The 121,896-nt window shown below is 33.0% G+C and overlaps 2 protein-coding genes across 4 annotated transcripts; one reads left to right on the top strand and one right to left on the bottom strand.

Annotated features, from left to right (window-relative positions):
- Window positions 1-1,389: 1,389 nt before the first annotated feature.
- On the bottom strand, window positions 1,390-32,387 carry LOC129806448 (vitamin K epoxide reductase complex subunit 1). Its single transcript, XM_055855045.1, has 4 exons — window positions 32,238-32,387; window positions 14,616-14,950; window positions 8,942-9,051; window positions 1,390-2,583 (listed from the first exon to the last, which is right to left on the bottom strand). Exons 2-4 carry the CDS (start codon window positions 14,792-14,794, stop codon window positions 2,345-2,347), a joined length of 528 nt encoding a protein of 175 aa, XP_055711020.1. The 5' UTR covers window positions 14,795-14,950; window positions 32,238-32,387; the 3' UTR covers window positions 1,390-2,344.
- Window positions 32,388-32,756: 369 nt separating this feature from the next.
- On the top strand, window positions 32,757-103,122 carry LOC129806447 (uncharacterized). 3 transcript variants are annotated; one of them, XM_055855044.1, is made up of 4 exons: window positions 32,757-33,171; window positions 33,912-34,635; window positions 77,848-78,083; window positions 103,057-103,122. In XM_055855044.1, the coding sequence occupies exons 2-4, from the start codon at window positions 34,375-34,377 to the stop codon at window positions 103,064-103,066; spliced, it is 507 nt and encodes a 168-aa protein (XP_055711019.1). In that variant the 5' UTR covers window positions 32,757-33,171; window positions 33,912-34,374; the 3' UTR covers window positions 103,067-103,122. The 3 variants fall into 3 exon arrangements, with proteins under 3 accessions (XP_055711019.1, XP_055711018.1, XP_055711017.1); XM_055855043.1 differs by having other exon boundaries at window positions 33,903-34,635; XM_055855042.1 differs by having other exon boundaries at window positions 32,757-34,635.
- The last annotated feature ends 18,774 nt before the right edge of the window (window positions 103,123-121,896 follow it).

Here is a 121,896-nt window from a genome sequence, read left to right as displayed (position 1 = left end):
ATCAGCTAACAGGAAATATTTGATTTTTGGACTTAGATGCACCAATTCCGAGAAAACTACTTCACCGAAAAATGTTTTTTTTTTCAAAAAAAAAATCCATAAATAAGGTTTCAATGACTAAATTGAATTGATGAGCTTAAATTATTTTTTTTAATATGCTGAAAAAAATTATTATATTTTTAGAGTCTTCTTGATCCACGTAACCTCTTAACTATCTAGAGAATGCGTAAATGAGAAAAGGAAATATAGTCAGTTTTTTATGTAAGAAATGTAAGAATGTTTGCGCTCATTTTGCTGAGAACCATTGAAAAACAATATTTCATATAATTAATCATCAAATAATTGCAATTTCAACTCATTAATAACAATGCCAAATCCATGGATAAATATTCTATTTATTTTAAGATGTTTGGGAAAATATTTAAATTTTTCACAAAATTATCGTTTGACTTTCCATACGATTTTAACCAATTGCATTAAGCACTTCAATCGATAACTCTATTAGATTAAATGTATCAGGCCATTTAATAGGAGATTAATTTCTTCTCTACCATATCATACTACGAACAGATTACTTAGAACATTATCTTAGTTTCTGGTTTTTAAGGTAGGGCATTGGAAGTTTTAAAGTAGGGCATTGTCCCTCAATGGCCCCTCAGCGCTACGGCCCTGATAAGGCAGCTATTTTGCTTCTTGGGAAGGGATATGAATTTTACCTTTATGAAATATTCCCGATCTAACAGGTATACCGGAGCCAATATGCCATATGGCACACCTTTTAGCTCAGTACAATTACATTAAATCAAAATTCACGCCCCTTTCTTTCCCAAGAAATTTGCATAAGTCTATCCCACTCTTTCGGTCTCAAAATCATATTGAACTAAACTAAATTTGTTATGACATTCAAAAGAAGAAGAAGAAGAGTCCAAAACACTGGGATAGACATATGAAAAGCTTTTAAGAAAGAAAGGGATGTAAATTTCAATTACATGACATTTTCCTGATCTTAAAAATGTGCCAGAGGATTTAAATCTCAAAGCTTATGGCTCCGGCACACCTTTTAGATCAAGAAAATTTCATGAATTCGAATTTCGGATCCCTTTCTTTCTCACATGTTTTGCATATGTCTATCTCATTCTCTCGCACTCTTCTTCTTTGAAACATCACTCCAAATTCAATTTGGCTCAATCGAATTTGGTATGCGAAAGAATGAGATAGTCATATACAAAACATGTGAGAGAGAAAGGGTTCGAATTTCGACTTCCTGACCTAAAAGGTGTGCCGGAGCCATTAATCTCAAATTTGAGAGGAAGTTCCTTTTCTTATTAAAAAAAAAACATTTACGAAATTTATTATATTCTTTTTGTAATTTAGATTTAGTAAATTGACTTTTTTTTTATTACTTTTGGATTTTGAATGTTTGATATTCATAGATATTTTAAGATAGAAAGGGATGTGAATTTTGACTCTATGACATTTAAGTGATCTAATATCAGGTGCAAATCAAAATTCGCATCATTTTTTTCCTCAAACCTGTTGCATATATGTCGATCCCATTTTTTCGTACTCAGAATTTGATTGATTTAAATTCATTTTGTTATGACGTATAAAAAAAAAGAAAAATTAGGGTGCGGAAGTTCAGAATGGAAATATGAAAAAGTTTTGGGAAGGAAAGGGAAGTGAATTTCGATTTCGTGAAATTTTTCTGACCTGAAAATGCCATGTGAATTTTGATTTCTTGAAATTTAACCTGATCTAAATGATGCCGATTTTACGATTTTTGTCATTAGATCTAAATTGAGTACTGCTCAAATTTCATTTTTTCTTGACTAAATTTAATTTTTACTGCTGATTTCGGTTGGAAATTAAGAGAAGGTGCAGTAGACTCTCCCAAATTCGGGCATTTGGGACCAAAATGTCACCCGAATTAGAGAGAAATTCTCGCGTCAAGTTGTTTGAAATGCAACGATTTTTTGTTATTCTGCATTTCATTGGCAATTGGCAATAAGGAGAGTTCTGACCCTAACCACTCCAGCTATCCAACTTTTTGTTAGCTAGGTTTAAATCTCTGTATTAATAATAGAGCAAATATTTGTCTCTGTTCTCCGCACATTGAAAGCCATACACATACACGAGAAAAGCTCTCGCAGTTGAACCATTTTAAAAGCTTTCATGTGTTTAATTGATTAATTTTATATGTAAATTGTTGGAGCAAAAATATTGTCTTATACCAGAAAACATGTCATGATTAATTGTACCGCATTAAACCTTCCCAAGAATATTAAATAAAAACAATCTTTTTTCCCACGGATATCATATGTTTCAGACTGATTGCACTAACACCTCATTTGGTCTTATCACTGTCCCTTTTCAAGCCAATCTTCCGCTCCCTGGCCACCAAAGTACGATAACGCCTTATGGAAAGATACAAATTGATAGCATTGACAACATACGTCGATACACAGACAATACAGAAGTCCTCCAGGACAAAATACAGCAAATAGGCCAGGTAGAGTGAGAGAAGATTGGAGACAATGCACAGATAAATCTGCATACGTGCCACCTTAGAATCATTCACAAAACCTGCAAGAGAATCATTTTGAGAAGAGAGACAAACAACCAATGTTACTTCATTCAATCTCAACCAAAGCCCCATTTAGCCCACGCAGTATTTGATGTACAAAAGCCAGATAAAGCAGACAAGATGCAGAAAATAAAACTAAAAAAAAATGTGCAGCTACAGCCAGAATGAGCAAAAAAAAAACCAGATGACCTTAAGATGATCTAAAAGCATTAGAACAGATTACTTCGCTGGAAATCCACGTCAGAAAATCTACTCACTTTACTCTTAATAGCTTCAGCACGAAGTAAATGCAGATGAAATGGCATGTTTCCGTATATGAGTGGACAACAAGTGGATGAAAAGGCAAAAGAACATGAAATGAGAGCTAACACCAAGATGACTTCAATTGTGGCTTATAGTGCTTTTCCATCACAATGAACCAGAGTGAAGAATAAATGAAAATGTGCAATAAAAACATTTAAAAAATCTAAAGACAGATGCTGAGAAAAATCAAAGGTAATCGATCAAAATTTAAAATAGTTCATCGAAACGATCGAAGTAATTAATCGATTCTAAGGGCCTTAACAGATCTGAGGATTAGCCGAGAGACGGCTTAGCGTAATTAGAAATAATGGTCCTAAGTAGCAAAAATGTGTCAGTATGACGTTATGGTTATCGTATGGTAATAGTAATTATTTGGTGCACCCGCACGTCATACTTTCGAAGTGGGGAATAACCTCCACGTTATAAAGAGGTAAGCGAAGCGACACAACTTACCATTTTGGTAAGTTCACTAACGATAGGCTAAAACATTTTTGGTAAGTATTTTGGTAAAAACGGTAAGTAAAAATACACTTGGTAAGTAAAACAGCAATATTGGTAAGTAAAAAAAATCAATTTTGGTAAGTGAAAAGCTAAGTTTGGTAAGTAAATATGTTGGAATGGTAAGTAAAATTGAAAGTTTGGTAAGTATAAAATCAAAACTGGTAAGTAAAAATTCAAAATTGGTAAGTAAGAAAAAGAAATTTGGTAAGTAAAAAAATCAAAATGGTAAGTAAAGAATCAAAATAGGTAAGTAACAAAATCAAATTGGTAAGTAAAAAAATCTAAAATGCTAAGTAAAAAATTCACAAATGGTAAGTAAAAAATCTAAAATGGTAAGTAAAATAATCAAGAATGGTAAGTAAAAAAATCGACTTTGATAAGTAAAAAAATCAAATTTGATATGTAAAAAATCTGAATCTGTACAAAGTTCTGTTGTTTGTACAATTGGTACCACTTGTATATGCGCTAATTTTATAAACATGTTGTTTTATATCAGTACTTAATACTCTTTATTTGCGATATTCTATACTACTTGGAGAAGATTGCTTCAAAATTAGTAGTTTTAATTGGTTCTTGAGTCACTTATAACTACAAATTAATTATATAACAGTTATATTCCGCAAGGGTACTCAGTGGGTCAAGTAGTAGAGCACTAGCTCTATGATGCAAGTGTCCTGGGTTCGAATCCCCTTTAGGTCACCAGGAATTTTTCTGGCGTTAAAGATGTGGGGATTGTATCCAGTGAGTTGATACTGATAACTTCCCAAAACACAGAAATTTTCCCTTTGTCCCGATGGACGAAACTAAAAACTTGCCAAAGCACAGAAAATTTCCCTTTGCCCCGATGGACGAAAGTAAAAACTTCCCAAAACACAGAAAATTTCCCTTTGCCCCGATGGACGAAAGTAAAAACTTCCCAAAACACAGAAAATTTCCCTTTGCCCCGATGGACGAAAGTAAAAACTTGCCAAAACACAGAAAATTTCCCTTTGCCCCGATGAACGAAACCAAAAACTTGCCAAAACACAGAAATTTTCCCTTTGTCCCGAAGGACGAAACAAAAAGTTCCCAAAACACAGAAATTTTCCCTTTGTCCCGAAGGACGAAACTAAAAACTTCCCAAAACACAGAAAATTTCCCTTTGCCCCGATGAACGAAACCAAAAACTTGCCAAAACACAGAAATTTTCCCTTTGTCCCGAAGGACGAAACAAAAAGTTCCCAAAACACAGAAAATTTCCCTTTGCCCCGATGGACGAAAGTAAAAACTTCCCAAAACACAGAAAATTTCCCTTTGCCCCGATGGACGAAAGTAAAAACTTGCCAAAGCACAGAAATTTTCCCTTTGTCCCGAAGGACGAAACAAAAAGTTCCCAAAACACAGAAAATTTCCCTTTGCCCCGAAGAACGAAACTAAAAACTTGCCAAAACACAGAAATTTTCCCTTTGTCCCGAAGGACGAAACTAAAAACTTCCCAAAACACAGAAAATTTCCCTTTGCTCCCGAAGAACGAAACTAAAAACTTCCCAAAACACAGAAAATTTCCCTTTGCCCAAAAAGGCGAAACTAAAAGCTTCTCGAAGCACAGAAATTTTCCCTTTGTCCCGAAGGACGAAACAAAAACTTCCCAAAACACAGAAAATTTCCCTTTGCCTTAACAGGCGATCCTTTCGTGATATCCGAAATGACATAGTCACGGGTCCTGCCATGAATTAACAAAGTTTATATGAGTGAGTATACAAAGCGTTATACAAAATTTCAAGATAATTTTATGAATCCTGGATATAATGCCTTAAAGTCAAAACCAAAACATAAAAAAGCATCTTAACCCATTCCTTACCATTGTATTATACATCATACGCAAATTGAGTGATTTTTGGTGATTTATTTCTGGGCAAATTTTCATCCTAATTGCTGTCGGGAATGGATTTTTAGTAACTTTAGTTGTTCAATTACTTGGGTAAAATGGTCCGACAGAGATGAAAATACATTTTGTTATTGTTTTCTTGCTTCGCGGAAGGTCATGCAAAATTTTTGCTCAAAATGGCGGACGGAAAATACGACATCCCGTCGAATTTGTTAAAATTGGCCTCTTTTCTCTTTCCTGATTTGAATTCTAGTTGCCAATTGGTGTTCTTGGATTATTACTCTATCTAAAGCAATAGAGTTTGTAATGAATTAATGCACAGAATTTAAATTCAGTGACCGTTAAGACGTGTGTTTGACAGAGGCTCCCCGCGCCCCCATAAGAGATAAAATTTTTTTCTTTTCAAAAAAATCATTTATTGATCTGTAGGAAATTAATCCCAAAATATGACCATTCTATCTCAAGTATTTCTGGTACATTGACTGAATGGGTTAAACATGTCCGATCTCCCCTATCACAAATACAGAATATTTAGTATTCATATGAAACAACACGTCCATAAAATTTTAGTATTTTTTACTTACTAAAAAATACTATTTTAGTATTTTTTACTTACTGAGTGCATGACACGCTTCGCTCTAAAAGAATGTATTTCTCGATTTTCATCCCAAAAGATCAAAAATTTCACATGAAGTGACCGATAAATAGGATAAATACATCGAAAACTTAAACTTGTTCATCTTTAAGTCAATTAAGCAATTTAAAGAAATGAAAAATATTGAAAAAATCGGTAAAAATCGTATCGTAATATTTAAGAATAAAAAAATTATTTTTTCAACACATTAAGACAGACACGATTTTTTTATCTTAGAGATTGTAAGTTAGAAAAAATCTGAAAGAAATTTTAATACTGAATTTTAGAATCTCGTATTTTTAGGTTATGTTTAAGTAAGATCATCTATTTAAATTTCATTTAAATGCAAACAATAATTTTTAATAAAATTTTAATTTTTAATATAAAAGTAGAAATACTCTGAGAAAATAATTCGTTTGCAAATTATTTGCAAGAATGAAAAATTTTATCACACATTTATTAAATTCAAGGCAATCAAATATTACATTTTATTTTTTTTAAGTTATTCCATAACCTAATATTCTTATATTGTCATTTCTAAACGTTTACAAAGCTGCATATATTCTACTTATTGGGCTGAGAGTATTGAAAGAGAGAGAGGTCACAAAATTACGTTATTTACACGTAAATTTTCTTACAAACAGTTACGTAATATTTTGAGAAAAAACGACGAAAAAATTACATTATTATAACACAGCAAGTCTGACGTTAATATTTTAAGGAGCCAAAACGTTATACAGTAGACTCTCGCAAATTCGGCTCTTTTAAGATCGGGCTACTTTTTAATTCGGGCAGCGGTTACATTTGAAAAAAGTTTGTTGTCATTTTTCATGTTTGATTATGATTATCAAATGAATCAAATATGCTCAAATTTGGCATGGTTTGTCTTAGTTTTGATGTGATTTTGCATTATTGAGGGGTTTTCATGCAATTTACGTTATATATGAGTGTGTAAACTCAATATCTATATGCACATGAATAAAAAATCGTTGCATTTCAAAAAGTTTGTCGCCCGAATTTCTGTCTAATTCAGCTGACATTTCGGTCCCATATGCCCGAATTTGAGAGAGTCTACTGTATTTAGGTCATAAGCTTTCCTCGGCTCATTGCAACTTGAAATAACTTGAGTGACGTGCAACAAACGTTTCTTTTACCTCATTTTTGCACTATAGTAAATTTTTGCCACTTACGGCGTTATCATTTGGGGTTTTCCTATTTATTCATAGAGAAGTGGACTTGGCCTGCAAAAATAAGTTTAAATTTACCTAAAGCATAAATATTTTTCACATTCAAAAATTAAAGAGAAATTCGCATTAATTTTTCGCATTAATGCTATAAATCAATTTATATCAAATTTTGCGGGCCAAGCCTACCTTTTTATCAACAAATAGATCAAATTTTGAATATAAAATGATTCAAACACACAAATTACACATTTGGACTCTCACCAGCGACAATTAATGTGAATCATATTAAAATTTTAATGTGCAAGTGTGATAACACAGTTAGGCTTATTCAATAACCTCAAATTTTAAATAAACCGCTCATTTAAGTCAAAAAACAAGGGTTAATAAATAAAAATTAGATAGAATCACAATTCAAATTTGTCATCTATTAATTGCAATAAATGACAATAAATATTTCCAAGTACGTAAATATCATCTGGTTATTGATTTTAACTTATTTGAAGCTGATGAAAAGGTCACTTTTGTAATGTTTTGTCTCACTGAAGATGACACATGAAGGCCATTTCAAATTCAAATTCAATTCGTAATTTGTATTCCTAATAAAATGTATTTATTATGGAATTATCTTGAAAAGTTCTAACTAAAATTTAGTTAGAAAAGAGGTTACTAAAAAACTTATTTTTACGTTTATTCGGTCTCAAACGGTTCTCACTCACCCCTGAACTAAATTTTCTGTGGTGTTCGTCAGACCGACAGTAGTGGCGCTAGTGTCGTACTTTTGATTAAAAAAGAACCGTTTCACGCCATTTTTAATTTATTCCTTCGTTACTAATAAAACCGATAATAATACTTTTAGGGTATTGTATTTGTTTTCCAACATTCACAATATTGTGCATTTTAATTGACCAGGGAATTTGCAATAGCTGCTGTTAATGAAGCAAAAACCAATATTCATAAGACTAACAACTAATATCGATATTTTACGGCCGTAAAAGTGCAAATAAAATCGAGAGACACACAATCAACATCTATCGGAAATGTAACCAAAAATGCATAAAACTCGTCAAATATGCATAAAGTTGGAGGCTTTTGATTATTTTTATATGCCCATTCACGAACGCCCTTTCTTTTACGATGCCATTCAAAGTGCTTTAAAATACCAAAATTTTACTATGCTAAATAAAAGAGTGAAAAGTCATTTCTCTCTCTGTGGCGTCATAATTAAATTAAATATATATAACGAAAAAAAGGGAGATAGTAGGGTCTTTGAGGCTTTTGTATTTGATGACAAAATGAGTTAATTTGATTTTCTCTTTTTTTTTCATAGACTAACAAAAAAGTGAAAATAGGGTTTAGTCATTTTTATATAGGGCTAAATTAAATTAAACAATTTATACTTCAATTTGGGAAAGTATCGATTCGATAAACAAATGATAGGGAGAGGTATATATAAATTTTCTTTGGGAGTAAATTCCTCTAAAATCTTAAGTAATTTTCCAATGGAAAAACAAACAAATTTGAAGTGAAATTATTTGAGTTTACAAACAAGAGACATTAATTTTGTGTAAACACGACACAAATAGGAATTTCATAAATTTGCAAAGTGGAGTATTTAAAGAAATTAAGTCTATTAATCACAGTCAAGAGATACTAATCCGCATGCATGCGAGCCAAATGACAAATTCCATTAATAAACATTTGAGATAGAGAGTTACACCTTCCATTGAGAAGCCAAAACCGCATTTAAAGTCAACAAACAAGCCACAAACGATTAGATATATCACAACATGTGAGCGTTTTAAGTCTAAATGCAATTATTAGATAATTTTCTATGAAAAAAAACAATAAAAAAAAGAATTACTCACATAGAAGGGCAATGATTGCGTAGAATAAAATTCCAAAGAGGCCATTTGGTTGATTGAAGATAGAATCCTCACCAAGAACACGATGAATAACTCCAAAGCCTTTCCCATACCTTACGGATATGAGGAAGAGAAACATAATAAAACATGAAGAATGCATCGATTTCAATTAATTATCAATGCAATTATCGATCATTTCATCGGGGGAAAAATATAATAAATAGCAATTCTGTAAAAGCTAGAAACCACATTCTAAAGCTAAAATTCTTTATTAGCTGATTCAGCAAGATTTTTCATTTTTTTTTAGATTACAAAACGAGAAGTGAGTCTTCTATTCTCTTCCGGTTCAATTGGCAATTGTCCGTGCAAATTTGCACTCTGTGCCAATTCAATTGAATCGAGAAATAGGAGCTTTGAAAATATGGAGATTGTTAAAAGACTTTCAACCAAGCGATACTTAATAAAAGATAAAGTTAGATGTTGAAGCTCCATTATAATTGGCTTAGTGGATTAATTTTATAATCTCATGATAAAATGAACATGAACTGTTGAAATATTCTCAACTGGAATAGTAAATGTTATGCACAGGATTATTTTTTTTTAAATTGAGAAACTTAGCCAAACCCTCTTTTTTCGAATGTGAGGTTATGTTGGACCTAATGGGCTACTTATAGATAATTTTGTCATAATTTTTGTAATTAAAAATTATTAAATAATCACTCAAAAGCTCGACTAAAAGTAGCTTAGAGCTGCAATACAATTTAATGAATTTCAGATACCGAATAATACCGGACTGATTCAAGATCTTTGAGAATCAATTCCGGGATCAAAACATCTCGCTTAGGATTTTAGGACTCTCTCGATTTTCAAGATTTCGGAATATTCGAGATCCTGAGATGCTTAGATCAAAATATCAGGATATTCGTGATCCCATGATAGGGTGAAAGGAACACATATTGACACTGTAAGAAGTCGTGTCAGGACTTATTGACATCCTACTCTGTACCATTTGGAATACGAAAATTGAACACCTATCCCTAACAGATAACGTAGACTTAGGGAAAAACGTTATATTATTTACATTATATTAGATACCTTAAATAAATTTTAAGATTTTGACAAAAGTGTCAATAGAGGTTCCCTGTCGAAGAGGTGTTCCTTCGACCCTATTTGTAACTTTCAGGACCCGAGATATTTAGGGTTTTAGATATTTGGAATCCCGGAGAATTCGTAATTCCAGGATACTTATTAACTAGAGATCTTCAAATCCTGGGATATTCTGGATCCCGAGATCAGCAGAATTCCTGCATATTCAGGATTATGTAATTTTAGGACCCTTGGAAAATTCGTGACTTTCAGGATCCATGGGTATTCGGCAATTCGAGATTTTGAGAACATCAGGATATTCAGAAAGAAGGACTCCTAGGATCCTACGGAATTCAGGATACCAGGATTCTCGTGACTTTCAAGGCCCCTGTAGATTTTCAGGACCCCTGTATAATCGGGATTCTAGACCTTTAAAATCCCAAGGGAATTTGGATCACGAAATATTCGTGACTTTCAAGATCCCTGGATATTCGGCAATTCGAGATTTTGAGAACTTCAGGATATTCAGGATGACGGACTCCTAGGATCCTGCGGAATTCAGGATCCCAGGATTCTCGTGACTTTCAAGACCCCAGTAGATTTTTAGGGCCCCTGTATAATCGGGATTCTGGACCTTTAAAATCCCAAGGAATTTTGGATAATGAAATATTCGTGACTTTCAGGATCCCGGGATATTCTGGATCCCGAGATCTTCAGAATCCCTGCATATTCAGTTTTTTTTAATTTTAGGACCTTGGAAAATTTGTGACTTTCAGGATCCCTGGATATTCAGCACTTCGAAATTTTGAGAACATCAGGATATTCAGGATGAAGGACTCCTAGGATCCTGCGAAATTCAGGATCCCAGGATTCTCGTGACTTTCAAGACCCTTGTAGATTTTCAGGACCCCTGTATAATCGGGATTCTGGACCTTTAAAATCCCAAGGAATTTTGGATCATGAAATATTCGTGATTTTTAGGATCCCGCGATATTCTGCATCTCGAGGTCTTCAGAATCCTTGCATATTAAGGATTCTGTAATTTTAGGACCCCGGATTATTCGGGACCTCCAGATTTTGAGGGCGCCATGATTTTCAAGATTCTGGACTTTAAGAATCTCGGGATGTTTGTGATTTTTAAGACCTCGGGATATTCGGAATCTTAAAATTTTGAAGACCCTTAGATATTGGAAATTCCTGACTTATAGGATCTCGGGATAATCGTAATTTCCAGGACCCCGAATTGTTCGGAATCTCGGGATTGAGATCTTCAGGAACACTGGATATTCTTTTAGGATTCTGGGATACTCGTGACTTCAGGAACACCGAGATATTCGGGATCTTCAGATTTTGAGGACCCCTGAATTCTGGACTTTAAGGATCCCTTGGAATTATGGATCCCAGGATGTTCATGATTTTCAAGACCCCGGGTCATGATTTCCCTATCTTTACCACTGATCTCAACCAATTGCCATGTGCACTTCAACTCGTTCTCGGCACACTACGAGCAATAAGAATCGGTCTCATGCGTACAATTCAACAAGCAGCCCATGTTTTCCATAGAGAATTATTTTATTGTGAAAGTAATTGCACTACGATTGGTACGTTGAATAGGAATTCACAAACATTTACCGACAATTTTACATTTTTTGTGTAATCAACATTTATATTATTATCATATTCTTGAGACTTCTTACAGGGCGTTCCGCTTTGAAAGACATTTTCGGGACCGAAAAAAAGCCCTCGCATTAACTTCAGTAACACAGTAAAATTGCATATCTGCAGGAGATATCTTTGGGGTCGCCGTAATGTATGCAAGATTTTTTCGACACAAATTTTTCAGCCTATTTTCAACGCCAACGATTCTTAAGAAATGTATTTCAAATTTACCGCGTGAAAAATATTTGCATACATTTAGGGGCATTTCAAAAATTATTTTACAAATGATCTCCCAATAGTAGGCAATTCATATCAAATTCTTTCAGTCCATTTTCCGTTTTCTCTCAAGCCGGAACTCCTGTACTTTGTTGTTCAAATAAGATGTTTCGCAAATTACTTTGAAACAGAGATTTCCATGGTTCAATGTAGAGCCCAGAGGCATGACTTTACCTATGTATCCCATATGTTTCTAGCGTGCCGAAAAAACTTTTGATTTTCTTAGCTGTTTTCTGTCATTGTAGAATGAATTAGCAAATAATACAAATACAAAAGGGACAGATAATCCTAACTGGCTTATGTAGGTGAGATTCTTAACGTGAGCTAGCTCGAAGTGCATGCAAATTCGATTTAGAGCTGAAGTTGGGAGACGCCATTCAGTTATCTTGAATCAAATTCGTGAAATTATGCAAATTTTGTATTTAAACCAAAATATCAAGGATTTGGATGAACTGGCAGAAAAGTGATATATGGGCGAAATGTAGACCAGAATGTTGTCTATAATTTTCCCATAGAACATGATCTCATCGATTACTCAGAAGCCAAGATAAGCGAGGTTTTTTGTTTCTTAACTCGTTTTTTCATCCAGAGTGCCCCAAGTAGTCATTTGTTGAGCTTCAACTATTTCAAAGAATTGTTGTATTTTGTGGGACTTTCCATTTAAAACCCTATTTTAAGTGTCTTGGTGGAGTAGAGGCAGTCAAATTGGTATCTGAGTGATTTCAAAGCGTTATTATGGGAAAAGTCAATTTTTTCACACTTAAACGGCAAAATCGGAGTGATAGCGTAGTCTGAGTGGAAAATGATGTATGGACGAAATGTAGAGACAAATGTGTTCTACAATTGTGTCGAAGTAATCATCAAAATCGGTTTAGCGACAGTCGAGATAATTGATGTTATGTGATATTGAAATTGGTTTTTCGACTGTGGCGCCCCTGGTGTTGGTCCCACGAAGTTCAAATATTCTAGAAAGTTGTAGCATTTGGTGAGGTCTTTCGTTTAAGCCTTCATTTATCAAAATCGGTCACATAGAACCGGAGATATGATTTTTTGAATTTCGTGAACTTTGACCCCTCATATCTCCGGGTCTATTGAAACCACAGCGCGCATACGCACCATTTTGGAAACGTCCTAGACTGGACTACAACATACTAAAATTTCATTAACTTGCACAATGCCGTTTTTGAGAAAAGTGACTTTGAATTTCGATGAATTTTGACGCTATCACAGCGCCACCTGTGGTGACTTTTTGAACTTCCATCTGAAAGTGCTCATTGAGACGAAACCAAAAAGGTAAAATTTATGTCGCTATGTTAATTAGAACCGGAGATAGAGGCCGGTCAATGTTCGAACTTTGACCCCTTATAGCTCGGGTCAGGGGTTATGGATCGACTTAAGGTTTTTTTTGTTTGATAGGTATAATCAACGGCTACAACATACTAAATTTTCAGCCCGATGCACAATGGAATTTTTGAGTTATTTAACTTTTAAGATTTAAAAATTTTCTTTTTAAAAAAAGCGCCCCTAGCGGTGGTTTTATGAACTTGCGATGTTAGAAGGGGAAGTGGCATTTCACGAGAGCTTTCCAAAAAGCCCTCACTTTTTAAATTTTGACGATTAGAACCGGAGTTATGGCCATTTTAAGAATTTTTTTTTGGACCCTTATAGCTCGGGTCAGGGGGGTCGGAGGACCTTAAGTTTGGTATTGATGGAAAGCTCTAAGGCCCAGCTATAACATACTAAAATTTGAGTCCGCTGAATGCCATAGGGGCGGAGCTATTGAGAAAACAAAAAAAGGGGGGTCTTCAAAATGGCGGAAGGAGGGGTGGGGGGTGGGGGGTCTATGCACCAAGTTGCAATTTTCACCCGATATATAACCTTTGCCGAAAACCGTAAGTCGATATCTTTTTTAGTTTAGGAGCTATTAAGCTCCAAAGAGCGGCCGGCCGGGAACGTAAATTAGCCACATATATATTCGTGATCAGGAAGTGCTGAAACACATTTTGGCCAAATTTGAGGTCGATCGGACGACATGAAATTTTGTTAGGATTATAGTAGGTGAGATTGTTAAGAATCTCACCTAATAAAAGCCAAATTAATATAGAATAGGCAACCGAAAACCTCAAATTGGCAACCATAGTTTCGGAGATATCTCGTGAAATTTGTACGAAAACGGGAAAAATTTTACACTAAAACTGGTCACATTTTTTAGATTTTTCATTTTTTAGAATGAGAAATCCGCATTTTCAAGATGGCGCATAATTCCTTGCATTCTAATTGGCTAATAAATATTTCACTGAAAATTTTTGAAGAAATAAATTTCTACTTCAAACTTCGCTTAATTTTAATTGGGAATTGATCAGCTTTAGAAATAAATTACTGCCTCATTCTTTTAAATTAATAAGGCACTTCAAGTGTAAGACATATGCAAAATAAATGAGTTTCATGATTGAAAATGCAACGTGTGACTTATCAGTCATAACTATCTCATGAATTATTAAAATTGAACTGCTTCACTTTCAAATTCTGTCGATTCTGTCTCTCCTGTGCAATAGAATTAAGTCACTGTGTTTTGAATCAGGTGAAATTAATACCACAAAACTTTTCAAAAAAAACACAAAAGATTCGAGTGAGGAAGAGGAAGTGTTTAACTTACTTGGAGGAGAAGACTTTGGTGCAACTAATTCCTTCATTTAAATCACAAAGAGCCTCGTAGTCATTGTCCAATTCCAGCTGGATTTCCACGTGTGTAGTGTAGACGGAGAGAAGAAGTCCAATCAGCGATGACATGACCATCGAGGAGGAAAACTGGCTCTTGCATTCATTCACGAACATGACTGAATCACTTTAGCACTTTTCACCACCAGCTTTTCCTCTTTTTCCTTTCCTCCCTCTCACTCTGGTCTTTCCCTTGGAGCAGACAACGAAATGGATGGGAATGGCGACAATTTGTGTGTGCAGAAATTGGAAAAACCTCCAGTTTGTGTGACTCTATGGGACGAAATGAATGTGAAAAGATAAAGTTGACTTTCTCAGGGATGCTTGAATCTTCTTCTCTCCTTCACGTTCACAATAGATTTTCCCATTCCTCCCACACAACTCACACAAACCAAATTTTCCACCCTAATTCCCTCTAGTACAAGTTTTACAAGGTTATTCATCGAAACTTATATATATAATCCACTCAATCTACATACTTATGAATAAACTTATTCACAAGATTATCTAATGCTCCTCTTTTGGGGGGAAGATCTTTGTATACGGAAATGGAGGAAAATGGTATCAGTCGAAGACAGATTTAATTATCCATCTCTAAAATCTTTAAAAAAATTGTGAGAGAAAAAACACAAAAAATGTTGTAACAAATTGAATCAGTTAAAGTCGCATTTTAAGTATCTGTTGCGAATTACACAGTTAAGCACAAAGTGTAGTAAACGTCGTTTTGCAAATGAAATAATCCAATTAGTAAATAAATCCGCAAAGACGAAAAATTGAAAATCTTTTCTCACACTTTAAAATCAGATATTTTAAAGCTGTTTCGCTTCTTTTTTCTTTGATCATGTCATAACATTCCGGAATTATATTATTTGATATTTAGCTTCACGCTTTAAAAAAACAGCAGGAATCTTTTTAAAAAGGGGTGGCAAAGCGTACCAGGCTTTGCGAAATGCTCGAACTCCTGATTTACAGTAGGTGTCAAAAGTTTGTTGCCTCATGTATTTTGGAAAACCAGATCCAAAAAATGATAGAAAAAAATACTTTTTCGAATTTTTCTTTTTGCAAATTAGTTGCATGCAATCCGTAGATCTTATTTATGTATTCCGAAAAAATATTTCATTTTATTACATATAAAAAATAATTGTTTTCCAAAAGTTGTTCATTTTTCATGCGTCAAAAGTTTGTTGCCTCATTTGGAAAAGTAATTCAAAATGGTCAAAACATGCAATCAACTTAATGTAAACCAGTTACATTTGGAGTTTATGAGATTTGAAAGGCAAATAGTGGGTTATTATTAATATTGTTATAGCATAAAAAGAACATAAATTTTCTGCGGAATAATGTAAATTTTATTAAATTTTTTTTTTGTGTATGTAATTTCTAGATAACGATACTTTTAGCATGCTAAGATCTTCAGAGATCCTTACTCTTTTTTTCAGAAGAATTTTTATATATGGGAGTCGTGTCCTTACAAACAATCCTTTTTATGAATTTGAAGGATATTAAGCGATTTAAATGGAAAAACTAGAAAATCACAGGGGAAAAAGAAATAGGAATATAGTTTTTTTCTAGGAAAATCTTCCTTGAATCCCTTGAATCCCTTGAATCCCTCCACAGAATGTCCTTTGATATTAACACCATACTAACATCCTACGATGTACTGTTATTTGGATAAAATATGTTTAATAAAATATTTTTTCCTATATCTTAAAGATTTTTAGTGGTGATGGCGAGAGAACTGGATTTCTTGAGTTGTCCACATGTTCAAAAGTAATTCAAATGCATAATTTCTAGGGATAATGGAAAGTTTTATGATCCTATGATGTTCAGGAGAATATTTTTGTAAACGATGCAAATCGTCCTATGCATCCTTTTAATGGATTTAAGGATATTTAGGGATTTATGAGGAAAATTTGAAATACTTCAGGGAAAATAAGGAGATAGGGATATGGTTTGTTCCAGGAAAATTTTCCTTGAGTCCTCTTCTACACATCCTTGAGTCATCCTTTGACGCCAACATCCCAGAATGTACCATTTTTGAGAGAAAAACAAATTTCATAAAATATTTCTAACCAATTTCTTAAAGATTTCCATCTTAATCTAGCTCAGAAACTAGACGGGATGGACCATAACTTTCTTCGGAGTTATCACTCAGGAGACACCAAGGAATCCGAAAATACCGGTCATTTGAAATCACACGGAAAAAGTTTTCATTTTGTTGCACAGTGTAATTAAAATTCAATGAATTAGGGTTGTAAAATACTCGATGAAAAAGCATTTTTTTATGATCCTGATGAAGATGAGAATATCGAATGGTGAAAAATCTTTAAATACAGGAAGATCTTTAAATACAGGAGATGAAATTTCTAATTCAGACACCAGAAAAGAATTGATTGAGGCTTCAAATGCTAAATGAGTAAGAATATCAAAATATTTTGTAAAATCGGAGCAATGGCAGCGTTTATAGTTTACATTTCATCCATACAACACTTTTCTGTCACTCCATCTCAATCCTTGATATTTTGGTTTAAACGGTTTAAATACAAAATTTATTTAATTTCACGAATTTGATTCAAGATACCTGACGTCCACCAACTTGAGCTCTAAATCGAATTTGCATGCAATCCGAATTAGCTCACGTTAAGAATCTAACCTACATTAATCTAACCTAAACTTATCACTAGCTTTAAAGCTTAAGTCATATGTCGACTTTGAGGTGATTTTCGTTAAGATCGATCAAGCCATTTTCGTGTAGTAAATTGTCAATGTTATGAATTTTCATAAGGATAACGTTAATTTCCCAAGGACTGACATTCTTTTTAAATTGGGTCTCGGTAAATTTTAAGTTATACCCCAATACCTACAAAATGGGCCTAGTCCCGTCTCTGGTAAAAGGTTGGACCAACTCCCATATATTTTTGCCCATTGTCCTTTCAAGACCGTTCCAAAAAATTAAATTTGAATTTGAACAAACCTGTTTAAAAATGAGCTCTTTAAAGCGGTTGAACTTTGAGCTAAAAAAAATTCAAAATGGAAAATTTTACGGTTTCCGAAAATCCAAAAATCCTCAAAAGGTTAGGGGAGACTGGGGCAAAAAGTCACAAAACGGATATATTATTTTTTTATAAGCTTCCCGAGTACATGCAAAATTTCTAATTAGCACAGTTTTATAGGCAATTCACCGCTCTACAACTTTGTGGAAGTCATTTTCTTCTATTTTGTAAGGAAATATATTTATTGAGCCGTTTTCTAAAGGGTAATTTTGTGATCATTCTCAAAAATGCTGGGGCAAATAGTATCAGGCATAAGAAACTATCACATTTTGATTCGTTTTATTACGGGATTCCGTAAATTTAAGTAAAATACCTAGATTACATATTTTCATAGGAAATTTATTCTTCTATACCTTTGTAAAACACCGTTTTCTCTATCTGATCGAGAAAAGCGCATTTTAAGCTATTTTACAAGAAAACACACAAAAGACTGCTAATCGTTTGACCAATGCAAACAACAAGCGGCGACACATAGCATTGACGTATCTTTTCACCGTGGAACATCAGAAATTGTTTCGGTTTTTGTTACTTTTTACCCCAAGTGGTCGTTTTTAATATAAGGATTTCTGGAGAAAAGAATCTTTGTAAAATTCTAAAATAGATATCGGATTCTTATTCAAAGAATATCCAGATAATTTGGGAAATATTCACCAGTGCATCGAGTTTAATATAAGTAGCTAATAATTGATATCTTCTGCACGGAAAATATTTCAAAAATAGGGCTAAAAATTTCGATATTTTTTATTTTCTAAATTCCTTGTTTAAATTCTAACAAACTTACAACATTGAAGAACCTTACATTGAAGAACTTACGACCTATGGAGGTTATCTATGGAAAAAATTTAAGCCGCTATCTTATTTATCTTGGGAGAAATTGAATTTTAAAATTTTCGATTTGTAACTTTTTGCCCCAGTCTCCCCTATAGAGGGGGAAGTAAAAGAAGGACCATCCAAGATGGTCCGAGATAATGATGACGGGTCCCGGTGAAAATCGCAAAAGCCAAATTTGAAAGCCGAAATCCCGAACGCCAAAAATCTCGAAAACCAAAATCCCGAATTCTTAAAAGTGTCATAGCTACTCCCACGATTGCACTCACGCTTGCTAGAGGCGAATGGAAATTTTCTGTGTCTTGAGAAATTATTCTACACAGTATCCTTCATATAATTTCATTCCTTTCAGGATTTTATATCAATTTCGATCACTAAAGATCGGAAATTGCTATCTCTTACGGTTTAAGCTACAAAACAGTGATAACTTGAAAAAATCGGATTGTTTTGAGCTCTTTGACCGATTTTTTCGACTTTTCTTATGTTTGACAGCTGTCACCTGAATATTGGAGAAGGCTCTGTGTACTACTCCCTTTCTGAATACGATCAGCAAAAAATAGAAGCGTTTAACAAAATCGATACATTTAAATATTTAACGCATAGAGAACCATCTATCCATCTATTTAGATTTAGAATATTGGATAACAATCCCATCCTAACCTAGTCCGGGGACACTAATTCCAATCAACACACACTATGCATTAAACTGATAGTATTCTTTCGAGAGAACCCTGTGTAGCAGATAGAATTAGGAGGGTCGGTGTCCGGGGAAATGTGGGTGAGGTGAAAATTAATTTCCTCTCGCACTTAATGACAAACATCCTACTCTCCCCTGTTGTGACGCTCTGATGTTATGTGATGCACAATGACGTTGGAAGGATATTCATCTGATTGGAAAAATCAATGAATTGATCACGATTATTGTGAATTGATCGGCGCACATGATAATGAAAATTGTTACACTATAACATGAGCTTGTATCTGATGTTGGGGGGGTGTTTATTGGATCATTGCCTGAGAAAATTCTGCTATGAATTTCACAAACTCCCTTTTCCTGTCCCGCCCCCACCCTCCGCCCAAACACTCCCCGCAATCTATATAGACACAATTTAATCTGCCGGAGTGAACAAGTGTACAGAAATTATTTGTGGCATTTTGCCTTTTTGTTATGAAGGTGGGTGTCCTACTTGTATCAAAACAATATCAACAATCTCTCTTAGGATAACATATCAGTTGCGTGATAGAATAAATAGAAAAAAAAGGAGCAACAGACAGCTTAAATTTGCTCTTCTCTCATCTCAATCTTCACCACAATTCTCTCATCAAATAACCTCCATCCTTGGGCAAATTCATCCTCAAGAGTTGATGGAAATTTTATCTAGATGATGCAGAGATTATTTCTAATTGAACAATTATTTTGTCTCTCTCCTCTTTCTTTTGCTACTCCACCAGAATTTTTTTCTTCTTCTCCCCAAACTTTATTAGACACTTTGTGCTCAATGAAGCACTAGCAAGACTTTGGGTAAGTACAGTAGTCAAGAAAAATGTGTGAAGAGTACGTTAAATTGTTAAATAAATATTTTCTGAGATGGAAGGTAAGAGTTTTTTCACAGACTTTAAAAAACACAGATTTAAAACCTTTTGCAACTTCTGAACAAACTTGAGATATTGCTTAATGAAGTTAAAATAACAATTCGTAATCGTTCGGGTATCTTCGGAAATTTACGGACAAGGTTCGCAATTTAACGAAAGGTTGGAATTTTCCGTAGAATTGAAAAACTTGATTAAGTGTGAGCTAAAATCGAATAAAACACTGGATGAAACATAATATACATCCTCTCGAAGCTAAAAACAAGATCGGGAATCCTTCGGGTAGTATCGGGAAATTTCGGGAGAGATCGATATTTAGTCAAGAAAACCAATTTCTCAATCAAAACCGAAAGAATTATTTGACCAAGTTCAGAAAGTAGTTTTTCAAAGCTAAAGTAGAGATCAGAAACCTCTCGGGTGGCTTCGGAATGTTACGTACCAGAACGGTAGTTCATCGGTAGAATACTATTTTTCGAAAAACTAAAAAACTGGATTAAAAATTGAATGATACGTTGGGCAAGGCTTAGAAAGTAGCCTCTCAAAACTAAACTTAAAATCAGAAATCTTTCGGGTAACCTCTAAATGTTACGGATAAGATCAGTAGTCTATCAGATACATTAGATTTTCTACAGAATTTAACAAATGAATTAAAAATCGAATGAAGCACTGGATAAAGTTTCAAAAACAACCAATCAAAACTCAAATAAAGATCGGAAATCCTTCTGGTAAGATCGGACGTCGTTCGGAATGTTACCGACAAGATCGATAGTTTATTGAGAGGATGGAATTTTCTACAAAACTAGAAAACTGGGGTGACATGATGACTAATTTTCGAAACTATCGACTGTCGATTCTGAAAGATTTAAGCGATTGCTGTACTTCCTGTGACTAATATAGGTATTTATCTACAGCCACATTCTTTTAAGAATATCACAATAAATGGCTCGGCAATGCGCAAAAAGTCGACATTCACTTAATCTAACAGATATAGATTTATCGATAGTGTCGAAAAGTTATCATTCCACCCTTGGATTAAATATCGACTGAAGCGTTGGGCAAAGCTTTAAAAAGTAGTTTTACGAAGCAACATTGGAATCATCGGAACGTAACAGATAGAGACGCTAGAATTTACACAGAACCTAATACTGGCTTCAAAACCAAGTGAAGCCTTAAACAAAGCCTCACAGGGGCTTCTAGAAAGTAAAATAAAGATCGTTTAGCTTTCGTTGTAGCTTCGGAATGTTACAGATCAGATCGGTAGTTCGTCGAGAGGATAGATTTTTTTCACATAACTCGAAAATAGAAAAAATAAATGAAATGAAGCCTTGGACAACGTTCAAAAATAGTCTTTTGAAGCTAAAATAAAAATCTGAAATCATTCGGGACGCTTCGGAATTTTACGGACACGATCGGTATTTTACAGGTAAGTTAAAATTTTACGCAAAAATCAAAAACTAGATTAAAAATCGTTGGGCAAAACTTTATAAGTAGCTTTCCGAAGCCATAATGAAGATCGGAAATCCTTCGGATCGGTTCGGAATGTTACGAACGTGATCGGTAGTTTATAGATAACATAGAATGTTTTAGAAAACTGGAAAATTAGATTAAAGAGAGGTCAAAGCGTCCCAGCTTTGCAGAGTCCTCGAACTCACGAGAAAGAGTTATTCATGTATTATCTTTTCGTATGCTTTTTGGGTAGAGACCGCTCTAATACCGATTATATTTATTGATAAAGTAAAAAAAAACATTACAAAATAAGAAATTATTTAAGAAAAGTAGGTTCTATAACAAATAAAAAATAAATCAGAGAAAAGTACCAATTTACGGATATAATTACTGATTTCAAGATTTCAAGATCTTTCAAAAAAGTACAAATTTAAGCAAACCGGTTGAAAAATATGTCCTCCGAAGTGGTTAAACTTTGATGTTCGAAAATTCGATATCGAAATGATTTTCAAACACAGGTGTCTAAGAACGAAATAAGAGTTATTTTCGAAATAAACCAAAAAACATGGTTTTGGATGAGAAGGAGGAGGGTGGGGGAGGGGGGAATAAAAAAGACAGTCCTAGATAATGTTGACTTATAGGGGAGTCGTCGAAGACTGAAAGTTGATATGTCTTTCCGTTTGGCTTCTAACCGGTTCACAAGCTTTCGAAAAAACAAAATGTATTTTTGAAAAAAAATCAGAAAGATACATTAATTACGGGTACTGTTCCGATTCATGGGCGATTAAGTCCCATGCACTTGGGTTGGAAATTTCAAGATCTTTAAAAAAATCCAAATTTAAGCAAATCGGTTGAAAAATAGGCCGTCCGAAGTAGTTAAACTTTGTTGTTCGAAAATTCGATATCGAAATGGTTTTCGAACATAGGTGTCCAATGACGAAATACTCGCTTTGACTGTCTCTAAAACTAAACCGAAAATGAAAAAAAAATCGTAGGAGCCGTTTTCAAAATAAACCAGAAAAATATGGTTTTGGAGGAGTTGCGGGGGGGGGGGGGGTTCGTCGAAAACTGAAAGTTGATATCTCTTGAAAAAAAAGTGGATTATACAACTGCTGTCTCTTTGAGTTCGAGCAGTAAAATTGAGTGGTGCGTTAAGCAAAATAAATTTAAAGGGTAGTCTTCTGAACTAAGAAAATGATCGGAAATCTTTCGGATACTTTCGGCATATTACGGGCGGTATCGGTAGTTTGCTGAGAAAAACATTTTCTTAGACTTAAAAAAGCAGATCAGTGTCAGTCACAAATTGGTAGGACATCTTATTTTTAAAAAATCATTTATCTCTTTTAAGGAACTTTTCCATAATTTTTCCCTAGAGGTCAGAAATTACGCTAAGACGGCGACTGATGCTTTCAAAGAGGGCACAATTGTAAAACCAAAATTATAAATTAAAAATTAAATTGAATTAAAGTATTAAAACAAATTTTAAATATTGTCTTAATGAAGGTACAGAAATGATTTTTATTCATTCGGACAGCTTCGGAATGTTTCGGAAAGCTACTTATTTTCTCCGAAATATTTCGTAGTTTAATTGATTCATCGGGAAAGGGAATATTTGTCAAAAAACTGTAATAAAAATTACATAAAAATTGATTGAATAGCTTATGTATGAAGCCCTGTAGCCTAAATTAAGATTAATGAACGTAAAGATGTCTACACCTCACACATTCTAAGCAGTTTTCATGAAAAAAAAATTTTTTTGAAGGAAAACGTCCACATTGTTGTAGTAAGAAACGTCAAAATTTTGTCAAAAATGCGATTTTTGACGAAAATTGCTCCCAATGTGTAGAGGCCTTAAGTAATTCGTAAATCTTTGGAATATTATGTGGGCTTCAGAACTAAGGTTTAGCTATATGGCTTAACTACTCTATTTCTTTATCAATTACGATTTTTTGGAAAAATTTAACTTAGTATTGTATTATTAAGGGCAAATGACCTATTAAGATTCTGAAAGAGCAATAAAATTGATTGCCAATTAGGATTCTGAAACCTACGGCAACAAGGCTAAACCGGCTAAACCTTTATTCTGAAGACCGCTTTATGCCGGCTTCAGACCTAAGGTTTAGCCCAGTTCCCGAGGGTTTCAAATTTCGAAATAGCAACCAATTTTATTGATTTTTCAAAACTTAATGGATCACTTGATCATAATATCCAATCTTGAGTGTTAATTTTCCATAAAATCTTGATTTATAAGAAATTAGAGAAGGTAAGCCATATGGCTGAGCCTGAGCCTTAGGTCTGAATCCCGTATTACGGGCAAATGTTGATTGTTGATTGCCAAAGTAAAAACAGGGAACAAATAATCCCGAAATTTTGAACTTGCTCTTAATGTTTCAAAGATAAATTAATTAATTTCTTTATTAATGGATTATTATCATTAATGGATGGCATTGTGACCAATCTTATCTTTCATCTAGAGCTGTTATTCTCAACTCTCGGCGACCCAAACAAATCCACAAAATTTCTCGCATTGTAATAAAGAGCTGTTGACACTAACATCACGCTGGTCCTAAGTGGATACATAAATTTTATGTACTGTAGCGCTATTACATATTTGCCTAGCGATGCGGTTGTGGAATTTTTCTCCCAAGAACCATCAGCAACTACTCTACAAAGTTCAAGGGGGCGAGGGTGAAAAGTGACGAAGAGATTTTCCCTTTCTAAAATTTTCGCTCCCCCCGAAGGCACCAAATTGGATGCTCAAATGCTGAACTGCGTTTTGTACATTTTGCCTATCCTCAGGCAATATATCATTTTTGAAATTCAACGTTCAACACCTTTTCCCACGTTTTCAGCCTCGTAACTTTTAGCACGAACAGCCGTCAATTAATCCCTCAATTATTGCCACAAAATGTTGCTTTAAAATTTCAGTCGACTTGCAATTACCAAGAGGATGAAACTCACGCTCAACTGATGCTCATTTGCTTGGGTAATATCATAATAAATGTGACAATTTGTGGGGAACTTCCTGACAGGATGTCTAAATAGCAATAAAGACGTCTCCGATTCAAATACAATTTAATAACAAAAATATTTTTCAACGTTATGATGATCGCGTAAAAAAATTGCCAAAAAAACAGAAAATTTAGAGTTTAAATTATGATTAAATTAGGAAGAAGTTAAATTAACTTGTGATTTTTTTTTAAGTTCATTTATCTTTAATTAAATAAACAAGCATTGAATAGTATTTGTAAGTTTAACGATTAATAAAAACTAACAAAAAACCACTCCATAGAATCGTCTAAATGTTGTGATAAGGGTAATAAAGAGAGGCTCTTATCTGAGATTACGACCTATTATAGTAAGTGAGCTCAAAGATTTATTGGATACTAAATCTGGAGTAGGAACTGTGACAAAACTGCAAGATTACGTTGATTATTCGTAAGAGCCGTTTTTTTTAAGAATAAAACTAAATGAGTTTTTGTTTAATTCTAGGGGACTTTAAAGATTTTTAATAAGAACTGAGTAACTGCCAGTCAAGTTTGGTTAATATTTCCTCCTTTAAGTTCTGGAGGAAAATCACAGGAAATGTTCCTTCAAAGCTAAATCGGATTCCCCCAGGAACGACATCTCCAAAAAATATTCTTCTTTTGACATTTTTGGAAAATTTGCCACAAAAATTCACTAAAATAATATCCCAAAGAATTTCACCAAACGTTTTTCACATTTTCCAGCAGAAAACAACAAATTTTCATGAAAAACAATCTTGAATCGTCTGTCAAAAATGATTGATGAATTTTGTTTTAGGGTGTCTACACATTGTTAGCAGTTTTCATCAAGAATTGCTCTTTTGAAGGAAATCGTCCGCATTGTTGCAGGTAGAAACGTCAAAATTTTGTCAAAAATGCGATTTTTGACGAAAATTGCTCCCAATGTGTAGAAGCCTTTAATGTGTAATGGGTAATTTCTTCAAAAATTTTTGATGGAAATAACCTTGAATTGGATATGATTTTTGAAAGAAATTGCCTATACATTATGGCCTCTACACACTATTAAGAATTTCTTTAAAAAATGCCTTTTTGAAGAAAATTTCCATTATCTTTGTAGGCTGAAACGTCAGATTTTTTTTTAAAAAAGGCAATTTTTGACAAAAATTGATTCTAGTGTGTAGACACCATTAGACAAGTTTTCTTAAAAAAAACCCATCTTTTTGTCAAAAATTCATACCAAGTGTAGGCAAATTTTTGATGCACGCTTCTTGAAGCACATTTTCGACAGAAATTTCTCATAAAATGTATAGACACCTTTAAGGGATTGTCTAATTGCAAAAAGCCCATGGACACTATTAGCTCAGACAACACATCATTTGTCACACATTTGTCAACACATCATAAAGAAAATTTCCTCTATCCTTGTAGGCAGAAACGTCAGAATTTTTAAAAAAAAGGCATTTTTTAAAGAAAGTTCTACTAGTGTAGACACCATTATATAAGATAGTTTCTTCCCTTCTAAGCAAAGAAGAGAAATAAGCGCCATTAAATAGACGAATTGTGTTATGTTGCTATCTTGATACCGATAGACGAGTTAGAGGTTAGAGCAATTATTACACTTCCAAATTTTATTGTCTAAAAGTGTCTCGGCTAGAAAGAGCACTATATATTTTGGACAAAATGCATAAGGTTTCAAAATTCGAACGGAATTTCGAACATCGTTTTAATAATTCCAGTAAATAATTAAACATTTAATACCATCAAAAAATTCAAGTTGAATGTGAATGAAAGATCAATAGTTAAAATATGAAGTCTATAATCCTTTTATTTTAGATAATCTTAAATTTTGAAATATTCAAGTTGACAAATTTTACCCCAGTCTCTCCTATCAATTTGCATTGAGCAGTTCGACGACTCAGAATATAAGTCGAACAACTCGATTTTTTCAAAGTTATTAATTTTCAAGAGTTACAGAGATTTTATAACTCAAAAATCCTATATTCTGCATACAAAATCTCCGCTTCCAATCGCTCTCCTCTAAAATTTACCTACTGTGAGTTGTTCGTTTTTTATTCTGAGTGATCGAGTTTATCTCATGAGAATCCTCATTTATTTAATTAACTTTTATGCAAAAGTGTTTTACAGTAATACAATTATTTTCCTTAAAAAAAAAAAAACGCCGCATAATTTTTTTGTTTTAAATTTTTAATACCTTCGAATAAGAAATTTTTAAATATTTTAATCGCCTGAAGTACAAAATTGTGATTCAAGACGCAAACCAAATGAGAGATGTGCAAACAAATCAGAAAAAGTCCATTCTACATGTCTGAGCAAGTTTGTTTAACAAAATAAACTTAAATCATCGTTAACCGAATGATTGAGATTTTAAATGGAGGTGAATGGGATTTTTCTAAAAAAAATTTGAGTCTTTGACAGCTATCATGTACAAATTTGAACTTGAAAATTCCGTTGCTATATATTTTATAAAAGCAAAATCTTTTTTTTTTCTATTGAAGTACCCTAATTCTTTCCCGGATTTCCGAAACGCAAAAACTTTCCTTAAAGTGAGGCATTTTCACATTTAATTTTCTGTTTGCCAATAATATTTCAATTATTTATCAATTATCATCATTTTTATTGTTTCATTTGACCGTTTAAATTATATTATTAATAAATTATATAATTAATAAATTTATTTTGGTGTGATGTTAAAAAGAAGAAGAATACGAAAGAAGAAAGTTGTGCTAAAGCCATTAAGTTCGAAAATTGTTTTACAGTAGACTCTCTCAAATTAGTGCATTTGGGAACTAAATGTCGCCCGAATTAGAGAAAAATTCAGGCATCAAATGGTTTTAAATGCAACGATTTTTTGTTCATCTGTATACTCATATTAAGTTCACATGCTCATATTAATTCTAAATTTCATGAAAGCCCCTCAACAAATGCAAATTTGAGTATATTTGCTTCATTCGATATTCATAATCGAACTTGAAAAATGTCAACAAACTTTCTTCAAATTTAACTGCTGTCTGAACTACAAAGTAGCTCGGAATTTTAAAGGAGCTGAATTAGCGAGAGTCTACTGTATTTGTATATTTTTATGGCTCCGTCTCACTTTTAGAGCAGGAATATTTCATGAAGTCAAAATTCAAATCCCTTTCTTTCTCACATGTTTTCCAAAGGACTCTGATTCTTTTGTATATCAAATTCGATTCAGCTAAATTGAATTTAGAGTGAGGTTTAAAAGAAGAAAACGAAGAGTACAAAAGAATGAGATAGACATATGCAAAGCATTTGAGAAAGAAAGGAATTTAAATTTCAATTTCATGAAATTTTTCTGATCTAAAAGGTGTGCCGGACCCATTAATATAAAATAGCTTTAAAAAAATATAATGAGTCTGGCACACCTTTTAGATCAGGAAATTTCATGAAATCAAAATTCCCTATCGTTTTCTTTCTCACACCTTTGACATATGTCTATGGCATTCTTTTGCACTCCAAATTCGATTAATCTAAATTGAATTTGTTGTGATGTTTAAAAGAAGAAGAGTGCGAAAGAGTGAGAGATGCGAATTTCGTCCTCAAGAAATTTTCCTGATCTAAAAGCTGGAGCTATAAAAAGATTTAATGTTTAAATGTTTACGATTTTATTTAGTATTTATTATTAAACTGTTTATGCTTTATCTTTATATCGCCTTTAATTTTGTGGGCTTATTGAACTTTGTGCATTTTTTTTAAATTTATTGTATTGTCCTCGTATTCTTATTCCGAATTGGGAGAGAAAATGACAGTCAATTTGTCAATTTGACAGTCTAAATTCAGTTAGATTTTTTAATTTGTTTTTGAAACACTAGACTACGTTTTTTAAATAATTTTGTCAAGATTTTAATTGAGACATTTTTTTTAAATTTTATTCTTGAACGTTTATATTTTGGAATAAGATGTACGAAGCAGCAATGCATTATGGAATATTATTTTTTTGATTCTTTAAACGAGTCAAAAAATTAAAATCTTCCTTTTTGTCTTCAAAATTATAGTTAATATTTTTTTTCGGGATAACAAAAGATAAAAAAAAATCGGTACACTCGACTCTTCGTTATCCGGCTGACTGGAGGACAAACCCAGCGAGCACCAAATGCTAAGCTTTTTCAAATCAGCTGAAAACATATATTTTTTCAGCTGAGCTCTGTTGACCTCGAAGTTACACTAGCGATCGCAGTGGCAATTAGTCAAAGTTATTCTTTTTCCCCAATCGAGTGAGAGACTTTAATGCACTTGGTTTTTGTCTTTGCTGAGTTGAGTAGAAGCTAAGGTTAACCTTTTCCATTATTACAATTTTATGATTCTTACAATAACCACATTTGACATTAAAAAATAAAGCAAAAAATTTAAAATTCACAAAAATTTTAAAAAATCATATTTATAATATATTTTGAATAATATGTATTCTTAAACCTTTTCCGACCAATAAATTTAATTTTTTTTGTCTAATTTTATCAAAAAATATTGTGAATTCATTTATAAAAAAATATACTACACCTAAATTAAAATTGCATTGCCAAGAATTCTTGTCCGCTGTGATTTTAGAAAATTAATAACCCAAGAAATTCTTGGGAATTCTCAAGATATTTTGATATTTAATGAATTCTAAATTCGAGAAATATTGAAAAAACTTTGGAACCTCATGGAAATACCAAGAAGATCAAGAACATATAGAATTTAGAGCCTCTATAATTTTTATTTAATGGTATACACAGTCTGCTCAAAATTATTTGAAATGATTTCCAACAAATTAGCATATTTTCCTGACTTTAAAGGTATTTAAAAACTCTCTTCTAAAAAAATATAAATGCATATCATTTTAATTTAAAAAATGAATCATCAAATTGAATAAATTTTTCATTTAAAAAAGAATACGTACAGTATTTAAAAAAACGATAATTGTTGGTTTGTTATTTTATCACGATAATAAAAGTAGTTTTTTGCGTAAAAATGTGCTTTAGAAAATTTATAATCGAAAATTTATAAATAGAAAAGTGCAGCATAATACATTATGCATATGCATCGTGCACGGATCATACATTTATTTCACTTGTAAAATATAAAACATTTTATAACATAAAAAAATATATATTTTCCGCATTTGCCGCAACAAACAAAAACGCTTTTATGTAAATTTTTCAACTTAAATTGTGATAAAACAATTATATTTTATTTTGTAGTATCCATAGAAATTTTTTTGTAGTATTTTTAAAAGGCATTATTGAACTCATTAACTCTTTCCGGACCGCAGCATATACTGTAAGCCAATTTCACTTTTTTTTTTAAATCAAAAATATCTTTGCTCAGATATTAATTGAGATCCTACAAAAAAATATTTTACATTTAGACATCCTTATAGTTTGTAATCATTCATAAGAATAGGATTTTTATCAGTTCTGAATAATTAAAAAAAAACATTGTTTTCTACAAAGTATTCATATGCTGCTTTGTGTACTCAGAGTCCCAAAAGAGGCGAAAGAGTTAAGTGGGGGAGTCACAACTTTTAAATGGATTTTTTTAAATGCATCTGCAACTTTATTTACCATAAAAAAGTTAAAAAAGGAGAAAAATCCTGTTTCAAGATCAATTACAATAGTTGTGACCGACTGTGAGCATAATACATCAATGGCTGTTCCAGGAAAGATGCCAATATTTAATTGCGAAAATTGAGGAAAATATGCTTTTGCAAAAGAAAAAACATATTTTTCATAAATAATGAATAATTTTATAACCCCCGACTGAATATTTGCTCAGAAAAAAAATTTTTTTTTCTCGGGAAAATAATGACGCAATTCACTAAAAAATGCAACATTTTTGGTCGGGAGTATGTTTAATACTCTTATTTGACCATTCTCTATAGGCAGCATACCGCAGCATAATTCCTATAATAATATAAGTAATAAAAATCGTGATTATAATATCCCCCAAGTTGATAAATAATTTCAGAGGAGATTCCAAGTCCATTTTGACATTTTGAGAGAAAAAGAAAAAAAAATGAAAGAGAAAATTTGCTGCTAAATGCTTCCTGGCGCCATCTACCGGCAGTATTTAGTTCTGCCATCATCCACTGCGAGCGCTAAACAGTGCCATTTTTATGTATTTGCTTAGCACTTTTTGTTCGAGAGCTGCTGATTGGCCAGCAGACCGATTCAGCAAAAAAAAGCTGAAAATCCTATTTTATTCTGCTAACTGTGCTCGCTGGGAAATGACATTTAGGTTTTTTGAATGATCAACGGTTTTTATATTTTGTGCTGTGTGAATTTATTTTCTGTCTGACAAAGAACAAGAGAATTTTCTTCATGGTGTGCTTATGTGTCATTTTTTATCACAATTATGTATTAAAAACTTCGATACAATGTTAATAATACTTTAATTTACTCTGGACAAACTTCATGTTTAGTGAAATAATTTTGAATATATCAACCGCCAGTGTTTGGCAGCTGTCACCCGGATAACGAAGTTCCGGATAACGTAGAGCCGTGTGTATTCGGAATTGGGAGAGAAAATGACAGTCAATTTGTCAATTTGACAACCAAAATTCAATGTCTCGATTTTTATTTTATTTTTGAACTTTTGTGTTTGGAAATTATAAAACAGCAATGTACTATATGGAATATTATTTTTTATTTTTTAAACGAATCAAAAGATAAATCTTCCCTTATGTCTTCAAAATAACAATTAAAATTTTTTTTCGGGATAACAAAATTTTGAGTTGTCTATCCAAGGGCATTTTCACTCTGGACTTCACAATTATATTCTCATTTTTTTTTCTTTTAACGTAATCTCAGCTTGATTTTTTGAGTTTCAAATATTCTCACTTTGTTTTTCTTTGCTTTTTTTCTTTTTTCACGTTTCCTTTTTCTTTTTTTTCTTTTTTCACGATTCCTTTTTCTTTTTTTCTCTTCTTTCGCCACGCATTTGTGTTTAAAAAAAAAATAAAATAAAAAAAGATAAAAAAATCGTTATCTCGAATTCGATATCCAAAACCGTTTCGCCTCAAGTTATGCAAACCGACGGGGTATTAAAATAGCCCTATAAATTCGAAAAGTGGCTAAAATCTATTGGTTTTATGCTAATCCTTCCCACCTCTGCAAACACATCCCTCTGCAAAATTTATATTGCCCATCGATCCCCCCCGGAATGGCACTGGCATCCCCTTTGGGGGGGCTTCATTAATAACTTTCATATCCAAAATAAATATTTCCCGAAATGCGGAAAATCGCGTTGATCGTCTACGGTGATTTTCCATGTGGCTTTCCCTCCTGCCCCAGGGAGCCCTATTTCACGAATTTTCATGCCTCATCACGCCTCTGATTTATATCTGTGATGACGGCTCTGGTCAAAATAATTATGGCCAGGTTTCTCTGGAATTTGGACTCTGGGAAGAGAAGTTCCTGGAGTGACTGGAGAAGATTGAGGAGGACTTTTTCAAGGGACAAGCGTCACCTTGGGTGAGAAAAACCATCCCATGTGTCTTTTTTGGCCTTTAGGGACGTGTCGTGTGAATTTTGGGGTGGGAAAATTGGGAAAATGGGGAAAATCTTCCGAAAAGAGAAGAGGATGAGGGCAATTGTCTGCGCATGGCGGGTAATTTAAAATTCTGTGTTTGATTACCTTTGGGGGAGTGGAGAGTCCTTCTGGAGAGATTCAGGGAGATTTTTGGGATGTTAACCAGGTGGGAAATGCGTGGAAATTGATGAGGAAATCCAGGAGAAAAATCGCGGCAAACAAAAACTTCTTTGACAGGTGAGAATTTTGTTTGACAATTCCCTGCAGACCCTCCAGATCTGCAGGCGGTGGGTTTGGTGGGAAATCTGCAGAAATTGCAGAAATGTCGGTAGATGGGGATGTGGAAACACCATTTCTTTGTCTTCAGTGGAAGTCTGCAGTCACCAGTGCAAAAAATGCAAAAGCACTGGGGATTTTTCATGAAAAATGTGTGGAAATGCGGGGATAATTTGTCCGTGGGAGTATGTTGGGGGATTCTGGGGGATGGTAGGGAGGGTTTAATGGGGGAAAATGGGTATTTTTGTGGGTTAAATGGGAGCATTTGAAGGTGGTGACGCCCGAAAAATGTTGGTGATTTTTAGCGGTGTTGATGGTTGACGACGTGTGGCAGCACTGTCGCACTAGTATAGTGGTAAAATTGGTAGAAGGCGAATTGCCATAAGCAATGTCCGTCATTTTCTTATCGAAAATGCGCTATTTTCCCACGTAATTCGGCATATGTGGTATCTTGGTGTTGTGCAAAGTACAGCCGTGGACCCAATTGTGTGGAAAGTGGTGAAAAATTGACTTGGATAGTGGATATTTTGGTGGAAAATCCAAGTTGGTCCCGTGCGATGGGATTGATGGTAGCGCATCGCCGTGTAAATTATCATGTGTAACTGTGTGTGACTTTCGTTTTATGTTTTTTTTCTTTGGTGTTTTGGGGTAAAAACGTGGACACTGTGCACCCCAAAAGGTCAATGGACAGTTGTAGTGACTGCCAAACTATCATTTAATCGTGCTAGTGTGACTTTCCTGCGGGAAAATTGCGGAGAAAAAGGTATTTTTTCCTAATCATCATCGTCTAATTCAACATAGCAGCCATTAGTGGGCGCTAGTTGTGTTATTGTATTGACTCGAAATTCTTCACACACATACACACACACGCCGAACGTCAAAAGAATTTTTCACGTGTGCGCGAGTGTTGGTGATCCTATTTTGACGGATTGTTGGAAAATTATTTTATATTGTTTTGATCCGTTTTTCATCATCTATTTATAATTTGGAAAATCTAACTGGCAAGTTGGGAAAATTCCCCACAAATTTATCAATTGCCCAAGTCAGCTTCCCTCCAAATCCATTCAGTATCAATCAATGGAGTTTGTGTCTCAATGACTGGCTTCTGTTGGCTTTTTCTGCCTCTTCCGGACATCTAGCCATCATTCCCGTGGCACCAGAAGCTTCTCCATCGAGCCCAGGATTGAGTTTGGCCAGAAGCCACACTCAAATTCCATCCAAACTGCCAGTTTTCTTGAGAAAACCTTCCCCTTTTTGTCTAGGGTGGAGGAAAGTACCTCTTCCCTTGCTTTCCCTCTTTCTTGTGACTCACAATTGACTGATTTGTGACGCTCCTGTGTGTCCTTCTATCCCAAGCCCAAGCCTCTCTTCTACAAAAAAAAATCCCTCCTCTCCAAGAGACCCGGAATCTAGAGGGAAGCTCTGCCCGGAAGCTAGAGCCCCCGTTCCCCATCTAATTATCCACTTTATCAATTAATTACTCCATTTAATTAGAAAACCCAGAAAATCCTGAAAATCTGTGAAACTGTGTTAAAAGTGAAGAGTTTTTCCAAGAAATCACAGCATCAACAAATCGTCAACATAAATAAATACCATTAAAAATACGGGTTTAAATGTTCAGTGACTGTGAGTGAGAAGGAAAGATATTGGCTTTCTTTCAAAGAAAAAACCAAGGAATAATTTTATTAAAAAAAAAATAGTGAGTGAAGTGCTTTTTGCCAGAGATTTTTGGCAAAAGAGGAATACCAGTAATCCCAGGAGTAATCCCAGTGTTTTGTGCACCTCCAAAGTGGGCTTCCTGAAGGTATCCACCAGGAAGAACCCCAAAAAAAAAGCCCCCAAAAGTGTGTAATGGTCAGGCAACAATTAGTGAAGTGCTTAGGGCAGTGCATAGAAAAATAAATAAATAAATAAATAATTCTAAAGCTGTGGCCGAGGATAAATTCAGTTATTATGTGGCTGGGAAATGATGGAAATTGATGTGAAACAGAGAAATCAGCGAATACGAAGACGGGTGAGGGCTCAACGCATGCAGGCTGAGAGAGACCGAGACGTCGTCGATGGGGGCGACCCCGATAGTGCTGAGGAGGAGCAAATAGCAGCACGTGAGAAGCCGGCAAGGCCCCCATTGCGACGGAAAAAACCAAAGGAACCAGCTCCACTCCTCGAAGAAGATATCATTGATGGTTTTGCTATCTTGGCTTTTAAATCCTACGAAGATTTAGAGGTGAGTGACATTTTTTTTTCGAAGTTTCCAACTTTCCAGGCTTCAGTTTTCCCATTTACATCTCCCGGGATTTACATCCCGGAAATGAGAAAGTTTTAATTTAGAGAAAAAAAAAATAATTGACATGCCAAAAGACTTGAGAGAGATGCAATCTTTGACGAGAAATTGAAAGATGCACTGAGAGGAAAATCAATGGGGGAAAACACTCAGGAAAAATACAGTAGAGCCTCGCTATAGTTCATATTTGGTTCCAGATTTGACACTTGGATCGCACTATATAGTCCATGTAATTTTTTTAAACTGCCAAAAATATTAAAATAATTAAGACAACATTGCGTGTCGCCCCTGTAGCCGATCGGCGCAAAGTCTCACAGTAACAGAAAATTCCCTGGAATTTATCTTCTATTTTTCCGCGAGAGTTTCTGTGGAAATAAACGCTAATATTCCGTTTGGAATTCTGCGGAGTTATCAGCTTTTTTTCGCGTGGATTTCTTGGAAAAAAAGTCCGAGGAATTTTCTTGCAACATATCTGAGAGCATTCCCTGGAAATTGACTCAAAATTTCCTTTGAATATTCCGAGTATATTTTCTGATGTCTTTCCGACCAAGACTCCATGGAAGTAAGCGCGAAGAATCTGCAATTATTTTTCGCCCTAACGCTATAATTCTTGTGAGCTTGACATACTCAAATGAGCGATATGGTAGCAATATTTTTAATTCAGAAGTAGAACAATTGAGTGTTCGTCTGATAGATGAACACTGTCCAAGTTCTAAGCTGCCAATTGGCACTGATCGTCCATATCGGTCCTTGGAAATTACAAGGGGCCAACTCACTTTTTGGCGATTTTGAGGTTTTAATGCACTTAGACAGAGAACTTAATAAAATTTCAGATGATATGATTCAATAAATTTCGTTATTAGAAAAGTTTTTCAAAATTTTACTCTTTATGATTGCTTGCGCGGTTTTGTTTGAAGTCAAGGGGCACAAAATAGATTTATCGTTCAAATTTTTGTCAAACAAGGGACTAACTCAAGCAAGTTGATCTCGTGTGATTCTAATTTCATGAAAATTTGCGCATCATTTAGAATGACAAAGAGCTAACTCATAAAAAAAAACATATTTTGAAAGGTAAAAATATGTATGTTTCGATGTTTATAATAATGCTCATACAAATAGAAAAGAATTAAATTATTTTTATTAACATATACTTAATTGAGATAATTATTTATACAAAGTTGAATCTTTCATGTTGTCTCCTGAAAAATGGCTCAGATTGAGTTGGCCCCTTCTAATTTCCAGGAGCGATATTTAAAATAACACGGGAAATTCTAGAACAATAAAAAAAATAAAAGAAAAGAACCGTTGGGAATTTCAAAAAAAAGTTGTGCATATTCAGAAAGAGAACTGTCAAAAAAAGTACCCAAACTGTGCATATAGAGAGACAGCACTGTATAGAGCGATGGTCTATAGCGGGGTTCTACTGTATTCCCTCTAAAAACTGGAATTTCAGCTGATTGTTGGTTGAATCATATTCAACAAAAAAAGGGGTGACACAGCGTCTCAGGCCTTACGGAATGCTCGAAATCGAGACTTAGATGCTGTACCTAAAACCGATTTACACCGATTCATAAATCAGTCAAAAGATTCCACAAAATAGTTTATAGAGCAATAAAAATGATTTCTGGACAAAAATTACTTATCGGTTTATAACCGGTTCATTACCGATTCACAACCGATTTGAACCGTTTTATAAATCACTCGAAAAATTTCCCAAAAAACACATCAGGAGTAATTTATTTGAATTTCGCATAAAAGTTACTTATCGGTTATGAACAGGTTCAAAACCGATTGGAACCGGTTCAGTTTTGTCGGAAATTCCAAGACCTTTCCAACGAACCCAAACATGACACAATTCACCTGATAAATGTGCTCTCTAGCCTTTTTTAACCTTTAAGTTTGAAAAAAAAACGTTATTAGGAATGACCCAGCGAGCACACTTAGCTGAAAAAAGTAGCGTTTTCAGCATATTTTTGCTGAATCGACTAGCAAAAATTTGCTGACTGATCAGCAGTTGTCGAACAAAAAGTGCTAACCAAATATATGGAAATGGCACTGAATCGCCAATTTTGTTTCAAGGTTAGCAGAATTCAGCTGAAAATACATATGTTTTCAGCTGAATTGCATTCGGTTAGCATTTGGTGCTCGCTGGGGATGGGAATGATTCAACCATTCAACGGTATTTTCAGACAAGGTCAATTGTCCATGTAGGGTAAAATAAGGTAAATTGGAACCATTTACAATTCGGGACATTGAGATTGTTTCACTGTTTTAGAGATTCAAACCAGTGATAAGCCCAGATAAGCTTATGGTCGCTGAGATTCTTTACAGGTGACCTATAAATGCGTGTAACTCGGAATGTGTGAAAATTCGATTCTGAGTTGAATTTTTGGGGTAGAGAATCACGTCGAGTAAACTGTTCTTGGCGGTCGAAATGGATAAAATTGCCTCGACGCGATTCTTTACCCCCAAAATTCAACTCACAATCACTGTAAAGAATCTCAGCTAAAAAGAAGAAAAGCTTTTCCTTTTCTTCTTGATCGTCTTTCCCTTCTATTTCGTGGTTTTTGTTTTCTCTTTGCTCATCCGAAACAGTGTGAAAGTCTCAGATGTCCCAAATTGTAAATGGTTCAAAATTACCTCATTTTACCCTAATCTGTAAAACATATTCAAAATTGAAAGAAATCGCACCACGCGTTTTCGAGCAATCCGAAAGTTGGGGGGAATTGAGGGGCATGTTAATGATCCTTACGTCGATTTATGGGGGGGGGCGGTCCTCCTTAGGTCCCAAGTCGCTATCTCTAACCGTTTGGCCTCTAGAGCTGACGACAGCTGGACGGACTGATGGGCAAACAGCTTGACAGGGGGATTATACTCTCTCTGGAGTTCGAGCAGTAAAATTAGGGTGAACCGGGGTTGAACTTTTTTTTTATAAAGAATCTCAAAGAAAAGAAGAAAGGGAAAGTACAAAAAAGAAATCAAATGAAAGAAATATCAAAAAGGATGAATTCCAGTGCTATCCTTATGAAAAATGAAAGGGGAAATCTTTCTTTTTAATAATTTTTTTTAGAACATGTCTACTTTCTGTTTCTTTTTTTCGCGTCACGATTGTTTGGTAGTTTAACAGAAGCCAAAACTAAAAAAAGTCGATTATGCAGAAGGATACGAAACCATAATGTACTAAATAAAATGTATGAGGTAGATATCCCCTTTACAATTTGCATTGGAACAGTATCATTATAATGCTATCCTAATGAAAAATGAAAAGGGAAATCTTTCTCTTGGACATTTTTTTAGTACATGATGGTTTCGTGTGATTATTCAGAAATACACGAAATGGATCATTATGCGGAAGAGCACAATTTCTCCTTTTCAGTTTTCAATGGGATAGCACCATTGTGACGAAAAAAAAGATAATCACATATAACAAATTTTATAAGTTTATTGTTTAAATTTTGTATTCAGCAAACTGATTTGATTATATGAGTGGTACATATAAACGGGGACTACGCTAAAATTCAGGAAATCCAGGATTTCTGGCATTTACTTGGTGTGGCCAGTAATGATAAGTAGGCGGCAGACGTATCCCAGATACAGATTGGAAATTAATATATTTATCTTATCTATCTAAAAACAAACCCTTGTTAATTTAAGCTGTTATTTCCAGATTTACTGAAATGTTTAATTGATACAGATTTTTTACTTTGATATTTTGAATCTGGATAATTTGGTTTTCACGTCTGCAATATTTAAAAGTCAACAAACATTTTAAAAAATCAATAAAACAAGCAATATAAATTTAACCGCGTAATAAAATTTTAATATAATTTTTTTTTGACAAAAATAAAAATGACTAGTAAAAATCAAATTTGATCAGTGAAATAATAAATTTGGTTAGTAAAAAACATAAATCCGTAGGAAAAATTTAGTCATTATGAAGCTCGGGATCGTACGAAACGTACTTTAATTTATTTTTATCTAATATCTCGCTTATCTATCGCATAAGTTTGGATAGGCTTAGTAATTTAAAGTTTTAATGGGTTGATGACTATTCCAATTAAAATGCATAAAGTTGGCTAATATTTTTGACTGTTATAATTTCTAGATTCTAAAAAAACCAAGTACTAAACTTGAAGTAAGATAAGGCATATTTTTTCCTATAAAACTTTGTGTTGTTGTGTGCACTCTAACCATGATCGTAGTACTTCTTATAAGTTAGGCATTGATATAGGTTTGTTGGGATTTTACATGACTTTAAATCGTAACTTACATTATCGGTCTTTGATACTATAACAGCTGTTTTAGGCAAATAGTTTTACTTCATTCCAACATCCTAATTTCAATAACAGCTGTCTGGATCAACTCTGTTTTGAGTGTGTAGGGTGGAATCACCAGATCTCGCCAGTGCCCCACTTCTCGCCACTTACATTGAAATCGCTATTTTTCGCAATTTATGAAATAAATGAGTCGCAATTTTTTTTGTATTGTTTCTGCTTCCACGCATAGAATCGAAAAATAATAATTATTCGTTTTGGATTCACGATTTTGATCACTTTTTAGAGCAATCTTTTAAGCAATTGCATCGAATCCAACATCTCTTACCAAATGTACTAAGTGTCGTCAAAATTTCATCAGGCCAAAAATACCTATTTGGGTAAATAATTTGTCTATTGAATATTTAATTGCACTTGTGGAATACATAAAATTTGTATTTAGTCAATTAATATTTCATTTTATATTATTTTTGTATAAAAATGAGGCATGGCGAGAAGTGGTAATATTCTGGAATTGATTTACCACCTGTCGCCATATCTTTTCAATAGGCGACGCTAACTTCACTTCGTACATTCTCATTTGTCAAATCTGCATTATTTACTTTCTGCAAAAGTCCCATAATTTGATTTCTCAAATAAAAGTGAAGAAAAATCATTTAAAGAGAGTAATAATAAAGTGATCACAAGGAAAGAGTAATGGTGAATGTATTCTTTTCATAGCATTGGCTAAAATAACCGAGTGTGGTTCTTTTCAAGTGGATGGCGAAAAGTGGTTACAAATTTTACAAAACTGGCGAAAAGTGGTAAAAAGTGGCGACGAAATGGTTATTTTTGCATTATTAATAAAAATCAGTTTTTTAAGTAGTCCAGCGTTATGTTCTAGGATTATTGTTTTCACGTATCCAGAGCCAATACATCTAAGTAACTTTGTGTCAAATTTGACTTATCTTGTAACAAGCATTCAAAAGTTATGATTAAATGAATTTAATTTTTTCCTAAACATGGCGATAGCCGGTTATTCCACCCTACTAAAGTTTTAAAGTTTTCTATAGTTTTTTTTAAACCAAAATTTCTTAAAGTATTCCGCTTGGAAAAATTTTAAAATACTTTCGTACTTAAAAAATCAACTAACAACCTAAATTTGCCGTAGATTTTCTAATTTTTCCCTAAGAAGTCGGAAAGATATTGGAGAATTCAGAAAATTTATTTAGTATAGGGTAGAGATGGCTTGCATTTTTCTTGTATCTAATCTAATCTATGCGATAAACTCTGTGAATAAATCCCAAAATTACAGTGTTTTATAATATTTCAAAATTGTATTTCTTGGATAATTTTGAAATAGGTTACACGGTTTAAGAAAAATACTTAAGTAGCTATATTATGTAAAAAAAAGAAAAGCTTTGATAGTTTCATTTCCATTTCTCCTTTGAAGTACTTTGTGAAATTGGGAAAGGTTAATGTGACTTTGATAGGTCGGTCTAAGTTTTGTAATGTATCTGTCACTATTCTAAGTTTGACATATAGGAGGCCTATTAAATTTATTTATTGTTTCCTCTGTCCCAATAAAAAGTTGTTCGTTTGGGAAATTGTGGAATGTGTTATTGGTAAAAATCTTAAATATGTCCATACCTGAGGCATTTGCAAAATATTATACAATTATCCCATTAACCCTTCACAGATCCGTTTTCGTGGAATATTTTTTTGTTACTGAACGTACTATCTGTTTTTGGAACGTACAATTGATGGATCTTAATGGATTTAATCCAGGGGTCTTTTCAGAAAATTAGAAGCATTTGACTAGCTCTTAAAACTGGTCAAATTCATTAAAACCAGTAACAGTAGGGCAATTAACGTCTTTATAACATTTTTTTTTGGAAAAGTTTTAGGGAACTTTCATATCGCTTAAGTTGATTATAGGGCTTCAGAAATCTTAGTTGAAATTTTGTGTTCTTTTGTTAGCTTGATCTCAGAAGGTTGAATAACTGATAAGATTAAACATAATGTCATCTTAAAGTATAGTTATTCTAATTCTTGTTTTTGAAATAAAAAGTATGAATTTTCTCTAACCTGGATTTCAATTTCAGTTTCAGAATTAACTATAATTTCCTTAAATTTATCGATTAAACTAACGAAAAGGAAATTTCGATTTTAATGCTTAATTCAAAAAGCGCTGTAATTTTCAAAAGTATTTTTATATCTAACATTTCTGGCGTCTTACATAAATTATTACCAATTTGCAGTGAAAAGTTATTCAACTTGGTAATAGGTATTACTAACGAAGTTCTTCTGACTGAAGGACAAAGTTTTAATGCCAATTATAGGTTTATTGAAATGTCTAATCGGATTTGAGAACCACACGTATTCTGAAGACGGAACCTTTTAGGGTCATTAATTTTTTTTTATCTTTTTTCAAAAGGCTTTAGCCATGATTGCAATAAATATGAATCCTAGATTTTCCAGATTCTTTTCCTTCCCGGCAACGCAAATCTCTCTCACTGTCGTGCAAATTGAAGACAGGCTGGAAAAGCACATAGTATATTTGGAGGGATAATTTAAATGTGGTGCTCTAGGATATATTTGCAATTTGTAGAAAATTCCACTGCATTCTCTTCTTTCTCTCCCCATGAACCATTCTTTTTCATAGTTAGTTTTTTTGTTGTGTTCTGCTATTTCAAAACTGTTTTCCTCTTTTTCAAGACTTTTGCTAAAGACTAAAAGGTAAATGAACAGAGAGAAAGAGACAGGGTTATAGAGAGAAGGTACCTACCTACAGTGATTGTCAGAAAAATTGCAATCACGTCCCAATCTTCTTGAAGAAAACAAATTTTTACTGTCACGAAAGACTTAGCATGTGTGGAAAGTAATGAAAAAAAAGAGAGGCATTTTATTGCCCATTGATTATTTTATTTGAGACACTTGAGATTAAAGCGGATTTTTATTATCATTGCACGGAATGGTAGTGCAAGACGATGGAGTTGGTGTAAAAAGAAAATTATGCGCTCCCTTATTTCATTGTCTCCTTGACGCGTCTCAATTGAATTTTCTAGGCGGAAAATTTACTACACGGCTGCAAATCCGTTTCAATTAGGCTTTTATGGGAATGTTGGATATGCGATAATAACTGGTTATATCAATGCTTGAAGGTGTTTAAGGAATTGCTGCATTTTGTAAAATTGCCATTGGGAGGGTATTAACGTCCTATGGATAAATTTAATTGATAGCTTAATGTTAGTACATGTTTTTATGTTTTTTCGTACCATATGCATCTTCTTGTGTTGCTTTCTTTTTCGTTTGGTGTATATTGTTTTTGTTTTAAAATTAAAAACGGTCAACCATTTAAGAAAAAAACACAAAAAAATAATAACAATGATAAAAAAAAACAAGAAAAAAGAAATTAAAATATTCGTTGTTCCATAAGAATAGCACATTATAAAACAAAACTTTTTAAGGAGTCTTGTTTGTAGCCTTGTAGATAATTTATCATTTTTGTTTTCTCTAAAACCTTTTTAATACATTTTAAAAATAATAGAAATACAGCTATAGCTTTGAGTAATATTTCGGCGACCTTGATTAAAAATAAAAAAATTCATGGAAATTTGAGGAGCAAAAGTGTCCGAAATTGCAAGCTGGCCAAATTCGGTACAGGTCCCCTACTTTCGAATTCACTTCGAAATTTCAAACCGAGGCAATTCATTTGAATACTTAAATTTTAAATGATCCTTATAAAGAAGAGAACCAACGATTTTCAGTGTTTCTCGGACACTGTTACTCTCTCAGAAACCCATCAATCAATTATCAATTAATTCTTGCTAAATTCACTCTGCCCTTCTGGAATTATTTCAAAGTTTTTCACTTCATCTTGTCCATCGAAGCGATATTTTCTGTTTTTTTTCCATTGTTTAATCTCTAGAGTAAGCAAAAACCAAGAAATCGTGAGAATCTGAGGAACAAAAAAAGTGTCCGAAATTACAAGCTGGTCGAAATATGGTACAGGTCCCCTACTTCCGCATTCATGTCGAAATTTCGCACCGAGGCATTTCATTTGAACACTTAAATTTTTCTTTCATTTATCTCAAATGAAGTTCTAAGTTTAAAATAAAGATTACCCATGAAGCAGAATAAGTTGTAGGGTCGAAGGAACACCTCTTCGACAGGAAAACCGTATTGACACTTTTGTCAAAATGTTGAAATTTATTTAATGCGTCCAATAAAATCTAAGTAATATAATGTTTTTTTTCATTAAAATTCGTTTTTCGATAAGGATACGTGTTCGAATTTCATATTCCAAATGGTATAGGCTGTCAATAGTCCTCTCACGGGTTCTTAAATTGTCAGAAGGTGTTCCTTTCACTCTATTTTAGATTTAAAATTAAAAAAAAATCCTTATAAGGAAGAGCACCAACGGTCTTCAGTGTTTCTCGGACCAGAAGGTATTTTCCCTTATCAGAAGCCCATCAATCAATTAACAATTAATTCTTGCGTAATGCACTACCCCTCTGGAATTCTTCGAAAGTTTTTCACTTCATCTTGCCCGTCAAAGCGACATTTTTTTTACATTGTTTAATCTCTAGAGTAAACAAAAACCAAGAAATCATGATAATTTGAGGAACAAAAGAAGTGGCCGAAATTGCAAGCTGGCCGAAATTTGATACAGTTACCAACAGCTTTTATTTTTGTTTATTAAGAATTTTAATTATTTTCTTTTAATTTTTTTCATACTATAAATAGAATGATACAGTTTTTTCGGACAGAAGATTTTGAAACACTGAGAATTCTCAGCTGGAGTTTGTCCAAAAGAAAAGACATTCAAACAAAGACATTACTGAAAAATTCTTAATTGAAACAATTAACAACTCACCGTGGTGTCACATATAAGATTAATATTAATATTAAGAAAAGCCGGAGAGAGAGGTATATAGTATGCAAAATTTCAAATGGAAAATCAATGTGTAAGAAAGAGTACACTATAGTGGAATAATACGATGAGTAAGATATTACTGTTAGTATTAATTGCTTTCTGAATCGTATTACAGGCAATTCGGACAGTTTTCGAGCGAAACGCGAAAGAGAGGCACGATAAAACACTTGCTATCTTTTTTTGGTATTCTCGCAGTTCAGAAAGTATTAATCTTAATATTAATCTTATATGTGACATGGCCATCAGACTCTTATAGGAAATTAAGTTACTGATGAAATTTGGTTTTCTACTAATCATTTTGATTTTTTATTAAAGGGTTTATATCAATGAGAATGCGTAAAATTGGTGTTTTTTTTGCTGAACTTTTTGTGACTATGCTGATCAATCGGTCAATATGAATATTTCAGGGGCTATGTCTTGTGGATTACAAAAATATTTTTTATTTCAATTTTCAATGCAAAATGGCGGCGCAGCAGTGTGCTGACTGAACAGGGTCGATTTTTTTTATTTTCAGGATAGCTGTTCCAATTCAGTTCGCTTACTGTTGTACCGCCATTTTGTATTCAAAATTGAAATAAAAAAATATTTTTGAAAATGTTATATTGATCGATTGATCATCACAAAAAATTCACAAAAAGCAACCGTTAAATTTAGACGATCTCGTGGATATAACCCCTTAATTAAAAATACAGAACGTTAATCTCGAGCACTTCGAAAACCCCGGAATGCTTTGCCACCCCTTTTTTTTGTACTGATTCCATAGATCAATTGGTTAGAGATATCAACTTCGGTTCTTTAGTGACCCCTAGAAAAAGAACTTCAGAAATAATTCTATTTATTTGTTTTTAATTAAACCTGAAAAATACATTAGTCAACTTGATGAGATGCGTATTCGTTTATAGCAGTGTTTCAATGGAGGAAATTTCTATATGAAAAATCCATAGAGAAGTTGTTGAATGGAACAAAATTTATATTCAATTTCATGAGATTTCATCTCCAAATAGATTCATCAGTTTTTTTTCTGTTCTGTTTGTCTTGAAAAGCGAGAACGAGAGAGAAAGATAGAGAGTTGGGGGGATATTGATTTCAGTCACAATAAATAACAACAATCAATAGATAATTTAATTTACTTTGTAAGATGGAAAAGGCACATAAAAAAGGCAGGCATACAGCACGGTGGTATTATTTTTCATTGAGTTAAATGAGACGAAACTGTGTAGGAAGCTTCTCAAATTACTGCTCAGAGAGTGAGTTTTGATGTGTATAAAAATTTTAAAATTAAAAAGAAAAAAAAAACATAACCACAATAACGTTCTAAATTGTTCAATAATTAACAAGTTGAAAGAGAAAGAGCAATATTGATTACATTTTCATGCTAATTTGTTTTGTTTGCAATTCTGTGTGATGTTGATGTTGAGTAATTGTGAGAATTTTCACGTTGTTGGTTGTTACTTTTTGTTGTCGGGTATACATCTTTTTTGGGATGAGGGTAATTCTGTGGCCGGACACTGTTGGCAATCCGGTAGATGGGATGTTGAAGGAAAAGAACAGGAGGAACAATGGAGGGTGTAGAAGGGAAAAAAATGATCATACATAGAAATTTTTGAAGAGGAGAAATATTTTTTTTGGTATAGAAGAGAAGAATATAAAGAAGCCCAGAAGGGCTGTCACAGCTGCTTCTTGTATACCTTCTCTTCAACAACAACAACTAAAGTTATAAAAAAAATCCGTTTGAGAAATTCTTCAATGTTTTTTTTTGAGGTTTTCTGATGCAATGAATTGGCCTCGGTCTCAATTCACCATCTTTTATAAGTTGATTTTCTTTCAAAGTCTTCTATAGGTTTTCTTTTTTTAATTTCTCGATTTTTTCCTCCAGGAGAAAGATGAGGAGTAATGCTATTTTTATTGCTCAAATTGTACAAAATAGGTGACCTATTCATATATTCTTTTGGCTCATAGTTTATTTCAAAAATTTGCTTCCGAATTTATTTTCTTAGATAGAGGTCAAACGGTTTGAGATAGTGGTTTGGGGATTTTGGGAAATTCTACCGTTTGACAAGAAGGGAAAGGACACTTGCGGTAAGGCTTTGAATAACATCCAGACAGGCATGTGGCAAGTTAATTTTTTTATATACGGAGCTATTTGAAGCCAATTTCCTAAATTAATCTCGGACTCAGCTCACAGTGCTCCGAGGAAAAAATGTATTTAAACAAAAATGTAGTATATTTATCCCTCCATACGGTAAGGTATCTTATAATGCGAGAAAACTTCTCACTTTTTAGATATTTAGTGTAACGGTCGCGAATGCAAAAAAAAATCCCATATAAATTTATATCGAAGTATGAGAAAGTGGCTTCAAATTTCAGGCAACTTGCCAGGGGCGTGCATCCAGATTTAGGCATCATTAAGGGCCTTATCGCTAAGATTTAAACGATCACACTTTTCAGGCCTCGTCTTTCCACGAACATAAGTGGCAGACTAAAGAAATTGTCAAATGTACCTCCTGATATTACATCCAAATATTGTACAAACGGTAGAAGCTATAAGGGCAGTGATACATTTTATTTAAGTGATACATTTGATCTCGTAAAAAATAACCTACGCAAAAATATCTATAAAAATAAATAAAAAGGGCTGACTAAGTATCCCAGGCTTTGCGAAATGCTCGAACTCGTGACTTAGATGCTATCCCTCAAAAGTACTTTGGCATCATTTACCGTTTGCCGGTTCTCAACCGATTTAAACCGATTTGTAAATCACTCGAAAGATCCCACAAAATAATTTTAAGAGTAATAAAATTGATTTACGGACAAAAACTACTTATTAGTTCATTACCGATTCAAAACCGATTGGAACTGGTTTAGTTTTGTCGGAAATTCCAAGACCTTTCTAACGAGCCCAAACATGCCCCATTCGGTTGAAAAATACGCTCTTTAGTGTCCTTTGAACTTATAACATTGAAAAAAACATTATTAGGAATGATTCAACGGTATTTCCACATATGGTCAAATGTCCGGCTGGGTAATCTCTCAAAACTTATCCAAAAATGAATAAAATCGCTGGACGCGTTTTCCAGCAATCCCAAAAAAACATAGTTTTGGAGGAGAATGGTAGGAGCAGGGGGAAAATGAGGGCCATGTTAACGATCCCTGGGTCGACTTATAGGGAGAGGGGGTCCTCCTTAGGTTCCAGTCCCAACCAAGTCACTATCTCTAACCGTTTGGCTTCTAGAGCTGACAACAGCAGGACGGACAGACGAAAAAACAGCGTAACAAAGGGATTATATAGGGGAGAGTGGGGTAGATTTAGTCACGTATAGTATTAGATAGTGGTACCTTTTAGTTTGCCTTCGAAGGAATATTAAGGAAACCACTCTTTATTCTGCTCCCTCCGTGGACTTGGAGCAGTAATACGTCGCTTGATTAGTGATTTATTAAAGAAACCATTAAAATTCTACTGAAATTACTAAAAAACCTTTGGGAAAATATTTTATTTTTGACAGCTGAGCAACACCTGGCAACACTATTTTATTAGTTCCGTTCCGATGCTCACGGTTACGAGTGCGAAATAGTGTCCTTCCATTTAGCAAGGAGTATTTTCAATGGTAGCTTCTTAAAAGTAAGGTATGAGAAACAGGGATTAATTCAGGCTTTAAAGGCTCTGCAAACTTTGGGAAACCGAGCTTTTTAGACCATAGCCATTACAGATACTTAAAGACTTTATTGGGTAGTTTTCATAGTTTTCTCAGGGGTTTTCTCATTCCTTGGTATTCTGTAGGCATGATTTCTGATTGATGGGCAAGGATTTCCAAGATTTGTCTGGACGCTAAGTTAATTGGGTCCCTCATTATTCCATTGATCCGCTTTCGAAAATCAGCGATTATTATTAAGTTCATATATATTTTTAAGGTTAAATAGCTCTAAAGAGCATTTTTAATAACAGATTGGGACGAGTTTGGATTTATTTGAAAGGCCATCGATTCCAGAACAACTTTGTAAGGGTTCTAATCAATTCCAAAAAACCTATGATTGAGAGTTATTTTAATTCTTACAATGGAATTGATTTGGATTGAAAGTGTCCCATTTGTCCCAAATATTTTTCAGAGTGCGCGAAAGAAATTCTGAGTGCCACTTGACGTTCATTTGAGGATTTTTCTTTTTTAAGTATCGTACTTTTCTTTTTCAAAAAAGAAAAAAGTGGAAAATGGGGTCATCGTAAACACGGATATTTATGTGATTTTAAGGCTTTAGAAAGAATGTTTTGTAGCAAATTAATACAATTTATTCAATGAAAATTCTAGGTACAAATGAAAAATTTAACTAGGGGAAGGTGTCCATGCTTTGCACGGTCTCAAGCTTTACAATGACTAAATTTTTCCTATGTTTCTGACTAAATACGACTCCGCAGTATATTTTAAAAACAGGACACTTTCGTCTAGTTTTTAAAATATGGAAGAGAAGAGCCACATTTATTGAAAAACATACAAGAAATTTAATCATTATAAAGCTTAGGACCGTGCAAAGCATGGGCAAATGAACACTTTCCCTTAAACTTTTTGGGCAATGTTTTTAATATCACAAAAGAGCCATAATACCGCCAAAAATCTAATTCAGTCTCTACTTTATGGTGGAAAGTGACAAGATTAGATTCAGATTTTGGGACAATTCAATTTCAATCTAATCTGACGCTGTATGAGACCACTATGAAACGTGATTAAGCTTTAATTTTTTAATTTTGATATCCCGATAAAAATTGTACCGATTCTAACTAGTTTCAAGCGCATTTTTTCAGGCGTACATTCCGTCCATAAATACCTTAAAACTTTTATCGTTTTTTTCTCAAATTCAGTCACTCAAATTGCCCTGGAGGGGTAACTTTTTAACCGATTTGTCAAATTATAGCTTTATATGAAAGGTCTTCGAATCCTGAACATTTCTGAACTGGTTCTTACGAGTTATGGACCGGTAATGAATTAGTAATGAATAGGATAAATTCGGTACTCTCAAAATTCTAATTTGAACTTCAACGGTTTTTCGGACATATTTATATGTATTTTATCAATCGGTTATTAATCAGTTAGCTTTAAATTAAAATTTTGAACATATCGCGAAGTCTTTTCCATTTTTATTCAGCCCATTTTTATTTTATGTCATTCCCCTCTATATTTCAGTACTCTCTCCTCATACATCTTGAATTTGTTGTTGTTCCTCTTCGATCTTTTCCGTTTTTTTTTGGTGCCATTGAGAATGGATACAGTGTGAGTTTCTGTATCGCAAGAAGGTGTGTAAAAAGTTTTGAGGGAAAAAAAGAACGACATATTAAGGTGTTGAATGGGTGAGAGCAAGAGGTTTAAGGTGAAAAAGAAGTTGAATGGAAGTTGCGGTGGTTTAGTTGGTGGAGTAAATGAGAAAAAAAACGAAATAAATAAATAAAAGAAGAACAAGAAATTGCGAGAGTGAAATTGTGTATTGAAAATTCTAAAGTGCACAGCAAAAGCTTTAAAGCTCTTGTCAAGTTTCTCTGGCTTTTACCTTAATCCTCTGTCGTCTTAGAGAGTGTATTTATTTGTGGGGTTCTTATAAGTTGAATATGTTTTTGATGTTATTCGGTGATATACTTTTGCCAGAAATTAGTGTGGATTTCCACATGCAAGGAGATTAATGTTGTTATTATTCGGTAAAGGGGATCGTGTTGGCTCGACAGGGGTTTAATGCTAGGTTAATAAGCTGAATAACTTCAAACTAAAATTAATTCTGGATTATGAATTAGTCAATGGTATTAAAACGTATTGAAGTGGGTTTTGTTTTAAGTGAAAATTGGGAAGATCATAAGCTGAGTTCAAATATATTTTGAAACGTTTGCATTTTTTTAGCTACTTCAACTGACATTTTAGCAGGAAAAATGTCTTTAAAGTAGTCAATTTTCGTAAATTAAGACATTTTGATAAATTAAATGTAATATCTACACGGATAATGCATTTATATCAAACTATAAAACAATTTAAAGCAAGGACGTACATTTATTGATTAGATTAGATTGGAGATGAAATGTTACGGAAATTAAATGCAATTTGAAATTGTTTAGGATCACAATCATTTTTCAACAAACTGACCTATTTTACTCACTGGAAAAACTTTAATTGGAATATGCTTTATCTCAATTTTGAGATAAAGCAAGCTTGAAGATTTCTTATTCTTTTATTATTCTTTTATCCATAAGAAAGCCATCCATATTCAACGCAACTATAAGAAGATTAGCATTTAGGTCATTTACACGAAATTTGGACAATTACAACAGAATTCGGCTAATTACAATCGATTTTGGGACAAAACATATCAATTAAAAATGGCCTCACTGAAATTTTATAGCATTTTGATTTGCATTGAGGAGGGGTCTCGGTTAAAATCCCATAAAGTTTAAAATTCCAAAAGCCAAAATCGGGAAACCCAAAATAACAAAAATGCCAAAATCGCAAAAGATCGAAGTCTCGGACGCCCCAATCCTGAAAGGTCCAAAATTCCGGAAGTCCAAATCCTGAATACTTTGAAATCACAAAAGCCAAAATCGAAAAACACAAAATACCAAAAAGCCACAATTCCAAAAATGAGCTAAAATCCTGAAAAGTTCCAAAATTCCGAAAGCTAATATCTCGAATAATTCAAAACTCTAAAAGCCAAAATTCGGGAACCCAAAATAACAAAAAGGCCAAAATCTTAAAGTCAAAATTCCGAAAATCATAAAATCCCGAACGTCTCCCGAAAAGCTCAAAATTCTGAAAGCCAAAATACCGAAAAATCAGAATTCCGAAAAGGCCAAAATCCAAAAGAAAGTCAAAATCCCAAACGCTACAATCCCGAAAAATTCAAAATCCCGAAAAGCCAAAGTCCCGGAACCCAAAATTCTAAAAAGGCCAAAATCTCAAAATGTCAAAATCCCGAAAAATCGAAAAATTTCGAAAATTCCAAAATCCCGAATGGGCTAAAATTCCAGAAAGTTAAAATCCCGAACGCCACAGTCCCGAAAAATCTAAAATTCCGAAGAGGCCACAATCCCAAAGAAAGTCAAAATCCCGAATGCTACAATCCTGAAAAGCTCAAGATCCTGAAAGCCAAAATCTCGAAAAATCCAAAATCCCAAAAAGTCAAAATAACGAATGCGCCAAAATCCCAAAAAATCAAAACCCGAACGCCAAAACCCCGGAAAATTCAAAATTTTGAAAGCTAAAATCTGGAAACTTAAAATACAGAAGAGGTAAAAATACAAAAATTAAAATTTTGAAAGCCAAAATCCCGAAAAGGCCAAAATACCAAAAAGTTCAAATCTCGAAAAATCCAAAATTACTAAAAGGGTTAAAATCCCTAAAAACAAAATACTGAAAAGCCAAAATTTGGGAAATTATTAGATTCATTTGCTGTGGTAAAGGGAAATTTTGGTTGTTCGGAATTCGAACTCCTTCGGGATTTTGTTTCTTTCGGAATTTTGGCTTTTCGGACTTGGCATCCGGGATATTGTTGTTATTGATTGAAGAGTTCTGTTGAGTATTGAACAGATTTGATACTTCAAGTCAAATTCATTTTAATACCTTCAGCTGAGTTTTGAAACGAAAAAATTATTATAAGGTAAAGTGTCCTAGAGTCGACCGGTTCCTTTACTCGACCGGTGGTCAATATTTGAATGTTTGATGGTGAATTTCTGTAAAATTGTCACTGATTCGTATTTATTTATAGAATAATTGACCTATTAATGTTAGATCATACGCCAAATATTAGTGCAAATATAAATAAATTGAATAAATAACTCTACCGGTCGAATTGAGGAACCGGTCGATTTGAGGGCACTTTACCTTAGTTGGTCTCTAGATTATCGTTATTCTAGACCTAATCCAGTTTTAAATATTGACTTTGTCGCATAAGTTCTTTTTCTCACATGGTAACCCCTTATTTTGGCATTTCTGACATGCTAGTAAATGTCACTTTATCATTTTTTATTCATTGGATTTTGCATTATTCATTGCTTTTCATCGTTTTTTTTTAATTATTCTGAAGCATAGTTTGACTTTCTAGAAATTCTGTAAAATAAAATGGGAATCAATATTGTGGATGAGGAAGAATTTTTATGTTTGTCAGGGTGCAAAAGAGCGCTACTATATACTGCTTCAATGCCAGCTCAATGAAGTCGACTATGGTGTATGTTTCTTTTTTATTTCATGCAATATTCTCTTTTTAAGAAGCTGTAAAAAGATTTACAACCTTAATTCTTTTTTATTAATTCCCATTAAAGTGCAGATCGTATCACTTTGCTATCATTTAACCGTGTTTCTGGGAAGAAACTACGGATAGAAAGTGGATCATTTTATTTCAGTGCTAAGTCACAAATTAGACCTTTGAAATAGGAGTTTAATTTTGGGTTTAATTCTCTATCCGGAATTAATTTTTCCTATTCTATGATCAAATTTCAAGTATCAGAAAACTGTAGGGGAAAGTAGTCAAGATTTGACAAAACTTTTCCATATTCTGTGTGGAAGAACATCATTTTCGGAAATTTTTCTTGTTAATTTCACGAAATATTTTGTTGAGAGTTATGGCCTCTACACATTGGGAGAAATTTTTGTCAAAAATAGCTTTTTTGAAGGAAATTCCCTGCAGCGTTGTAGGGGGAAACGTCAAATTTCTGTCAAAAACGCAATTTTTGACAAAAATTGCTCCCAATGTGTAGACGCCATTAGAAAAAAAAACTTTGTCAAAAGTTTGTGAAAAGGAGATCAATTTAATATGGAAAATAACAAAAGGTTACTAAATCACTGCGCCAACTGGATGTTTTACCAAAAGGAGATTAATTTTACCAAAGAAATTTGCAATTTCCAAATTAGACAAACTCTGACAAAGTATTTGTATAATTTTGTCAAAAGTTTGATAATTTCGTATTTAACGTCCTTTTGACAAAATTTTCCAAGAAATATTGACTGATAAGTAATTAGAGAAGTAAGCCAAATGGGCTGAGGCTTTGGTCTGAAGTCTGTATTAACTTCGAAGTATCTGAAAGCTATAAATTTTTAAAATATTGGAATGTGGTAGTATTACAAATAAAAGCCAAACAGTTGGGAATATTGACTTAAGGATTCCAATGACTTTCTCATAATGCTAATGGTCCCCTACTCTGAAAACAAAAGTTTCGTTAAGCAAACAGATTTTGTCAAAAGGATGTTGTTTGCCAATTTGACAAACCTTTTTCTCAAAAAATGTCTTGTCAAATGAACACGAATTTGCCAAAAGGATGTTCTTCCATATAGAATATCCTAATGGTTTGCCAAACCGGTGGCCATCTGGATTTTGTTAATAGTTTGTCAAAAGGATGTTTTTCCAAATAAAATGTAAGAAAAATGTTCGTCAAATTGGTAAACAACGTCCTTTTAACAAAATTAAAAAAAAAACGATTTGTCCATTTTTTTAGATTATGAAAAAAACATCCTTTTGACAAACTTTTCTTGTTAATTTGACAAAACATTTGTGAATTTTGTTAAAAGTTTGTCAAAAGGGTGTTTTTCCACATAAAATGTAAGAAAAAATTTGTCAAACTGGTAAACAACATCCTTTTTACAAAATTTGAACAAAATTGATTTGTCCATTTTTTTCAGAGTATGAAAAAAGATCCTTCTGACAAACTTTTCTTGTTAATTTGACAAAACTTTTGTGAATTTTGTTAAAAGATTGTCAAAATTGTATTTTCCACATAAAATATAAGAAAATAATTTGTCAAATTGGTAAACAACATCCTTTTAACAAAATTTGAACAAAATTGATTTGTCCATTTTTTTCAGATTATGAAAAAACATCCTTTTGACAAACTTTTCTTGTTAATTTGACAAAACTTTGTGGATTTTGTTAAAAGTTTGTCAAAATTGTGTTTTTCCACATAAAATCTAAGAAAAAAAAATTGTCAAACTGGTAAACAACATCCTTTTAACAAAATTTCAACAAAATCGATTTGTCCATTTTTTTCAGAGTATAAAAAACATCATTTTCACAAACTTTTCTTGTTAATTTGACAAAATTTTTGTATTCAGATTATAACTACTTAGACTATTTCCAAATTTAAAAATAAAAGCAAATTAATCATTAAAATTCCAAATGACAAAACAACTGTGAAAGCAAATGAATGTTTATCAGGTGATAAAATGCCAAATAAATAAATTATATTGGACAATTTGTTTATCTAAATCTGTCACCTACTGTGGAGAATCTAATCAATTTACTTATCGCCTGATTGTCGTCATTTATCTTAAATGGAAAACTCTAAACATAAATTGTCATTTCGTGCGATAATTCATTAGGCAAAAGCATTTATAACAATCTGTCTCATTTAATATTTACTCAATTAAATCTGAACCCATATCGATTGTAAATGCAAATGATTTTATGAAAATTTCATTTGACTCTATTTTATCTATAAATCACGACTCGATGCCTAAAATAAAATATGGTAAACAATGAAATTATTAACAATAGGCAATTAATTTAGAAAGTCAAATATCAAATTGATGAAGAAATGTCATTTTGAATTCAAAACGATTTTGAAGTTCAAATCGAAAAATTTCTCTCTATTACAAAATTTATTGACATAATCTTAGATTGGAAAATATGCTTAGCATTTAACAATACAAATATGTAAATTGTGTACAATTTATTTTACCTCTAACTCCCTCACATTTTGATAGTATGGTGATACACCGGAAACTTTCCTACTGCAATATACTTCGAAAGATATATCAAAACATTTAATCTCAATAGAAAATAGCATTTTCTCTTGGCTATCTTCCGTATTTCCTCCTCCTTCTGTCCGTGTAATATTTGTCGTTGCCCTCCATGAAACCACATAGTCAATGAATATCGCGTATTTTGTGTGTAAATATGATGACATTATGATTGCCCAACCCCAAAATGCCATCTGATGCACAATGTATAGTGGCTGAAATTGAGGACGAATGCCAGGAAAAAGGGAGGAGGAGATAGATTCACCGCAAGTGAACTGACGGAGTTGTTGCTCACAAACCAACTAAAATTCTCTCTCTGCAGAGTTTTGGGCGCCGAGGGGTAAATACATATGCATTATATATATAGCACTGAGGGATTTTGGGTGAAGATTAAATTTGTTCCATCATCAGAAAAAAATGTTTACTATCCGATCTCTCGTCACATCAACTGCCCGTCAATTTCCTTTCTTCCCACGATAAATGTTTTCACCCTCAGTCGAAAAGCTCTCTCTTTTTGTTGTATCAGTCAATAGAAAGTATTCAAAATAAATTTATTTCAATCCTTACTACAAGGGGCTGCTTATCATATCAGAGGAATTTTGTTTAATAAAAGGTGATTCAAATAAATTTTGGTTGACTTAAGGGAGTCAGACTAGTCCCCGGTGAGTGGCCTTCAAAGTTGAAGCCAATTTCTTACTTTCACATACAAATGCGTATGGGAATTTTTCTGCACTCGTGATCGTTATGCTAAATATTTAAAAAGTGAGAAGTTTTTCCGTGTTATAAGATACCTTTCCGTATGAAGGGATAAATATACTAAATTTTTGTTTAATTAAATTTTTTCTTGGAGCACTGTGACCTGAGTCCGAGATCAATTTAGAAATTGGCTTCAAATAGCTCCATATAAAAAGGCCAACTTGCCAGGCGCTTGAGTCAGATATCGATATGTAGGGTCTAATCTTGTTTTACAAGTGTTTTTTAAGAGCAATATAGAATAACGTTTGTTTAAAGTACAAAGGGTTTGAGGCTTCGCACATGCTCTGCTCTAGCATCGAACACTTTATATTTTTCTCATATTCCTTTAATGAATCTGACGTAATTCTTTCAAGAAATGTGTGAATATGGAAAAAAAATAGAGATGTTCGAAGACAGATTGTGTGCGAAGCCTAAGTCTTTCTGTAGGGGAAAGTATTCTCCCTTCGAACCAGGGGCCTCTCGACATTTCATTTTTCCACACATTTTTGCATAGAGGCACTGAAGACTATTGGCAAGTTTTTTCCTAAAGAGAATTGACTTATCAGTCTGATAGATTTCGAAATCGTACTTTAAAAGCTATCTAAAAATACATATTTCATAATGTTCGCCGAAATAATACAAGAACTACGAGCAAATTTGTTAAAGTCGCAGTGCAACTTCTGCAAAATTTTTACAAGGAAAAGTAAAAAATAGCTTCACTTTTAATTAGGCTTGATTGGCCCTTGCTTCGAACGTTCATGCCTTCAAATAATGTGAATTTCTTTTAATTTTCCTCAAAGACTCACACATAATTATCACGTAATCATCAAAAATTAATAATAAGCTAACTAATATTTAATAAAAATGTGTAAATCCCTTAGGAAAAATAAAAGAAAATTCACATTATTCGAAGGTAAGAACGTTCGAAGAGAGAGTACTTTCCTCTAGTAGTTCAGAACTTAAACAAACCGGAAGAATTTTTGCTGGCAATATTGTAGCAAATTTCTTTTGAATTTTATTTATAACACATTTTGTTTATAGTTTTTCTGAGAAACTTTCTAATCTAAGAAATTAATTTTATTCATAATAGCACGAACTACTTCTAAAGATTTCAATTATCTTCAATTTTCTTGTTTTTAAAGCCAATTCATCATCTTTGAACATTATCAGTTTACTGGAAAAAAAATGAGAAATATTTACCGGTTCAGAACCGATTCGAATTGCTTTGTAACTTACTGAAAAATTTGCGCAAAATAACTTTAGAGTATCAGTCCAGCATCGGTTGGGTCATAATCTATTGAAATAGGTTCAGGCTTGCCAAGAGATCCAAGACCTTTCTAACGAGTCCAAGCACGACCTCATTTGATTGAGAAAAACGCTTTGTACAGCCTTTTTCATTTTTGGCATTGAAAAACGGGAAGTAAGAAAGAAACATAGGCTACTGGTTCAATTGTACGCATAATACAATTTCTCAAGGCTCGTAGAGAGTCGAAAACGAGTTGAAGTACACATGGCAATTGGTTGAGATTAGTGGCAAAGTTAATCAGAGCCAGTGTTCCCATAGATCCAACGGGTTTTTAGGTAAATTCTCTCTGATATACCTTCAAATCGGTAAAGGAAAAACCTCAATCGGAGAGAGCTCTCAAATTGGGAAAGTTAATTACTGAACTAGAGGATTGTCGCTCTCTGCACAAATGCAAAATTTCTTGTGATTATGTAGCAAGCGAACGGTTGTTCAATCTCTTTCACAATAAGAAAGGATCAGGCGATGAATTGTCAAAAAATCTCGAAAAACAAGGTTTTGGAGGGGAAATGAAGGGAAAGAGAAAATAAAATAATTACCTCATTCGTACCTTGATAACAAAATGCGATTAGTATCACACTGTTAGGTAGATATGTGTACTAATTAGGAGTTATAGTTTGTAAAATCGTTTTTTATATTAAAATTTTTTAACAGTAAACTGGAAAACCCTTTGTTCCTTTATTTGAAAAGAAATATATAATAATAAAATTTCGTTTTTAAAGTAAAATTTTCGAATTAGGGAATTTCACTTTCAAAAAAAAAAAAAAAAAAAAATCGCGGGACTGAAAAAAATCCGGCGAATTCACTCCAGTGGGCGCAGAGAAATTGCATACCCACAGGAGAGGTCTTTTGACTTTGTTACGGAAATGCCGTGATGTATGCAAAACATTTTCGGTGCTAATTTTTCAGCCTATTTCTAGCGCTAACGGTTCATAAGAAATGTATCATAAATTAACAACGTGAAAAATATTAGCATACATTTTAGGGCATTTCAAAAATTATTTTATAAATTAACTCTCAGTACTAGGCAATTCACATAAAATTCTTTCAATCCGTTTTCACTCAAGCCGGAACTCTGTAGTCTACTAATTATTTGAGGAACTCAGTGTAAAAAATTCATTCAATATATTGATAATATTTTTATAAATATAATTATTTTCTAATTTTTCAAATTGGCGTCAAGAATGTTTTACAAATATAATTGCGTTTCTGTAACTTATTCGAAAGATATCTTCTGGAAAAATGTCCACCTCATTGCAACGTGTTGCAATTTAATGATAAATATTTAGTTAAACTGATTGAAAAAATAGTAGCCTTTTTTTTAATATTTATTCAAAAAAGTCAGTTAGCTGTGAAATCGCGAGAAAAGACAAGTGCTTTTTTGTGAGAAGTTCATTTAAAAGTTTTCAAGAAGATAAGAAGTGCTACAAAACAGATTAAACTCCAATCATTGATAATATCTTGGATTTGTCTGCAGGTACTTAATTCATAACACCATACATTTCTTGTTAGAATTATGTATTTGTGAGGTTTTTTCGGTTCAAGCAATGAGTACAATCCCTGGATTCTCCCATAAAATTGTGCCTTTAAAAATATAATGAAGGTTATCGCGTATGATGGAAGTTGAATTGATTTAAGAAAATCTTGATTGGGATTAAAATCAAGGATGTTTTACAATCGGTGAGATTTTTTAGATGTCTATTTTTTGAAGAATTTCGGTCCGATGGGGTGTAGCAAGAATTGACGGAAACACTAGACCTTTCTTGACTTTCGCAATTTTATTCTGTGTCGATCAGTCGAATGGTAAACTTAAAAGTGCAATCTGTGATCCAAGTCCAAAAAAGTGCAACCATTTCCCGCCTGTACGTGATTTTCCCAGCAAAAATTCGATGTCTATTTTTGTTGACTTAAAGATAATGTGGCATATGATGCCTAATCTCCGCATTAGATCTTAATATCGGCTTCAGATCTAAAGCGGTCTTCACACTAGAGGTTTAGCCGGTATAGCCCAGTTTCCGAAGGTCCCAAATCTTAAATGGTAACCATTTTTAATGATTTTTTCAGTATATAGTAGGGCATTTATCTTTAATAATCCGATCCTAATTTAATTATTTTTCAAAAAATCTTGATTAATAAGAAATTAGAGCCCCTAAGCCATATAACTAAGCTTAGGTCTGAAGCCCGTATAAGGCTTAGCTATATGGCTTAACTTATCTAGTATTTAGGATTGGATTATTAAATGTAGGTGATCTATTACATTCTGAGGAACTCTCTGTGACGTTCGGGAACTCGGCTACCCCCTAGTCTGATGACCGTTTAACTCTTATATCTTGTCAGTCAAGCTTTAGTGCAAATTATTGACATGTAATAAGATTATTAAGGTTAAAATGATCTATTAGATTTTAAAAAACCAATGAAACTGATTGATTTTAATGGTTTTAGGCCCTTTACGAACTGGGTGGGCAATACCTTTAGTCTGATAAAGAAAGATTTGAACAGTATATAAAATTTTGAAGTAATCCAGAGATCCGGGCCAACTTTGATTGTAGATTTATCTAATTTGTAATCCGTAAGCACAGAACGGTTTAAAACTCCTAAGTACGTTTCCTAAGTACGTTTTTTGAGTGATATATGTACAGTACACTCTCGTTAATCATTCTGTTTTAAGATCGGACTACTTTTCAGTTCGGACAGCAGTTACATTTGATAAAGTTTGCTGACATTTTTCAATTTGATTATAATCATCCTGATTATCGAATGAAGCAAATATGCTCAAATTTGCCATCGTTTGTTTTAGTTATAATGTGATTTTGTATTATTGAGTAGCGTTTTATGAAAAATCATTCCATTTCAAACAGATTTACATTCGAATTTCTCTCTAATTCGGATGACATTTCGGTCCCAAATGCCCGATTTTGAGAGTCTACTGTAATTGAATTAAATTCTAGATATTGCCTTATTTGATAAAATTGATCTTTATCTGGATTTGGAATGGGATTTATCCTATTTCCAATGGAAAAGGTATTCTGTAACAGTATGACAAAGTCAGATGACAAATCCAAAATTTCAAAAATTTATTTTGGAAAAGCTTTTCGAAAATGCGATTCATATCAATCAATGAGAGTTTCATAAAGGTCTTTGAAATGGCTATTAGATGCTCACCGACTTTAGTGTAGTGATTCCAACAACGGTTAACCGGTTTCGAAAAACCAGTTAACAGTCTATCCTAAAAACCCGTAAAACCTAAACGGTTATTTGGAATCACTACTTCAGTGTTGTCCTGCTTCTGAATTTGACCACGGAAATTTGTCATATGATAATTTGTTCAAATTGCTCAAAATTCCATATAAAATTCTAAATTAGAAACCGGTTTTAATCCAGTTAACCTGTTTCAGATCCATCCAAAGCCGGTTAACCGTCTATCCTAAAAACCCGATTATTTGGAATCACTACTTTAGTGTTGTCCTGCTTCTGAATTTAACCACGAAAATTTGTCATATGACTTTGTCATACTGTACTAGAATTGAGCTACTGAAGCTTAGGAAATGTTCTATACGAGATCATTCAGGCCGGACGTTTTGGACAAGTGTTTGATTGCTCAGGAAGTCTATGTGCTATATCATTATCAATTGAATTTATTCAATTCCTCTTTCCTCTGTTTATTTCCATATTAAATGCCAATATTATTCAATTAATAAATGATTAAAAATTACTATTTGCAATATTGATGATACTATATTAAAAATCCTAATTAGTTTAAGTGTTTTAAATGTTTTAAACATTTTGAGATGAGCTTGTAAAATAATGAAGGGTTATTAACCTTAAATACAGAATAAGCAATATTTAATATTTACTTCTTGTTTAGACATTAGAACCATTTGCTAATTGAGGTTAATATCAGGTTTTAAGTCTGCATAATGGTTGGATGATTAGGAAAATTAACTAGTTAGAGTTCAATAATAAATTAAGCAAAGGTTTTCAATTAATAATAAATGTCTTCCTTATGAACTAAAGTTATCCAAACTAGTATAAAGTTTCTACAAACCATCGCATACAGTTCCCAGGGAGGAAGAGGTTAATGACTAAATTTCAGCAATCAACTATCATGAAGGTTATCAGTTTAGTATCTTATATAGCTTTTGCATTTTGTACAGAAGAGATATCTCTATTTGGTATTGCAAACTTTCCTAAAACTTTCCCCTTGAAACCCAATCAATAACAATCAATTGGCCATTCCTTTATTGATTCTGGGCTACCGATAAGTCCCTTGGCCATTTTCATCACGAATCGGTCACAGTTGAGTTAGAAATATTTGTTGTGAATTTCAAGTGAAGTTGACAAGAATATCCAGAGCAATTTAGCCTCTCTTGGGTTCACATTTTTTTCTTCTTTTCTTATCTCTTGTTAAACACGTCCTTGCCATTTTTCAATTCGTTCAGAAAAGAGGAAATTAAATGGTCTGTGGGCAGAGAGCCAAAAACAGATTTTTTTTTCTCTCTTGCCTTATACTTTATGCCTTTTCCTCATTCCATTTGAGTTCATTTTCCAAACTATATACCTTCCTAGGCCCGTCAGTCCCCCCCCCCCCCCTTTTTGGTGGTGTACATCTTTATTGTCGACGAGAAAAACATCAACAACAGGATGAAGTAGTAAACTATTTTATGTCTAACACTAAATACTTCTTCTTTTGCACATCTCTCACCTTTATCTCTCTGCATAGCACTTCAAAATGACTTTTTATCACATTTTTTGGGGGAGGGTAGCAGGGGCTCTGGGAAGGTGGCGAAAAGTTTTCCACCTTTTCTCTTTAGTATTGTATGGTTAGGCATGGTGCACATCATCATGGATATTCATTAGAAGGATCTTTCAGGTGTAATGTTAATAAATTTTACAGGTAACTTTTTACGACTCCTGCATCTCTTTTGAATAATTTTCTTCTTCTCACATAATTTTGTGCATCTTCATGTTATTTAAGAAGTTTTGCACATTTTCACCAATTAAATACACTTAAAACAGCTCAAAATATGACGTAATACTTTTAACAAAAAACAAGAAAAAATATGGATATTTTAATGTATGAAAATATAACCACATAAATGTAAATTGAAAAATTATTTTCAGCTAATTGATCATTTCATTTTGAATATTTTCATTTGAATTTTCTGCCATTATTGAATCGTATTACAGAATAACATAATCATGTTATTTGCTATTAAAATTAAATGGCAAAATCATTAACTTTAGCACAAAGTGTTGTAATTGAAAATATAAATGCTTTTCACATAAAACATTTAGAAAGTTTTATTAGTATGCAATGTATGCATTAAATTAATTTACTAAATTAATGTTAAAACACGGAAAATAATTTTATGATTATTGAAATGAGAGTAATAATTTGTTAGTTGATTTAGGTGAATTTTGTTCTCACTTCAAGTCATTTACATTTCATTATTTTTAAATGAACTTATTCATATCTAAGGCGTATTTTTATTTTTGTCTTGAATTTCCGAAACTCGAATAGATTAGAAATTATTTGTTAATTGATTAATGGGATTCTGATAGGGGAAACAACCTTCTGGTCTGAGAAATATTGAAGATCGTTAGTGCTCTTTTGACGTAAATTCGGAAAAAGGCGACCTGTACCAAATTTCGGCCATCTTGCAATTTCGGCCACTTCTTTTGCTCCTCAAATTTCCATGAATTTCTGATTTTGCATACTCTAGAATGCAAAAAATAAAGCAAAATTGTCACTTTGACGAACAAAATGAGGTGAAAAAGACTTTGGAAGAATTCCAAAATGGCAGTGCATTAAGTAGGAATTAATTGTTAATTGATTGACGGGGTTCTAATAGGGGAAAAGAGCATCTGGTCCGAGAAATACTGAAGACCGTTAGTTCTCTTCCTTATAACAATCTTCTAAAATGCTCAATCTAAAAAACATTCAAAATTTCGACGTGAATTCGAAAGTAGGAGAACTGTATCAAATTTCGGCCACTTCTTTTGGTCCCCGAATTTTCGCAATTTTTTGGTTTTTGTTTACTTTAGAGATTAGACAATTATGTAAAAAAACAGAAAATGTCGCTTCGACGGACAAGATGAAGTGAAAAAGAAAAAGCGAAAAAGAAAAAAAAAATCGGAAGGGCAGTGCATTAAGCAAGAATTAATTCTCAATTGATTGATGGGTTTCTAATAGGGGAACAACTTTCTGGTCCGAGAAATACTGAAGATCTTTGGTGCTCTCTTCTCCACAAGGATCTTTTAAAATTTGAGTGTTCAAATGAAATGCAAAGGTTCGAGATTTCGAAGTGAATTCTGAAGTAGAGGAACTGTACCAAATTTCGGCCAGCTTGCAATTTCGGCTTTTTCTATTATTCCTCGAATTTCCATGAATTTTTGATTTTACTACTAGAATGCACAAAATAAAGCAAAAACTGTTATCTTGACGAACAAGATCAAGTGAAAAAGACTTTGGAAAAATTCCAGAAGGGCAAGGAACTATGTGAATGATGGTGGCCGAAATATGCCACTAAAGTTATGTATACACAATTATTCATTTTAAAATTAATTAGGAATGATTAAAGAGAAAATGATAAATTATCAACAAGGTTCCAAGCAACACTCCTTAAAAAGAAGTTAAAAAAATATTCAATTTTTATTAATAATATTACATTTCAAATTTAAGACTTCAGCAATTGCATTCAACTATGCCGAGATTTCATACACTTACCCCAATTTAAAGTTCCTATAAGTTGTTTTTACAAGAACGTCTGGTGGATGAAATAAAAAGAAAGTCTAATTAGGAACTCATTATTCGCTCTCGGTGTACTTTCGCGGTTTCTTTACGTTTCAGAAGCTTTTTAAACTTTTACTAAAAATGAAACTGTGTGTGTTATTAATTTTGGTGAACAATAAAAATTGACATGCAAAGAATATTGAAAGAAATCACTAAGCCAATTAGTGTATACAAAAATATGAAATACTGCTTTGGGGTCTTTTATTTGAACCTATTCCTCCCGTTCAGTAATAACCTTCCCGATTTGACAGCTCTTTCCGGTTGAGGATATTCCTTTACCGATTCGAAGGTATATCAGAGTGAAATTACCTAAAAACTCGTTGAAAGTTCGAACATTTAAACAGACGAGTTGCACGAAAATGAACAAGTTTATGAAAAGGATATTTATTTTAATAAAATTGCAATTCAAACGTTCTGCCATCCTGAAATTCCACAAAACTACACAAAAAATCACTTTGTTGACGATTGTAGTATCAGGAATTCCGAAATTCGAAATGAAGGAACGGGCGGAACAATCAGCGCTAAAGCGGTGACTACTTGAACCTTAGGGTTCCGCTAGATTTTCAAATAGGCTTGGCGATGTGAAGTTGACCCTTGGCATTGCTGTACTGCTCCAACTCCACCGAGGGAGAGAGTAGTATATACAATCTCTCGATTTTTTCAGCGTTTCAGGCGATTTTTAACCCTTTAAGGACGAGACGTTTTTTCTGATCGAAAATCAATAATGAAAAAGAAACTAATGGCTCCGGCACACCTTTTAGATTAGGAAAATTTCATAAAGTCGAAATTCGGTTCCCCTTCTTTCTCACATGTTTTACATATGACTATCTCATTCTCTCGCACTCTTCTTCTTCTCTTAAACATCACTCCAAATTCAATTTAGCTCAATCGAATTTGGTATGCGAAAGAATGAGATAGTCATATGTAAAACATGTGAGAAAGAAGGGGATCCGAATTTCGACTTCATGAAATTTTCCTGATCTAAAAGGTGTGCCGGAGCCATACTAAACAAAATTAATTAAATGTCTTACATATAGTTTTAGACAATCCAACACTGTCTGATTTGGTATTTTTTTTGCTTTTATGAACGTTAGGAACAAAAGTACCCTAAAAATTTAAGTAATTTTTCTGACGACACAAATGAATGACAATTTTTACGATGATAAAAAATATAAAGTATGAGTATTAGAAAAATTTAGAAATATAAAAAACAATAAAAATCATTTATCAGTGAGGTCAATTGAAAATTCATTACTTTTGATCTTAAATATTTACTAGGGGAAAGTGCTCTCCCTTCGAACGTTCATGCCTTCGATTAATGTGAATTTCTTTTGCTTTTCGTAAGAGATTTACACTAAATTATTACGGAATTATCAACAATTGATGATAAGGCAACTAATATTTAATAGAAATGTGTAAGTTTCTTAGGAAAACTAAAAGAAAATTCACATTATTCGATGGCATGAACGTTTGTAGGGAGAGTCTTTCCCCTATATAGCAAATAGTTGGAGATTTGCAAAAAATATCCTAGATTGCTACAACCTTCTACTTCACGATTACGTACACACATTAAAAAGAAAGAACTTTGGGTAGTCAGGAAAAATGATTTACCCTATGGGTCACGGGTGACCCAATCGTCCTTAAAGGGTTAAGAAATGACGTCTTTCAAGGTTAAAGATTAAAAAAGCTCTAGAGAGTGCATTTCTCAACCGAATGGGCCATGCTTGTTTGTGTTCGTTGGAAAGGTCTTGGAATTTCTGACCAGACCGAACCGGAAACAATCGGTAATGAACCGGTTCATAACCGGTAGACCCTAAAATTAATTTTATTACTCCTAAGCTATTTTGGGCAATTTTTTGAGAGGTGTATGAATAGGTTCAAATCGGTTTTAGAACCGGTAAGCGGTAAACGGAAGCATAGGACGCTTTGTCACCCCTTTTTCTCTTTTCATTCAACATTGTTTTCTCTTTGCAATATTAATTATGATTTCTCGCTTCAAGTTTTAGAATATTCATTTTCATTTTATTTCGGAATCTCCATTTAAGGTCGTCAAGACTTATTCAAATATTTGCGTCTATTTCACAACTAAATAGAAATCACACCCATCTACTAAAGAATCAATTCTGTAATTTTCAGGCAGTAATTAATTAGTGTTTTGTATTCAATTTGCTAATAGATTCTAAAAACACATAAATATTTATATATGCTTAAAAGCTGTGGATGTTCTCTATGTGAAGAATAAGGGGCTTCCATTTCTTCACATTCTCTCTGTGACTGGTGAAAAATTCTCTTCGTCGGCGGCTGGTGGAATGTGAAATATTCTTGGGTGAAGAACATAAATCACAGTGACGCCTAAAAATTAAGTTATATATATGGGAAAGTTGAAATTGAAGAAAGAGAGAAAGAGAGAGAGAGTCTTTAAATTAATTTACCCTCCCCTTTTTTTCAAACCCCTTTTTCCTTTTTTCTTCCTGACATTTTTCCTCCTTTTCAACTTTTCTCCTCACAATTACCTCGTTCAGAAAGGAGAGTTTTATACATATCAGTCCTTGAAAACATTACGTGATTCATTTCAATGCACAACCAGAATGCAATATCCCTGTTTATGATGCTATGCCTTTGCTGTGCAGGAGCTCAAAAAAAAAAAGAAAAAAAAAGAAAAGTGGGAAAATAAATAAACGGACACAGTTCAAAGGTGAAAATTACACTTCCTGACGTTGGCACATTTCATCATTGTTGTATGTTTTAGCATAGGTATAGTTTATTTTTAGTTCACTGAGCCGTGGGTGTGATGTTGATATGCCACATAAGAGAGCGAGAGAGAGGTATAAAGAGCTCAATACCAGCCACTGAATATTGTATGGATAAAATAATCGATTTATAATTATTTCAGTATTAATTAAATATCCTTATGTTTAACTTCCGATCAATTTATATTTTTGCTTCATCAATCTTTACTCGTCAAAAATTTATTATTTATATACTGATTTTTTTTATGGAATTTTAATGTCAAGGGAAATACATTTGTTTTCCATTTTCATCACTCACTTTCTCGGCACTCTTCTAATTCTTCTGACAACCTACATGGAGGTATATAAAGTAAAATGTTGACATGATAATAAATACGAATTTAATATCATGAAATTTGCCCTGACAAGAAAGAAAATTCGTCTAATTAATAAACTATACAGAATCTCTAAGTTTTGACAAATTACATACTTTTGCATTAAAGATGGTAAAATTAGGGTGGAGTAAGTACTTTTGGCCACTTTAAGGTTTCATGTGCTTCTAATTTTTATAATCTTTATTTAAATAAAATGAAATTTTGTACAAAGATACCTTAAAGCCGTTTCTTCCTAATAATCCAAGAGAATTCTCAAATTTTTTTTTTTGGATATTTTAGTGAAAAATGCATCTTATGCAACTATGCATGTTTCAGTACTTTTGGCCACTTTGTAAGCATATTTGACCACTTGTTTTCAATAGAATTTTAATAAAATAACAGAAGAAATAGCTTTCAAAAACTTTCACAAATAGACAGCACAGTCCTATTCTTATTTAACACCAATTTTATGTTATTATTGGAGTATTTTAAACGATTTTTTGCACATTTTCTATTTGATGTAAAAATCAGTCAAAAGTCACGATTGTTTTTACTGAAATCCGCGAGGTGCGCCACGTGTAAAATGTATGGGAAAATGAATGGATAAAAGTACTTACACAGCCTAAAAAGTAAGTTCTTTTAGCCACATCCGATTTTCATTTAATTTATTAGAAAATCTTATTAATGATGATATCACAATAAAATTTAGTTTAATTAAGAAATGGACTTTCATTTAATAACATAAAATATTTTCATCAAAAATATGAAATAATGCAAAACAAATTTCCCTTAACATTAACAAGTTTCTTAAGAATCCCATGTTTTTTTTAGTGATTGTTTACCTTGTCGAAAATTTCTTTCAATAACTTAGAATTAATCAAGTTGATACAAAATCAAATATGGTTTTCTGATTCGTTAGATTAGAAGTCACTAAATAAGACCCATTTTCCTGTTCTAAATAAACTCATAATTGCCTTACAATGTGACTTTACTTTAGGTGGCCAAAAGTGTTTACATGGCCAAAAGGGCTGACTCTACCCTATTGCATTGTGATCCAATTAGATAGATTTTAATAGGATAGAGAATCCAGCTATCAAAGTTAAAGAATCCAGCTAAACAAGTAGAAATGGTTAATGTCTCGGAATGCCCAAAAATTCAGTTAAACGTTAAATTATGGACTTATCTGTAGGGCAGACCTGTGCTCGTTAAAAGTCGTGTAATATCGGGAATTTTGTGTTGATAATTTTATTGGAAATTACAGATAGCTGTACTGGTAAAACTAATTCCGCTTATTTAAGGCGCCATAATGAATATATTTGCTCCAAAAAGACATAATAGAAAGAAAAACTCACATAAAATATTTTCTACAAAAAAATATTCTCGACAAAAATTTTCTTCTCTATTTTATCCTTATTAGCAGGTCGTGTCCCTTCTTGTAATATGTACTTTTGCATTCCTTATTAACCAAAATAATGTTGTACCAAAGGATTTTTCTCAAAACTATCCTGAATTTTGGGACAGCTCAAAAGAATATGAGCCTTCCAGCTTAAAATTTCATCGCAATGTTTTTGTTGTAATATCGACAATTATTCACAATTAACCCAAATAACTGTATTCAACTAAATTATTAAAAGGATTTTTTTGCGAAAATGACTTAACTCTAAGGAATTAAACAATTTTCACATTGCAAATTTCTCATTTTCTCAACGTGAATTTTCGCGGCATTTCGAAGAATCCCAACTGGCACCACCAAATTCACTTCGGCTTTTATTTTAGCACAGGCCTTCTGTAGGGGTATTCTGTAACTATAACTTCTGTAAATGTCAATTGTACCAAAGGTACGGAGAGTGATAATGTGCAAAAATAATGACGCAAAATACAAAAACATGGAGAAATTGGAGTGACATTTCGGATGAATAGGGGGTCTGGTTTCAGTATCTTCCGTACAATAATTATTTTTAAATATTCTTCTTTAGATCCTGAATTTATGATAGGGGTATCAACTGAGAGAAATCCGAAAAAGTTAAAATAATATTCTGGAAATGCAAATTTTACCCTGCATTATTGATCCAAAATCGGTGTAAATATTGCCCTTTTCAGGTGTATTAGGGGTTAAACTTACCCTTTTTCATGTCAATTTTACCCTTGAAAAGTGTTAAAGTTATGAGGAATAAAAGTTAATCGCACCCACTTTTTTCTCAGTGTACACATGAATTGTGGTTAAGGTCGAAGGAAAACCTCTTCCGGGGGGGTTCCGATTGACACTTTTGACAAAATTTTGAAATTTATTTAAGGTATCTAATAAAATGTAAATAATATGATGTTTATTCCTTAATCTACGTTAAAGTGTCAATAGGCGTTCCTTTCACCCTATATCTTAACGTATTTTGTTAACTAGTATCCATACAATATTCTTTTACGGTATATGTATTTTTTGAAACCTTGAGTGGCTTTGGCTTTTGGCATCGACTGTCGCAGTTGTGAGTTCGAATCCCATTCCGTGCAAAAGATTCAAGACTTGTGAAACAGCTTTTTTCCCGTAAAGTAAATAGTTTATAAAATACCCAACGTGGTTTGGTACATCAAAATAAATAAATTAATAATATAGGATGTCTTCGAGTATGTTTATTAAACAAAAAGTCGTGTTTTTGTTTTGTAAATAAGTTTTTGACATTTCTGTGAGATTGAGTGACATTTAAATCTAGTCATCTCGCTCACTCTATAGGCAGTTCCGAAAATATTTTTACAAAACAAAAGTTATTGTGCGTTGCGTATAATGAGTAGCACACAATAACTTTTGTTTGTAAACATGTTTTCAAAATTTTCCATAAGAATGAGCGAGATGGCTAGGTCTAGATCTCACTCACTCTCATTTAAATGTCAAATTCATGTTTACAAAACAAAAGTTATTGTGCGTTGGGCATAATCCAGCTTTATTTTTTTATGTTTTTATCATAAAGCAAATAAAATATCGAACAATGATATCAGCATTAATAGCAATTATAAACGTAAATGACATTGCATAAATGTTTGATTTTGATAAAGTGGTGATTTTGAATAGAAATTTCATTTGTCACAGACGACAAGAGAGAGAGGGAAAGAGGGAGTGGTTTGTGGTTAGTGGAAATGCTGATGTTTTGAATACAGATTTATGTGGATGAAACCACAACCATTAAATTGAATTATTATTAATTTTTCAGTTTGTGACCCTTCGTCAAAATACCAGCGTGCAAAAAAAAATTGGATTTTCCTATTCCGCTTTTCAATGTAAATTTTTAACTTGATCCTTCTTTTTTTTGCAAATATTCTTTCCCCCCTGAGGCATGATATCAATGTATTGCATCAAATAGTTCCACATTTGAAATATTGAAAAAGATATTATGATATTACTTTTCAATATTGAACTACTTTTTTTTCTTCTCTCTTTGTGCTGAGTTATATATATTTATATATTTTTTTCACAGTGAAAAATCGGGTCAGGAAGTGTAAAAATGTGTGTTTTAGAATTACTTGCTGCTACCAAATTGTCTGTACGGAAGAGGGTATGTGTGGTGTTGAGAATGATGGTGCAAAAGAGTGTCGAATGGTAGTTTAAAGATAGACAAATGGGTGCAAACTCGGAAAAAGGGGTGGAAATGAAATGGTGGAAAATTTCACCATTGTTCAACTCAATTGCACTGACATAAAAATTTGCAGCAATTTCTCACATCATCCCCACTTACTTGAGCTTTTTGCACTTTACTTTCTTCACTTTTAAAGAGATTTTCTTTTGATGAAAGGATTACTGGAGAAATATAAGGAAGAGCATATCTTTTTTTTTGTACACTTTAAAGGTGCATTGATTGAAAGTTTGCAGTGTAGAATTTTAGTATTGAATAACGATATTTGGGAAATTTAACAATAAACGTAGTCATTTTGGTAAATGGTAAAATATGATCGTAGAGGATAAGCGGTTTGAGATATCGGCTTATGGTTTCCGATGACCCCTATCCTAAGTCATCATGTCCAATGAATCATATTGGAAATTGTGTGCTTAAAGATACGCAAAAATATTGTTCAATAGATCTTTTATCTGTCCTGAAAGATCTGTCAAAAAGTCAGAGATTTAATGCCTTAAGGATCATAAGAAATAAGAAATTCTTTTGAAATAAGTGACTTGTGACCTTTTCTCTCAGAAATTTGGTGCAAAATCAACTGAGCAGCTGAATTTTTCAACACATTTGTTGTAAAATTGGCAACAAATTTGTTGCAAATTCTGATGACCTTTAAACGATACTAGCGATCGCAGCGGCATTTAGTCAAAGTCAATATTTTTCTTCAATAAAGTGACAGTTGTGACAGAATGTCAATAATTTTCAAAGTGGCTGATTCAGGGACGAGTTCAACATTTAATTGCAAAAATAGAGTGAAAAATAATGAATAATTTTATATAAGGGAAGAGCACCAGCGATCGGCAGTGTTCCTCGGATCGTCAGATTCTCACCATATTGTTGCACCAATTCAAATGAATCTTAAAAAATCATTAGCTACTTTTTACTATTTAATTGTCACAAGAATGTAGTGCATTAGTTCAGATTTAATTTATAAAACCAATTTTTCGTGAGACACCTGATTGAATTCGTGACGATCCAAGGTACAGGGAACATAGTTACGATTACATCTATTTTTTATTAATTTATTGAAAATCTTTAAAATTTAAATGCACAGATATAGTTAAATGGATCACTAATATACCAATTTAGCATACACAGAAAAAAATATTTTGTAAAATTGTTCGTAAATGTTTGTGAAATCATATGGCAGACCTACGAAATGCTCGTGAATCGTATAACCTACAAACAAGTTCGTAAAATTTTGTACTTTTTCACAAACATTGTTCGTAAAATGATCATTTGACGAACATTTTTTGTACTTTTACAAATATTTGTTCGTAAATGTTCGTAAACACACAAAAAAATGTTCGTATAATTTTGTCATTTGTTCGTAAATTTTTGTTTGTCTGGCAAAAATTTACGAACAAATACGAACAAATGACAAAATTTTACGAACATTTTTTTGTGTGTTTACGAACATTTACGAACAAATGTTTGTAAAATTACAAAAAAAAATGTTCGTCAAATGATCATTTTACAAACAATGTTTGTGGAAAAGTAGAAAATTTTACGAGCTTGTTTGTGGGTTAGGGTGGAATCACCACTTCTCGCCAGTGCCCCACTTTTCGCCACTTACACTGAAATCGCTATTTTTCGCGATTTGTGAAATAAATGAGCCGCAAAGTTATTTGTATTTTTACTGCTGCTGCGTAAAGAGTCGAAAAATAGTAATTATTCGTTTTGGATTTACAATTTTGAGCATTTTTTTAGAGTAATATTTTTAGCAAGTGCATTCAATCCAATATTTCTTACCAAATATACTAAGTTTCATCAAATTTTCATCAAGCAAAAAATACCTTTTTGGATTAATAAATTTGTCCATTGAATATTTAATTACAATTGTGGAATTGATAAAATCAGTATTAAGTTAATTAATATTTCATTTTATATTATTTTTATATAAAAATGAGGCGTGGCGAAAAGTGGAAGTATTTTGGAATGATTTTACCACCTGTCGCCATCTCTTTTCAATATGCGACGCTAACTTCACTTCGCAGATTGTCAATTGTCAAATCTGCATTGTTTACTTTCTGCAATAGACCTATAATTTGATTTCTCAAATAAAAGTTAAGAAAAATAGTTTAAAGTGAGTAATAATAGGGTGATCATGAAAAAAAAGAAATGCTGAATGTATTCTTTTTATAACAATGCCTAAAATAATCGGGTTTTGACCTTTTCAATTGGGTGGCGAGAAGTGGTTACAAAACTGTCGAAAAGTAGTGAAAAGTGGCGACAAAGTGGTTATTTTTGCATTGTTAATAAAAATTAGTTTTTTAAGTAATCCATCGTTAAATTCTAAGACTTGTTTTCACGAATCAAAAGCCAATACATCTGAGTAGTCTTGTGTCAAATTTGAGTTATCCTGTAATAAGAGTTCAAAAGTTATAATAAAATTAATTCCTCATTTTCCTAAACATGGCGATAAGTGGTTACTCCACCTTATATGATTCAAAGGTGTTTAAATTCTTGAAAATGTTTTTATTGACATATAAGTAGATTTTTAGCGCTTTTCATTAATAATACAAATTGAAGAAATCTTCAAATTCAGAGAGAAAACATTCCAAAGTTTTGTTGAAATATACGAGTACTAAGATTTTTTAGTACTCATGAATAAATCTAGAAATTTTCCTTGATTTTCAAAAGTGCAAACACTGTCAACTGACAATAATTGTTACTGTTTATCACGTGATTTTAAATATTATTTAAAATCGTATTCTGAAAACAAAAGGAAAATACCTAGATTTTGTTTTAGTACTTGTCTATCTTTATTTCTCTTTCTGGAGGTTTTGAGAAATTTTCTGATTTTAATTTAAATTGAATTAGACAGCTACTAACTATTTTAGAAGAAATGAGGTTATATATTTCATCTTGTTTTAGACCAGAAGAAACTTCAATCGGTAACCGATAAATCGGTTTAAAGGTTTACTGCTACATACTGAAAATACTCCAAAGAAGATTCCATTACTTTTGCTCCCGAAACTAGAAGGTGTCCTAAATTCTCTCGAGATTTTTTTTAGTACTTGTTCTAAATTGGTAGAATTTATTTGTGTATTATTTTTTTCATATTTGTACTAAATATTTCATTCCCTTTTTACAGACTTAAAATTTGAGGTTCTTATACGGGCTTCATACCTAAGGCTTAGCTATATAGTTTTAACTGCTCTAATTTCTTATCAATCACGATTTTTTAGAGAAAATTAATTTAGAATTGGATTATTAAAGATTAGTACAACATATTAGGTTTTGAAAAAGCGATCAAATTGGACGCTATTTAAGATTTTGAGATCTTCGGAAACTAGGCTAAATATCTAGTCTCAATACCGCTTTACTGCCAAAGCTTTTAAGTTTTCCAATAACGTTTTCTTCTTTTTAGTACATGTGCTAAATTTACTTGATATAAGGTAAAGTACCCTTTATTCGACCGGTTCCTCTATTCGACCGGTAGATTTATTTATTCAATTTAATTATATTTGCTATAATATTTTGTTTATGATCTAACATCAATAGGTCAATTATTCTTTAAATAATACGAATCAGTGACAAATTCATAGAAATTGATGAAATTCACCATCAAATATTCAAAAATTGACCCACCGGTCGAATAGAGGAACCCGGTCGAGTAAGGGTACTTTACCTTATTCATGTACTAAATTTTCCTAGGATATTCATGTTGTACTAAATGCCTTTTGTCCTTTTTTATATCATTTCTATCATTGCCTCCTGTATATCACTTGTTTATTTTGGAGATTCTTTTTCTTAAGCCCTGTATTGTTATAACAAAAACCAGGAAAATCTTCTGAAAACTTTTGCACCTTTTCTCACATGGAAGTGAAGTTTCTCATCGTTTTCATCTCCTTAAACCCAGTTCAATATCTTCTATGGGGCGGGGGGGGGGGGGGGGGGGTTATAACTGAAAAGGAAGAGAGAATAAAGAGAAGAGATCTCATTCCGCTTATTCGACTTATTCGTCGACACACATCTTCTTAACAGGCGTCTCTTTTTATTGAATTTTTATCTGCTTTGTATCTTGCTTTATCGTCTCAATATATCTATATATCCATAGCGTGTGCTAAGGCTGTGGACATGGGAAGATGATGTATACAGTACATGGTGGAGAATGTTGATGCTCTCGCGCAAAAGAAAGGCACGAAAGAGAGAGAGGAGAGGCAACAAAATGTGTGTTCGGGAAGGAAAATCGGGTGGAAAAAGAGGCATTCTATATGCGGTAGTCATTCAACCTAACACGATATAAAATAAGAAGGAAAAGGTTTTGACTCTTGGTTTTTTTTTCTTGTGTTTTTCCTCGACTCATTTTTTTTCGGGAAGGAGGCACTCTAATTTTTTCTCCCTTGCAGGGGGGATGGAAAATTTCGGGGAGGAAAAATGGGGTTGCGGACGAATTGCTTTGGAAGGCATTTCCGTGTCCTTTTGACTTGGGTGGAAAATTGGTGATTCCGGTTCAGTGTGTATCATGGGGTGGCTCAGAGAGGGCGTTGATGTGGGTGGAACGGGAAGAGGTTTTAGAGGAGGTATAGGGCGGCTGGAAAATGAGAAAGCATGATGGAGAAAATGGATGTAAGTGTACAAAGTGAGGTTCTTTTCACATAATTATTATTATGTTTAAATTTGTATTTTCTGCCTCAAGAAGAGCAAGATACGGGGTCGGAAAAGGAATGGGAGGGAAAAAAGGGATTTTCAACATTCATTGCATTAATTAATGCCACATAGAGATAAATTTTATATGATAATTCTTTTACACTCTTGAGGGTTAATTTGTGTAAAATATTATAAAGAAATGGGGAGGCAAACTTAGGCTACTTAAAAGGGTATTCCGGGTAACCCGGGAAACTCATTAGCATCCCGAGAAATTTACGGTTGAGCTGGGGAACACACGGGGAACTAGGAATTTTAACGGGGATTCTGGGGAAGTTGGGAAGCTTACGAAAGCCAAGGATGTTCACGGTTACTACGGGGAACGTAGGGAACTCAGGGAGATCTCGGGTAACTTAACAGGGATTCCAGATAACCCTGGATCACAGGGATCTCAGGAAATTCATTGTTAATGCGGGTAACTTACAGCGAACCCAGGGAAATCAAGGAAAATCTTGGATACTCAACGTGGAGGGAGGCTAATCGTATACTCGGAAAACACGAGAAAAAGGGATCCCAGGAAATTCACGGTTAACCCGGAAATTCAATAGGGATTTCAGGAAAAACGGGAAACTCACGGTGAATACGGGTGACACGGAAACTCACGTAGATCCTAGGAAATTTACAGTTGACCCGGGAAACTCAGGAAACTTATAGGGAACTTGGTAGCTTAACAGGGATCCTGGGTTACCCGGGAAATTTACAGAAAACCTGGGGAACACAAGAAACTTGGGGGTCCCAGGAGACTCACAGGAAACCCGGAAATTTAACAGGGATTTCGGGAAACGGTGAATACGGTCGACGCCGGAAACTCACGTAGATCTTAGGAAATTCACAGTTAACCCGGGTAACTCAGGAAACTCACGGGGAACATGGTAATTTAATAGGGATTTCGGGAAATCCGGGACCCTCACGATGAATACGGGAGACGCAGGAAACTCACGTAGATCCCAGGAAATTCACAATTGATCCGTGTAACTCAGGGAACTTATAGGCAACTCGGCAACTTAATAAGGACCCCGGGTTACCCGGGAAATTTATGGAAAATCTGAGGGACACAGTAAACTTACGGGATACCCAGGAAGTTCAGGGTTAACCTGGGGAATTCAGGGAACTCACGGAGAAACCACCGATTTTACTGGGATTTCGGGATACCCGGGAAACTCACGGTGAATACGTACGGCACGGGAAACTCACTTAGTTCCCAGGTAACTCAGGAAACTTATAGGGAACTCGGCAACTTAACAGGGACCCCGCATTACCCGGGAAATTTACGACAAACCTGGAAGGACACAGGAAACTTACGAGGATCCCAGGAAATTCACTGTTAACCTAGGAAACTCAGGCAACTCACAGAGAAACTGCCGATTTAACTGGGATTTCGGGAAACCCGGGACTCTCACGGTGAACACGGGTGACGCGGGAAACTCGTAGGGATCCCAGGAAATTCACAGTTTACTCGGGTAACTCTGGAAACTTATAGGGAACTCGGCAACTTAACAGGGACCCCGGGTTACCCGGGAAATATACGGAAAACCGGACGGACACAGGAAACTTACGGGGATCCCAGGAAGTTTAGGGTTAACCCGGCTAACTTAGAAAACTCACGGAGAAACCACTGATTTTACTGGGATTTCGGGAAACCCGGGAAACTCACGTAAATCCTAAGAAATTCACAGTTGACCTGGGAAAGTCAGGGAACTTATAGGGAACTCGGAAACTTAATAAAGACCCCGGGTTCCCGGGAACTTTACGGAAACCCTGGGGAACACAGAAAACTTACGGTGATCTCAGGAAGTTCAGGGTTAACTTGGGTAACTCAGAGAACTCACGGAGAAACCGCCGATTTTACTGGCGTTTCGGGAAACTCACGGTAAATACGTGCGTCGCGGGAAACTCACGTAGATCCCAGGTAACTCATGAAACTTGTAGAGAACTCGGTAACTTAACAGGGACCCCGGGTTCCCGGGAAATTACGGAAAACCTGGGGAACACATGAAACTTACGGAGATCCCAGGAAGTTCACGGTTAACCTGGGTAGCTCAGAAAACTCACGGGGAACCTGCCGATTTAACCGGAATTTTGGGAAATCCGGGAAACTCACGGTGAATATGGGCTACGCGGGAATCTCACGTAAATCCCAGGAAGTTCAAAATTGACCCGGGAAACTCAGGAAACTTATAGGGAATAGGCAATTTAACAGGGACCCCGAGTTACCCGGGAAATTTACGGAAAACATAGGGCACACAGGAAACTTACGGGGATCCCAGGAAATATACAGTTAATACAGAATTCAGGAAATTCATGGTTAACACGGGGAACTTATAGAGATTCTAGGAAATTCATGGCTAACCCAGGGAGCTCAAAGGAAACTCATTTATTTTCTTCAGGGAACCTGGAGAAGTTTGATTGCTTACGAGTTGACCCTTACCGAAATCAATTAACAAATACACTTTCTTGAGTCTTTTGAAATGTTGCCCTTGAAAAAAACCCTTATTGCGAATAATTCAAGGTCATTGTCATTTACAGACGAAATATCTGCGTAGACAACCGGTATCGGAAAATATCCTCTTTACACTTGAAATAAAAATTTAAAATTAAATTTAAATTTATAATTTTATTTTACAATTTTTTACAACTTAAAAAATTTACACTTTTGTTTTTCCTAGTTTGTCTTTGGAACCTTTGTCTTCGGCAATCTTCGTTTTTTGCAAACTTTGTCTTTTGAAATCTTGTCTTTCAAATATTTTGCACAAGTATATTTTATTAAATAAAATAATGAAATTACTACGCTTTTTAAGTTTTTAGTTTAGTCCTTTGATGTAAAGGATTTTTTTTTTGGGAAGTTATCAGTATCGCCCGTTCGTAAATTTTTCGTAAAATTTCCGATACGGAGTAAAAAATGCAATGAATATTTTAGAGGTAAATTCCTATGGCTAATTGAAAAATTTGCCTTTCTTTTTGTGTCTTTGCAGTACGCTATAAAAATTGCCAACAAACGCAACGAGAAGAGATTATCGGCTATAGCTGAATTGACAGCACTGGCCACGGTGGATGAGAAACCACCGAAAATTGATACTGGACAAAGGGACAAGGACCGTGATCGTGACAACAGAGATAGAGAAAGAGACTGGCAGTACCAAATCATCACATCAACAATAATCACAGCAATCATCAACAAGGCAATCTGGTGGTTAATCATTTATCACATGTAAGTACGATGATTTTGTGTCAAGATTTGAGGATGATGGCAATTATGACTGAAAGCACATTCCCTCACATTATATTGCCACAACATATCTCATTCACTCTTATGTGGTGCGGATCCTTATGTTGGGCATTTTGAGTGTGCACGAGTGGAGCTATTTTTTTTTCCTTTATCTGGGATTGTGCGTGCCTCAGAAATGAGGACAAAAGATGCCGAAAATAATATCAGAAATACATCCTTGAGAGTGATACACATGGAAAATATCTTACGTGTTTTAGTCAGGGATACTACTAGGAAGTTATATTGATATATTCCAAAGAGGAGAATTTCTTTGGTCCAATCAGTTTTTGTGTAACATATGATATTTTTGGTATTCTCAAAATTTTTATGTAGGTCATTAAACCCTATATTTAGAGAAAATATCAATAAATTCATAAATTTTGAGGTTAGGGCATTGAAAACTTCAACATAACCAAACTTTTGTATCAGTAATATTTGGGGATTATTAAGTATCAGCCATTTGTGAAATGCCCACAGAAACATTATGTCATTTATTCTGACAGATAACTGACATCTTATCAGTCTTATTTATACCCAAGTGGCACCGCTTGACTAAAGCTAGAAGCACGACTTTAAGTCATGAAGCCGCCATTTGAACGTTTTTAATACTTCGTCAGCAAAATTACTAAAATTTTACTACTTTGGCAGTGATTGTAATGTATGTAAGTTTAGTGACGAAGTAATGACGTCAGGGTGACCATTACTAATAACATGCTATAGGATTATACGAATGATCGATTAAAATTGTAGCCATTTGATATTGTTATGCTATTTCTTGTTTTTTTTAAATTTGAATTTTGGTTTAAAAATTCGACAAGATTATACTCAAGTGGCAGAACATGACTAAATTTGAAAGCACGTTATTAAGTCATTAAGACGTCGTTTGAACATTTTTAATCTTTCGTTAGAAAAAATTACCAAAATTTTTCTAGTTTGACAGCGATTATAATGTCAGTTAAATGTCAAACTGACAACGTAACGGTGATTATTAATTATGACGTGCTTTACGATCATAAAAATTAACAACCGAAGGAACTGCCATTGGATAATATGCTACCAATCTACACAGAGAAATATTTTTCCTTCGATCTTAAACGATACTTATCAACGAATATTAAGAGGACCAAATTCTCAAAGGGTAAGGGGAGAACACTTGACAAAAGCATATTTCTAATTAAATATAAACACAATATTCATGCTAAAAATCAAATTTCTTGAGGTCTTAAAACGTTATTCTGAAGGAACGTACTTGCCTCAATTTTTTTTGACAAGACTGACAAGATGTCGCTCAAGACCTAAAACATCGCTAACATCTCTAAGACTTTCTAGTTCTGTATAAAATAGTTAATTGGCAAAAAGGTCCTTCCTTGGTCATGAAGTCTAGCAAGTCAGGTCACGAACTACAGGCCAGAAGCAAGTGAGGTCAAGTGGTAGATTTATTGAGTGTCACAATTCTATACCTTCCGGAATTAATTTTGCTATTCCTTCTCGGAATTTATTGTTTGGCAGACTTAGTAAAATTTACGTCATGACGACTAGTTTTCGCCACTTGGATATCAAAATCATAATTTTTCCTTTTTAAAGTATTTTTTTTTAACAAATTGTGAGTATTTTGTGAGTAAATTCAACAAACAACAAATTTTGCTTCTGGTTTCTTAAAGTAAAGAAGAATTTCTTGATAAGTGTGTAATAAGTGTTTAGTATCACTTTGATTTGGTTATATGGGAATAACTACAGACAGGTCTGACCTTTGTTTTCTTCTCCTTATTTTTTCCGTGAATAAAGGAGGACAAGATAAAGGTGAAACGCGTGTTTAGTTATTTCTGTGTTTTCTATGTGTTTAATACATTCACCGAAAATCATTTAGTAAGGCAGATTACGTCCTGCCGACGTCGAAATTTATGAAGCTTTAGTGAAGCAACTGACCTATTAAGTGCACTAACTTCTCTACAATTTTATCAAGTGTTAATGTTCAAAAGCTTGAAGGAACGTATTTTTAATCAGATTTTGGGCTATTTAATTATTTCTTCTAAAGTATTTGATTCTTAGAAAAAATCAATTAACACTGGTCATATATAGGTAAATATTCGGTAATTAACCGGTAATTGATATAAAATGTAATATTAAATGTTTTTTTTTTAAATATATCTAATTGTGAGAAAGTTTTTATGTGATTTATAAGTCGCTAAAAGTAAATATTCGTCAAAAAATACTGGAGCTCATAAACATTTTCTCAAAAACAAAAGATTGACAGATACAGATTTTCAAAGAAGTCAATTTTTGTGTAATCTCGGCCATCGCCGTCTTGGCGTTGGTAAACCAATCTCCTAAGTAAAACGATAGAAAACTTTCTCAGGTTGTATGAGCCATCTGCTTTGTCCCAAGAAAGTTTACATAAAATAAAGAAAACAAAGAAAATAAAAAGCAGTCTTAGACACCAAAAAATTTAAATAAACCGCTGTTTCGTTAGTGTTACACAGAAAAAAATATTTCGTAGAATTGTTCATAAATGTTTGTGATTTTCTATTGGGGACGCATTAAAAAGTAAGCAGAAGTTTGTATTTTTTCACAAACATTGTTCGTAACATGATCATTTGACGAACATTTTTTGTTCTTTTACAAACATTTGTTCGTACATTTTATTTATTTTTACATTTTACAAACAAATGACAAAATTTTGCGAATATTTTTCTGTGCGTTTACGAACATTAACGAACCTTTACAAACAAATGTTTGTTAAAGAATACAAAAATACTCGTCAAGTGATCATGCTATTAACAGCAAACTTTTGCGAACTTATTTGTGGGTTATACGACTTGTCAGCGTTTTGTAAGTCCCCAGCCAAAAAAAAAACAGATAGTCTTACTACTAATCAATAAATTAAGTTTAATAATCTTTTTATCGAAAATTGAAATATTTCATTGATTTATTATCAAGTTTTTAACGAGGTGTCTCACATTCCACACTATTTTGTCCAACATTCCAAACTGTCTCGCTTTAGACAAATTACCCTGAAAATTCGAAATTGAATTTGAATTCTTCGAACATCAACGACATTTTGTGCAAATAAAGTTCCATTTACCTTTTATCCAAGACACTATTAGAAAATCAAACTCTGCTTGTGTTTGCACAAGGAGGTATTTACAAACATTTACGAACAATTTTACGAAATATTTTTTGAACTCCCTCAATAAAGCGGCGATTTTAAAGTTATTTACAGTACAGGTTTTTAACGCGATTTCTTGTGCTGTTCGCATACTTTTTGTCATTGGTTTTCTTATGTAGGGCATTAAGCACCGCTTAAACCTTGATAAGGTGATAAGGGGATAAGGGGGATAGCTAGGGGAGAAAAAGCCCTAAAGATTAATTTTGACATGGTTCAATTCAATCCCAACTTCGTTAATCTATCTCTCAGCTTATTCAGGGTTCTATGAGTGGTATTATTCGGGATTTAGTGTGCTAAGCCGCGACTTAATACCCTTATAAATCTACGACTTATGGATTAAGATTTACTCTTGATTCTTCTGTGAATTCATAGATGATTTATGTTCTTCGTGAAATGTTGGTTTTTGGTCCAAGGCGCTTTTGGTCACAGTTTAATTTCGAATTTTCGTAAGTCAATTTGTAAAATGTCCACCAGATGTCGTAATTTTCAAGCCGAAAGAGGGAGTAGTAGCGCGTGTAAAATCTAAAATTAGTCGCGAAGATAATAAATTGTTCACGGGAAACCATCCAATGGATGACGTCCCGTCATTTTGGAAATAAATAAATAAATAATAAATTGTTCAATCAAATGGGCAATTAGTTGTGTCCACTTGATAATGAAGTATGTTATTGTCAACACACTTCTTTACAAAATGTATCTGTGCTGCAAATATTTCACTCACGTGAAGTTGTGGATTTATTCTGTCTCATTATATCTATCCATTCTTGTCTTGATAAAATTCAATTTACACTCTCTCATCACCAACAACAACAAGAACAACAACAAGAAAATGTTGAGAGGAACATTTTGAGAAATCACTTAAACTTTTCAGCACATAGCGAAAATGTTGAGTTTATTATGTATGTATACAATCTTTGGGAGGAATCTCTGTGGGAAAAGTATTCACACATCTTCATATTGGAAAAGCTCTGCGTGAGGAATGTATAAGATGGGGGGAAAAGGGGGGATTTTCTCATTGATATTCTATGTTGTGGCTTATGCTTTTTTTTTCTACTCTTATTCTCTTTAAGTTCCGCAGAAGACACAAAAGAATGGTGTATTTTTCAGTGTGATAAATTAATTTTCAGTGATAAATTTTTCATAGTCTTTGGAAAAAAAAATTGGAATTAATTCTTTTGAAAATTCATTCGCAATTTAACATTTTATAATAATAATAATCTCTATGACTAAAAGCTGAATAGCAAGAGATAAAGCAATTCGGGGGAAATTGGTGAGAATTAGTGGGTTGAAAAAGTTTTTCCACTGTGAAACCATTTGCAGTGTGTGTATATAGAGTAGGAAAAACCTCATGAATATTTGCAATTCTGCCAGAAGTGGATAAAGTCGAATTAGAAAGTTTTGAATGAATTTTTCATATATAAATATTCTTGCCTCGCAGAATTAGTCATTTTGCACCATATTTTATATTTTATAAAATGCAGAATGAAGTTGTATTTTATATTCTAACTTGGTTTAAACTGACTTTGCAGAAGACTTGTTCTCGTTCTTGTGACTATTTAATTTATTTGAGCATTTTGTAGTTTTTTTTCTTTTGGAATGTATTTGTAAAATGACGGAAAATGTGTAAAAACAGCTAAGAAATCTAGAAAATAAATGTCGTAGTTCATAATCAGTTACAACCGATTAAAGGTTGTCAGGGATTCTAAGACCTTTCAAATGAGTCCAAATTTGGCCTAATCAGTTGAAAAATGTGCTCATCAGGGTCTTTTTAATCATTGACCTTGAAAAAAACTCGAATGACAAGGTTAGAGGTCACTTGGGCATTTCAACGGAATAATCTCCTGGAAATATGCAAAACATTGTAGAAAATGACAAATTGTTTAAACAGTATTCAAATAGAATTTTGAGCATTAGAGCATTTTGAAAAGTTTTTTCTTGACTTTTATATTACTTTTTTCATTTACGTTCATAATCGTTTTAAATGTTTTTATAAAATAATAGAAAATGTGTAAAAACGGCTAAGAAACCTAGAAAATAAATGCCGTAGCTCATTATCGATTACAACCGATTACAATTTGTCGGGGATTCGAAGACCTTTCAAATGAGTCTAAGTTTAGTCTATATTCGGTCGGAAAATGTGCTCACCACGGTCTTTTAAATCATTGACCTTGAAAACATCTCGAATGACAAGGTTAGAGGAGGTCATTTGCGCATTTGAACGAAATAATCGCCTGGAAATATGCAAAACATTGCAGAAAATGAAAAATCGTTCAAACGGTGTTCATACGGACAGTCTTTGTAATTTAAATTCTCTCAAAATCGACGTATCAAGGAGTGCTCTAAAGTCTTCAAATCGATATCCCTATCCGTTTGACTTGAAAACAAGTAATTTGTCCTCAAAATTACGTGAAATATAAAAAGAAAAAGAATATAAAAAATTTCAAAATGACAAGAGATTATCTAAGTGCAAATTTTCACTTTGTATAGAGCTCACCTTAAATTTATGAGACAATTGTGCATAATTAGAAATTTAATTCGTATGCTTTTATTATATATTTATGTAAAGAATATAACATTTCAGGATAATTTTCATCCCTTAATATAAATTCAAATTACTAACAGAGCTCTATATATTGTTGTATTTTAATCACATTCTCTTCCGTTTTTACCCTCATTTTGGCCTTATTTACCTTCACACCACCCTCATTTTTGCCAAAAACTTATCTCCAAATCTCCCATGCTATATATTTGTATATATGGGAAATAATTTTATGCACAAGAGGAAAATCCGCCAAAATGCCAAAAATCTCCTCCAGTGACTTTCTCTTTCTCCCACTTTCTCTATCTCTAAAATACCATAAAATTATAATAAAGTCAGAGTCACAAAATAATATTCTGACTTCTTGTCTATTCTGTACTTTTCTTGTTGATCTAAAATATTACATGGGAAAACATTTGGGAGAAAGTCTTTTAAAATGTGAACCGTGAAATTACACAGCATTTTGAAAACAATTAAAACTTTACATCCCTCTCATCTCAAAAATAAATCTATAATGATACAGTTTTAACTAACAGGTGCAGACGATTTTGAAGATATTGTTTTATTTAATTTAAAAATAAATTACTCAAAAAATCCACAAGAATTACTAAGGACTAATGTATCTTATTTTTGAACGTAAATTTCTTATAGGGTCAAAACCGATTCTTAACCAATTGGAAATGGTTCAAAAGTGTCAGAAATTCCAAGATCTTTCCAACAAACCCAAACATGACCCCAATTGGTTGAGAAATACACTCTTTAGAGACTTTTGTGAGTTTGACCTTGAAAAACCGTTATTCGGAATGATTTAACGGGATTTTCGTATATGGATTGTCGTAACCGATTGGAACTGATTACAAATTGACAAAAATTCCAATACCTTTCCAACAAACCCAAACATGACCCCATTTGGTTGAGAAAGACACTCTTTAGAGACTTTATTTAGCTCTGACCTTGAAAAACCGTTATTCGGAATGATTTAACGAGACTTTCGTATATGGGCGAACATTCGCGTGGTTATTCTTCAAAACATATCCAAAAATGAAAAACAAAACAATCGCACGACACGTTTTCGAGCAATCGACTTAAGTGGTCGACTTATGGGGGGGGTCCCCTGAAGGTTCTAAGTCTCTATCTCCAACCGTTTGGCCTCTAGGTGTTCACAATTAAAAGTGACATTTACTTCAAAAGCAAATTAAAATCTACCAATAAATCACTTACCTACATTGGCAATGACCATTACCTTTTACCCGTTTTATCCCTTTTGCGGTATGTGTCTGAGCTTACTCTCAGCGACTTTTGTAGAACTAGAATTTTTAAGAATCCTACTATCGACCTTTAGAAGACTTATAAGGAGAATTTTGGATTTAAATTCTTGTAGAAGTATCAGATACTCTTACTAGTGCTCCACTTTATTTAGTTACTGTGGAAACGCGGCACTTTGGAAACGAAAAAAGATCTTTGGCCAATTTTGAAAAAAAAAAAAATACATGGGTTTTGGTAGGGATAGAGGGGAGGAGTTGGGGGGGATGGCAGAAAATGTCTTCAGATATTGTTTTTTATTGGGGGTCATCGAAGTTCGGAAATTGGTATCTCTTACCGTTTAAGCTCTAAGAGAGTGACAAGTTGAAAAGCCAGTGATAAGCCTAGATCAGCTTATAGAGGTGCAAGTCCTTCATTGCAAATTTGGATTGTGGCAAACTCGAACGATATTTATACATAAATCATTTAATAATTCTTAAAGTGTATGAAGTTATCGTTATTAATAAGAAAAATTGGATAAGAAATGCATGAGAGTGTCTGAAAATCTTTAAAGTCGATTATCTCGGAAAGTATGAGAGATAGAGGCCTCAACTTTACATCTGTTTAGAACCTCTATCAGCGACCCGTAAGAATCCGCGAAGTTATTCATTACCCATGAAAAATACGCGCCCAGGGAATATCCGAGAAAAAATACGCGACCTGCGAAAACTCGTGAAAATCCGCGAAGAAATTCGCGTCTCGCGAAGATTCGCGAAAAAAATCGCGGTTCGCGAATGGTATATGTCACCTTACAAATCTTAGAATATAGAGTCACTATGTAGAGAGAGAGAGAGAAAGAAAGAGAGTGCTATATATATGGAAAAGCTTGTCTGACGCCGCTTCTCCCGCTTTTTTCCGCCTGACGCTATTAGCAATTTTTCTTAAAATTGAAATCTTTGGGCCATTTCCATTGAAGAATTTTTCAACAAATTTCTCAGAAAATTTTCAACTCCATATGAATTAAAGGGTGCTTTTATGAGAAAAAGTTCAATTTGGTTGAACTTTTTCTTATAAAAGCTTAAAAATAAAAATTGAGAACAGTTTTGCAGACTGTTCCTACTGGGAACAACGCCATCCATTGAGTTTTATTCTGATACTTGCATGCAAATGAAATGTCAGCTGAGCGAATTTCCATAAGAAAAACTTGTTTTCATTTCACAGTGAGGGTGTTTTTAGAGTAAATTCAAATAAATTTGGGTTCTTTGAAGGTGAACAGAACATAGTGTGTTCAGTAAGAAAATGTCCCTGTATTGGGGATACAGTATGGCCAGACTTGTGCCCAGAACTGTGATTTACGGTGAAGGCGGGCAAAGTGTTAGAAGTTCGTTGGAAAACGGTAACATTGCTGTTTTAAAGTGGTAATGGATTCAATTACCCCTCATTATCACTTTCCCTGCATCAATTTGCGCGCCAAACGATTAAGGATATCCTTTAGCAGTGAAAAGCGACCAAAATCAGTCGGTAGGCTTAGTGTTAATGCAAAAGGTGCAGTGATATTATGCCATTAGGGGGAAGTGGGGCACCTTTCAAAATGGGGCGTCTTTTGAAATTGGGATTTTTCACCTAATTTTAAATAAAATTTAGCCTTATCGTGATATAATTTATGTGCACAAACAGATTAATCGCTTGCAATGAATGCTGACACAAAGCAAATGCAGTTTGCACAGTTGCTGATCCAACCAATGACTTGTCGTATGACATTTTCAGACTGTTACAAAATTTCCTTACATGAATTGTTGCGTGAGTTTCTTTATTCAATTTAGCGGAATTTTTCTTCTAAAAGTTTGTGAATTTTAAAATTGACAACAGATGCCAGCGCCACGTGCGGCAGAAAAGAGAAAACAGTGCCCTCATCCGGAGATTTCCAGAGTCTATGCGTTTTATTTGTTTGCAATTTGTGTTAAAAATTAATTTTTCGGTAAAACAATCTACAAAAATGGTATGGAAAAACAAAATCTTGAAAACAGCAAAGTATTTTTGAAATAAAAAATTAAAATTCTTCAATTGAAGCATATTTTTTTATTGCGATTTCAAAGTGAATTTTACATGACTCTCAATAAAATTTTTGTAAGAAGGAGACACATTTCACTTTGAGTTTCCTGAGTAAATTGAATAACAAAGTTAATTTAATAAAATAAGATCTGAAAATGTTGAATCCAAGTATAAGTCATAATAAATTCGTCTTGTGTTACAATCCCCAAACCATTATTATGATGAATCCCTTTCCCACATTTTCACATCATATTTCATATTGTTTGTACATCAAGGCATCAACGGTTAAGTTGCTATAAAACACCAAAAGTATATAGAAAATCCCCATAATAACCTTTTACCTTCAGATAAACACTGTAATTAGAAATTTCCACCACCGTGAAAATGTGTTGTATAAATTTAACTACTATTTAATAATGTACAATATTTTATATATATGTACACAATCAACGCCCTCAATATCTTTCATCTTTTATTTATCCCCCTGATGTTCAATATCCATCCTCCCTCGGATTTTTCTTTTGCTTATATTGATTGAAAATGTCAGAAATGACTCAAGAGAGAGAGAAAATAAGGTCAAACAGAGATTTTTCCACCATTTCTTTCCTCATCTTTTAAATATCATTTTCCATCATTGCAAAATAAAAAGAAAAAGGCAAAAGAGTGTATTCCTATAAATTCATCTCTTTTCTTTTATTCTAATTGAAAGGAAAAGATGTGAAAATTCTATTCTTTTTTTCATTTAATTCGTGGGATGTGCTCGCACGGATGAAGAGAAAAAAAAGTGGAAATAGGAATAAAAATTCTCGTATAATGCATTCTCCAACTTAATGCCCATAAAATTTATTCTCTTGTAAAAGTGAAAATTACGTTTCCTCTAATTTTTCACGACGGCTTGAGACATCGTTAAAAAAATATACCCATGGCAGCAATAATAATAAAAGAGGGAAATATCGATTGCACACTCTGGCGATAGAAAATTGACGATAGGGAAGTTAAAAAAGAAAAATGAGCACGATATTAAAAGAAATCAGGGCAAAAAAAATGGAAGTCAATTGTATTTGGAGTTTTTCATTAGTTTTTAATTGCTAGTGTTAGATTTTCTTGATTTTTCCTTCTTAAGTTGATTAACAGGAAAGAGAATAATCACTGGGATTTGTGGTACTTGGAAAGTTTCGCATTGTTTACCAAGAACTTTTAAGGGAATTACAGAGCTTAGGAACTGCATGAAGAAATTGAATTTTCCATCAAATTTAATATCTCAATGCAAACTTGGATTAAGTCTTAAAATTTAGCTTGAAGAATGTTGAAAAATTAGGGGAGAATGGGACAGTTTCATGCATTTAATCCTTATTTTATTTTTTAAGACACATTTGAAAAACGAATACCGTAAGGTGACAACCCTGCGGATAACTGACACTTTCCTGTTCATAAGCTTTTCGTTACTTCTAGAAGTTAAGGATAGTCTTTGCCGATCCGATCTCCCATGTCTGATCGGTGAGAACCGTTCTTAAACATCAGACTTAAAGAAAAGTTTACGAACAGGAGGGTATCAAAGTCACTCGCAGGGAACTTTGCCTCCTGCTGTTCGTAAGCTTTTCTTTAACCCTTTAACGACGAGACAGTTTTCGCGGATCGAAAATCAGCAATAAAAATGAAACCAATGAAGAAAACCAGTAAAAGGTCTTATATCTGGGCTTCGAAAAGCCAATAGAGTCTGATTTGATGTATTTCTTGCCTCTACGAACGATAGGGACAAAAATAGCCAAAAAATTTAAGTAATTTTTCTGACAATACTAGTGAACGATAATTTTCAATCTAATGAAAAATATTATTTTCAGTATTGTAATTTCTTTTCCCAAAACGGTTTTGCTTAAAAAAAGTTGAAAGTATAAAAAATATTTAAAATTAATTTTCATTATGAGAATTTAAAAATTTGTCATTTTTGAGCTTAAAAATTTACTGTATAGCAAATAGCTGGAGACTTCCAAAAAATATCCTAGATTCCTTCAACCTTCTACTTTGCAATTATGTACAAACATAAGGAAAAAATAACTTTAAGAGGTCAGAAAAAAATTATTTTCTTTATGGGACACCGGTGTTCCAATCGTCCTTAAAGGGTTAAGTCTAGCTTTTAAGAATGGTCTTCACTGATCCGATCTACCTTGTCCGATCGGTGAAGACACCATCCTTAAGTGATAGAATTAAAAAAAAAGCTTAAGAACAGTAGAGGGCATACCATATCCCACACAATGGGATATTTTCTCACTGCACGAACTATTTTCACTACCAAAGAACCCACAATTAATTCAATTTAATCTAAAAATACCTTCACTGTGAAATAAAAACAAGTTTTTTTATGAGAGTTTTCTCAACTGCCAATTCACTGGCATGCAAGCGTCAGAATAAAATTCGATGGATGGCGCTAGACTCAATAGAAACAGCGTAGAAAACTGTTACCAATTTTTATTTTTAAGCTTTTATGTGAAAAAGTTCAAACAAATTGAACTTTTTCTTTTCAAACAAATTGAACTTTTTCTTATAAAAACACCCTTTTTTCATATGGAGCTGAAAATTTTGAAATTTTCTGAGAAACTTGTTGAAAATTTTCAACTTTATATGAAAAAATATGCTTTTATGAGAAAAAGTTCAATCTTGATGAGCTTTATTGCATAAAAGCCTAAAAATAAAAATTGGGAACAGTTTTCCAGACTGTTCCTACGGGGAACAACGCTATCCATTGAGTTTTCTTCTGACACTTGCATGCCAGTGAGCTAATTTCCATGAAAAAACTTGTTTTCATTTCACAGTGAAGGTGTTTTAAGATGAAATTCAAGGAAATTTGGATTCTTTGAAGGTGAAAATAGTGCGTTCAGTGAATATCTCAAAAACTACTCCTACGATACTTTTCATTTTTAGATAATGAAGGAATGTTTCAAGGTCATTGGTATGTTTGAACGAAATATCCGTCTGGACAACTCCTGAAACATATCTAAAAATGAAAAGTATCGTAGGAGATATTCCAAAAAACATATTTTTCAGCGGAAGGGGAGGGGTGGGGGGGAAATGAAGATCATATTTAGATTCCAAAGGTCAACTTATGGGGGGTCACCTAAATACTCCAAGTCGTTATTGGCAACCCTCTGGCTGGTAAAGACAAAATTATGAATTTTGAATCCCAACCCCACCCTCTGTAGGGGCGTAAGGGGATTTTTGCGAAATTAGTGACTATCACCAGTCGATTTGTCATGTCAAAATTAGGCAAGATGCAAAGTTTCAATAAAGTCGAAGTAAGTGCGGTTGGGGTACTTCTCTTGTGAGAGATATCCGAAAAAGTTAAAATAACATTCTGGAAATGTTTTTACCCTGGAGTTTTGATACGAAATCGGTGTATTTTAGGTGTATTAGGGATTAAAGTTACCCTTTACATGTTAATTTTACCCTTAAAAAGGTGTAAAATTGTCATTAAAAAATGTTGATATTTTTTTTCACCTAAGAATTGTTAGAGTTATGTGGAAAAAAAGTTAATCGCACCCCCGTTTTTTTCTCAGTGTAGGGACTCCTTGTCTTGTAGCCCTGTCGCTACCGAAAGTTGTCAAAGTTTCCTAAGATCTGGAAGTGGAAGATCATCTTACTTCTTTTAATTCCGGACTTGGTTCAAAGTATTCAGGATTTTTTTCGCAATTCACGCATTTTGCCGTGCCCTCTCAGGTAATTCTGAGACATTCAAATTGTGTGTGATCTACAATGCACTTATCACATCTGGATTTGTGTCAACATCTTGACGGGGCATGGCTAAATTGCTAGCAGTTGAAACATTCCGTTAGGTTACCTTTTGATTATTGGTCTTAGAATCCGCCGAGTTTGTGAAATTTCGGAGATAGCAACTAGTAGTAACCCCGTTCTTGAAATGTGTGATAAATGCACCGTCTTTAGTTTCGATTTTATTATTGATCTTTTGTTAAAGTATCCAACTGGAACTTTTCAAAATGTTAGCAAAAGTTCCTTATTTCTCAAGCTGGCAAAACTTATTCATTTATTCAAATTCTATTGAGGGGCTTATTGCTAAGACGGCGGTAGACGTTTTGGGTGTAAAAGATAAAAAAATGAAAGGGAAATTAATTCAAATCAATTTAAACTTAAAATTGAGTGTGTAAATATAGAAAAAATAAATTTTTAGTAAGAAGGAAAGCTCTGAAAAAGTAGTTTATTTTTAATTAATTTAATATGTACTTTACTGATAACATTTATTTTTAGGAAATTTGCTAATTAAAAAGTCTGTTAGCAAATTAAATCAATATTCAATGAATATTATTTAATTATTGTCTATTTTCTCAAATTATTGCACTGAAATCCGACAATAATTATGCATTTTCCTAGTCAAAAATTAAAAAATAAGTGTCTACTCATTTGTTATGTGGTGCTTTGTTGATGGGAGAGAAATTATTATGCGCTGCATAGAAAATTTTGTGTTTTGAAATTATGAGTGAGAGGGATAATTACCGACAATTGCCGCTAATTGACTAATTGGTGGTTCTAGCACAATGGATGGATTATTGTATACTTATAACAAAAGTGTTTGTAGGGTTTTGGAGTGAAAAGGGGGGGTTTAGGGTGTTGGGGTGTGGGAGGCAGTTGAGTAGATTACATAGTATTATGGGCCCATTTCCCAAACCTAAATTTGTCTCTCATTTGTTAGTATAAATGGTGGAGAGATAGAGCAATTCCTCTACATATCGTTTGCCATCAAAATCCACCCACAATTGTGCACCTCCATGCCATTCGTCAAACAAAACAATAAACCATCTCCAATTACAGCACATTGTCTCATACTCTCTCTCTCTATTTCCCAAATTGGATGTTCTTCCTTCCCCTTCAAAAAACATTATCAATCTCATTTGATTTACACAGAGAAAAGCCCTCACATGGTTAAGTCTCTGACATAGGCATTTTCCCTTGAATTATAGTTTAAACAACAACAAAATTCAAGTGGTTTGGGATTATTTTTGGGCTTGGAAAAGAGGAAGGAGGAGGATGAAAACCTACAATTCTCCATTTTAAATGGAGGATTTAATGCTATTGGGGAAGTAAATCAATTTTGACTGACGTTGGTATTTTTTTTATATTGTTGTTGTCGGAAAATTCGTTTTAAATATAACAAATCGTTTAAAGAAATGTATATCTCAATAAAATTTGTACTTCATTGAATTTTCATGAAGGATTATTTTGTGTTGCTGTTTTGGTTTGCGACAAGGCAGAATTGCAAAGTAAAATTGATTGAAATATTGAGTTTTTTTTTGGCACGCCTGTCGAAAAGATTTTACACGGGATTATTGTCACAAGTCTAGTAGAGTTTTTGGTGAAAAATTGATACACAGATATAAATGGATTTAACAAGCAAGTTTTAAAATAAATTTGAGAATTTAGGGTTGGATTTACAAACGGAATGTGTTAAATTTAAGCTATGTTTAATTTTGTGTTTAATTTAATATGATTTAATTTAATAATTAATTTAATAATAATTTAATAAAGCTATGTTTAATTTAATAAATAAAGCTATGTGTTAAATTTAAGCACTGAGAAAAAAACGGGGATGCGATTAACTTTTTTTCCTCATAACTTTGACACTTTTTATGTGTAAAAATATATCAACATTTTTTAATGTTAATTTTACACCTTTTTAAGGGTAAAAATAACATGAAAAAGGGTAACTTTAACTCCTAATACACCTAAAAAGCATAATATTTACACCGATTTCGGATCAATACTGCAAGGTAAAATTAACATTTCCTTAATGTTATTTTAACTTTTTCGGATTTCTCTCAGTGTGTATTATTTTGATACATGCATTGTTTTGAAAAGGGTAATAAACTACCAATTAAAGACCAAACGGACACAATTGTGATGATTTGATTAGGATTCATACAAAATGAAAAAAAGATACTAAAATTAACCTTAAGGCTTTGCGATTATGATTCTGTCTAAGTGTTAGTTCTACACTACATAGGTGTAGTTTTAAGATTTGTAAATTTTTAAAACTTCCATTGTATGAATGAGCACTTTAAAATATTCAATGCAGGACTTCAAATCACTTTTTACATGGACAACGTGGAGAAAAACTATTCCAACTGTTATAATTCTCAAGCCTTGGAAAGAACTAACTTTTGAATTAGTTTTTAGTAAATAGCATGGAATCTAAATGATCGATTTATTATTATTTGAAATTTCTAGAATTGACTCTCGGATTTGTGTATAAGATTCAGTGCCATTTGCTACTAAAATGTGATTTTTTCCAAATTATATGACAGAATGTAATAAAATCAATGTCAGAATGTTCTAAAATGGACGTCAAAATCCTCTAAATTTAACGCCAAACTGCTCTAAAATTGATGTCAAAATTGCTATAAAATCATACAATAAAGTTCTAAAATCAATGCCAAAATGTAATAAAATTGACCCTAGAATTCACTAAAATTGATTCCATAATGCTCCTAATTTATGCCAAATTGCTCTAAAGTTGATGCGAAAAATGCTATAAAATTATGTCTGTATGCTCTAAAATCAATGCCAAATTGTACTAAAATCTAATGTGAAAATGTACTAAAATTGACGCCAGAACTCAGTAAAATTGATTGCATAATGATCCAAATATTTGCCAAAATTCTCTAAAATTGGTGCCAAAAATGCTATAAAATCATACCTTTATGCTCTAAAATCAATGCCAAAGTGTACTAAAATCTAATATGAAAATGTACTAAAATTGACGCCAGAATTCACTAAAATTGGTTGCATAATGCTTAAAATTGATGCCAAAATTCTCTAAAATTGATGCTTAAATTATATAAAATCATTCCATAATGCTCTAAAATCAATGCCAAATTGTACTAAAATCTAATGTGAAAATGTACTAAAATTAACGCCAGAACTCACTTAAATTGATTTCATGATGCTCTAAATCGATGCTGATATGCTCTGAAATTGATGACAAAAATGCTATAAAATCATGCCACAATGCTCTAATTCAATGTCACAGTGTACTAAAATCTAATGTCAAGATGCTCTAAAATCAATACGATTTGGTTCATTTTTGGAAATGTTTTGTAGTTAGTCCAGCTGAACATTTCGTCCTTCACCTTTCACCTAATTTTCAACCGATTTGGTCAAATTAAATTAATTAAAATATTAAGTCCTTTTTTAAAATACCCTCTTGCACAATTTTCAACTTTAAGATGGTTTTATGGTAATTTATAGACAAATTAATCGAAATTAATTTTGTATAAGCATTCAAAAAATTTCCGAAAAAGAATATAAGGCAGGGCTCTTTCTAGGGAGTTCGAGCAGTTCGCAAAGCCTCGGACGCTGTGCCACCCCTTTTTAGCACTTTTCTGTTCTAAAGTGTTTCTGCATTATCGACTTTTCTTTGTGTTGGTTCCTGACTTGACTATCTTCCACAGTCCTTGTTGTGTTCCAAAAGCTACGTAACAGTCGTAACAGGAATCAAAGCAAGGGAAAGTCGATAATGCAGGAGGATTTAAGAACAGTCATGTGATAAAAAAAAATCTTGGTGAGAAAGATTTCTCCTTGTCATTTTTGACAATTAAAATATTTATTCGCATTTCTCTCAGTGTAGCTCTATAATCTTTAATATCAATTTTATGTTGATAGAGAATGTTAATATATTTATTTTAAATCGACTGATTTAATAGTTGTTGACAAATGTTTTATAGAGTTGTATGCAAAAAAAATTTAAATTTCAAGCAGCTTGACATGTATCTCAGTATATCAATGTCAAAATTTAAATTGACATTGACGTAATGCGACAGTTGACAATATTAAATTTTTTTTTTCGAATATCTGACAACGAATTATACGTACCATTTCTTGTGCAGATATATAGAAAATCTATGTATAAAATCAGTCAAATTGTGCGCTTAAAAATTTTTATTGCTTTTTTTCTCATCGTCGAGGGTGAGAAAATTCTTTTAAAATAAATTACCTCAATGTCCTCACTATATGGGGGCAATATAAATGCAATGGTTGGAGTTTGAGTGGTGGAAAAAAAGGAGAAAACTATAAATAAAACAAACGCGACGACAACATATGTTCAATCCCAAGTGATTTATTGAATCGCGTGTTCTCTCAAATAAATGTTTAGCTCGTTCGACTGTCGCGAAAATAATTTTGTGTATATGTTGCGCTCGCGCGAAATGTTTATATTGCCCCAACTGTATATATTACAATATAAAGTTACATTTATCTGAAATTTACTCACTATACTGTTTGTATATTTTGATTTTTTTTTGTTTTTGGGGGAATTGGGATAGAGCGAGTGCAGCCAAGATTATAAAAAACAAAATTATATATATATATATACAGCAGCACATGATGCGGAAAGTAACAAAAAAAAATTGAATTAAATTGCGGGATTTTAAATTATTGCGGTTTTCACGGATGAATCGTTTTTAGGAGTTAATTAATTGAAGAGCAAATAGCTTTTAGCCTCAATGGATAAAAATCTCCGTATTGATTCTTAATCGGTGGGGAAGATAAGCAAATAATTCCCTCAAAATCGTTCCTATCTTTTATTTCTTCGTTTACACCATGCCATGAGCCAACAGAGTTGTAAACGCTAATGAAGCGATAACGTGGATTAAGATAAAATTGCGGATGCTTTAACACAGCTTATCAATTGACATTAAGCTTTTGGACATGGGAATCCTGGAGGTCAAATTCAAGAGTGTTATCAGACAAAACTAGTAACCGATTACTCTTTATTCAATTTGGTGATTATCTCATTGATAGAAATTTAGCAACGAACTATACCAATTATCTCGGACAATACACCATTTTCCCTTAATCCAAGACACTCTCAGGGTGCTTTTTCAATGAGAAATGGACATGTGTAGCAGGACTGTTGAGCCTAGTGGAGTTGGGGGGGGAAAGTCCGTCCTTAGGAAGACTTTTGTAAGTCAACGATACAAATCAGTGTTCAGCTGGGGTGGTGACTCTGAGGGGTGCTACAACGGCTAACTTCAGAGAGTAATATATCGTTCAATTTGACTCCCGAAGGTGCATACAAATCGGGAGGCTGGCGATGAGGGGCACTCCAGCATGTTCCGATGTGGTCAGTAGCATATATTACACATGTTTTTTTTTTTTTAACACTTTACTGTTCCCAAATGCTTCTGCATTATCAACTTTTCTTTGTGTTGGTTCGTGTATCGACTGTTTGATTGTTTTGAAATACGACGAGGACTTGGCTAAAAAGTCGAGACAGGAACCAACACAATAAAAAGTCGTTGTGTTTTCCTCACAATAAAGTGAAGACCAACACATTTTGAGACTTGAGGACTTTGAAATGCGAACATTCGAAATTCGAAAATTTCTTTTTGACTTTTCAAATAGATTTTCGAATTTTTCAAGATTTACTTGTGAATGCAGTCGGATGCATTTCAAAATATCCCAGCTTAAACGGGGCATTCCTGTCGGTTTAGTTTGTCAGCAAACCATGTGAACAGCCCTTGTATCATCCCTATAGCCAATGGCCGCGACAATCCCACTGGATTTCCAGCACTCTTCTCTGACATGTCCACAGATTTTTCCACTAAAAATCCGACGTGGGCTTCCGAGGAAGAATTTGTCCCTAAATTTCCTCCTAGTGTTGTATGAACATTTGCGGAACTCTGTATAAGATCGTCTAATAAGAAATGTCCGCGAGTTTTCATGGACTTTTCCAACGAATATTTCCACGTCTCTTCCTATGAATTATTAGCGGTATAATCGGCAGTCAGCCCTTTAAAAAATCAGAAAAATCCTCTTTATTTCCACGATATTCTCCGCGGAATTTTTCATATAACGGTCTGAAAGGCATCCGTGGCTTAATATTATGGAATTCTACGACTTTTCCAGTGGATTCTTTTTTAAAACATTTTCTTCACAATAACTCCTAAAATTGATTAAAAATGGTGTGGAATTTTCATAGAAAATATCTACAAAAAAAAAGATATCCGCATATAAATGGAGGATCAGTGCCAATTGGCAATTTGGATCTTGAGGAGTATTCATCTATCAGACAAACGCTAAATTGTTCTACTTTTTAATTGAAAATTTTGCTACCGTATCGTACATTTGAGTATGTCTAGTTCGCAAGAATTATAGCGTTAGGGCGAAAAACAAGTGCGGAATTTTAGCGTTTACTTCCACGGAGTCTTGGCCGGAACAATATCGGAAAATGTACTACACTGAGAAAAAAAGAGGGTGCGATTAACTTTTTTTCGTCATAACTTTAATACTTTTTAGGTGTAAAAATATATAGACATTTTTTAATGTTAATTTTACACCTTTTTATGGGTAAAAATAACATGAAAAAGGGTAACTTTAACCCCTAATACACCCAAAAAGCATAATATTTACACCGATTTCGGAATAATACTGCAGGGTAAAATTAACATTTCCGGAATGTTATTTTAACTTTTTCGGATTTCACTCAGTAGGGACATTACTGTTGATTTAGTTTGTCAGCAAACCATGTGAATAGCCCTCGTATCATGGTTTGTGAATAAACTAAACTTTCAATGTGAATTTCTTTTCAATTCTTACATCACAATGAAAAGCTCTGCTTTGCTCTTAATCTGCGTGTTAGACAACTCTAGGATGCGATCATATATTCAGTATCTGGCGTAGTCAATATATGAGTGGGGGTCTTCTGATTCCATATTGAACCAAAGAGAAGAGACAGAGGGAACTAAAACAGCAGAAAAAAATAGAACCTGGGCAGAGAATGGCAAGGTTGAGGATAGACTCTGGGATATCTTTCTATCTTTATCCTCCTCTCCTATTATTATTGCTGAAACTTCGCAATATATGTACATTATATACCTCTCTAGTCAATTCTAGATAGCACAGAATGGTCAAAGGGTAGAGAGAGAGAAAACAATTTAAATGGTGTTCAGTTGCAATTTATGGTGGTTTTTCCCTCTGGTATCAGTGCAAAAAGAAAAAAAAGAGGGGCAAATATTTATAGATCCATTTGGTAAATTGCGTATAAGCTCTTCTCAACTGAAAATAATGAACAAATTCACTCTGGGTGGCAGCAATTGATTATTGTGAACCAATTAGTGATTATAAAGTTGATCTTCTATATGGCTGTTTTGTCGTTTTCTTTTCAAAGTGTCTCTCAGGGAAGAAAATGTTATGGAAGAGTGGGTTAGTCTGCTACACTGAATAAAAAAAGACGCTGAGATTAACTTTTTTTCCTCCACTGAGAAAAAAAGAAGGTGCGATTAACTTTTTTCCTCATAATTTTAACACTTTTTAGGTGTAAAAATATATCAACATTTTTTAATGTTAATTTTACACTTTTTTTAAGGATAAAATTAACATGAAAGAGGGTAACTTTAACCCATAATACATATAAAAGGGTAATTTTTACACCGATTCGGATCAATTCTGCAGGGTAAAATTAACATTTACGGAATGTTATTTTAACTTTTTCGGATTTCTCTCAGTGTATTTGTTGGTAATGTCCAGATTCCAGATGCTATTCCATTTGAGTCGGTGGTGATTATTATGAAAAGGGGTTCAAAAGAGGCAATTATGCATTAAAGAAGTAAAATGAGAAATGGCAATGTTAAGATGGGATTGAAGCTGTGCTAAAGAAGAGGCACTTTTTAGCGATATAAACATAAAAAGCATAAATGAATTTAATGGGTGGTGAAGTGAAATTATGTTGTACGTCGTGTGAGAAAGAGAGGGAGAAAAAGATGGAGAAAGAGAGAGAGAGAGAGGGAGACGTAGAAGTTAATTCCCTATGAAGTATAGAAGAAAAACATTAAAGTAACAACATGAGAGAATGTGATGGTTAATAAATAAATTATGTAAATGGCTTTCTATGTAATTTGAGTTAATTTATATTATTAAGTGTGTTATATTTGAAGTCATGTTTTCATTTAGCACAGTAAAAAAAAAGATATGGGGAAGCATTTGGAAGAAGGAGAAAATAAATTGTTTAAGTTGAACATTTTAAATATGTTCCAAACGCAAGTCGCGTGCTTTCTTATAACTATTTTTATTTTTACCTTTGTTTTTCTTTATTTTTTTTTTTTTAACTTACCTCGAAACACTAACTACTGCGTACTCCTTTGGGGCTCATACGGCTATTTGCAGTGTATAATTTTCTGGTAAATTATTTAATGTACCTCTAACATGAATCTCACATATTAAGTTCCCTCTCAATGGCTCTTTTTTGTCGATATATGGGAAGAAGAAAGGATAGTTCTGAAGCAGTTTTTGTGGTTTTTGTTACTCACAAAAGAGAGAAATGTGAAATATTTCTTGATTAGATTATATCTCAATTGCTAAACGTTCATAATCGTAAAATGGTAATGGGGTAAAGGGGAAAAAGAACAATGTTTTTTGATTATTTTTTGTCTTCTCATAAGTCTTTGCATAAAATAAAGCAATCAGCAATATTCAGAAATGAGGGATTTGTTCTTATCGATAAATTCAGATTTAACAGTGAGAAGAATTGTGCATAAAAATGGTCAAAATGCAAAATGGGTTGATGGAAAATTGTGAAATATTTTTTGATATCTTCCCCGAAGCTTTTCTTTTATTGCTGTTTATTTCGCATATGTGAAATGGAGAAAAATAAACAAGACTCTTTTACATTCTTCTCACAGAAGAAGAGAGTTCTTTGATGTAGAAGGTTGAAAGTCATAGTGGCACATCCTGAAGCTATCAAAAGCTACTAAAAAGTACATTTTTAGCATCCGGTATTTGTGGGAATATGGTATTAACATTCTTGACAGCAATGACCTTGAAATATTCCTTCTCAGGCTACTTCAAGGTTAAATTTCAAACAGCTGTTGAAAGTCAAGTTTCAAGGAATTTGGACACTTTATTTGAAAAACAAAAGGAAACACGTAAAACATAGTGTTGCGGATTTGACCGGAGACCACGACGGCAGGGAGGAAAAACAAAGGCCGGGAGTTAAACTCAACAACACTTTATTTACTTCTCACTGACAGAAATTACGGAATCTCATGCAGCAAAAAAGCGCACAGAGGAGGAAATTCGCGCTCTAGAGTGGAGAACCAATTGCGCAAGCAGGATAGCTGCAGCAATCTTCTCGCTTACTCGAGCGCGGATGATAGACCCACTCTCAAACTTAACCATGAAAGCAATAGTACTCGACTTACTTCATTGCGAGTATAAGTTGCTCACATGAATTATAGGGGTAATTGTAAATCTGAGTAATGCACGGCACTCAACCCCTAAAGAGCGCCGTGCAGCATCCCCTAGGCAGGGTATTCCTCAAAGCAGGTTCGCAACAATAGTTTTAACGAAAACATTTATCATGTCTTCTTATTTTGACACACGAGGCTGTAGCGCCTCTGGTGTTGGGTATACAAACTTAATTTGTGTCAAAGGGGATCGGGAATCCTCGTTTTTTTCATTTTGTTTTTTACACTTTTGTTTTTCCCACTTTGTCTATGGAATCTTTTTTTTCGGTAATTTTTGTTTTTTGGAAACTTTGTCCTTGGAAATTTTGTCTTTCATACATTTTGCACAATTTTCGTAAATTTTGTTTGTAACACATTTTGCACAAGTATATTTTATAACTTTTCAAAAATTTCCCTTTTCTCAGAAAATTTCCCTTTGCCCCAAAGGACGAAAATAAAAACTTTCCAAAACACAGAAAATTTCCCTTTGCCCCAACAGGCGATACTGATTACTTCCCAAAACAGAAAATTTCGCTTTGCCTCGGCAGGCGATACTGATAACTTCCAATTGGTCAGTAAAAAATAAAATATTGGTCAGTAAAAAATCAAATTCGGTCAGTAAAAAAATAAAATATTGTCAGAAAATAATTAAATATGGTCAGTAAAAAACTTTTAAAAAATCAGTAAAAAAATTAAATTTGATCGGTAAAAAGTCAAATTTGGTTAGTAAAAAATTAAATTTGGTCAGTAAAAAAATTAAATATGGTCAGTAAAAAACTTTTAAAAAATCGGAAAAAATTAAATTTGGTCGGTAAAAATTAAAATGGTCAGTGAAAAGTCAAATTTGACCAGTAAAAAAAATATGGTCAGTTAAAAATATAATTTGGTCAGTATAAAATAAAAATTTGGTCAGTAAAAAATCAAATTCGCTCGGAGAAAAGTCAAATTTGGTCGGTAAATTTTTTTTTAAATCAGTAAAATGTGAAATTTAATCAGTGGAAAATTAAATATGATCAGTGAATAATAATTTAGTCAATAAAAAACTAAAAGGAAATCAATAAAAGTTAAAATTTTGCATATCCGGATAAAAAGTATTGCACATTTCGTATTACGGAAACTTCGTATTTTAGTACATTTCGTAATTTACCATTTCGTGTTTCATATTCCAGCTTTTCTGAATTTTGTACAAAAATTAAACAGGTGCTACTGATAACTTTCCAAAGCACAGAACATTTCCCTTTGCCTCAACAGGCGGTACAAATTATTTCCTGAAGCACAGAAAATTTGATTTTTTACTGACCAGGTTCTTTATTTTTTACTGACCATTTTTTATGTTTTACCGATCAAATTTCATTTTTTACTGATCAATTTTGATTTATCACTGACCAAATTTGACTTTTTACCGACCAAATTTGACTTTTCAGCGACCGAATTTGATATTTTACTGATCAAATTTTATTTTATAATGACCAAATTTTTTTTTTACTTACCAAATTTAACTTTTACCGACAAAGTTTGTTTTCTCCGACCAAATTTGATTTTTACTGATCAAGTTTTATTTTCTACTGACCAAATTTTATTTTTTACTGATCAAATTTGATTTTTTATTGACCAATATATACGCTGATGAAATTTGATTTTCACTGACCAATTTCTTTATTTTTTGCTGACCATATTTTATTTTTTTTACTGACCGTCTTTGATTTTTTACTGACCAAATTTGACTTAACTGACCAAATTTAATTTTTTATCGATTTTCTTAAGTTCTTTGCTGACCAAATTTAATATTTTACTGACCATATTTTATTTTTAACTGAGCACATTTTATTTTTACTGACCAAAATTTATTGTTTAATGACCATATTTTATTTTGTACTGATGTTGAGAAGAAAGGAAGCTTTCTTCTCAACATTTTTTTTAGCACTTTACTGTTCTCAAGTGCTTCTGCATTACTGACTTTTGTTTGTGTCGGTTCCTGTCTCGACTGTTTTCCCCAGTCTTCACTGTGTCGGGACAGGAACCAACACTAAGAAAAGTCGATTAAACAGAAGCACATTATTTACTTAATCTTTGGCCTTAGATGATCAAAATAGTGAAAAGAACTTTTGTAAGAAATGTGTCAGAATTGCATCAAATCTCCGATGAGATTTTGATGCATTGTAAGTGGAAATGCTGTGCAAAAGACTAAGGTGAAGATTGTGTGGATTTAGAGAAAATGTCATGACAATATATATCTTTCCTCAAAAATTGCATTATCTCAATGTGAAACGCGAGGCAGAGAGTATGAGTGCATATCGTATGGATGACAATAAAATAAATTAAATAAAGCGGAAAATAGGAAAAGTTGAATAGATAGAAGCAAATCAACATTTATTGTTGGAAATTGCTGAAGTACTTTTTCATTGTATCCAAGTTATAAAATATCATTCCTTTGATATTTCTTTCTCTTGTATTATTTCCATAATATGATTATGAGGATGTACAAAATGTTTGATGTGAGTTATGTACATTTCAGACATTTTTCCGCTACTCCTTTCATATTATATTATCTGCAATTTTTTTATTTGATTGAATGTTTCAGGAGCTCCTATACTTGTGCTAAAAACTTTTCATCTAGAATTGTCATTCTTGCAATATTAAATTGTTTCTCATTGCTCATGCATCTTTTTTTTGGTATTTTCTTCCTTTTTGCAGAATTCATTAACAATAGCACAAGACCCGGGAACTTCTGATGACAGTGGACGGGCTTCTGAGAGATTGACGACGTCCTCTGTGGCTCCCCGTGATGCGGACAGTTCAAGAGATCGACTAAGTGATGTATGTTATTTGATTTATTGACTTAATTACATTTTGAGTAATTTATATTGGTTGGAATTGTTGGAAATTAATTCACTGTTTCTCCCCTTTTTTCCCAATTATTATTCCACAGGCAAGTAGTAGATGTAGCTCCGGGAAAGGATATATCGTAAGTGTCAATTTATACCCTTCTTTATTATCTTTTCTTTATTTTTATTTATTTTTTCTTTGTCCCTTTACACCTCAATGGGTGCAGACATTGTGAACATCTATATAATTTTTAACAGAATCACATTTAGCTAAATTGCCATGATTTTTAAACAGGTTCTCTTGAATCACTTTGCAACAATTTTATTTGTCTTTTTTAATGGGCAAACTAATATGATTTTCATTGGAAGATTTCACTTGGATTTTTATGTGCATAAAATATCAAGAAAACAAGATATATCTTGCTTTAAAAATGGACTTGAGTGCTTCACTTTTTTTGCCCTAAGTGCAATAATTTCTTGTGAAAAATTCCATTGTAATAAGCAGTTTTTTTTTATTGCTTATTATCTTTTAGAACAGTACGAGATTTTTTCTTCAAATTTTATTTACTTCCTTCTGTCTTTTTTTTTAATGATTACTAACAATGTGTTCTTACTAATTGTCGTTGAAGTTGTTTTTTCATTGCGGATATTATACATAATTTTTTACCTAGTTGAATTTGTCTAATAAGAACAAGAATAATATGTAATAATTAAAAATATAAAATTAGCATTAGGTTTTATTTTCATTCAATACCTACATATTCTGGTATAAATGAACATACCTGCTCAACTTTTTATCGTGAAATTAATTATTTTCGCTCAAAATACCGATTTTGTAAAGGCTAACTTCGTACTGTTATATTTTAGAACAGTACGAAATTTCCTTAAGATTACTATGTTTTCTTTTATAACTACGTATTCGTACTAATTTACAAAGTTTAATTATAAATGTTTCTTTTTCCTACATGAACGTTTATCATTTTTCTGAGTGTTATACGTTTTTTGGGGTTTTATATACAAATTCCAGCAGGATTCTTTAAAACAATTTTAAGTGCTACATTTTTCTGAGACTCTTTTCTTACATCTATAGATTTACAATATTCTTTTTCTTTGGAAATTATATATTTTTCAATATGTTTCAGTGAGAAATATTCGTACTGTTATATTTTAGGACAACAAAATTTTCTAAGAGTTCTAATGTATTCTTTGACGCCTTCTTACTAATTTACGATTTTTACAAAGTTTAAGTATAATTAAAGTTTATTCTACATGAACGTTTATCATTTTTTTAAAACAAGTTCAAGCCCTATCTTACGCATAAATTATCTAGTTTTTTCATCAGTGGATTTATTATACTCATTTTCTTTGTAAATGCTATATTTTTCAACCTTTTTGAATCAAAAATATTCAAGCAGTTATACATTAGAACAGAACAAAAATGTCTCAGAGTCATAATGTCTTCTTTTATGCCTTCTTTCTCATTTACAATATCTTATCGACGATTTTTTTTTTTTGATAATGTTTTTTGTGTATCAAGATCATTTTCAAATTGTTATACGTATTTAGGACTATACAAGATTTCAAGAGAATTTTATAAGACAATATGAAGGCTATCTTGTAATGGAATTATCAAATTCCTCCTACTTCAATGGATGTTTTTTCTTTCTCATTTTCTGAGCTTAAATGAGAATCATTGAAACTGATTTTTGTACTGTTATAGTTTAGAACAGTACCAAATATAGTTATACAATTTCATATATAGTTTGTTCTATAATTTCTTTCCTTTCAGCAACCAATGATTGCTTTGGTGACTATCCAATAAATTAAGAGAAGTTATCCTTTATAAATTAAGACAATTGGAACCCCTGTTTTCTGTTATACATCCATTTAATGCCAAGAATCATTCGACTTGTAGTTGTCCAAACAATTTCAGAAACAATCTCACTTATTTTCCGGAATTAATTGATGTATTTCCGAATGTTTTTTCCACCATTTGAGTGCGGAAGCATGGAAAAGCACACAAAAGCGGCAACGGAAAGATATTGTAATTGAAATCATTTGTTGCAAAAGATTTTCATACAATTTGCTCTCTCTGTGAGAGTTTTCTTTTTGAAAAAGTTTCTGTGTTGCCTTTGAGGAAAAACTTTGTGTCGTATTTTACACCCCAAAAATTTTTCTGCAAAGGCAAGAAGAAGAAAGAAGATGGAGTAGAAAATACAGAAGGATTTCTTCCTCATATAACATCCTACAAAGTTCAAAGTTTTTTTTTTGTATCTCGGATGTTGAAATGCTAACGTTAATTTTACTCTCAATGTTATATTTTTTTGGGTGGTAAAACATTGAATGTATAAAAGTCATCCATAAAAATGTGTCAGATGAGAAGTCATACTGTGCTATATGATGTTGATTTTTAATGGATATACTGTATGAATGGGGGAAGTGTTAGATACTTCTTGGGGGACAGGAAGAGATTGACGGGGAGAAGCAAAAAAAAAGTAGAGCCAAGAATATGAGGAAAGAAAGTCACGGAGTGTGTTAAGAAAAGAACATGTAACATCAATATTACTATCCATTTTATTTTATGATACCACTAAAAAACCATCTTGAATTTATTTTATTTGTACCAACATATGACAGTCTATAAAGAAATATAATGTTCCTCAAAATGTTTCTCAAATAGAATGCTAGACGAGGGCACAAAAAAATTGTCGTAGTTGTTGAGAGGAACAGATTTTTTCCAGAACATTTCACCAATATTCTGACGACCGTATGTAGGATGTCATATTAGTATAAAATTACAGAAGTTTAACAGACAACCCTAATTCTAGCAGTTTGTGACACCTGTTTCTTTCGGACACTCACGACTACCTATGAATGAGACTACTGCTAGAATCAGAAAGGTTTTTAATAGAAAAAAAATCATTTATTAAAAATAGTTTTCATTAGCACTCCGATTCTAGCAGTTTTGAGAGGAATTTTAATCTCGGCATAATCCTCTTTGACCTATTTGCTTGATATTGTCAAACTTTTTTATTCAGGAAGTTCATAAACACACAAAACTACTCCAATTTTTTGCGTTACACATAGATCCGATTCTAGCAGTTTCGATAGGATTGTCAACCTCGGCATAATCCCCTTTGACCTATTTGCTTGATAGTTATTGTCAAACTTTTTTATTCAGGAAGCTCATAAACATTTTAAAACTATTCCGATTTTGTGCGTTACAAATAGATCCGATTCTAGCAGTTTAATAAATTCATTGAAACCTCAGAAAACCCTATTTATTCCTTTGTTTGATATTAAGAAACAAATTCTTTTTAGTCGGGAAACTTATAAATGTATCAAATTGTTTCAGCTTTATTACATACTAAACAGATCTAATTCTAGCACTCGTGAGTTTTTCGTGAAACTCTGAAATAATATCATTTGACATTTTCCTTGATATTTAGTGCAGATCTTCATTAGTCGGGAATAGTATAAATTTGTGAAACTGTTCTATATGATTGATTTGCATATAAAACAGATATGATTCTAGCAGTTTTTGAGAGTTTCTTAAAGCCATGAAATAATCTCATACGGTCTCCTGTTTGATCAGTTTGATTGCCAGGCATTTTCTGGGAAAGATAATAAAGATTATAAATATGTAACACTGTTTGTTAAGGTTGTTCTCATTCCAAACAGTTCTGATTCTAGCACTTATGAGAGTGTGATAAGAATGTTTATTAAAATTGTTTCCATATTAAGCAAATGCGATTCTAGCTGTTTCATATGTTTCTTAAGCCCCCTAAAATAATCTTACTTGATTTTTGTTTTATATGTATTAAATATTTTTTATCGGTAAAATGTTAACTAAAAAAATCTTTTTAATATTTTTAAAATACAAAAAGATCCTATTCTAGCACTTTTGAGAATTTCGTATAACCCTGATTATCTCACTTTCTCTTTTGCTTTATATTTAGCGTAAATTATAATTTCCTCGGGAAGTTTATAAATGTATAAAACTGTTATGCTTTTTGCATATCAGACAGATCCGATTCTAGTAGATTTTAGAGCTCTCTAAATGAAAGCCTAGTATAATCCCATTTAATCGTTTGTGCGTTATTAAATGTCAAACCTTCATTAATCAGGAAGCTTTTAAATGTATTAATTGTTTATGAAAATTCTTATTCTAGCAGATTTGACGTTTTTCATGATATTTAATGTCCCTGCCTTTGAAATCCAAAATAAAGATTTATGCATATCAGACTGTTCTTGTTCTAGCAGTTTTGACATTTCTTAAGCTGTAAATGTCGGAAGTCTTACGTATGCAGAATCGTATTCTTGCTATAAGTTCAGTGCTAGTTAAACAATTTTATTTCTAGTAGTTTAATTATTTGGCTGAAGTGGTTTGAAATGTTTGCAAATCATGGAAATGTTCTGGTTTTCAAAGTCTAAAGCCATATCACCAGAGTTAAGTTAAACTGACTAATTGATTTTGACATTTTCTTCTTATGCTGCAATTGATAGAATTACTTATCTGCCCTTGCTCATTTTGCTCTGTCTCTAACGTACGGTTTCTAGTTTTCTAGCAGTTTTACAATTTTGTCAAGGATAAAGGGGTGAATCACATTTTTGTGTGTTAGAATTTATTTCAATGCTTAAATCGATTATATCATTTTGTAATGTATAAAGGCTTTAGTTTAAAACCCCTTGGTATATGGGTATCTATTATTCTAGCAGTTTATACCTAAATTTTGTATAAGAGATGTAAAGACAGAAATATTTATTTTTATTTCAAGTCAAAATGTCAAGATTTTGAGGTCCTTTGGAATATTGTGATTTCATTTGCGTGCGAAAATTTAAATTCTAGCAGTTTTACGTTCGAATTACGAATTCTTCAACTTTTTTCGTTTATCTTTTTAATATTTTTAGCATTTTAGAATGGTCGTTCTGACATATCTGATCTACCTTGTCCCATCCTCAACTGCTAGAATTATTCAAGAGCCTACGAACAGTTGTATACGAACGAATTGTCGGTAATGGTTATGTCTTATTAATTGTTGATATTTAAATATTTAAGTTGCTTTAATTTAAATTAATGCAACGGTTACTGCGTACGTTCTAAATTATTGAATTATAGCACATTCAGATTATATGTCTGAGCGTATAATTTCGCTTGACATCTTTTATATAGCACTTCCAAATGAATTTTGTGGCAAGTTTAATGATTTTACAAATGCCGTAAACATTCTTCACAATGTCTGGTATACCCCAAAAATTTCTATTTACATTTATACTGCAATGGCTATATGTCTTTTTATTTTGTTGGACACTTACTAAGAGGCTTTTTGTTTTTTTTCTATCTCTCAACAGTGTGATAGCGAAGGAGACGATGATAAGGTAAGCAAGATATGTTATTTTTTTTTCACTGTAGTTTTCTAACATGAGGTATCATGTTTTGAGCTACCTATTTTTTGTGTGGTGCGAGATTGATTGAATTTCTGTATCTTTTGAACTTTTACTACGCATTGTTAATCGATGCGTACTTGTGGCTATTCTTATCAAATTTGGCACTCAACACACATAATTGACAGAGTGGCAGTCACGTAGGGTTGGGAATAGGTAAAGAAAAATGTGATATCAATCAATTCACACAATTTCCACTTGAAATTGTACAATGCGATTATATCATTAAAAAAAAAGAGAGAGGAGGTATCAAATCACATTACAAAATTGTTTCGTATAAATCACTCGAGTGTGATGATTTCAATTTGTGGAGATTTAACTGAAAAAAAAGAGAGAAGTACTTGGGGATTGTGGTAAATGGTTGGAAGTGTGAAAATATTCAATATTTCTCGTATTCTCCTACATTATCCATATATATTCATTTATAAATGTTCTCTCTGATTCAAAATGTGTCTGGTTTAATTCTATTTTCAACCCATGCAAATGCGGGAAGATTCCCATTTGAGATAATTATGTTGAGAGGTAATTAATTTTATTATGACCGAGGAAGAGATATGCAATTCCAATTGCCATTTAACACACAGTATATTTTCAAGATAGACAAGTATCTCTCCCTCATCCTCAAAAGCCATGGTACTTGTCGTTGGGCTTTTTAATTGCAAAATGAAGAGATCGGGAAGGTGAAAGAGGTGAATGAAAAGTGCAAGAGATTGAAGAGTTAATAAAAAAAAAGATTTAAAAAAAAGGTAGAAGAAACAAGTATAAGCAAAAGGGGATGAGGACAATCAGAAAAGTAAATCTTTTCTCTCTTCTGTATGTCACTTTGACACATTTAAACACTCTGTAAGTGGTGAGACTTGGATTAAACCACATAATAAACATGTGTTTCTCACACATTAGCTGTTGTTAAATTTGTACTACCAACATTGCCACGTACTAATTGTGCATGAGAAGGGCTCAAAATTAGCCCATTTGTGGGGCTGTTTTCCTTTGTTGGCACATAAAATGGTTAAAAAGGATCACTGGAATTTGTTAACTCACACAATGACTCGTTCATGACCGGAAAATTACTCCTTTATGACTGTTTTGATTAACATCCGTCCCATGATGTTTTGTCCCCATTAAAAATCATTTTTATAAGCATTACACAGTAAATTAATGGCAAAAAACAAATGGTCAGTAAAAAGTCAAAAGTGGTCAGCAGAAAATCAAATTTGATCAGCAAATAATTCGAAATAATCAGCAAAAATTTTCAATTTTGTCAGTAAAAAGTAAAATTTGGTCAATAAAAAGTTAAATTTGGTCAGTAAAAACTTCGAATTGATCAGTAGATATATTCGAGCTGATCAGTAAAAAATTAAAAATTAATCAGCAAAAAATTAAAAATGGTCAGTAAAAAGAAAATATGGTCAGTAAAAAATTAAAAATGAGCAGTAAAAATATTCGAGTTGATCAGCAAAAAATTAAAAATGAGCAGAAAAAAATAAAAAGTGGTCAGCAAAAAATTAAAAATGATCAGTAGAAATATTCGTATTGATCAGTGAAATATTAAAAAGTGGTCAGAAAAAAATTAAAAAGGAGCAGTAAAAAAAAAATTGGTCAGCAAAAAATTAAAAGAGGTCAGTAAAAAATTAAAAGTGGTCAGTAAAAAATTAAAAACGAGCGTTAAAATAAAAATTGGTCAGTAAAAAATTAAAAGTGATCAGTAAAAAATAAAAATTGGTCAGTAAAAAAATTAAAAGTGAACAGTAAAAAATTAAATGTGGTCAGTTAAAAATTAAAAGCAAACAGTAGAAAATAAAAATTGGTCAGTAAAAAATAAAATTTGATCAGAAAATCAAAATTGGCCAGCAAAAAATAAAATGTGGTCAGTAAAAAATAAAAAGTCATCAGCAAAAAATTAAAAGTGATCAGTGAAAAATAAAATATGGTCAGTGAAAAAATTAAAATTGAGTAGTAAAAAATAAAATTTGATCAGTAGAAAATCAAAATTGATCAGTAGAAAATAAAAAATGGTCAGTAAAAAATTAAAAGTAGACAATAAAAAATTAATTGTGGCCAGTTAAAAATTGTGGTCAGTAAAAAATGAAATGTGGTTAGCAAAAAATTAAAATTGGTCAGTAAAAAATTAAAATTGGTTAGTAAAAAATATAAATTTGTCAGCGGAGAATTAAGTCAGTGATAATCCTAAATCAGCTTATAGAGGTGCATTTCCTTCGGGATCGGGCTTCGTTTTTTTTTCCATTTTGTTTTTTAAACTTTTGTTTTTCCCAGTTTGTCTTTGGAATCTTTGTCTTCGGTAATTTTTGTTTTTTGGAAACTTTGTCTTTCAAATCTTGTCTTTCATACATTTTGCACAATTTTCGTAAATTGTGTCTGTAACACATTTTGGAAATGTATATTTTATAATTTTCCAAATATTTCCCTTTTTCTCAGAAAATTTCCATTTGCCCCAAAGTACGAAAATAAGAACTTCCCAAAACACAGAAAATTTCCCTTTGCCCAAAATGACGAAACTAAAAATTTCCCAAAACACAGAAAATTTCCCTTTGCCGCAAAGGACTAAACTAAAAATTTCCCAACACAGAAAATTTGCCTTTGCCCAAAATGACGAAAATAAAAATTTCCCAAAACACAGAAAATTTCTCTTTGCCCAAAATGACGAAACTAAAAATTTCCCAAAACTTAGAAAATTTCCCTTTGCCCCAAAGAACTAAACTAAAAATTTCCCAACACAGAAAATTTGCCTTTGCCCAAAATGACGAAACTAAAAATTTCCCAAAACACAGAAAATTTCCCTTTGCCGCAAAGGACTAAACTAAAAATTTCCCAACACAGAAAATTTGCCTTTGCCCAAAATGACGAAACTAAAAATTTCCCAAAACACAGAAAATTTCCCTTTGCCGCAAAGGACTAAACTAAAAATTTCCCAACACAGAAAATTTGCCTTTGCCCAAAATGACGAAAGTAAAAATTTTCCAAAACACAGAAAATTTCCCTTTGCCCCAAAGAACTAAACTAAAAATTTCCCAACACAGAAAATTTGCTTTTGCCCAAAATGACAAAACTAAAAATTTCCCAAAACATAGAAAATTTCCCTTTGCCCTAAGGGACGAAACTGAAAACTTCAAAAACACCATTGTAATATATACATTGTAATATATAACATTGTAATATATACAGCCCCATATTGTATTTAAAATTGTACAGGGACATGAACTCATAAATGAATAATAAAATAATATCATTATTTTATTTAATGAAGTATACTTGTTCAAAATATGTGAAAGTGAAGATTTCCAAAGACAAAAAAGGTTATATTTTTAAAGTAAACCTTAGACTAGATAAGTTTAAACTCGCTGACAAAAACTTTGATAAAAAGATTAGACAATAATTTAGGTAAAATTCAATTTATACCTCAATGAGATAAAACTTGTACAAGAATTTAATTAAATTTATACCACAATTTGATAAGAGTGATTCCACAATGGGATAGAATTAATACCACAATGGGATAAAACTTATAACACAATAGGATAAAATTTGTGCTACAGTGGGATAAAACTAATACCATAATGGGATAAGATTGATGCCGCAATGAGAATAAAACATATAACACAATGAAATAGGATTGATTCTACGATGGGATAAAATTAATACCACAATGGGATAAGATTGATACTACAATAGGATAAAACTTATAACACAATAGGATAAAATTTATACAACAATGGGATAAAATTTATACCTCACGGAGATATAATTTATATAACAGTGGGATAAAATATACACTACAATGAGATACAATTTATATAACAGTGGGATAAAATTTTTACCATAATTGGATAAAATTCATACCACAATAGGATAAAGTGTATTCGACTGGGATAAATTGACGCCACAGCGGCGGTATGAAAGTATGATAAGAGACTTTCCGATATTTAATTTTGAACTTTTACAGAGTGGTTTAACCGTTATTTCGAATATTATTACGCTAATCCGTCTCTCGGCTAATCCTCAGATCTGTCAAGGCCCTAACTTGGATTAGCTGTCCTAATTTTTGATAAACTTCTTTTATTACATTATCCCTTTTGACAGCATTGCATCCGTCACTTAAAACATACCAAATGGTTAATGATGTCGATCTGAAAAGTTTCTAGAATTCCAAAAATTAAAATTCATGCTTCACAAATCCCATAAAGGCAGATTAGCAACATATTGTCAAATAGATGAATTGCAATAAAACTTTTATAATATTAATGTTGAAATCCTCGAAGAGGGAAAGAGAGAGAGAGAGAGAGAGAGAGGGAGGGCATGGATAATTTTTCCGGAGTAAACATATCATTTGGTGTATAGAGATTCTGCAGCTGTGAAAAGTTAAGCGATGCATTTTGAGAATCATTGTACTATGTCGTTTTTCGTAGAATGTCGTCCTTTTGCATCTCCTTACACCATCTCATTTTGTCACTTTTTCAAACATCCTGATGTGTGTATGTGCTTCAGCCATAAGTTTAACAATGTGTTATGTATGTGGGAAAAGTTTAGCTAAAGCTCTCTCTCTAGTCCTTTTTCGCTGAATTTTCTGGGAGGATAGAAAGGATTTTATGGGAGGGGGGGGGTAGTCGTAGGAGGAAGTGAGAAGAGCTGTGTGTATAAACAGGGTTGTAGAGCATCTCACAGTGTGAGCATATTTGAATATCCGGCGTCAAAATAGTGTATTTCAGCATTGTGAACAAGAGCTGAAGCGGAAGCTTTTGCCACTCTATTCCTCAGGAATCATTCTCAGAGAGGATCACTCCTGTTCTCTCTCTTTCTCTGGCTTGCTTTTCCTTGCTTTCCTTTGCTTTCCCTTACTTTCCCATGGTGGAAAATTCAACCATCATAATGTAAGTCCTAAACGGTGACGGGAGAGAAAAGCTCTCCATAGCAGTGTAAATATAGTTTAACTTTATATTGGGTGTTGTAGCATGTGAAAAGGATAATGTTGGGTTGAAGTGGCAAGCAGAACATACACGCGGATTTAACCATGATGACGATAGTATGTTGTATATGTGGCATTTTGATGATGGCTGGATGGTATAGAGTAGGAGAAAAAGATTAAAATTTTTGGCATTTATACTACCTTGTGGCTCGGATGTCGTCTCCCTTTTCAGGTGCACCCAATCCCCGTACAACACTACCCCAACCTCCCCTTTAATAAAAGCTCTCTTGCCAACTCTCAGACCGTGTGAATTTTCCATTGAAATTGCATTGGGGGAAAGTGTGCAAGAATACAAATTTTCCACACTAACTTTGCCATGGGGAAAAAAAAAGTTGGGGGATTGGGATGGGGGGGGAAAAGAGATTTTCAAGAGTGCTCCATGGAAAATTTATTGTGAAATTCTATCACGATATGGGTTGAATTTTGTCTCTGGTGTTCTCTTTTTTCCCACTCTCTCTCTCTCACTGTGTTTTAAATTTGTAAATTAAATAGGAGAATTCGTGTGGAAAATTTAAAAGGATATTGCAGAAGGATTTAACTTTCTTCAAAGGCAGTGGTTTATAGTTTTCTGCCGGGATGAATTTTTAATTTATGCTTCAGTCAAAAAGCGGAGTTCAAGTTGTTCTCAACGGTCTTAACAGTGAGAACTGTGAATTTTCTAAAGTTTGACTATATTTTTTTCTACGTGCCTATGTTGGTAGTCATCCTTAGCAGTAAATGTGCCATTGGGTCAAAAAAAGAAATACCAGGATAAAGGTTGAACGTTCACGAGGTAGGGATTCCGGTAATCGTCGGAAAAAAAAAACAATTCACCCAGGGAAACTCATCAACTTTTTCCAGGGCTTTCGGCTCGGTCTCCAAGCCTTCAGTAGTCAAGTCTTTCAAATATTCTCTGAGATTCGTTCATTAATTGGGTCAGGATGTTCACAGGGCATGTCTTCTTTCCTGGGCTGAACGTTCATATTTTGGTTTTCGTATCTAATTAACAAGCGTCTTAACGGTCACTTAATTTGAATTCTTTACATTAATTCACTAGAAACTTCATTTATTTCTAAAGAGTAGCTGACTAAGAGAAGAATTCATCAACAAGAATTTAAATCAGAGAAGAATATCAAGGAAAATATGATAAAAAACGACGCATTGTCAAAATTTCCGTGCGTCACTTAGAACAAAATCTTTCCACGATTTTCAGTGAAGCGAAAAAAGAACAACAAAATGTATTTCCCGACAGCAATTCGAATATCAATTGCACAGAAATACACTATCAAAAATTATTTAATTTCCGTATGATATGTAGGGGAACCTGGGGCACCACCAAACATGGGGTAACATCAAACACTAATTTTTATTTCTAAACTACATGGACTATCTCGACCATTTCTTCAGCGAACAAGCATCCCTATAATGCCTACAAATTTCTATTAGTCTTGTCTTCTGAAGTCGAATATCCTATTAAAAAATCGCAGTGTTTGGTGCTACCCCGTGTTTGGTAGTGCCCCAGTTTCCCCTAATTCTATTTACATTATTGCGAATGGGTCACACTAAATCTTTCTAGAAGGTTCTGGGGGAATCAGATGACCACTAAAAGAGCACTAGGCCAAATATATCCTACGGCTACCCCTGTTTTTAAAATAGTAAAAAGCTGAATTCACAAAACGTTTGTCATGGATACTTTATCTTTTGTTACTGAGGGAAATTTATTCGCAAAATGAAAAGAATTTAAAATTTCAAAACGCATTATATTCCAAGATTGAAGAAATCATGAAGTTTCGAAACCAATAATGCAGAAATTTTCAACAACGTTCTTAAAACATTTTCTTTGCTAGGAATATCAGTATTGCCTAAATTATTTATAGCACATTTCCCGTTAAATTGGAGAAAATTTATCTTCAACTAAAATCCATTCTTGTTACTATTTGCCCCAGTATTTTTGAGAATATTCACAAAATCAACTTTTCGAAAACAACCCGGCAAGCACATTTTCTTTCGTTATAAAGAAAGCGTTTTTCATCAAAGTTATAGATCAGTAAGTTTCGTATAAAAACGTTCTGACAACTAACCTCTACGGTTTTTTTGGCAGCCAGTTTTAGCTTAAGAAAAATTCAAAGCCTAGTTTTGAATGTCAAAGAGAAGACAGTTTTACTTCTCGTTTCGTCAGCGTGGTGGCCGAAGTTCTTCCTGTTCGAATTTCAGAGTGTTTCAAGTGTCAAAATGCAGATGTTTTTGGTTTTTCTTGGGAAAATTATAGCAAGTAGGCCTTTTTCGGCTTCTTAAGATGGTATTACATCTTTTTTCCTTGTGCGAAAATTTAGTTTCAAAATTCGAAATTAAACTCTTCGAACATGAACGACTTTTGAAGAAAAAATATACAAAGAAAGATATTTCGAAAAATCTCAGCTAAATAAGGAAGTAATTAATATTTTTGATCTTGAATTCTTGCAGAGCAAAGCCAAGTGCTCACTGCAAGAGTTTTTCGAAGACAGAAAGCATTCGAAAATCGATTTGGAAAGCCTAAAAGTACGGTTTTACTTCTCGTTACGTCCGCGTGATGTCTGAACTATTTATTGTTCGAATTTCGGAGTATCTACGCTCTTAGAAATATTTAGTCCCAACTGCCTCATATACAGTCAGGGAAACTTTAAAATATAGTAAGCATAGACCCATCCATATATTTAACTAGGGTAATTAAATGAAATAGTTGACCAATATTAGTTACAGTTTCTTTTTCATTTAGTTATCATAACTAAATTATCATAAACGTAACGGATACTATCGGGGGCATGACATTTCCTATGTTGCCCATATCTTTCTAGCGCACCGATAGAACTTTTAGGTTTATTATCTGTTTTCTGTCAGTGTAGAATAAATTAACAAAAAATGTAAATGCAAAATAAAAGCAAACTTAATATTGAATAGGCAACCGGAAACTCCAAATTGGCAACCGACGTAGTTTTGGAGATATCTCGTGAAATATATACGAAAACAGGGAAAAATTTACATTAAAATCGGTCGCATTTTTCAGAGCTAATTTCACCCCCTTGGATACTATAGCATATTAGTTCCAATAACTAAATAAATGTGGTTGATACCCATCTTATTGGCTGTAATATCTATATCATATTAGTTGTGGTTACTATATAGCTCGAAAAAGCTTCAACACATAAGTATAAAACTACTCTTTACATTTGAAAAAGTTGTCAGAACTGTATGAAAATATAGGCCCATTTATTTGCATTAGTTGTGAGAACTAATAGGAATTAGTGCCATATATTAGTTGAGATATCGATTTCATTTAATTAGCACAAGCAAATATAATGATATGAAACCATTATGAAATAATTGCCGCAACTTATCCACGTAAATATTGCCTTATGTTCTCACTACTAATAAATTTTTTGTGAACAAAATGTTTTAAGATTATAAGAACTATTTTAAATAGATTTAATAATAATCACCCGATCAACTAATTTTCAGTAGTAATGATGTCTTAACTTTTCTAAGGATGAAGATCATGCGGAAAACGCATTCACGGAGAGCCCTATCTTGTGAGTTCGGCAAAGCCGGGACGCTTTGCCGCCACTTCTTTTGAAATTAGGACTTTATCTTTTAAAGAAACGAACGCCCGATTTAAGCCTGTCAAAGTGAAATTTAATTTCACTAAAAAAAGTCCTTTTGAAAAAAAAACAACATCCTCTCTGTTAGTCCTTTTGAATCACAATAAATTTCTCTGTTGTGCATAAAAATGTCTCTTTATAGTACTTTTCTCTGCTAGAAGATGGTAAGAAAAGGGTGGAGAAATTGCTACAATATTGGATAAAATACTGACTTTTAGACGATATTGAATACGGGATTTCTTTTTTTTCCTCTCCTTTTTGGTAGAGGGAGGATTATTTTTGCAAGATAGAAGAGTGGATGGAACAGTTGCTTGCCTTATACTTTGCAGCAGCCCCCTTTCTTTCTTTTTTTTGTTCCTCAGCGGACTCCCTTTTGCTACTGCAGAGGGTGTCTGGTCGTGGTGCCATTGTGAAAAATCCTCCTCGGAAAAGTGAAGGGAATGTGTTGCAATTTTCCGAAAGAATTGGCGAAGGAGACAAGCGTTTTCCCTCTGTGGTTATTTTTTGGCTGACTATGGCTAAATAGATTTTTTCTTTGCAAAGTTACATAGAGAAGAGTCCTTATTCTTCTTCTTGACAGGGAAAATCTCCTCTGGGACAATGTCATTTTACCCCGTGTGTGTACAGCTCTACTGGTATTTTCCACTCTGATGTGGATTTTTCTCAGTAAAACCAAGAGGGATGAGTTCTCTTTTTTTTTTTTGTAAGGTGGAATATTGAGGTGGATTGTATGCTTCTTCAGTTTTCAGTGGAAAATCGACCATGTGTACATAATCGTCGTAGATGTATGTTAGACACTATGTAGACGTCCCCGCAAATAAGAGGGTAAATCGACATCTATAGAGGATATTGTTGCTATGGAAATGTGCGTTTTACAAGAATGTTATTTGAAAGAAGGATAAAAGATAGCATAGCAAACAAAAAGAAAGAGGAAAATGATACATTAGAATTGGCATATTAGATTACGCGAATAGTATTGTATATGATTTTTCACCCTTAATCCCCCTATAATCCCAATAAACTCTCTCAATCTAACTTTGAAATTGAATTTTCAAAAATTCATTCAATGCATTTTTATTCCCTGCAACAATTCACAACATTTTCCAGTTGAATTGTTGTCTATCTATCAGATTTATACAATTTTATTATTTTCTCTATAAGGCCTCTTTCAGCTTCTGAAATCTCATTCCTTATCCATGAAGGCTCCGGACTACATAAAATTATATACACCTGAGAGCTTTAAAATATTCTTTCTTCGTTATTCTTCTTTTTTTTTATGGACAATAAAGCATATCAAGAAAATATTTTAAGAGGTTCATGCAATAAAATTTCAAAATCATCCCATATAGAGATAAAAAATTTCCTTGCGCATCACAAAAATTTCACAACCTCTTTCGTGATACTTCTTAATGGTTTAACAATTTTCAGGGTTAACATCTTATTTGGATTGAGAATTCTTGTTTTGAATTTGATTGAAGCTGAATACATTTTGAGTGGGAAACGCAAAAAAATGTGCTAAAATATAAATCGTAGAATTTTGAAATTGCAATATACAGGAGAGTGGGGTCGTTAAACGAAAAGCTTTGAAATTCTTTTGCGTACCGAAAAGCTTAAAATCCAAAGAACAATAGAGCGTTTTATCCTGGAGTATAAAGAATCGCTAAACATGAAATTTCTAAGTCTTTAGGATACTTCTCGTTATCTTTTCTTTAATTTCAAAAATATCGTTCTCGACTTTAGCGCCATTTCACTTTACCGATTTCACGAAATTATGCAGTTCTGAAAAGTACTAGTTTCTATTGTAACATTTTATTGGATGTATCAGTCAGAATTTTTATTCGAGTAAAAATCAGGATGTATGCCTTTTTGACTTACGCACAGTGAGCCCGATCACAAGTAGATTTTGATTCTCCAATAGTGTCTTGGATGAAAGGTAAATGGAACTCTATTTGCACAAAAACTCGTTGAAGTTCGAAGAATTCATATTCAATTTCGAATTTTTATACTAAATTTTCGAACAAGTTGGGGAAAATTTATGAAATATCACACTAAAAAGCTCGCAAAAGAGTTACTCAGTGATTATGGAGTGATTAAATACTTGGGCGAGAAAAGTAAACGTTGTTCAGTTTTTTTCCTCACAACAATGTGAAGACCGTCACATTTTGACACTTGAGCATTTCGAAATTCGAAAAGGATGTAACTTCCGCCACCTTGAGAAAGTATTAAGAAGTAAGAAAGTCTCTTTTTTGGATCTTGAAATAGATTTTCGAATTTTTCAAGATCTACTTCTGTATGGAAAGAGTGGATCCCTGAATTATGCATATTTACCGAAGCGAAAATAACCGCTTAAAACGGTTCTATGGACTAAGAAAATATTCATTAGCGCAAGAGATTTTTATCAAATTAGTTACAGATTCATTGTAAGATATGCATTTACGAAACATTTTGTGCGCCAGATTTTCGATAAAATGTGTTAAAATGTGTTAAAAATCACTTTGGATTGAAAATAAAAGATTTAATGAGATTTTTTAATTAAGGCTCATTCACATTGTGTAAAAAATCATATAAAATCATATATATCATATATGATATAAAATCATATATCATAATCATATCATATATCATCATATAAATCATATAATAAAAGAAAAGGAAACAGAATTCTAGATAAGGTCAGTTGAAGAAGGGGTCATCGAAGACTGAAAGTCAATATCTCTATCTGTTTGGCCTCCGGATTAAAAAAAAGAAACAAAAGTCGTACTTTACCGATTCATTATCTACTCAGACCGACACAGTCGGATCGGAAACTTCAATACTTTTCCAAAAATCCAAATTTAAGCTATTCCATTTAAACTTGAGCCCTGAAGAGTTTGAACTTGTTGATCTTTGACCTACGGAAATTCAGGATAACGAGTTTTTCAGTCATATGTGTCTATGAACGAAAAGTTTACTTATGAAATCGCTAAGGCTAATTTTGAAATATATAAAAGCATGTTTTTGAACCGTGGGAGGGGTTGGGGGAAGTTTCTATTAAACAACTCGTTAGAAAATGTTTTTTTTTTTAGAGGGAAATGGGGGGGTCACCGAAGATAGGAAGTCGATATCTTTCGTCGTTTCTAACTTAATGTTGGCTGCAATTCTAAAATTAGGATAAAGATCAAACACAGGAACATGTAAACATTTTTTGTATTCCAAATTAAAAAAAAAAAACCGGGATTAGAATGGAAAATTTGTCTAAAGACAAATGAAGCAAAGATAAAAACTGTAGGGTCGAAGGATCACCTCTTCGATAGGGAACCTCTTTTGACATTTTTGTCAAAATAATGAAATTTATTTAATGTTTCTGGTAAAATGCAAGTAATTTGATGTTTTTCTGTAATCTACTTTTTCTTATAATAAAAGATGTTCAAATTTCATATCCTAAATCGGTACTGAATGTGTCAAAAAGTATGGCATGATAAATTCTTAAAGTTTCAATAGGTGTTCCTTTCACCCTAGGTCTGTTTAATGAACGAACATTGAAAGTTATTAAAATTATCATAAAACTTTTTAAAAGCTAATCATTTGAGAATTTAAGAAACATTCATAATTTGTGCTTAGTGGAAAATAAGAATCTTTTCTAAAATTATGGCGTTATAAGTGAAATTAGACAAGGCACTATGGGGTGGACAGGGGTTATTCATGGGCATTTATGTTGCAGCGTACCGATTAAAACTACACTGTGAGAGAAATCCGAAAAAGTTAAAATAACATTCCGGAAATGTTAATTTTACCCTGCATTATTGATCCGAAATCGGTGTAAATATTATGCTTTTTAGGTGTATTAGGAGTTAAAGTTACCCTTTTTCATGTTAATTTTACCCTTAAAAAAGGTGTAAAATTAACATTAAAAAATGTTGATATATTTTTACACCTAAAAAGTGTTAAAGTTATGACGAAAAAAAGTTAATTTTTTTTCAAGGACTGTAATAAAAGGATCACAGTTAAATTATGGGGAGTTTATGGTTCGGTTCAGTCTCCCAAACAATGAGATTCAAAAACAATCGCATCATTATTTTTCTATTCGTCTATCGCCGGCTTAGCGTTGATTCAGACCCCTTTGAAATACTACAGTCCTTTATGAGGCCGGCTGGTATACTATCTGTCATACTGTCATACTATTTTTCAAATCTAGTAATCATTTAATTTTATCAGACTAGATTTTTTGGCGGGATTTTTAAATATTTTGCTTTTGAATCTCTGCAATATTTTGCAGAATATTGAATTTCAAAGCCTTGAATTAATTTTCCATGAAACAATGTACAACTTCTTGTGATGTGATCTCATTTGGGTATTCATAGGAAAGTATGAGATTTTTCTTCCATGTAGAAATTCAATGAAGAAGAGGGCTTGAAGAGGAAAAAGAGAATAATAAAATACAGCACAAAATTTGATTGTATTACAATAATTTTGTATTCAAAATACATTTTTAAGTTGTGTTTTCGTTTATTTGTTCTTTCGCCCATTTTCTTATAGACCCTGAAATGGATATTTATATGGGTTGTGTGTCTGTGGTATGAGGGTGGATGTCGGAAGTATGAAGTCAAGTTTTTTCAGGATGGAAGAATAAACTTATAATATACCTTTTTTTTCTCTTGACGTTGAATATTATATGGTGTATACGTGGGTG

The sequence above is a fragment of the Phlebotomus papatasi genome, chromosome 3 (assembly GCF_024763615.1).
Source record: "Phlebotomus papatasi isolate M1 chromosome 3, Ppap_2.1, whole genome shotgun sequence".
Taxonomy (NCBI): domain Eukaryota; kingdom Metazoa; phylum Arthropoda; class Insecta; order Diptera; family Psychodidae; genus Phlebotomus; species Phlebotomus papatasi.
This window is presented reverse-complemented; position numbering and strand designations above follow the sequence as displayed.

What these genes read in the sequence shown, in the direction of transcription:
- LOC129806448 (XM_055855045.1), bottom strand. Translation starts at nt 14,794, where the DNA reads ATGTTCGTGAATGAATGCAAGAGCCAGTTTTCCTCCTCGATGGTCATG. An exon ending in ACCAAAGTCTTCTCCTCCAA is followed by an intron (nt 9,052 to 14,615) that starts GTAAGTTAAACA and finishes CATATCCGTAAG; the next exon opens with GTATGGGAAAGGCTTTGGAG. An exon ending in CGCAATCATTGCCCTTCTAT is followed by an intron (nt 2,584 to 8,941) that starts GTGAGTAATTCT and finishes ATTCTCTTGCAG; the next exon opens with GTTTTGTGAATGATTCTAAG.
- LOC129806447 (XM_055855044.1), top strand. Translation starts at nt 34,375, where the DNA reads ATGATGGAAATTGATGTGAAACAGAGAAATCAGCGAATACGAAGACGG. An exon ending in AATCCTACGAAGATTTAGAG is followed by an intron (nt 34,636 to 77,847) that starts GTGAGTGACATT and finishes GTGTCTTTGCAG; the next exon opens with TACGCTATAAAAATTGCCAA.